Here is a 120,105-nt window from a genome sequence, read left to right on the forward strand (position 1 = left end):
ACACCATGGGTGCTTAGGGTTTTGTGGACTATGAGTGTAACACTAGAGTATGGTAACAATATCTTGATTTGGCAACAGATGAGACAGATGCAACCCAGGACTAATTGTTCTACTCCGCAGGGTGACACTATCTGGTGGAGGAAAGGAATGTGTCTGACCTCTTGCTTCCAGCTGCTTTTGTCCGTCTTCCCCCAGGGTGCTGCCCAACTTGGCAACACTTGTGATTAGTGAGTTTAATGAAGGGCTGAGCATGAACTCTCACTTCTTGCCAAGAGCTCAGCTGCTCTGGCAGTTCCAGGATTTTGCTGCATTCTGGACTGGACTCTGCTCTGTATGTCCCTTTTCATCTGGTTTCCACAGACAAAAATGACCCAAAATCTCACACTTCTTTGCTTTTTTTCCAAAACAGTGGAACCAGTGAACTATCTGGTCCTGGAGCCAGTCCTCTGGGTCCACTTTTCTGGCACTAGAGCTCGATCAGGAAAAGGTAGTAATGAAGCTATAGAAGTCCTTTCACGGTTCTACAGAATCAACGTTTTTGAAGTTAGGTTTTTACTTATGTAAATAAAGTCAGGACCTAAGGGTGTCTTCCAAGACCTAGTTCCAAGACCTCATATGATGTCAAGTAATGAAATTTGGAGGGTGATGTCAAAAATCTGGCAACGGTAAAGGGTTTTTGAATGTACAATGACCAACCATTAATTCAATACCAAACATGTCATGAATTGAAGTTGTTTCTGGTAACACTCACTGGTGTTGCTTTTCTTGGGTCACAGTGGAAAAAGTCTAAGAAACCTTATACTAAGGCATCTAGTGTGTCAGAGATCTTTCAACTGAAAAATGCCTTCAGAAAAAAACCTTGGACGAGAGCTAAATGTAGCTCAGGGAGAAAGGAGCAGGAGGCTTCCCGTGTGTGAAGCCCCAGCTCCAGCCTTTGATACCAACAGAACAAAGTGAATAAAAACTGAACAAACGCTAACTTCCAATGCCTTTTCCCCCAACTTCTGTTACCAACAACAACACAAAGATAGAGAAAAGAAAAAGGAAAGGCATAGAAGAAAGTTTCTAACCAGTGGGACCCTGGAGTTACTTCATACTCTGTTCCCCTTGCTTCCTTTCATGTGAAAGAAGCCTAATCAGACCTTAATGCGTGAGAAATATTACCATTTACCATCTTTTCTCTATTTGCTCACTTTGATAAGAAAATTATAGGGACTGGAGAGATAGAACAGCGGATAGGGTGTTTGCCTTGCACGTGGCCAACCCGGATTCAATTCCCAGCATCCCATATGGTCCTCCAATCATCACCAGGAGTAATTCCTGAGTGCATTAACCAGGAGGAACCTCTGTGCATCGCCGGGTGTGACCCAAAAAGAGAAAAAAAAGAAAATTTTACATGGGTTGTGAAATTATTGTGCTGCATTAGTTCAATATAAAATCATTGTAATCCTTTGGTCAGATCTTAAAGAGCAACTCCAGTTAATATATGTTTTATGTGTGTGTGTGTATGTACACACATTCAGATAATTTGTATAGCACATATTAATATAACTTCTTTTTTTTTTTTTTTTTTTTTAGTTGTCAAAGCTTTATTAGACTGGAACCTAAGTTACATATAGATTAATGGAACCAACTTGAGAGCTCAGAAAGAAAACTACAAGTTCATAGAGAAACAAGTTATGACAATGAGGCCAAGGGAGAAAGGAAATTCTCTCCAACAAATGTATGTTGGGTTAAGTGGACAACCACATTTCAAGATGAAATCAGGTTTGGGGCTGGAGCAATAGCACAGCGGGTAGGGCATTTGCCTTGCACGCGGCGACCCGGGTTCGATTCCCAGCATCCCATATGGTCCTTTGAGCACCACCAGGAGTGATTACTGAGTGCAAAGCCAGGTGAACCCTGAACATCGCCGGGTGTGACTCAAAAAGAAAAAAAAAAGATGAAATCAGGTTTATCACCAGGTAACACCATACACAAAACTTAATTGAACATGGGTTAAAGATTTGAAGGGAAAGCCTGAAACCACTAAATACAAAGCAGAAAACATAGATGGAAATTATCTCTTATTGGCACTACAATGTAACAAATATTTAGATATAATAATTCAGAAATATATACCAAAATATACAGGACTTCTAAGTACTTTAAATTTGATATTTTTATAGTCATCCTAAGTCACTGATCTCGTCACACCTTCACATTATTTTTTTTTTAATTTTTTATTGTGGAAAGTTACAAAGTTACAAAGTTTTCAGGTTTAGATCTCAGTTATACAATGCTCGAATACCCATCCCTTCACCAGTGCTCATATTCCACCACCAAGAATCCCAGTATAGCTCCACCCCGCCCCCTCACACCCCAAACACCCCCACGCCCCTAGCCCCCCCACCCTAAGCCCCCCCCGCCTGTGTAACTAATAAATTTCACTTTACTTTCACTTTGATTGCATACAATATTTCAACAAAACTCACTATTATTGTTTGGAGAGTCTCTCCCCTAAAGTCAGACCTGCTGAAAAGGAAGCATTAGGTAATTTGTTTTCCATTGCTGAGGATGAAGAAGTGTGAGGTCGAGTGACCACACTTAGCGGCCTCTCAGTTTTGGGTTTCTGTAATTTAGTATTTTAGTAACTAAGTCCAGAGAGATATCTGCCAGAAGTTGCATCGTTGCCAACTTGTACTTCTCAGTTACATTATATTCCACATATGAGTGCAATCTTTCTATGTCTGTCTCTTTCTTTCTGACTCATTTCACTCAACATGGTACTTTCCATGTTGATCCACTTGTATGCTAATTTCATGACTTCATGTTTCCTGACAGCTACATAGTATTCCATTGTGTAAATATACCAGAGTTTCTTTAGCCAATCATCTGTTTTCGGGCACTCTGGTTTTTTCCATATTGTGGCTATTGTGAACAGAGCGGCAATGAACATGGAAATGCAGATGTCATCTCTACTATACCTTTTTGCCTCTCCGGGATATATTCCCAGGAGTGGTATTGCTGGGTCAAATGGGAGCTCAATTTCTAACTTTTTGAGAATCGTCCATATTGTTTTCCAAAAGGGCTGAACCAGTCGGCATTCCCACCAGCAGTGAAGGAGAGTCCCTTTCTCCCCACATCCACGCCAACACCGGTTGCTTTTGATTTTGGGGATGTGGGCCAGTCTCTGTGGTGTGAGATGATATCTCATTGTTGTTTTGATCTGCATTTCCCTGATGATTAGTGATGTTGAACATTTTCTCATGTGCCTCTTAGCCATTCGGATTTCTTCTTTGGAAAAGTTTCTGTTCATTTCATCAGCCCATTTTTTGATCGGGTTGGCAGTTTTCTTCTTGTGGAGTTCAACCAGTGCATTGTATATCCTTGTTATCAACCCTTTATCGGATGGGTACTGCATAAATATCCTTTCCCATTCTGTAGACTGTCTTTGTATTTTGGTCACTGTTTCTTTTGAGTTGCAGAAGCTTCTTAGTTTGAGATAGTCCCATTTATTTATCTTTGTTTTCACTAGCTTAGCCAGTGGCGTGTCAGCTTTGAAGATACCTTTGGCTTCAATGTCGTGGAGGGTTTTGCCGACCTTATCTTCAATGTACCTTAGGGATTCTGGTCTGATGTTGAGGTCTTTAATCCAGTTTGATCTGATTTTTGTACATGGTGATAGATGGAGGTCTAAGCCCATTTTTTTGCATGTAGCCGTCCAGTTTTGCCAGCACAATTTGTTAAACATGCTTTCCTTGCTCCACTTCACATTTCTTGCTCCCTTATCAAAGATTAGATGATCATATATTTGGGGGTGTATGTCAGAGTATTCAACCCTGTTCCATTGGTCTGCCGCTCTGCCTTTGTTCCAGTACCATGCTGTTTTAATGACTACCGCTTTGTAGTAGAGTTGGAAGTTGGGGAGGTTGATTCCTCCCATTTTCTTTTTCCCAAGGATTGCTTTAGCTATTCGTGGGGGCTTATTGTTCCATATGAATTTCAGGAGCGCTTGCTCCATTTCTTTGAAGAATGTCAAGGGTATCCCTATAGGGATCGCATTGAATTTGTACAATGCTTTGGGGAGAATTGCCATTTTGACAATATTAATTCTTCCAATCCATGAGCAGGGGATGTCTTTCCATTTCCTCGTGTCCTCTTTTATTTCCTGAAGTAGTGTTTTATAGTTTTCATTATACAAGTCCTTTACCTCCTTTGTTAAGCTGATTCCGAGGTATTTGATTTTTTGAGGCGCAATTGTGAATGGGATTGCTTTTCTCAGGTCACTTTCTTCTCTCTCATTATTTGCATATAGGAAAGCCATGGACTTTTGGGTATTGATTCTATAGCCTGCAACTTTATTGTACGAGTCTATTGTTTCTAGGAGTTTCTTGGTAGAGGTTTTAGGGTTCTCTAAGTATAGTATCATATCATCTGCGAATAGTGAGAGCTTGATTTCTTCCTTTCCTACCTGAATGCCCTTAATGTCTTTTTCTTGCCTAATCGCTATTGCAAGTACTTCCAGTACTATATTGAACAGAAGTGGAGAGAGTGGGCATCCTTGTCTCGTCCCTGTTCTCAGAGGGAAGGCTCTTAGTTTTTCCCCATTGAGGACAATGCTTGCCATAGGCTTGTGATAAATGGCTTTGACTATATTGAGGAAGGTCCCTTCTATACCTATTTTGGCTAGTGTTTTCATCATAAACGGATGCTGGATCTTGTCAAATGCTTTCTCTGCATCTATTGATATGATTATATGATTTTTATCTTTTCTTTTGTTGATATGGTGGATTATGTTGATTGATTTCCGGATGTTAAACCATCCTTGCATCCCCGGGATGAATCCCACTTGGTCGTGGTGTATGATCTTTTTGATAAGTTGTTGAATTCTATTTGCTAATATTTTGTTGAGAATTTTTGCATCTGTGTTCATCAGGGATATTGGCCTGTAGTTTTCTTTTTTTGTGGTGTCTTTGTTTGCTTTTGGTATTAGGGAGATATGAGCCTCATAGAAACTGTTAGGGAGGGTTTCTGTTTCTTCAATTTCCTGGAAGAGCTTGAGAAGGACTGGCAAAAGGTCCTCTTTAAATGTTTGGAAGAACTCACTAGTGAATCCGTCTGGACCTGGGCTTTTGTTTTTGGGGAGACTTTTGATTACCATTTCAATTTCCTTGATGTTAATTGGACTATTCAGGTACTCCAGGTCTTCTTGGTTCAGCCTTGGGAGATTATAGGAGTCGAGGAATTTATCCATTTCTTCTAGATTCTCTTGTTTCGTGGCATAGAGATTTTCAAAGTAGTCTCTGATGATCTTTTGAATTTCATTGGTTTCTGTCGTGATGTCCCCCTTTTCATTTCTGATTCGGCTTATAAGGGTTCTCTCTCTCTCTTTCTTTGTGAGTCTTGCTAGTGGTTTATCAATCTTGTTTATTTTCTCGAAGAACCAGCTCTTGGTTTCATTGATCTTCCGGATTGTCTTTTGGGTTTCCATGTCATTAATTTCTGCTCTAAGTTTTATTATCTCTTTCCTTCTGCCTGGTTTTGGCTCCTTTTGTTGGTCCTTTTCTAAGGTCTTGAGCTGTGAAGTCAAGTTATTTATGTGGGCCCTTTCTTCCTTCCTGAGATATGCTTGCAGAGCTATAAATTTTCCCCTTAAAACGGCTTTAGCTGCGTCCCACAGGTTCTGGTAGCTCGTGTGTTCATTCTCATTTGTTTCTAGGTACCTTTTGATTTCTTCCTTGATTTCCTTCCTGACCCACTCATTGTTCAATATCGAGCTATTTAATTTCCAGGTGTTTGATTTGGTTTTCTGCATCTGTCCACAGTTAAGTTTTATCTTCAGTGCATCATGGTCTGAAAAGATAGCTGGTACAATGTCTATCTTGTTGATTCTGTTGAGGTATGTTGTGTGGCCCAGCGCATGGTCTATTCTGGAAAATGTTCCATGTGCACTGGAAAAGAATGTGTATTCCTTTTTTTGGGGATATAAAGCCCTGTATAGATCTATTAGCCCTCTCTCTTCTATTTCTTCCTTCAAAGCCAGTATTTCATTGGTGAGTTTTAATCTTCTAGATCTGTCCAGAGGAGACAGTGCAGTGTTGAAGTCTCCAACTACTATTGTGTTGCTCGAGATGTCCTTCTCGAGGTCTCTTAGCAGCTGTTGTAGGTATTTAGCTGGTCCCTCATTGGGTGCGTAGACATTTAGGAGTGTGATTTCTTCCTGATGTACACATCCCTTGATTAATAAAAAGTGGCCTTCACTATCCCTTCTAATCTTTTTCAACCTGAAGTCTATGTTGTCCGATACTAGTAAAGCCACTCCGGCTTTCTTGAGGGAGTTGTTTGCTTGCAGGATTGTTTTCCATCCTTTGACTTTGAGTCTGTGTTTGTTCTGGCTATTCAGATGTGTTTCTTGCAGGCAACAGAAAGTTGGGTTGAGTCTCTGAATCCATTTTGCCAGTCTGTGTCTCTTAATTGGTGAATTCAGACCATTGACATTAAGGGAGATTATTGTTATGGGATTTTGTGCCGTCTTTGTGCAAGGGTTTGTTGTGCTTGTAGAGGTTGTTCTTGTCTTACAATAGCCCCTTTAGTGCTTCTTTTAGGTTTGGTTTTGAGTCTATGAAGTTCCTGAGCTGTTGTTTATCCCCAAAGTAGTGTATGATTCCTTCTAGTTTGAATGAGAGTTTAGCCGGATAAAGTATTCTTGGTGAAGCGTTGATTTCATTGAATTTTTTCACTATATCCCACCATTGCCTTCGAGCTTGGAGGGTTTCCTCTGATAGATCTGCTGTGAGCCTAAGGGGTGCTCCTTTGTATGCGATTTCCTTCTTGGACCTTGCTGCTTGGAGTATTGTGTCTCTCTGGAAGATGTCCATCATTGTAACTATGATATGTCTTGGGGTTTTTCTGTTAGGATCTCTTTTAGCTGGCACTCTCCGGGCGCCTTGAATCTGGATGCCTGCATTGTCCAGCTGTGGGAAGTTTTCCGCAATGATTTGTTTGACTGTGTCTTTTTCGTTGGGGTTGGTTCCCTGTGGTTCTGGTAGTCCAATGATTCTAATGTTGTTCCTCTTGAATTCATCCCCTAGGACTCTGATTCTGGCTAGAGCTATTTTGAGGTCTCTTGCCATGGTTTGATGTTGCCTGTAGGCCTCTTGCAGCTCATCTTCAAGCATACTGATTCTGTGTTCGGCTGCAGTCATCCTATTGTTGAGGGCAGTCAGAGAGTTTTTGAGTTCATGTACGGAATCCTTCATTTCTTTTTGAAGGTTTTTTATTTCTGCTCTCATTTCTTCCCGTATTTTGTCGGCTGTCTGTTGTATTGTTTCCGCCAGGTCTTCCTTGAAGTTGTCCATCTTTGCATTGAGTTGATTGAACATGTTGAGGATTTCAAGTCTGAATTCTTTCTCAGAGAGGTCAAGTTTGTAGGAGGCGCCCATTGAGGTTTCCGGACCCCTTTGATCGTCCTCTGGTTGCAATGGGGATTTTCGCTGTTTCTTCATGTTGTTTGTGGTGATATGAAAGAGGGCTCTTGATGATGAGTGTCCCTGTTTCCTTTTGTTGCGAAAAAGGATTGTGGATAGGCTCAGTTAATAGTGGTTGGCTTTTTACTTGCCGGTGTAGAACCTGGTCTCCTACTGAGATGTTCTTATGTGAAGTCTTGTGTTTTATTGTCCTACTGCTTGCGAATAGCTAGGATGTTAGTCTAGGATAGGATGTTGAGAAAAGTACTTTCCACCGCGTTAGCGGCGGCCGCCGGCAATGAGGCCACGCCCACTTTTCTTAGGCCATGCCCCCTGGTGGTTAGGCGACGCCCCTTTCCCACAGACCTTTGCCGGAAGACAGGATGGCGGTGGCGCTTGGGGTCGGCGTGCCGGCCACTCGGCCGGCAGTCCGGAGGGGAGGGAAGCCCGGGGTGCTCCTAATATAACTTCTTAATTTAAAAATGTATTTGATCTGCACTCCCTACCTGATAATAAATGCTCGTTATGACAATAGGATTAATTTCTATGTAATGAGGACAGCTGAATTCTCTACTAGGGATTTCTTAACCACACAGTCCAATTAAGTAGACCCCTCGCCCTCCAAATTACAACTCAAAAACAATCTTTTCTGTTTGCCAGTAATCAGCTGTCACTTCAGAAGCAGTTGTTATATTACATTTGCTCATTGTAGCTAGTAATTAACCTCCTGTTCAAACATTTCAATTTTCATTAATTTGTATGAAATCAAATTGATTTTTAGAATGGACTTAACAAGACAGGTCATGGAAGTAGTTGCTTTTGTTTGAGGACAGTTCATCCAGGGAAATACTCTGTCTCTTCAGGGACATGCCTGAAAATAGCTTTATGGTAAAACAAGGAACAGTGTGTGTGTGTGTGTGTGTGTGTGTGTGTGTGTGTGTGTGTGTGTTGCCAGATCTCATACATGCAAGGTATCCTCTTTACCATTGAGCCACAACCCTGGCAAGGCAGAAATTAAAGGAAGGACTAGGGAGGTATCTGTGCCACTTTATCTCGTAACTCCAATGGAGATATACAAAGGAAGTAGTTTGGGAAGCAGCCAAAACCATAAGATCTTAGAAGGTTTAATTCAGGCAGTATAATGTAGATCTCTTAGTACTGAACAAATGACAAGTTATTAAAATATTTTCACTAAAATTTGTAATAAGGTGAAAATCATTTGAATACATGAAGTAGACAAAATACTGGTCAACTAACAAATACCTTTTCAGCATCTTTTCAGACAGTAGCTGGGTATGGCCCAACAATTAAAATTGATCTCTGCCTTCCAGGAGCTTTTTGTTCTAGGCAAGAAGAGAAAACCAGGTAGTCACAGTGCAGCATAATTAGTATTTATTTCACCATGGAGGACACAGATATAAAAACAGAGCAGTTGGAGCTAAGATAAAGAGAACAATACATGTTGCTGTGAAGATCTGGAAGCAGTATCCAGAACTGAGAATAGAGATGATGTGAGTGAATTTTTTTTTTTAAAGAGTCTGGGCAGATGGTCTATTCTACAGATATCCTAAATGAAAGAGCCCAGTGAACAAGAATTTTCAGCTGTGTTTGTCCAGTCCCTTCAATGGAAAAACAATTAATTGAGATTTATTGCTGTCCCAAAATACTCCTTCACTGTTTCTCCTGGCACTAGACAAGACTCCACAACCAGTGATCTCATGAAGATATCAATCTCCCAGAAACTTGGGTGAGAGAAAGAAAATTCTCATAATCAGATGTCATGAGCCACCCCATATAATGTGCACAACTGTGCAAATGGAATCTCTGTGATGGGGAGGAGACTCTTGGCAGTGGCCTTTCAAAATTCTGTACCATGCAACAAATATGTTCAGAGGGATGACAAATGTTACAGTTTGTATAATTTTGAAAGTTTTGAGCTTTTGACATTGTTACTGAAAAGATGTGAAAAGATGTTATAAAAGAAAGTACTATGATTTTCACATAACCCTATGCAGATCTAATATTTATTTGATACCTCCTAGATAGGTTATTGCATTATTAGTGCTAGCTATCATGTACTGGTTATATGCTTTCATAATTAGTCCTGCTTATAACAATTTCCTATGAAAATTTATTATCAGTTCTATGACATAGTTGATTCCATAAGTCATATTTCCTATTTTTAACATCTCTCAGTCATCAATTGAAAATATTATGGAACTTTTGCATCACTTGCCTGTGTCTTCGATGGTCTAAAACTACCACTATTTGTAGAACAAGTCTTCTGTTCTATTAACACCAATATATAGCTAATATTTTCTGCCTAATTGTATTTTCATTAAATTTTATTGCTAGTATGTAAGATATTTATGAAATCCAAATAGACTTAATTGGTTTGTGGCTTACCTATATCAACAATTTTCTTATAGCAATAATGACTCACCAAGTACTCTTTCTCTCTGTGTTCTTTTTAGGCACTGACTATATTTTATGACTAAGATGGCTTGGTGGTTTCATCCACATTACAGAATCATTTATCATCATGATTAAATCTTTGCCTAGTCAACAATCAAATGAAGAATATTGTATCCACCTGAAATTCTCTATATAAAGAGCACAGTGCATTTTAATTATCATAGACATGCATGTTATATAAATGAGTAAGTCTTAGAGTTTAATCTTCTAAAGGATAAAATAAATATGCAATTATTGGACAGGGCAGAGCTAATTTGTCTATGAATACAACAATTAAAATTCTTGTATAAAGTCTAGGTACATTTTCAATTAAGAAAATCAGAAAGAGTTTTTGAGGTTTGTGGTTTTATGGTTAGCCTTAAAGTTGTATCTGCTTTTGATAAGAGTTTGGGGGAAGTGAATATTGCATGAGCTAAAGACTGAGCAAACTGCCTGGTACCAGGGACTACTGATCTTCTATGCTACTACAGGGTGTAATAGAGGTTACAACTAGTGATAGTGGCTAGCAGGGACATTAGGGTCATGTGTAGAGTACTGAATGCCAGAGTAGGAAGTTTTCTGGGAACCTTAGGACAGAGGAATGACAATTTTGAACTATGTTTCTTCTCGTTTTAATATATATTTTTCTATATTTGGTTTTTGGGCTATACCTTGCTGTGCTCAAGGCTTATTCCTGACTCTGCTCAGGGATCACTCCTGGTGGGGCCCAAGAAATCATATGGGAAGCTCTGATTCAGTCCTGGTTGGCTGCATGCAAGTGAGCTCCCTGCGCACTGTACTAATGGTTCAGTCCCTTGAGAACTATGTTTATAGAGAAATAATATGAGAGTGGTAAATCGTAAAAGATTGTGGAATAGGAAATTAGAAATCAACTGCTCGAGGAAACAAATATCTGAACCAGGACAGTAGCATGAGTACAGAAAGAAAAGAAGGTTCAATAAAGTCTGATCATGATGTCTGCATAACGTAGTTGGATTTGAGGAGAAGATAAGAGAATACAGTCTTGAAATGTCTATATCAAGATGATAAAGAGAAAAAATGAAATAGAAATGCCAGAATAAATTCAGAGAAAAACAGAAGTAGAAAAAATTTGACTTGGGGTATCATAACAATAGAAGTTATTTCTTATATACTGGAAACAACCTGAGTGCCCTAAAACAGATGACTGGTTAAAGAAACTTTGTACATCTACACAATGGAATACTATGCAGCTGTTAGGAGAGATGAAGTAATGAAATTTGCTTACAAATGGACAGACATAAAGATTATCATGCTAAGTGAAATGAGTCAGACAGAGAGGGACACACATAGAAAGACTGCACTCATTTGTGGAGTATAGAATAACATCACATAAGGCTGACACCTAAGGACAGTAGATACAAGGGCCAGGAGGGTTGCCCCATAGCTGGAAGCCTGCTTCAGGAGCGGAGAGGAGAAGGCAGATGGAATAGAGAAGGGATCACTAAGAAAAGGATGATTGAGATGTGTGCCAAAATTAGATAATGGACCAAACATGATGACCTCTCAATGTCTGTGTTGCAAGCCGTAATGCCCAAAAGTAGAAAGTGTATGGGGAATATTGTCTTCCATGGAGGCAGAGGGAGGGTGGACAAAGGAGGGGTATACCCGGGATATTGGTGGTGAGGAATGTAAACTGGCAGAGGGATGGGTGCTTGATCATTGTGAGATTGTAACCCAAACATGAAAGCTTGTAACTATCTCATGGTGATTCAATAAAATTTTTTTAAAGTTATTTTTTATATATTCCATGACCAAGTCTTTCCCCAGCCACCTCCCTTCCTGTGTACTTTATACCATTGCTTCTTAAGGGAAGAGGTGGGAGGGGACGGGGGCAAATACCCGCTGTGGGACTCCAGGATATTTCAAGTGGGCATAGCTAAAAAAGTCACATAATTATTGCTGAATATTGTTCCACATGTGGAACAATAAGCTCCCACAATAGCTAAAGCAATTCTTGGGAAAAAGAAGATGGGAAGCATCACCTTGGGAGCACTTTCACTCAGAAATTCCCATCATCCTTGATGACAGCTCCTAGACATATGTAATCTTCCCCTCTAATTCCTCTCCCCTCCCCCTAGGAACTTCCTTGTTGTCTTCATCTTTGGGTTGGGGACTTTAGGTCTCAGGATTGAAAGGACTTCCCATCTACACCCACACACTCCCCACCTTTCAACTCCCAAGGTCCAGGGTCCTTTTAAAGAACTACCCACGTAAATTATAAATGTTATTGTGTGCTACTGCCACCTTGTGGGCACATCTCAATGATCAGCCTCTGCTTCCTTGAGCTCAGCATTTGTACACTTGTAGGAAAGGAAACCTTTGTGTGTGTGTGTGTGTGTGTGTGTGTGTGTGTGTGTGTGTGTGTGTGTGTGTGTGTGTGTGTTTTACAGAACAGTGTTTTGTAACTTTTCTAACTGTTTTCCCCCCATTTTTTAAATTAATCAGTTTTTGGAACTTATTGAAAAACATTCACAGACTTGGAAAGGCAGAGGGCTACTACCTAGAGATTCTTTCAGAAATCTTGTTCAAAACAGATGAGAAACTTGAGCTCAGACTTCTTTCTCTTCAAATTACTTTCTGAAAGTAATATTTTAGACAAAAATCAGTACCCATGAATTCTAATTCCAGAATTTAAACTAACAAATAAAAAATAGGTCAAATATTTGACTCACAAAATTATCTATTCACCGTATCACTGTATCACTGTCATCCCATTGCTCATCGATTTGCTCAAGTGGGCACCGGTAATGTCTCCATTTTGAGACTTGTTACTGTTTTTGGCATATCAAATATACCACGGGCATCTTGCCAGGCTCTGCCGACAAAATTATCTATTATAGAGAAAAATTTGAAGTAATCTGTATTTCCTAAATAAGGAATTGATTATAATACAAAATCAGCTGTGTTGATAATTGTGCATTATTCTGAATTTTATACAGTCACATATGTAGAGAAAAATACACAGAAATATACTAAATGTTATGGGACAAAGTATAAAGCTTTCTAGAGTTTAGTATGCTACATTTATTTAAAACTTCCTACACATAGAAAAATAATCAAATATTAAGTGGTTACCTGTGTATTGTAGCATTCCCAGGATATAGTTTAATTCATTTGGTTTATTTATAGTTTCTAAATTTCCTATAATAAATGTTCTTTTTAAAAATCATTATTGACTAAGTATATTATTATTGCAAGTTTCAGGATCAAACAAGTGGTTAGTTGAATCAAGCTCTGCACAATAATAGAAATGTTGTATAACTACACTGTTCAATACTATAGTGATTGACTATGTGTGAGTATTGAGCTTTTGAAACTGAGCTGTGCAGCTGAAGAACTGAATATTTAACACCTGTCCAAATAGATAGCAGCTACCCTATTGGCCAATACAAGATAGACTATATACTGGTTGAGAACAGTCAACACATAAGTCTCATGGACAATTTAGTTCTGCTACTGAATATGCAAATATGGGCATTTATCTTATCTAGATCCTCCAAAATCGTTACACATCATTTGGGATAAAAATGACATGTCATAAATGGCAATACTCCCCAAAGCATTGTACAAATTCAATGCGATCCCTATAAGGATACTCATGAAATTCTTCAAAGAAATGGAACAAACACTCCTGAAATTCATATGTAACAAGAGCTAAAGCAATTCTTGGGAAAAAGAAGATGGGAGGCATCACCTTCCCCAACCTCAAACTCTACTACAAGGCGGTAATAATGAAAACAGCATGGTACTCGAACAAAGGTAGAGCCACAGACCAATGGAACAGGGCGGAATATCCTGACACACAACCTAAAATATATGATCATGTAATCTTTGATAAGGGAGCAAGAAATGTGAAGTGGAGCAAGGAAAGTCTTTTTAACAAATGATGCTGGCAAAACTGAACAGCTAAATGCAAAAAAAAAAAAAATGGGTTCAGACCTCTACCTAACACCATGCGCAAAAGTCAGATAAAAATGGGTTAAAAACCTCAACATCAGACCAAAGACCAACATGTACATTGAAGAGAAGGTCAGCAAAACCCTCCATGACATTAAAGCTAACGGTATCTTCAAAGAGGACTCGCCACTGACCAGGCAAGTGGAAACAGAAATAAACAATTGGGACTATCTTAAACTGAAAAGCTTCTGCACCTCAAAAGATACAGTGACCAGAATACAAAGACAGTCTACAGAATGGGAAAGGATATTCACCCAATACCCATCTGATAAGAGGTTGTTATCAAGGATTTACAAGGCACTGGTTGAACTCCACAAGAAGAAAACATCCAACCCCATTAGAAAATGGGGCGATGAAATGAACAGAAACTTTCTCAAAGAAGAAATCCGAATGGCCAAAAGACACATGAGAAAATGCTCCTCATCACTAATCATCAGGGAGATGCAGATCAAAATAACAATGAGATACCATTTCACACCACAGAGACTGGCCAACATCCAAAAGAACAAAACCAACCGGTGTTGGCTTGGATGTGGGGAAAAAGGGACTCTCCTTCACTGCTGGTGGAAATGCTGACTGGTTCAGCCCTTTTGGAAAACAGTATGGATGCTTCTCAGAAAATTAGAAACTGAGCTCTCATTTGACCCAGCAATACCACTTCTGGGAATATATCCTAGAGATGGAAAACAGTATAGTAGAAATGACATCTGCACTTATATACTCACTGCAGCACTGTTTACAATAGCCAGAATCTGGAAAAAACCCGAGTGCCCGAGAACAGATGACTGGTTAAAGAAACTCTGATACATCTACACAATGAATATCATGCAGCTGCTAGAAAAGATGAAGTCATGAAATTTGCATATAAGTGGATCAACATGGGAAGTATCATGTTAAGTGAAAGTATCATGTTAAGTTAGTCAGAAAGAGAGGGACAGACATAGAAAGATTGCACTCTTTTGTGGAATATAAAGTAACAGAATGGGAGACTAACACCCAAGAATACTAGAGATAAGGACCAGGAAGATTACTCCACAGCTTAGAAACCAGCCTCGAATACTGGGGGAAAAGGTAGCTCAGATAGAGAAGGATCCACCAAGTAAAGAGTGCTAGGAAGGCCAGCTCGAAATGGGAGATGCGGGCTGAAAAAAGACTATAGACCAAACATGATGGCCACTTAATACCTCTATTGCAAACCACAACACCCATAAGGAGAGAGAGAGAGTGCAAAAGGGAATTCCCTGCAACAGAGGCGGGGTGGAGTGGAGGGGCTGGGGTGGTGGTGGTGGGAGGGATGCTGGGAACATTGGTGGTGGAAAATGGACACTGGTGGAGGGATGGGTACTTGATCATTGTATGACTTAAACTCAAGCATGAAAGTTTGTAAGTCTGTAACTGTACCTCACAGTGATTCACTAATTAAAATTTTTATTCACTAATAAAAAATACCAAACTTAAATAAAACAAGGTTGAAAACATTAAAAAAAATGACATGTTATGTTTTAAATGCTATTGACTTTACTGTATGATTTTAGAGACCCATTTATAAATAATACCGGCAGAGCCTGGCAAGCTGCCCGTGTTCAATATGCCAAAAACAATAACAAGTCTCTCAATGGAGATGTTACTGGTGCCCACTCGAGCAAATCGATAAACAACCGGACAACAGTGCTACAGTGCTAATTTATAAATAAACAAGAAGAGCTTAGCAAAGAATAGCATTTTTCTTTTTAAAATGGCACACTCCTTTGATTAGAGAGCAAATATAACCAAGGGAGGGCAAATATGAGACAAGCGAAAAATTGAGTTGGATTCTAGTGTGAATAAGACTTTCATCATTTAATTCTATAAATTTACCTATTTGTTTATATATGCTAAATGCTGGACTTACAGTTAATGTAAATTGTCGCAGAAGTTTCATTTGTGTTATGAAAGCTGTATGTTGAACTTTGTGATCAAATGTATATTTTCCTAATTTGAGAATTCATCTCTGGGCTGGAGCAATAGTATAGCAGATAGGGCATTTGCCTTGCAGGAGGTGAACCCAGGTTCAATTCCCAACATCCCATATGGGCCCCTGAACACCTCTAGGCATAATTCTTGAGTGCAAAGCCAGGAGTAACCCCTGTGCATCATCGAGTGTGACCCAAAAAGAAAGAAAAAAAAAGAGAGAATTCATCTCTCAGGTTGACACCAGTGTCTCTGAAATTCCCTGTTCTGCACCAACATTTTATTAATGCCAAGAGCAGTTCTTATCTGAGCTATGGCCCAGCTGAGGAGACACTATCTGTTGGAACTAATTTTAGCTTTCCAGACAATTGTAAGTAGTTGATTTATGCAGCAGTGTACTCATGTAACAAGAAATTTCTGATTCTTGTTACCATTAGGTAAATATCAATCTTTAGTTTCCTTATTTGAGTTGAGATAACTTTTATCAAAATTTATAGTGCTTTCCTTCATCAATTAGTTTATTTGGTGAAGAAAAAATCTATACTTTGATTTGAAATTTTACAGTTTTCTGGGAATAAAATTAAGCCTGTTATTAAGATAGTTATCACAAGCAGCAATTTTCTGTTTAAAATCTTTACAATTCAACTAATATAGACTATGAACAGATAAAATTTTTTGTTTTCTTGACTTTTACACCTATGAGAATTTACTTAGAAAAAAATTAATTTTTTTTCATAAGATAGCAGAAATAGTTGCTAAAAGAAGGACCAAGCAAGGATTTTATTCATGCCAAAATAGAGAAGGGAAGTTAATGAGCCAAAGATTAGTTCAACAGCTTATTATACCAATCCTTCGGGAAAATCATTAGGAAACATATTGGCCAAGTCAATGGGGAAAAAAAGTTTAAGTAAATAGCAGTGCTTTGATAGCACAGCAGGTAGGGCCTTTGCCTTACACGCGGCCGATTCGATTACTCTGTCCTTCTCAAGCTACCGAGAGTATCTCGCCCACATGGCAGAGCCTGGCAAGCTACTGTGGCATATTCAATATGCCTAAAACAGTAACAACAAGTCTCACAATAGAGATGTTACTGGTGCCCACTCAAACAAATCGATGAGCAAACAAGATGACTGTGATGCAGTGATACAGCAATGAAGTAATGTATACCTTATAAATGGAACTTGGAAATATGGAAATGAGGAAATGAAATAATAGGTAACTGTTGTTGATGTTTATTTGCTTTAAATTTATCGTCAATATTTTATCCCACAAGAATTCAATCTTTTTTAAGTTGTATTTGTCTTTTAGGAAGTTGGCTTTTGATCTTTTTACTGAAGAAAGAAAAAACAAACATAAAGAAATGTGTTTTGTTGGTAAGTCAAGTGGAATAACCAACAAGGAAACTTCTGAAATGCTAATTAAAGATTTTATTGATTTTTCAAAGACCAAAGAAGTGTGGGAGAAATGCTCCAAAAAAACTGAACCCTACTGAGAGATAAAAAGAAAAGCTCTACAGTGAGAAAAAACATGACTGGCATGTGCCCCAAATTTGTTGGGGGTACAATTTTCTTCTAATGTTAATGCAGTAGTCTGTTGAAAATGAGCCATCTGTCAATCAATGATTTCTATGTGATAAGTAAATGCAAATTATAAACCATTACCAGTGAGTTAATAACTACAGGAATAAATTATCAGGATATTTTAGCCTGGGTCTGATTCAAAACATCAATTTAAATTTTAATTCAAGTCATAATTAGAAAGAATTTTATGATCATTTTCTATAATCTATATAGCCACATTTACTTCACTGTTAACTTTGCAGCCACATTTTTGGACATCTGAAATATGTAAAAACAAGCCTGTACAAATTTTCTCCAAATGTCATTATATTCCTTAGGGAAGAAAATGGACACTATGTGTTATGTTTGGAGGAATCTTGTAATTCGAGAAGTGTTACTGTAATTTCTATGTACCCAAGGAATAAATTATTATTATAACACTCTTGGTTTTGTTTTCTCTAGGGGGGCACGCTCAACAGTACCCAGGGCCCTATTTGCCCAATCAGTGTTCAGAGGTTGCTTCTGCTAGTGATCAGGAGACCAAGCAGTACCACAGATCAAACCCCAGGTACCCCAGGCAAAGCTGCACTCCATCCGCTTGAGCCACATTCCAGATGTCAAGTTCCATCAAGCATTTAGTGGCTAACACTTTTGTTGTTGCCATTTAGAACAGCATAAGTGGGCATTGTGCTAACTCAGACAACAAAAGGTAAATACAAAATGATGGTATTAAAGGATTAAAAGTTATCAAATATGAATCCATAGAGAAAAGCTTGGTGGTTGCTATTCCTCCAGAACGAAGGTTTTTGGGGGTGGGGGTATTGGCAAAATAGTGAAGGTGTTCAACAGCTATAAACATTACCATATAAGTCCTGGAGATGTAGTGTTCAGTATGGTAACAATAGTTTATAACGTATTGTTTATTTGAAAGTTATTAGAGGATAGATACAGAAAGCTCTCATTATAAGAAAAAAAATCAATTCAGTAGATTAAACAGCAGAATTGTCAAAGTTCAAGAGAAACATATTGAAGTCAATGATAAAATGGAGTAAAAACAGCATAGATCAAAGATACAGAGTCAAGATACAGAATTTTTTCCCCTTGTTTGGGGGCCACATGCAGCGATGCTCAGAGCTTACTCCTGGCTCTATGCTCAGGCATCAAGGTGGATCCAACCCCAGTGAGCCTCATGCAAAGCGATGGCCTTACCTGCTGTACTACCTCACTGGTCCTCAACAAATATTCATAGTACTTTCTGGGTGTCAGAGATTACAGCAGAAGATACAATACAGCTAATATTGTGCATATATGAATAAGGACAGGAAATGCAGCACCAGACATGCTGAGATAGAAATATACCAGACAAAAAGACTAAAGGAATGATTGAATCTGAAACCTGAGAGTTAGTTGACATAGGAAAGGGGTCTCTAATTTCGAGGAATTTCAAAGGCATCTCCTCCAGCAGAAGGTGACTCGTGTGTGCAGAGAGGAAGATGTGAAAGCATGATAGGTCAGAAGAAGCTCAGAAAAATACCACTCAGCCTTAGTAGTAGAAGGGGAGGGTTGAGTCCACAGCTAAAGTATAGCAGAGAGAAAGCAAAGGTCCATGAGCTCAGGAGCTGGTTGGTCAGTCACCGTAAATCTATGCTGTGGTACAAAAATAGCCAAGAATCAATTACTTAAGAGTTTTGAAGCTGGGACATTTCATAATGAAACTTTCTGTGTTTTGATACAGCAACCTCCCAGAATATCACCAACTTCAAGTGAACAGGTACTCATTCTGTCACTATGTCAAATAAAGCTGTGGACTGGGGCCTGAACAGTACAGTGCATAGGGTGCTCACCTTGCACACATCCGACCCATGTTTGATCCCCAGCACCCCATAAGGTCCCCCAAGCACTGCCAGGAGTGATCCCTGCGTGCAGAATCAGGAGTAAGCCCTGGGAACCACCAGCTGTGAACCCAGAAACAAAAGCCATACCAACACACACACACACACACACACACACACACACACAGAGCTAAGAAATATAGATTAATTGATGATGATGCTCACATTACCATAAGTTTCTCCTTGGCAATATTCCTACAACAATAATAGGCAATCTGATTGTTCAAATGTCCTAAGGAACAGCCATCCTGCTCCAAGGTATATCAAATGAGGCAGCATAAAGAGAAGCAAAGAATTCTCTTCATAAGGTACTATGCTCAAATTCTGACTGATTAAATATCTAGTTAGTTGCTTTTTACCCAACAAGTCAGTGGCAAACCTTTTATAATGCAATGGACATTTTCACAGATATATTTTGAATCTAAGTATTGTTGATCTAAGGACTTTAAACTAGGTTTGTCCTAATTATTTCTATTCATTATTCATGGATGTTCATGTATATATATAAACTATTTACATATGCCTAGAATGTATATATGTCTAGAATGTATATATATCTGGAGGCAAGCTGCATTGTATCTTCTGGCATAATCTCTGACACCCAGAAAGCACTCTGTGTATTTGTTGGGGGACAATGAGACAGTACAGCAGGTAAGGCCTTGCATGCAGCTGACCGGGGTTGGATCCACCTCCAGTGATTCTAATTACTTGACATTGTATTCCAACTTCTTAACTTTAACTTGGCCACCCAACGCCCCGGCCTCATGCCCCATCGGGTGATCCCCCAAGAACCAACCAAGAGACAAGCAAAAAGTAACCGCAATGTGTACAGAAACAGCACAGGGAAACTGGAAAAAAAAAAAGCTTATGAAGAAGTTTTAAACTGTCCATTGACTTGCACATTTTTCATTTGTTTTTAAGTATCTTCAAATTCATATTATAACAAAAAGCGGTGTTTTTAAAATAATTGGAAAAAATTCAAGTATCTTCAGTCAACCTCCTCAAAGAAAGTACAATCTTGTGTATAATACACATTTCTGCCTTCATTTATATTGCAAAATTATATGGTACTGATTAATTATCAGTTCAGAACATGCATAAATCTTGTCACTTTTTAAAGTTGTTAATGAGCATGATATTCTTCAAAACATCCCAATGCTTACAAAATAATTGTCATGCTAGTCTGTCATTCTGAAATAATCACTAACTTGCTATCACATTGTTTCTTTCTTTTCTGATTTCACAGTATCGTATTAATTAGCAAATACCAGCTGCATAGCTGATTTGTACTTAGCTGTTCCTCACTTCATTCCTTCTTCAACCCACACAGCACTTTGAATATTCACCCCTGGGCTCCCTTTGTTACATATGTTATAGTTACCCTTATATATCCAAATTGTATCAACTGCTGTTGGCTTAAAAATTATTGACATATTATAATGCTGAGAACAAAAATACTATTTTGGGATATATGAATGTTGAGGATTAAGGGTGAGACAAAGGATATTTTTCCTGTTTCAATCACATTGTATAAATCCAGTAATTCCTAACCCTGATTCTCTGGTTTTCCCACAGGACTGGGCTTGGTTTTCTGGAAGCAAAAGATGAAGTGAAAGAAAGTGAAAGTGAAAGAAAGGCTGTTCCATTGGCCTCAGGGGATGATTGGACCATGCTCTAGGGCAGTTTACCCTTGCAGTATGGGGATTGAGAGACTAGCCACTGTTTTAAATGTCAAACACAGATCTCACACCCTCCTTCCCCTCCCCCCTCTTTTGTTATTTCCGAAGAGTTGCAGCAGAATTCCTACCATTTTGCTTCTCAAGACAATTGAGCTATTTATTATAATGGGACCATAACAAGCCTCTGATGAAAGAAGAAAAAGAATCAAACTTGTGTTTGTGAAAGAAACAAAGAAACAAGAAAAAACATCAAGGAAGCTATTAAAATAGTTTGGCAAGGAAATAAAGCAGCAATACTTAAATAAATGATTACAAGAGGGCAAACTAGAGTTATTGCCGGGAAGTATCCACTATCATTAGTAAAAGGCAGCTCTGAAACACACCAGAAAAGATAGGTTCGTCCATAAAATACACACACACACACACACACACACACACACACACACACACACACACACATACACACACAGAAACACACAAGCAACCATTCAAATCACATATAAACCTATCAAAATTTTCTTTTTAGGGATCTGGAGAGATAGTCCAAAGGGTAAGCTGTTTGCCTTGCATGCAGTTAGTCTGGATTCTGTCAGGGGTATCCTATATGGTTCCCCAGAGCACCACCAGGAGTAACTGAGTGTGGATACAGGAGTAACCCCTGAGCATCATCGGGTATAGCCAAAAAACAAAAAAAAAAATCATTTTTTTCTTTCTTTTTGTCTTTCTCCCTCCCTCCCTCCCTCCCTCCCTTCCTCCTTCCCTCCCTCCCTTCCTTTCCTTTCTTTCGTTCCCTCCCTCCTTCCCTCTCTCCCTCCAACCCCACCCTCCCTCCATTTTTTTTCTTGCAATGAAGCCTACCTACTATAGACTGTTTTCCAAACAACTTTAACCTAGATTTCTTTTCCTTACCTCCTACCCTCCACTCCCCATTCCCATAAAATGCTATTGAAACCACTGCATTGTTCATGGATTGATGTTTGGGAAATCTTAATTACTGCTGATATGTTAGACACTGAGTGAAACAGGAAAAAAGGATCTGTCTTCTATAGCAAACTTATGTCAACAGTCAGTATATAATTATGAGGGAAAAAATTAATGACATTGAAGAGGTAGGATTTTCTAATGAAGAAGGAGAGTTTAGCAATCATCTCCCCAAAACAGCAAAAAGGCCAGAGAAGTACATGCAGGAGGCTGGCTCCAATCCCTGCCACCAGGTGGCTCTCAAATCACTACTAACTCAAGCAAACTCCAAATTTTGTTTTTTAATTTATAAAGAAATAAACGGATATGGAGAAAATTTTTCAGAATAACCGTTTCAGGACTGGGAATTGAGCAAAAGAGTACAATAGCTGAAAACCACTTATTTAAGAAAGACCACATCGCTGTATCACTGTCATCCCATTGTTCATCAATTTGCTCCAGCGGGCACCAGCTCTGAGATGTTAGCAGCCTCTCCTTACTCATCTTTCCCAATGATTGGAGGCTCTTTCAGAGTCAAGGCAATGAGACCTGTTATTGTTACTGTATTTGGCATACTGAATACAATACGCCACGGGGCGCTTGCCAGGCTCTTCTGTGCGGGTGGGATACTCTCGTGCAGGCAGGATACTCCCTGTAGCTTGCCGGGCTCTCTGAGAGGGATTAAGAAAGACAATCTACAACAATTTAGCTTGAGAGTTCCCATTCCAATGCTGGGTACTCCAACCCCAGGCCCCGTGGCCTTTAGTGACACCAGGTGAGGTCAGCAGTGGAAACACAGTCATTGAGAAAGAGGGGTGACCTGATTTGAAAGTGAGCACAGGAAATCCCATGCTCTTGAGCACTGTTGAAAATGGTCTGCACACTTGTTAGCAAAAAAGCAGGAGAGTGCTACACTGCAGCTAGCCCCAGGATGCTTTCAGGTATGAACAGTCAGCAGTCTCAAGCCCTTGCCAGAAACTTAACAGAGTGATCCAAGAAAAAAGACATCCTAGTTTCCATATTTCCCTGGCTGACTATTCCCATGTTTTCCAGGTAAGACTGTCCAGGCACGAGGCCACATGGATGCTAAGTATACCACACCTGCACAAGTATATCACACACATAGCAAGGCAAGGCCAAGGCTGGACTTAAATGGACTGGTTAAGTGATATAGGAAACTTTGATTCTGACAGTTACCTAGAGAGCAGAAGGGAGAGTAACCAAGTGTATTGGTTCATCAGGTCATATATACCATAGGAATAACATAAGGGTCCTGATGACTACATGTTGCAGTAAACCTTTCACAAGGAGCCAGTTGTAGACAGCAGCAAATGTGCTCTGTGGTCTATAGCTCTACTGTGTGTGTGCGTGGGGGGGAGGGGGAGGTGGTATGTCGAGCAGAAACCTCATTCCTCATCACAACTCAGAAGTGAATTACATATACCCCACCACAGTGTCCAGGGCAGGCAGGAAAGCAGTGGGAAATGTCCTTTGCACATCACCATCCAGGTAACATCCTTTTGTTTTAAAGGAGTAGTAAAAGTAGCTCCAGCAAGATCGATCAGGCAAGGACTGGCCTTATCAGACATCCTCATCAGCTTTCAGCTTCCAGAAAATTCAAGTTTTAGGAGGGCAGAGGGTCAAGAATACTTCAAATGAAACCCAAATGTAAACTCTGAGAAAGGAAAGAAAAACAACCTCAAACTCATTTTTGTAAGTGAACAGTCAGCAAAGTTTCTAACATAGGAGCTGACACAAGGCAGACGCTCTGCTCTTGAGAAATGCAGGCATGAAGACATGCGAAGGAACTTGTTTCCCGCAATATTTTCTTAAGAACTACTGTCATGCCCAAATACAACCAAACTCATTTACTCCTACCTCCTCACCTTCACTCTAAACAAAAATCTGAGGGTAGAGCATGAGATATACATGAAACCAAAGATACTTTCATTAGCAAATGACCTTTTCCAAAGGCAATGCCTTCTCTAAATGAGCGTATTAGAGTCTATCATTCTTTAGCAGAGAAGAATCATATTCTGGCTTCAGACATTTCCTAACGAGCTGTTTCTGGAGCTGCAGTATAGATGCAGCACTCTAGGAAGAGAAAGAGCATTAGGATTCAACAGTTTCTCTCCCTGCACCATGTCAGGGATGGATGTAATAGTCTCCTACCAAAAGATGTCTGATAATGAGTTGTATCTGAATAGAAACTTTATTTGTTTATTTATTTATTTACTTATGGTTTTTAGTTCTGGGATGACACCCTGATGCTCCTAGCACTGCACTCAGGAATAACTCCCTGCCAGGCTCAGGGGACCATATGTGGTGCTGAGATTGAAATCTGGGTTAGGTGTGTGCAAAGCAAGCACATTACCCATTGTACTATCTCTGTCTCCAGCCCTTGAATTTGATATAGAAATTTTAAGTAATTGCAAGCATTCGATGTAGAAATTTTAAGTAACAAATTTCCATAGAAAAGCATTTGATATAGAAATTTTAAGTAACAAGTTTCCATGAAAATATGAACCTGTCAGGGAAAAAAAAAAAAAGACAAGCAGGGCCTGCAGTCTGACTTTGCAGCTGTTCTAGATGTAATACATGTAGCTTGGGGTTTTGGGGATACTAATAAAGCAGTAGACGTGCACGACACATACATCTATCTGTCAACTAATGGAGGCGAACAGATGGAGCAGCCAAGTTCAGCTGCTACAGAAAGAAGGTTGAAGCCAGAATTGAAGAGAAAAGTATGATAGTTCATTAATCACAAATAAACGGTCAGCACATAAACAAAGGGTACAAGTGTTAAGCAAAATAGCATCCTCAGGAATGAAGCTAAACCAACTGCTGAGGGACGGAACATGAGGCAGTTCTGCACTTGACAGACAGGCAGAGAATTGGCAAAAGTGGAGTCAGAACAGTAATACAGGGGAAAGGCACTTGCCTTGCACAGGACCAATCCGGGTTGGATGCCCGGCACCATGTACGGTCCCCTGCACTGCCAGGAGTGATTCCTGAGTGAAGAACCAGGAGGAACCCCTGAACATCACTGGGTGTGGCCCCAAGCACTCCACCACCACCAACATCGGTGAAATATCAAGGACATTTTTAAATTTGGAAACAGCAAGCTTGTTCATAGAAGAAGACAATCAAAGACTGTGATTTTTTTAAATTGTGATAAAATTGGCATAAAATTTAAATTGCCATTTCAATTTTTATAGGGGTAAATTTCTGGAGCTACCTCATGGGCTCAAAGGTAGCTCAAAGGGGAAATGCACAAGGCTTACGAGAGATCCTGGTCCATCCCAGCACCACATGTCCCCACTCCCACCCACAGATTTCCAGGGGAGATTTTGGTGGCCCCAGGGGCATCTATATTGTCTATGTTCCAGAGGTCCCTAGTTACCGCCTATCTGCCTCTTCATACCCTCCCTTTGATTTTTATCCTCCCCTACCCTCACTTGCAAGGATAATCTAGATACTGTCCCTTCCCACCACCTCTGATACTTTACTTTTTCTCATCCTATTATTCTACATATCACTATTTTTTTCTTTTTGGGTCATACCTGGCGATACTCAGGGGTAATTTCTGGCTCTGCACTTAGTAATTATTCCTTGCAGTGCTTGGGGGACCATATAGGATGAAGGGGATCAAACCTAGGTTGTCCACATTCAAAACAAACACCCTACCTGCTGTACTATCATTCCATACCCTCTATATACTACAGATAAGTGAGACCATCCAGTAATTGTCTTTTTTTTTCTGACTCAATATACTTAATGATATTATCCAATTCCAGGTTCATATTCCAATTTTCAGTCAATTGCATGATTTCATTATTCCTTGCAGTTGCATAGTATTTCATTGTATATCACACCTTCTTGATTCAATTTATCTGCTGTTGGACACCTAGATAAGACTCCATAGTCTTGTTATTGTGTTAAGTGCTGCAATGAATGGCACATATATGCCCTTTTGAATAAATGTTTTAGGATTCTGGGGGTATATTCCAATATGTGGAATTGCTGGGTCTTATGGCAGCTCTATTCTTTTCTGGAAATCTTCATATTGTTTTCATCAGGACAGAAGCATGCAATGCTCCCCTCAGCACTGTTTGTTTCTTTTTCACCACAGCCGTGACAACACAGATTATTCCCAGTTATTTGATATGTGCTATCCTCACACCTGGTGTGAGATGATATCTCATCATCATCTTGATTTGGATTTCTCTAATAGTAAGTGGTGGTGGGCACTGTTTATGTGTTTATTGGCCATTTGTTTTCTTCAAAGTGCTAGTTTCCTCTCCCCATTTTTGATAGAGATTTTGAATGATATTTATTGTTGACCTTTGTGAGTAATTCATATATCTTGGATGTTAACCCTTCCCCTGAGAGACTGAGTGCAAATATGACCCCTGCCTTCAACTGGGTGTCTTTTAATTTTAGTGTCTATTCTTCAGCCATGCAGAAATGTTTTAATTTGATGTAGACCCATTTGTTTATATTTTTTCCTACTGTCTTGCAATCTATTCTTATAGACATAATACACTTTTACTAAATACTTGATTACTGTGGCAGTGGTTTTAACTTACTTACTTATTTATTTGTTTATTTTAGTTCAGGGACCATACCCAGCAGTTTTCAGTGTTTACTCTTACTTTGTATTGTAGTACTCAGGTTCTGATACAAAATCTGACATTTTAAGCAAAATGATGCATTATATGATGAATTTTTTAAATAAAACTAAACAAAAACCTGAATTTAAAATAAATCTTTCAAACCAGAGAGATCAAACAGTGGGCAAGGCACTGCTTGTGCCATACAGGAGTGCTCCCTGAATACAGAGTCAGGAGTTAGCACTAAGTACTATCATGTGTGGCCCAAAAGCTTAAGAAGTAAATAAGGGCCAGAGTAATAGTACAGCTGGTAGAGTATTTACCTTACATGTGGTTGACTTGGGTTCAATCCCTGGTATCCAATACAGTTCCCTGAAAACTACATGAATGTGTGAGAAGGAAGGAAGGATGGAAGAAAGGAAGGAAGGAAGGAAGGAAGGAAGGAAGGAAGGAAGGAAGGAAGGAAGGAAGGAAGGAAGGAAGGAAGGAAGGAAGGAAGGGAGGAAGGAAGGGAGGAAGGAAGGAAGGAAGGAAGGGAGGGAGGGAGGAAGGAAGGGAGGGAGGGAGGGAGAGAGGGAGGGAAGAAGGGAGGGAGGGAGGGAGGGAAGAAGAGAAAGAAAGAAAGAAGGAAGGAAGGAAAGAAAGAAAGAAAGAAAGAAAGAAAGAAAGAAAGAAAGAAAGAAAGAAAGAAAGAAAGAAAGAAAGAAAGAAAGGAAGAAAGAAAGAAAGGAAGAAAGAAAGAAAGAAAGAAGGAAAGAGAAAGAAAGAGAGAAAGAAAGAGAAATAAAGAGAGAAAGAGAGAAATAAAGAGAGAAAGAAAGAAAGAAAAGAAAGAAAGAAAGAAAGAAAGGAAGGAAGAAAGAAAGAAAGAAAGAAGGAAGGAAGGAAGGAAGGAAAGAAAGAAAGAAAGAAAGAAAGAAAGAAAGAAAGAAAGAAAGAAAGAAAGAAAGAAAGAAAGAAAGAAAGAAAGAAAGAGAAAGAAAGAGAAAGAAAGAGAGAAAGAGAGAAAGAAAGAAAGAAAGAAAGAAAGAAAGAAAGAAAGAAAGAAAGAAAGAAAGAAAGAAAGAAAGAAAGAGAAAGAAAGAGAAAGAAAGAGAGAAAGAGAGAAAGAAAGAAAGAAAGAAAGAAAGAAAGAAAGAAAGAAAGAAAGAAAGAAAGAAGAAGGAAGGAAGGAAGGAAGGAAAGAAAGAAAGAAAGAAAGAAAGAAAGAAGGAAGGAAGGAAGGAAGGAAAGAAAGAAAGAAAGAAAGAAAGAAAGAAAGAAAGAAAGAAAGAAAGAAGGAAAGAGAAAGAAAGAAAGAGAAATAAAGAGAGAGAGAAAGAAAGAAAGAAAGAAAGAAAGAAAGAAAGAAAGAAAGAAAGAAAGAAAGAAAGAAAGAAAGAAAGAAAGAAAGAAAGAAAGAAAGAAAGAAAGAAAGAGTCAAAGAGAATGCTGGGATTGTTGTTTCAATCCAGGTAATATTTGAGCACACTTGGATGTAATCCCCAAAATAAAACTGTAGGATAACATAGATTCAGGTAGTTTAGGTTTATTGGGTTACTCCCGTTACAGTGCTCCTATTCCTCTTTGTTTATTTGTAGCTTCTTTCTTAGTGTTTTGTTGACTTGTAAATAATATTTTTCTCTTCTCCTTGAGTCCTTTGCATAGTTTATTCAGAGCAAGTCCTTTTTGTATGGACACAGGAAGACTTAACAAATGTTATGCTTTTGTAACCTGGGAGTCATTTGACTCTACATGATATTTTCCTCCAGGGCATCTGTTCTCTTGACCTAAGTCTCAGCTGCTCTTACTTCCTAGCACCCCCAAAGCACGGTCCCGACGTGGGACCAGAAGGACCCAGGGCAAGCGGTGAGTTGTGTGCTACCCTGGCATCGAGATGGGCCTGGCCAAAGGGCCTAATGCTTAACTATAAGTTAAGAGCTTGATCATGGACAAATGCTGTCATGATCCAAACAGTGATAACTAGATTTGGACCCTGCTAGGGTGAGGAATGATTAATCTGGCCTGAGTGCTGTGGTCTGAGCCTGTGGCAAGATGTTGCCAGGAGAGCTGCCTTGCAAACCTCAATGTATCTCTTGCTATGTCCATCCAAAAATAACTAGTATTAAGATGTTAATAAGTTCCTGGACTAAGGAAAAGAAAAAAACCTTAAGAGTGAGGAAGGGCTTTGGAATGCCCTGCCCTCAGGAAGGGCTTTCTTATATTGATTTTGCTACCTGGCTGGGTGTAGTCTAGAAGGCAAGGTGGGAGAGAGAAGGAGGAGGAGACAGAGAAGCCAGAAAGAAGCGGCAGTAGATCCAGGGAGAGGCCGGAGCAGGGAGTGCGGGAGATGAGAAAGATGGAAGATTGAATAAACAGTAACTAATCAGCAACTAGCTTGGTCCTCGTTCTTCCTTTGCCTGTCCTTGACCACCGGCCGTCCCGATCCATCCCATACACCGCGGTTCCAGGGCACTGAACGCGGGCGGTGAGACAGAGCCGCCTAGAGAGCCCGAGAGTGCACTCGCCCCTCGGCGAGCCTTAGTTTTTTACATAAAACAAGCAACTAAAATAAAATATATAATTTTACTTATAAGCACAAAAGCTACTTTATGTATGCTTCAAAATTCACTTTCTCATGCAATAACAAAATTGTTATTTTATAAATAAACTAGTAAAGAATATTACCCCCTGGAAGATGGTCTTACCAAGAGTAAATAGGTGATATTTGTTTTGCTTTGTTCTTCTGTTGTGGGTACACACACTGTGCTCAGGGCTTACTCCTGGTTCTGCACTCAGGGATCACTCCTGGCAGAGCTCGGTGGGGTCATAGAGGGTGCTGGAAGTGGAATCAAGCTAGGCTGGATGTAGCAAGTGCCCTACCCACTATACTGTTTCTCCAGCCCCAAGAGGTGGCTTTGTTTAATTATTTTTCCAGAGTGTGCCTCAAGGTTTCTGTTTGTCTCCCCTGTTTTTTAATCTATGCTTCAAATTCTCTCAGGGTGTCTATTTCCTTTAGAGAAAGTCTTTGACACTTGACACAGATTTCCAGCTCTGCGTAAATCGAACCTCACACCAGTCGTTTATGGTGAAATGACCCACAGAACCTGGTAGTTGGGGGTGAAGGACAAAGGAAAGCTCCGGGAGGAGCATCTTGAAGACAGTTTGAGGAGCAGGGCCAACAGGACTCATTTACTCCTTCACCTTAGACCTCCACCAGCTTTTTTATTTAAATTTTTTATTAGTGAATCACCATCAGGTGCAGTTACAGACTTACAAACTTTAGTGCTTGTGTTTCAGTCACACAATGATCAAGTGCCCATCCCTTCACCAGTGCCCATTTTGCACCACCAATGGTCCCAGCATCCCTCCCATCACCTCTACCCCATCTCTGTGGCAGGGCATTCCATTTTGCTCTCTCTCTCTCCTTTTGGGTTTTGTAGTTTGCAATAAAGGTATTAAGTGGCCTGGCCATCATGTTCGGTCTATAGTCTACTTTCAGCCCGCATCTCCCATCCCTTTACTTGGTGGTTCCTTCTCTATCTGAGCTGCCTTTTCCCCCAGCATTCAAGGCCAGCTTCTAAGCTGTGGAGTTTTCTTCCTGGTACTTATCTCTACTATTCTTAGGTGTTAGTCTCCCATTGTTATTTTAAATTCCACAAATAAGGGCAATCTTTCTATGTCTGTCCCTCTCTTTCTGATTCATTTCACTTAACATGTACTTTCCATGTTGATGCACCTATACACAAATTTCATGAATTCATCTTTTCTAACAGCTGCATGGTATTCCATTGTGTAGATGTACCAGTTTCTTTAACCAGTCATCTGTTCTTGGGCACTTGGGATTTTTCTAGATTCTGGCTATTGTAAACAGTGCTGCAATGAACATATAAGTGCAGATGTCATTTCTACTATACTTTTTTGCATCTCTAGGATATATTCCCAGAAGTGGTATTGCTGGGTCAAATGGGAGCTCAATTTCTAATCTTTTTTTCTTTATTTTTTGGGTCACACCTGGCTCTGCACAGGAATTACTCCTGGCTCTGCACTCAGGAATTACCCCTGGCGATGCTCAGGGGACCATATGTGATTCTGGGAATCAAACCCGGGTCAGCCGTGTGCAAGGCAAAAGCCCAACCTGCTGTACTATTGCTCCAGCCCCTCAATTTCTAATTTTTTGAGAAGCATCCGTACTGTATTCCAAAAAGGCTGAACCAGTCAGCATTCCCACCAGCAGTGAAGGAGAGTCTCTTTCTCCCCATATCCACGCCAACACTGGTTGCTTTTATTCTTTTGGATGTGGGCCAGCCTCTGTGGTGTAAAATGGTATCTCATTGTTATTTTGATCTGTATCTCCCTGATGATTAGTGATGAAGAGCATTTCTTCATGTATCTTTTGGCCATTTGAATTTCTTTGAGAAAGGTTCTGTTCATTTCATTGCCCCATTTTCTGATGGGGTTGGATGTTTTCTTCTTGTGGAGTTCAACCAGTGCCTTGTAAATCCTTGATAACAACCTCTTATCAGATGGGTATTGGGTGAATATCCTTTCCAATTCTGTAGACTGTCTTTGTATTCTGGTCACCATATCTTTTGAGGTGCAGAAGCTTTTCAGTTTAAGGTAGTCCCATTTGTTTATCTCTGTTTCCACTTGCTTGGCCAATGGTGTGTCACCTTTAAAGATACCTTTAGCTTCAATGTCATGGAGGGTTTTGCCGACCTTCTTTTCAATGTACATGTAGACTCTGGTCTGATGCAAGAGGTCTTTAATCCATTTTGATCTGACTTTTGTGTATGGTGTTAGGTAGAGGTCTGAGCTCATTTTTCTTGCATGTAGCTGTCCAGTTTTGCCAGCACTGTAGTATAACATGAGGTTTGTCCTTTTAGCCTTGCTGCAGGGAACTTAGTTTACCTTAAAGCAATGTCCTTTCTGTATGGACACAGGAAAACAGTTAATAATATGCTTTGTAACTTGGGAGCTGATTGACTCCAATAATATTTACTCCCTGGCATCTGCTTTCTCAACTCAGTTGCCCTTAGTTCCTAGTACCCCAAAAGCAGGGTCCCGACGAGGGACAGAATGGACCCAGGACAAGCTATGAGATACCCTGGCATCGAAATGGGCCAGGCCAAAGCACCACAATACTCAACTATAAGTTGAGAGCATGGTCATAGACAAATGCTGTCATGATCCAAAAGTAACGACGAGACTAGGACCCTGCTGGGATTAGGAAGACTAACCTGGCCTGAGGACTGTGGTCTGGAATATATAGTGAATGTCCTCAGGAAGAACCAAACCTTTAGTCTGATATATATATATATATATATATATATATATATATATATATATATATATATATCTTACAGTGCTCATACAGAATGACATTGCTAGAAATATTAGAAGTAAATTTACTGTAACTATTTAAGCAGATTACTAGCTGAGGAAGGAAGAAAGGGACACACCCTGACACAACCTTGTTTGGACCCCACCCTTGAACGGATCTCCTAGTAATCTCCTTAGATGAGATTTTGTTAATCTCCTCAAGAAATGATCTTTCCCTTCTTTGTTGATTTGTTAATGTTCAACCCACCTTTGTGTCACCACCCTATGTAATTTGCTATATAAACTAAGACTGTGGGAGAAGAGGGGGGAGACAGAAGAAGAAAGGAGACAGAAGAAGACAGAAGAGACAGAGGGGAAGACACATGAGAGGACACAGGAGAAGAACAGAGAAGACACAGAAGCAGGGCAGAAGACACAGGGAGACGACACAAGAGAAGACACAGAAGACACACGGGAAGACACAGAAGCGAAAGAGAAACACAGACAGAAGACACAGAAGCAGAGACAGAAAGGTCGGAAGAGACCAGAGAAGAGACTACAGAGACAGAGAGACAGAGAGAAGAGATCACAGCGCACACACAGAAGCAGAGCACGAGGAGGTATCCCCATCTGGTCCTTACACAGCGGCTCAAGAACAGAGCTCGAGAACACCTAACACGACCAGAGTGGCGTTTGCGAGAGAGAACTGCCCCGAGAGCCCGAAGACAAGAGAACAACACCACATATCATCTCCCATTCCCTTGAGCGCCCCCTTTGTAATTTTTTACACAGCACCATTTGTTAAAAGGCACCTCCACCAGTTTTGATTTAAGCAAGCTCACAGTAGGCTTGTACAAGGGCCAGGAGAACTGGGAGTTGATTTGGTTTTCTTTTGGTCAGTCCTTTGCACTACTTAGCAAGAAAAGAAGATAAAAATCAGAATTGCTTCACTCTGCCAGATAATGGAGTTTAGCTTTGCCAGTTTGAACCTCACTTTGCAACACTGAGAGCAACCAAATCAGTATAACTGGAAAGGTCAAGCTTTGTTTCATTCAAGAGACACACACATCATTTAAAGTTTAAACAATCTTAGAGGAAAAACATAGCACTTTACCGTTCTCCTTAAGAAACAGTTGTGTGTGTATCTTTATGACTTTTAACTCTCTCTATGCTTCATTTTAAAAATTATATGGCTATATGCATATTTCAGTTCATTTATAAATCATTATTTTGTGTGCGTCAATGGTTACATAAGTCTATTAAGCTTCCAGATAGATAATAAGTTACTTAATCATAGTCATAATTTCAGGCCTTGGTTGTTTGACCAGTAATTAATCTAAATAAAATAGATAAAAATTTGTTTTATTCAGGGGCTGGAGCGATAGCACAGCGGGTAGGGCATTTGCCTTGCACGCGGCTGACCCAGGTTCAATTCCCAGCATCCCATATGGTCCCCTGAGCACCGCCTGAGTGCAGAGCCAGGAGTAACCCCTGTGCAGAGCCAGGTGTGGCCCCCCAAAAAAATTTGTTTAATTCTTTTTTGGTGTTGATTTTAGCTACACTGGATGATATTTGGGAACTCAGGGACCAAGGAATGCTGAGACATAACCTGGGGCTCCCGCATGCAAAATGTGTTTCAGCCTTTTGACTCTTCACCCCAGTCCTGATTAAATTCTTTAAGATATTAAAGAATAACACTTGGTTGCAGATGTCATACTTAAAAGGAAGAAAAAGTTGAATAAAGATCCTGAAATAGGATCAGGCTATGTGCCCGAGGGGCCCTCAAGTATTGCATAGAAAATGCAAACATCAATTCTTTACAATGGGGTAGTAAGAATTAAATACAAATACAGCAATAAATATATAATTTCAACCACAAAACTAGCAGAAGATGAGGTCTACCTATGTAAGGTAGAGCTGGGAGGAATAGATTATTAATTAATATGTAATAATTAAGATAATTAAAGGTCATATTGACAAATCATGCACTCTTCCATTTGTGTTTCATCTAGTGTAACATTTCTTTTTTTTTTTTAAATTTATTTTATTGAATCACCAAGTGGAAAGTTACAAAGTTCTCAGGCTTATATCTCAGTTACACAATGCTCAAACACCCATCCCTTCACCAGTGCCCATATTCCACCACCAATAAAAACAAAAACAAAAGCAAAAACAAAACAAACAAACAAACAAACAAAAAGTATACATCCCACCCCTCACCCCCCAACCCACCCCGTACGTGAGTGATAATTTCACTTCCTTTTCTCTTTACCTTGATTACATTCCAGATTTCAACACATAACTCACTATTGTTGTTAGAGTTTCAAAACAGACTCACTATTTTTGTTGGAATTTATCCCCTAAGAATACAGCTCTATTAACAGGGAAATATTTGATAATAAGTTTTCCACTGATGAGAATGAAGAGATAAAATGTCGCGCGGCCGCGGTTTACAATTTCTGTATTATAGTAATTAAGTCCGCGAAGATTTAAGTTTGAAAATGAATCATTTCCCTTCCTGGAACAGCATGTAGCCAAAGTTAGTTCACAGTCTCCATACATGGGTGCAAGCACTTGCTGGAACCCCAATTCCTAAAGCTGTCTCTGGTTCCTGCTCGTTCCACATCCACCGGCTCTGCAAAGGCATGGGCACCCGGGCCGAAAACCCAGCCAGCCGGAGCCGAGCACCGGCCCCCTAGTGTAACATTTCTGGGGGAAAGTTTTGTGTCACTGAGACTGAAGTAAGTTATTAAAGTAGGAATATGCACAAGTGCTATTTCTTGAATTGCTGCAAAAAATAACACAAAAAGGGGATTTCTATGTTAGATATGGAAATCCCAGTTTCACAGCTGCTTAAAATCACTTCAAGAGAACAGTCAAGGGACTGAGAAGTAGGCAGTCCATTAGGACCAGGTGGCTGAGACTCGTATCACTACAGAAACACATGCTCTCTCGGGAGGCTAAGGATCAGCAGAGCAGAGTGGGCCCAGTTTATTAATAGTGCTGACATTTAAAGGTCTCTGGAGCATCTGGGAAAACTGGAGTGTGAAGGAAGGGGCTTTGTATTTGTATTAATTTTTTGGCTTTTTGGCCTTAACTCATTCAGTTATCTAAATTATATGCAATTTATGACTTATCTGTATACCTCCCCAGTGGTAGGTATACATCACTCAATGGTCACTCTCATAGGGTTTAGGGGATCATATAGTAGTGCCTGGAATCAAATCTGGGCCTCCCAGTTATAGGTCTACATGCCAGTCCTTGGGGCCCTGTCTGCAGCCTGGGAAAGAGCTTGTAAAAGGTGTTCCTCTTAGGCTGCAAACCACATTCCTCTAACAGAGAGGGGTAAAGGACATGCTCACATTTCAAAATGTTTTGGGACAGCTACATTCTACTTCAGGTATGTGACTGTTGGCTTTGAAATTAAGCAATGTGGATGACCAAACGGATAAAGGCTAATTGTTATTTCTGGATGCAAAATTGCAGGAAGGGGGAAAAATCACCTTTGCAACTAAAACCGTTTTTCTCTTCAGAAAGACCACTCTTGTTCACTTTGGCTTGGCTTTCTTTCAAAGGTTCCCAGTTCTCTCCCTGGCTGTATGTGCCAAGGGTTGAGCTGGTTTCAGCAACATTAGTCCTGAAGCATCCTCATTGTGTACCAGAGGGTGGATGAGCTTGCTGGTCATGGAACTCACTGAATCTGCAAGACTGGTTGCTTCTGGAGACTATTTTCTCCAGAGCTGCTATTCACAGGCCCTCAACCCCTCTGATAATCATTTCATGGGCCTAGATCTTACTGCTTATTGTCTTAACAACTCCATAAAGACTATAACTACATGACACACTGCAAATAGTCTGACTGAGAGTTGAGATCCTGATGAGCAGAAATTTCAGCAGGGAAAGAATCTAATTCTTAGAAGTTCCTCAGCGGAGGTCTATTTAAAGAGTGCAATAGAAGATCCATTACCTTCTTGACCTGAATACCTAATGAAAAGAAAAATAAACCAATATCTCTTAGCAGTTCAAGGTTTTAATTAAATGGAAGGCAAACTTTAGAATAGCATGAAAGCCATGATGCAGATCAGTTCACAAGAGCCACAGAACATTTTCGCTTTATAAATAAACAATGCTCCAGGCCAGAGTAAATAGTTAGGGGATACTTATTTTTGTATTAAAAAGGTAATAAGAATGAGACACACATACAAAAGAAAAGACCACATTGTGCCTTGGTCTAATTTAAAAATTAAGAGAAAATACTAGAAAATGAAAATAATGAATGCTAACAAATGTCAGAGAGCAATTCTATAGTTTTTGTCCATAGTAATAATTTACAAGAATAAATTTTGTGTGACAATAGCATCTCTTTGGTACATCACTTTAACTGTTTCTGGAAATGTGAGTGTCAAAGACGCCATTGGCTAGATTTTTAAGTTGTTTGACATATTTAGGCCATTTTAAATGAAAATTTGAAGTTCTAATGTATAGATTAAATTTCACAGAGAGTTCTAATTCAGAAGCCCTAGACAAAATAGAATTTGGAACTCTAAGATAGAAGGCAATTATTTAAGAGAGTGAAACTTGAAACATAAATATTTTTAATACACACATGCATTCTGCAAATATACATCCATGTTGTTTAAAATGGTTATAGATAACTATAAATGAGAATGAAATGCCTTAACAGCTGGAAAGGCTATGGGGTGGGCAGAAATGAGAAAGACCAGAGTGGGAAAATGGCATTATCAAGCTTATGTGAAAATGAAGCTTAGATCTTTTACTTCCAGAGTGAAATGATTCAACCCCATGCAATCACGTCCAACTACATTGTTCTGCTTGCCTTAGGTCTTGAGCAGGCCTTCTAAGATATTCCTCTGCCTGCCAAATATTTACACCCTCTTTATGAGCAGGAAGGGAAGACAGAAGCAGAGGCAGCTAGTAAAGGAGAGGATATAGCTGCATTTTCTTGAAAGAGGGCTTCTAAGTTTGTCATTATAATTGCTTTTAAAAATGTTTAAATACTAGTACTCTATCAAGTATAACACGCTATCAGATTTGATTTCTCATACTGACATAAAGAGAATCAGATATACATCTTCCTCTAGCATTGGGTTATCAGCCTTTTGCAAAGTTAAATCCTGTTGGTGCTTTAAAATTTTATGAGTTACAGATAATTGCCCTTTCCTCTTTACGTGCATACTTCAAAAGTTTCTAGACTGACTTATTCTTTAGATCCCTCAGAAAACAGGAGCCTGAAAACACATTAATTTTAAAGTAGCATTAATTGAAGAGCCCCCATAGTTAGGGGCTTTGAAGCTGTTGCCCAATTACTACCGTTTTTGTTTGTCTTGTTTTGGGGCCACACTCTGTGGTGCTAAGGGGTTTATTCCTGGCTCTGTGCTCAGGGATCACTCCTGGCTGGGCTTGGAGGAATATATGGATGCTGGCAATCAAACCTGGGTAGCTGGGTACAAGGCACCCAAACCACTATACTACTTACTACCCAGGCATCTAAATAAGAAATTTAAAATAGAATCCCTTCTGTCATCCCAGGCTTCTATTTTGCTTACGGCAGTGATGAGAAATTTGTACAATAAACAGTACCCGAAACTCTAGGATCTTCAGTTTAGTACATTGCAAATACTCTGTCTCAATACCTCTTATTATGGCATTGCGTGGCCACCCATTCTTCCATTTGTTTCCTCTAGCACAGCATTTTTGGGAAAAAGTCTTTGTATCACAGAGGTTGAGTAACTGATTAAAATAGGAATATGCACAAGCACTATTTCTTAAACTGCTGCAAAAATCAACAAAATTAAGGGGGATTTCTGTTAGATATGAAAATTTCAGTTTCACAGCCAACTGTAACCATTACAAGGAAACAATCAGGGGAGCAGAAAAATAAGTGGGCGATCAACCAGGAATAGGTGGAAAATGCTTTGAAATTATGAAAACTATTTTTATAACCAGAACTTGCTGACAACTGACAAATATAAGGGGGAGAAGCTAATGCTTGAGGCACATATCACTTTAAGGAATTTAAAGCAATCAGACAAGTGAATAGTATTTGTGCAAATTATTCTCAAAGGCCGTTGATTCTCTGAGTGTTTCAGATCAGCAGCATCAGTATTTATTGGAACTTGTTGAAGTGTTATTGTTGAGGAGCCAAGATGCGGTGGTAAAGACTCAGGGGCCAGGACCAAGGGAGCGGTAGCAGCTCTAGAACTCTGAACTTTAAGACAAGCTCCAGACCCCATGCCAGGCTGAATTTCAGGTCCAGAGTACCCCAAAGTGGGGGCAGGTAAGCCCCCACTACTTGCCCCAGCAGAGCCTGGCAGGTGAAAACCTCCAGAACCCGATCGCCTCCATGCTTGCAGTCGGACCCCGCAGGCTTGGGTGAGTCTCTTGCATGAATGTATCTGCTTAAAAACTCAGGCATGTGGGTTTTATGATGTAAATCTCCAGGCTTCCACAGAGTCGGGGATGGATGACCTCCCCCCATCCTACTGTTCTCTTGGGAGCCTGGCAGTCACACCCACGAACTGCCTCTGCAACATAGAATAAATTCATTAACGGCCATGATCCAGACACTCATAAATAAATTTCGAAAGAGATCAGCGAGCTTCAGAGATACTTCCGGAGTTCAAAGTCACCATCAAGTTAACAATTCAACCACAGTTTGTATCACCACATCTCCTACTCCACATCCCTCACATACCACGAGTAGTACACCACATTGGATGGGATGTGAAGTAGAATGCAACCACAAGGCTTAACCTGTAAAGATATTAATAATCTTTTATACAAGAGCTTAATAACTCTAGGTTGAGATACAACAATCTTCAAACTTTCTTTTAAGGAAATCTGTTTTGATCATTTTTAGTGAATTAATCATAACAAGCCATACAAAATAATTCATTTAGGGCCTGCTATTGGTAACTTGAATTGGTTACTCTAGGTAACCTCAGGCCGATCGCCCCCCCACCACCACCCGTCTCTATTTGAATGTCTGCCCTATCAACTTTTGATGTTAGTCACTGTGCCTACCATGGTGACCATGGGTGACGGGGAATCAGGATTCGATCCCGGAGAGGGAGACTGAGTAATAAATCAATATAAACAAACTTATAAAAATTAAATTTCTAAAAACTAAGTGTTATTGTTGGGTTCTGCGTTAGCTACAAAATTAGAAACTTTGCAGCAACGCCCAGCAAATGCATAACCCCAGTCATCCAGGTAACTCTAATGCCTGCTAAAGTTGAAGCATCACTGAGTTGTTTCTAAAGGGATTTCATTTCTGTGCTGCAAAATTTATACCTATGAATCAACACATGGAGTGTGTGTGTGTATATGTGTGTATGTTTGTGTGTGTGCACATGAATGTGCATGAACATTTAGAAGAGGATATTAATCTTCAAATTTTACTTGTTATTATCCAGTGACATTAGGAGGGAATAATAAATATGAATGTAAGGCTGATAATGACTGTAATGTAAAATAATAGAAAACCACCAACAGGAAAAGAAAGTTCTAATTTTTTTCTCAAAATAAAAATGTGAGTTCCTTGAGATTGTACTGAGTTAAAAAATAATATTTATTTTCACTTGGAAGGAACTTTAGGAACATCTGTTGCCATCTTCTCATTTCACATGAGAAATTTAACAGGGTAAGAGGTCATGCCCATTCCCAGTTTAAACATAAATAGATGTGTCTAGTTGGAGGAAGGGGGAGTATAGGTAGAAGTCTGAACTGAGTCCGGGGATGTTGAGTTAGTGCCTGTGCTTGTGTGTGTTGGATAAGATAAGGCATTTACTTACGTTTTATGAAATTACATGGTTCATTTAACTGTCTTCCCTGCTTCTCAGCTCCTGCCAGAGTCTGGTGGCTGAGACTCCTACCATTACAGAAACACTAGCTCTCTCAGGAGGCAAAAGACCAGCAGAGTGGAGTGCCAGCTGCAAGGCTGGCTCTGCCAGAGGAATGAAAGAGTCTTTTCAGGGCCTGTTTCTTCCCTCCCCCGTGCCAACACGGAGCCCAGCCCTGTCTTCCTTCTCTGAATACAGTTTTCAGTTCTGGAAGAAAAACATGATGATTGCTCAAGAGGGATTGTTCTAAGAGTGAGAAAAGGGCTGAACCTTATTTTAATCTTTAATCACTTCTGTTACTTACACACTATATGTCTACTTTAGTTAGAGAGCATTTAAAGGGGCCAGAGGAGGACTTTTTGTTTTAATTGAATAATGGTGAGATACACAGATGTTCATGACTGGGTTTTAGTCATACAATGTTCCAATACCTGTCCCTTCAATATTGCATTTTTCCTACCACCAGTGTCCCCAGTTTTCCTCCTGCCAACCGCCTTTTCCCCATTCTGCTTCTATGGCAGACACTTTTCTTCTCTCTTTCCTTTTGGGCATTGTGGTTTGTGATACAGGTACTAAAAGGTTATCATGTATATCTCTCTATCTACTACTCAGTTCTTGTTCAGAGTGACCATTTCCAACTACCATTGTCATAGTGGTCCCTTCTCTAACCTAACTGCACTCTCTGCCCCCTAAGTTGTGGCAAGTTTCCAACTGTGGGCCAGTCCTCCCGGCCCTCGTTCTACTGGGAGGACTTTTTTTTTAAAGGACTGGTTATCTCTCTCTCTGACTGATCTTCCATATCTCCACAGGAAAATTTTTTCGATATGTCAAATAGGTCCTAAGAGTTGAATCCCTTGTTTTCTACAATACTTTAGGGAGTAAAGTAGTAAAGGACATGAAATGATGTTAGAATCACCTAGAAACATGGGAAAACAAATCTTTTTTTCTTTCTTTCTTAAGATTTGGTAAAAGTACCTCTATATTTTCTTGGAGGAAAGTGCATAGTGTTTCTTAGGGCTTCAAACCAGTCTGGTTAATCTTCATAACTGGGATGATAATTATGGCTGCATTTGTAGCCATAATTGGGACAAAACAATTAAGATTACCAATGAAAATGAAAATAAAGCTCAAGGGGCTGGAGAGAGAGTACAGAGGCCTTGCAGTCAGCCAAATTGGACTAGATTCTCAATACCACATATGGTCCCCTGAGTCCCACCAGGAGTGATCCCTGAGTACAGACCCAGGAGCAAGCCCTGAGTATCTCCCGGTGTAACCTGAAAAAAAATTTTTTTTTAACTAAAGACAGTAAAATAAAATGAAAAAGTTAACAACGAGGCAAAGGTAAAATGACAGGAGCATTTGGAGGTAAATTAGGTTGTGTGACATCACATAAGGTGCATGCTAAAATGTCATAAGAGCAGGATCTACTTGTTGAGGAATATAAAACTAAAAATCAATACGCTCTCCATTGCAGTTATCTACTGTTTCCTTCCAGAGATTTTGTTACTGCCTGTATGTGACTAAATGAATATGGAGTTTTCTTTCTCTTTCTTCCTGAGTGGTTTTCGTTCTGTCATTCTCTTGCTATTTAAAGTCTTAATGAACAGTTAAATGGACAAGATGTTTGAACAAGACAAAAAGCTTGGCTACCAAATGATCTTGGAAGCAAAGCAACAACTGGTTTAATTAAAAAAAAAAAGTTCTTAAAATCTGCCACTTTAAGGGCTGGAGTGATAGCACAATGGGTAGGGCATTTGCCTTGCATGTGGCCAACCCGGGATCAATTCTCAGCATCCCATATGGTCCTCTGAGCACCACCAGGAGTAATTCCTGAGTGCATAAGCCAGGTGTAACCCCTGAGCATCACTGGGTGTGACACAAAATGCAAAAATCTGCCACTTTAAACATGATCATGGTTTATGCTCAAAAAGCTTATGTATTTAAAATATAGTGATGTTTCATATTGGGAAATATAAAACAGTAAGTCTACAATACACTGATTGCTGGAGTTGTTTTAATATTGAATTTGACCTATCACAACCAACTGATTAGCAAGCTTTTTAAAATTCCAATACTTTGACTTGAAACTTTATTAGGATAAGCATAAATAATACGCTAGAGATAATTTTCTATTAGCATTTTATTTTTTTAAAAAAGGAGTAATAAAGATATTTTGACATCAGAATCAGGGAGATAGTAGTAAAATACATCCTATTTAATGACTGATAAGTTAGCTCTAAATGCTGAGTCATTGCTTCCCAAAGCTTCGTTTTTCTGTTATTTAGAAATACATATTAACCTTTAAGCCAGAGGACCTCACCATCTACTCCTGTGTCCTTCATAACTAATGAAGTACCTGACATATGGAGGTTTAATGGAAGAAAGAAAAGAACAAAAGGCAAAAGATACCTTCTGTAGATACATTAAAATATCTATAGCTCAGCATTTCCTTGAAAGAAGCAACAACTCCAGGTTTCATAGCCATGCTCATTTTCACTAGTGGCAAGGATAAGTGAATATTTACATGTGTTGAATATTTTTCTTAATGATAATATTTAGACATAAAGCATGTTGCAATAAGAATAGTGAATGTACAATTAACACACAGTAAATTTGCAGGGGCAGATATTATTCTTATTCAGAGAATTTTATTGATTAAAAGTTTGGTAAAACGTTTTTTAAAAAATTCATTTGCTTATGGTCAAACACTTCATACAAGATCCCCTTAACTTCTAAAATAATTCTACCATGTATAATACAGTACCCTCAATAACAGGCTCACTGTTCTACAACACAGCTTATTTGCAAAGTTGACACATGCAATATTGATCAGCAACTTTCCACTTCCCTCTCCTGCTAGCCTAGTAATCACCATCTTACCTTCTGAGAAGTTAGACTGTTCAGTATCTCAGATAAATGTCATTAAATAGGACTTGTCCTCTGTGCCTGACTGATTTTATTTTGCATAATAACATCTTGATTTAAGGTTAATTCATTTTATTGCACGTTGAAGGATTCCCTGATATATTTTTCTTTAAAAGTGGCCCTAATATGTAATCCGTGTTAAATATCAGAAAAGTTGGGTCTATCCCTCTGTGTGGGATAACTCGGGTTGGTGCAAGCTGGTCTATACAGCACACATGGCATACAATGTTTGTAATGGGAGCTATCCGCTGTGTTTACTATGTCAAGGTGAAATATTACTGACTGAAATATCTCAGATGACCCCAGGGGAGGCTGGTTTGGGCAGCAGGAAGCTATTCCCTTATACAGAAACTTAGTTTTAAAAATACCTTAGGAATAGTGGTTCATTTCTGGGTACGCTAATGTTTAAATTAGAGAAAATTTTCTGTCGGTGTTTATAAAATAGTTATAGAGTTTAAGCGAAAGGTTAGAGTTACCAATGTGAGAATCAATTAAATATGGCAATTTTATTTACACCACTGTTGATGGGATGGTTCGGGGAGAATATAGAGAATGAAAACAAAATGTGCCTCACAGTAGAATTCTAGTGAACACCAAATACCAACAATTAGACAAATTATGACAGTACTTTCACAAAACTAACTGGATAGTATGACATATTTTATCCAAACCCATTCCCTCCCAAAAAGCGTCTACGTGAAAACTAGCAAAATCTAAATAGGTTGTGATTGAGTTAATAGTACTATCCCAATATATGTGCCCTGTTTTTGATCTTATACTATGATTAATGTTATCGATGGGGGAAAGTTGGGTGAAGAGCACATTTTTGACTATCTTGTATTTCAAAATAAAAATCTGAAAAACAATTAGGTTCAGGTAAGTATCACTGTGGGTAGGCCTAGAAAAAGTTCAACTCACAGATGCCAGATAATTTAGAGTCAAATATTGTGCACTGATAACATTTCATGGCTCTCTAGTGATTTGATCTCAGGCTAACGTCAAAAGAATGCTACCAACTGCACAAGCTAAAACAACTGTCACATTACTGCTAGAGTCTATCTCCGGCCACTGAACAGGCACTGTTGTCTGAAAGGTCAGGGATGGGGTGGAAAGAGGCTGAAGCAGAGAAAACAGAAAATGGAACTAGAAAATTCAGAGCAGCAGGTGATTCTGGAGAGTTGTTTTGTTTTTGTTTCTGTTTTTGTTTTTTGGCACTGGGAACCTAGGAGAAAGGCCTGGTCAACAACGATGAGGGGGAAAAATTATATTTCATTTAGCTACTCCCACATGAAAATGAATAAAAGAAAAGTAAAATCAGATTTTTTTTTTAGTTTGGTTCTTGGGCCACACCTGACTATGCTCAAGGCTTTCTCCTGGCTCTGTACTCAGCCATCATTCCTGGAAGTGCTCGGGGAACCCTATTTGGTACCAGGGATCAAACTGGCTCAGCAGCATACGAGGCACGCACTTTATCCCCTCTGCTATCGCTTCTACTACCCCCTCTATAGCATCTCAGCCAGATTTCTTTTGGGTTATTGTTACTTTCAGAAAACTTAGAAATCATTAATAATCTTTATTTATTCTACTCCTACATATTCTTGGGGATATAAGGTGTTTCTGAAGTATTTTAGCTCCATGCTACTAAAATAAATGTTCTCTGGATGGGAACAACACTGGCATGCCTGAGAATTTAGCAAAATGCAGACTCCCAGGTCCACCACAGATCTACTGAATCTTCTGTTTTCACACACACATGAAACACACACCCACACACCCACACACACCCCTTCCCACTGCATTCATAGTCATCATCATCACCATCATCATCATCATCCCGTTGATCGTCGATTTTCTCCAGCGGTCTCAGTAATGTCTCTATTCGTCCTAGCCCTGAGATTTTAGAAGCCTCTCTTTACTTGTCCTTCCCAACAGTGCCGCACTGGAGGCTCTTTCAGGGTTAGGGGAATGTGATCCAGCATTGTTACTGGTTTTGGCATATGAATATGCCACGGGGAGCTTGCCAGGCTCTCCCATGCAGGCAGGAAACTCTCGGTAGCTTGCCAGGTTCTCCGAGAGGGACACAGTCACCAACAAAAAATTAATAAAGAAAGTGATAAGTGCCAGCACTTGAGAATAGCCTCATGTAATCAAAAAGAATGATGGAATAATTATCATCATGGAATAAAATGTCATCATAAAGTGCTTTCCCTCCAAGTTCTAGCCAGCTTTCTTACTGCTGGTTTGGGGCTAAGTGCTGAGAGGGAGCAGACAAAGGGGTTTCACAGACACGAAGAGACCCATGAAGTCAACTTGGTGGTTGGGGAGAGTGGCCTCTAAAGCTTCTCTCAGGTTAGGGCTGGCCTCTACTGTGGTGTGGAGACCCATAGAGAAGTGAGGTAGAAGGTAGCTTGAGATGCTCCACCCCCGGCCCTCTCCCCATTGGAATGCAGTTCTTTTTCCTAATACCTTAGTTGTGTAACAGTTGTCTTAAAGAGATACAGAGAATGCTTTGTACTCATCTGTGACCCTTGACATGTATCACCTTCATTGCTGTGGTCACCTTACTATTTTTTTTCCTCTTCCAAAATAAAGTTAATATTTGCCACATATGTAGTGCAAGTGCTGGAATAATTTTTTTAAAAAATAAAAAGCCTGCCTAAAAGGAAGGATTTTAAAGCTGGGGACAGTACCAGATTAAGAGGCTAAGGTAGCAAAAATTGTTCACTGAGCACTGCCAGGAGTCATCCTTGAGTACGGAGTCATGAGTAATCACTGTGCTACAAAACGCAGTACAATAAAATAAAGTTTTCAAAAATGGTCAAAGGAATAGTACAAGGTAAAATTTGCATAAGGATGCTGACAACTGCGAGGTAACACACAGGTATAAGCTATATTTGTTTTGTTTTAGGGCCACACCCAGCGATGCTCGGGACTTATTCCTGCCTCTGACCTCAAGGACCATTGCTGCTGGCGCTCAGGGGGCTATTATAGAGTCCTGGGGATGGAATCCAGTTCGCCGAAGGCAAGCCCAGCACCTTGCCCATTGTACTCTCAGTACAAATTATAATTAAACTGATAGTCACAATAAGAATTGCTCTTAAAACAAAGAGCAAAAAATATAAACTGCAAATACATCTGTTGCAATATAGCTTGATTATAACGAAGTTGTAATGTTTTAAAAGTAAACAGCAATCAATGTTTAATGAACGTTAGAAAGTTTTCTGCATGGAGTTGTCCTCAGAATGAAAAGGCTTTTGAAAGATGCAAAAGATTTTGAAAACTATTGTGGTAGCTAATATTCCCTGAGATTTACAAGCTCAATCTTTATGAGTTAGTAGGTGGAACCATATAAAAGTACTAATGATCAATATTTTCATATGGAACTGCCTAATTTTGCAATGCAAGAAATTTAAAAAACTGAATGTCCTCAGGTGAGGCTTTTGTTTGAAAGCTTTTTGAATCTGTGATTTAGGACTGCTGGACTATTGTTTTTGGTAGCAATTCAGAAATAGCACCCTTACAAAACCAATTATTTTCACCATTAAGATTCTGCTTACTTTAATGTACTTTGCTCTCTAACGCTTAAATTAATGCAAGTCTCATACATTATTCATGAGATTTAATTTGAAACATAAATACCTTGATTTGCTTCTCATTGGAAACAATTACACTATTCTTGTCAAAATTAACAGAGATTGCATATCACTGGGTTAAAGTGCAAAATTGTTACCCCATGAATTTTAGTTGCATCCCTCAGGCTACTGTGTTAGTAAAATACAACTACCATTTCAGAGAAGAATTTAATCATTACAAAATTTCCAAGTTATTACTGAGCTTTTAGAACCTGCATGACATCTCAAAAAGTTCTTGCCTATGGGATTATAAAGAACTATAAAAGGAATGGGGCTGGAGCGATAGCACAGTGGGTAGGGCGTTTGCCCTGCATGTGGCCAACCCGGGTTCTATTCCCAGCATCCCATATGGTCCCCTGAGCACCACCAGGAGTAATTCCTGAGCACAGAGCCAGGTGTAACCCCTATGCATCGCTGGGTGTGACCCAAAAAGCAAAAAAAAAAAAAAAGAACTATAAAAGGGAAAGTTTGAGCTGAATAACTACTCTTATTTGGAGGGGTGGAATTGTACCATTTACCATCTACTGAGGGAAAAAATCAAATAGCTTTCATTTGACAAGCTGATTTTTTGCATATAAAGAACATACAATTTTTTCAAAGATTTTCACAGATCTGTAAATCACAAGAGGAAAGTAATACCCAGAGGATTGTTCTGAAAGTGAAACAAAATATGGATTTTAAATACCTTGGTACCAAGGAGATCCTAAATGTTACGGCACAGCTCTGGATCTCCGACCGCAGACAAGGACCACACAGGAATGCAATCAGCAAGCAGGTAGTTTATTAAACTGGCTAGCCAGGGTCGTGCATACGCACACAGCGACACGCAGGTCCTGTGTGCGAGGCAAGGCCCCGCCCGACCCAGGGTGCAGGGGATACTTATATAGGCCCATGTCGGCCCTTATGTCGAAAGCGCGAAAGCCCGTGCATTTTCTAGCCTATAAGTTCATAATTCGACATGCCTCTCCCGCCAGTCCCATTAGACCCATCTGCTTGTCCAGCCTATAGAATTAAAGATCACAATTGCTTAAGCGCCTGCAAGGGTCCGAGGGCTGAGCTTGGGCGGCAGGCTGTTTCCTAGTCAACCATAGGGTTGTTTGTGAAGTTAGATTATACCTTTATACGGTCTTAGCTCAGGAGCCCGCATGTTCCTCCTGGAGCAGGCAGAGAGCAGAGGCCTGAGTGGAAAATTTACGGTTTTCATTGTCCTTGGCCCCGCCCAGGGCAGTCCTGCCCTAACACTAAACAATTGCTAGCTTTCTCCTGCTTGTCCTCTCTATATATTCTTACCCAGAATCCCATCCCAGACAAAACGACACTCGAAGCCACATTCAGTTGTTTAACCCCCAAATCTTGAAAACAACACTCTTGACCTTTTCCCTCCACAATTCCAAAGGACTGACTAGAGTAATCATAACTCCATAGCTCCTAATTTAATTTTACATTTCTCTACTGATGAAGGAATTTTCTCCCAAGAGCAAATATTTTAATTCCAGAATATATGTATATAATTTAAAACTCATCCTAGGCACTGCAGCACAGTGTAAGAGCTTCCATTTGTCTAGCAATTACTGTGTCCAGTGTATTTTTAAAGTTTAATAGCTTTGTAAATAGTACTTGCAATGTGCCAGACACATTGAATGAAAATCACTGCATCCTAAATTCTTTAAACATACTGACTCTGAACTAGTTACTATCACTCTATCTAGTATGAGGGAACAGCACAGACAGAAAAAAAGTGTATTTTATCCACAATCACAAGTTCACTTAGTAACCTAGTATGAATTGAAGTAGTCAGTTTTGGGTTCTGTGCTTCCCATTCTGTTGCCTTTTCAGAATGATGCACTAGCCTTGCAAATGACCCACCAGGGTTTCATCGTTGGCACATACTCTAACCCCCTCCAGAAGTGTTCCCTGGGTGCAGAGTCAGGAGTAAGCCCTGAGCACTAATAGGTGTGGCCATTCCCAAATGATTTGAGGGCAAATCTTTCATGTATAGGAAGGCAGTAGTGAAAATATTGGGGCTCAAAGTTTAGCATAATTTAAGATTCTAGTATTTTCAGAGGTAATGAAATACCAAATTTTTAGTCTGCAAAAATTTCTCCTTAGGAGGATATTTAGATTATTCCAAAGCACATTACCTCTTGGGAACAGGATAATCAACAAGATAGTGTATTATAGTAGAAAATGCTAAGGATTTAAAATCAAAGGCTGTCATTTAAATAATAGCTATATAATTTAAATAGTTACTATTAATGAGATTTCATCATGTTACTTAAAAAAACCCATTCCATGTTTTGGGAAGAATTAGAAAACAGTATATGAAGAGTACTTTTTTTTTTTTTTTTTTTTTTGCTTTTTGGGTCACACCCAGCGATGCTCAGGGTTTACTCCTGGCTTTGCACTCAGGAATTACTCCTGGCGGTGCTTGGGGGACCATATGGGATGCCGGGGATTGAACCCGGGTCGGCCACATGCAAGGCAAACGCCCTACCCGCTGTGCTATCGCTCCGGCCCTATGAAGAGTACTCTTACTAAGCATACAATAATAGTCAAAAAATGTCAGTTTCAACAAAACAACTCTGAAAACAGTCTTTAGGTATAATAGTCTGCTCTTTGGTTCATTGTGGGGGAATGAAATAAAGTGATGTAAAATGGCCAGTAGAGTATCTTTTACATAGTAAGCATTAAAATTATATTTTATTATTGTCTCTAGTTAATTTTTAATAAAATTTAATAAAAACTTTAAAATGTACACTGGTGAAGGGACTGGTGAAGGGACAGTTGGAACATTATATGACTGAAACCCAATCATGAACAATTTTCTGTGTATCTCATGATGATTAAAACATTAAAAAAATTAAAGGACATATGTAGACCATGGGAGTGAATATGTACATAATTTGATTTTTTCTCTATTATATATAAAATTACATATTTATACAAGTATCACAATAGAGACGTTACTGGTGCCCACTCAAGCAAATCAATGAGCAACAAGATGACAGTGATTCATATTTATATATATAAAATCAAATTCCCAAAGCCCTTATTTTATTCTGATGGAGTCATTTATAAATGCAGAAGGAGGCGTTGTGATACAGATTGTATGGGCTGTTTAGATCTGGATTTTTGTTAACATTTTCATTTCTCTCACCTCAGAACTACATACAAACATCCCACTGTTATAATCAGGTTTTTATAACTAAAACTGAGTAGTGCTTAGTTAAGCTGGGATCTGACACCACAGACACTTGTCTGATTGTCTAAATGTAAATTAAGGTAACTGGGGATGGTGGAACTGGCTCTTTTAAAACAAAGAATTATTCTCAAGATCTACCACTATCCTGAATGTGATTGTTTTAATAGCTAAGAATTGTTGTTGTTGTTGTTGTTAATAACAGTGACAATTGTCCAAAATAAGCTAGGTCTCTAGGAAAAATGATTAATTTGACTTCTTATGTTCCTATATGAGTTATAATAAGACCAAATCTTTCCAGCATGTTTGGGAGATAATTTTAAGTCTGTATTACTTTTAAAAAAATTATTTAAAAAAAAAATCAGCGGTCAAATCCAGAACAAAAAGAAATAGACTGAAAAATGTCAAAAAAACCTAAGAAAGAATTTCTGGAATTACTAGAAAATTTTAACTGCACAAATGTAATTCTTATTGTATTTTTACACAGTCTCAGCAAACTTAAACTCTTCTAGTTTGTTTCATGTGCAGCATTTCTCTTATCAGTGAACAATGCATTTGTGTAATATTGACTTTTGATAATACACTATAATGCAGTTTCTTTGAGCAATCACGTTGTTATGAATCAGTGCCTAGAAGTGAGAATGCTGAAAAAATTTCTGGATCCAGATCTTTTTTATTAAGTTGCATGCATATTATCATGAAAGTGTTAACAGTTGTGGAATTGGAATCCCCACTCTGATAACACAAGACAATTTAGGGTGTTCAGAGCATTTTACCAGAACTCATACATCTTTTCCTTCCTTCTCTCTTATATTTCTTCCTTCTCTTCCCTTTCCTTTTTTCTGTCTTTCTCACTTTAACTCTATCTCCCAAGCAGTGCTCAGGGGGCCCATGGGTCACTTTTGGTGATACTTGGCCAAGTAAGCCAGAAGTTAAGTAGTAGGGTCTAAGGATGTAGTTCTGGGGACCACCAGGGACACCTCAGTGGTACTCAGGGGCCTCCAGCATGTTTGTGATGTTGGAGAGGCCATGTGGTGCCAAGGATTGAACCCAGGTTGGGCACATGTTCTTGGACTCTCTCTTTCTCTCTCTGGCCCAAAACACTTTTCTTCTTATCCTTCCAGGAAACATTTTCAAGAAGAGGCTGTGTGTAACTGTTATCCTACTCAAGCAGCACTAAAGATACCATCTTCTCTTTATTGTCCAGTAGAATCAAACACACTGGACATTGTGGATGAAACGGAATCTATTATCTTCTCTGATAAAACTCTTAACATAGTCATCTGATTAAAATCCAGGTTCTTACACAAAAGTTAACACTATCACCCAGAAATTGAATAATTACTATAATGAAGATTGCTTGCTTAAGTAGTCATAATTATCCCAATGTCCTTTAATAAGATTTTCTATGAATACTTATCAAAAATGCAATATATAATATTGCTATAAGGTTATTGTGACACGGTTAAAATAGTAATCACATTTGCTTTTTTGTACTGTGAAGCAACTTTTCATTAAATGAAAATGCATCACTGTAGATAATTAGGTTAAAAATTTGTCCAGATTTCTTAGAACTACTTTTTGCTTATCATTAAATAATTTAATGCAAAGACTATCAATGTCATTACTAATGTCACTGATAATCAACTTTACTATTCTTTTGGTTTTCAGACCACACTCAGCTGTGCTCAGGATTTGTTGCATGAACGTTCGTTCAGTTGGAGGCACTGAGACAAGGAATACGAGAGAAATTTATTTCATGGAGAGTCCAGGTTGTCTCAGATGCTGTGACAAAGGTAGAGCGCCCTGGAACCTCCTTTTATTACCATCGTACTGTTCATACTCTAAAGGGCTCAGTACAGTGAGTTATCAACAAAGGAGTTACAGGATGAGCATGCAAAAGTGAAAGCTTCTCTGCATACTGATCACAAACAAAGTACTTGGGATCTGGATACCGAAAACAAACAGACTAAGTACCTAGGATCTGCATATTGAAAACTAACAAGCTAAGTAAGCACCTGGGATCTGTGAAAAAAGGAAAACTGACAATTTCAGTATTATTTACTAAGGCAGTTTAAAGAAAAAGATGTTTAGCTTCATCCAAACCAATCAGGACACACAAGAAATCTCGCCCATTTTCATGGGTCCCTATGCTCCTGCCTGTGTGCAATGCAGTCTACATGGGCTCATTCTGACGGCTCAGTCCAGCCCCAACAAGAGTTTACTCTTGTTTCTGTGCTCAGGGACCACTCCCGGTTAAGGTCCAGGTGCCATATTTCATGTGACGGTTTGAAACTCAGGCAGCTGTGTGCAATGAAAACAACTTATAGTATCTCTCCAGCCCCAACTTAATTTCTTCCCCAATTTTTATTTATATAGTTGTTTATGGGCAGAAATAGTATATTTAATATAGCACTGTTGTCCCATTTTCATCAATTTATTCGAGCAGGCACTAGTAATGTCTCCATTGTGAGACTTGTTACTGTTTTTGGCATATCGAATACACCATGGATAGCTTGCCAGGCTCTGCCGTGTGGGCGGGATACTCTCGGTGGCTTGCCGGGATCTATGAGAGGGTAGTTGTAACCAAAAAAAAAAATTTAACTTTCAAAACAAACAAAAACATTTTTTAGTGAAGCTAAAGTTTCTATTAATTTAGAGAAATTTTGGGGGTAAAAAAGAGAGATTCATATCCAAGAAAGAACACACATTTCTTCCAGAGGGGGGGCAAAAATTCAAAATAAAATGTTTAGCTTCAAAAATTCCCAAAGCAAGATATATGCTGAAGGCCCCCCAGGTTTTAAATCAAAGTGGGTAATATAAAATAGTTACTTTGATGAAATTATTTAATGTACTTATACTATTGATAATATATTATACTTAGAAATAATGTTTATTATGCTATAATGTAATATTTATTGCAGAATCTCCTGCCCCCACACCAGGCTATCTTCACTGGGGCACCCTCGGAGGTGGGTGGGTCGAGTTTCCCTCCCACACTGGCTGCTGCAAACCTTCAGAACTCAGCCACAGCCATGCTCAAGGCCACTCTCCACACGCTTGGTCGAGCCTCACCCATGAAGGAACTGACAGAGGAACCCTGGTATGCGGACCCGTGGCTGAGATCTTCAAGCCTGCTCAGATAGGGACTGGGCCTCCTCCACCAAGATCCCAAGTTTTCCAGTACCTTGGCAGTCACACCCACAAACTCCCCCCCACCACTCCCCATGTAATCTCATCAATGGCCAAGATCCAGAGACTATAAAACAAAGTCCCTGGAAAAGAGCAATGCAATTTTTCCTGGAACACGTGACACCTGCGTGACCTCTTATTTATTTTTCCTGGCAAGCTACCCATGACGTATTTAATATGCCAAAAACAGTAACAACAATGCTCTCTTTGTGTTCCTAAAATGAGCAGACACCATTGGGCTACACTTACACTAGCACATGACAGAGACAAATGAAAATATTATTGGTGCCTGCTTGAGGAAATCGATGAACAACGGGATGACAGTGATGGTGATACAGTGATAGTTGTTCATAATGCTAGTAACAATAGTTTTAGGTATACAACGTTCTAATACCAAGACAAGGGCCTGCTACAACCCTTGGGCTATTTCTCTTGCCCTGTAATTTTTATTTTAAAAGAGTTTAAAATAAAACAAAACTCATCCTTTATTAGATGAAAATTGTAATGTTTAATCTAAAAATGCCCAAGAAAAGATAATTCATACTTCTTTCAGAATTTTACAGGGTTTTAGAAGCAAAAATAACTCGAAGACCATGTAATTAAAGACTTGAACTATAGAATCTACCATTTGTGTGTGTGGGAAAGCCTCCCTCAGTAGTCACACAACAGTTCTCATGTTTAATTGTAATTGGTAAGAGTTCATCTTGAATTAAGTCATAGCAAACCTTGGCCAAGTCACAGTCTTAATTAACGTTTCTGGACGGAACACCGGTCAGCTAGTCCAAGGCAAGGGCCTTCAATCTTTGGTCTCAAATATAATTTTGTTTACAGAGAGCAGAGGGGAGAGAAGAAAGGAAGTCACCCGTGCTGGGAAATGCACACTGGTGGAGGGATGGTTGTTGGAACACTGTATGACTGAAACCTAATCATGAACAGCTTTGTAAGGGTCAATCTCACAGTGATTGATAAAGAAAGACACCCCCACCCCAAACAAACAAAATACTGGCCTTTCCCATCTGCCATATGTAATAGTTTACTAACTTTGAAGTGAGGGAAAGTTGACAACCTTGATTTCTCCCTTTTAGCTTGCATACTCATAAATACTACTGGTCCCTACCGGTCTGGACCGGTTTCGACCCACTTTGCGGGAGCTATTGTAAGCACGTGTCTGCACGCACTCTCCCCACCTCCACTTCCGGAGCACTGCACGTTCACTTTGTCGCTAGTACCTGGCCTCTCCCAGGACAGCTGAGTCACAATGATTCCAGTCCAAGCTGAATTAGCTTTTGTTCTCCCGCTGGCCCTATGCCCTGCGCTCCTTCCAGCTGTCCCCGCTCCTCGGGTTCGCCCAGCTGCTGTTCCCCAAACCCCACTCAGCCTTGGTGCTGGGCCCGCGCAAGCGTGGCCGCAGGATTCCGTAATCGGGAGACGGGCGCTGAGCCGCCAGCTACGGCGGGCCAGTCCTCCTTTCCACCCTCCTCCCCCTGGAATTTAAAGGAGCCGGGGGGGGGGGGGGGGGGGGAAAGGGGGGGCAAACGCAGACCGCCGCAAGGCGGAGCGCAGGAGCCCCGCCCCTCCCGGGCTCGGTGACGCGTGCGCCGAGCTATGGCACGCGGGCCACGCCCCCGTGGGCGTCACGTGAAAGGCGCTCCACGGCGGCCGCGGGCTGGGGCCGCGAGACGTGGCGCGCGAGCCGGGGAGCTCCGGGACTCTCGGCGCGCGGTGGCGCGTGCGCAGCGCGGGGCGCTTGGAACTTCGGGATCGGGGCGCCGGGAGCGTACGGAGCGGGCCGGGGGCGTCCGCGAGCGGGCCGGGAGCTCGCCGTTAGGGGCCGCAGCGCGCCGGCGCTCTGGAGCACACAGGTGGGGCGGCGGCGGGGACTCGTCCGGGTGCGGGTCCTCCCGTGCCCCGGACCCTGCGCTGACTTACCTGGGCGGGACCGAACCTGAGGCGGCGGGAGGGGGCGGCGGATGGGGGCGGGGGGCTATTCGAAGTCCTGGGGGTGAAACTTGGCTTGAACTGGGTGTGATTTCCAGAGGGCGGAGTTGGCGAAGGGGTAGTGGGCTACTTCCCCTCCCTGCCGCGTGACCCCGGGGCTCTCGCGGCCGCTCCCCTTTTCGCTGCGCCACCCTGGGGAGCGCTGGCCTCGCCTGCGTCTCCGGGGCCCGTTCCGACCGCGCGACGCCGCCCACCCCGTCCTTTCGGAGGAGTGGAACGCTAGGGATTGTTGCGCGAAAATTCCTGGAGGGGGGCGGGGATTTCGGCGCCTGGAGGCGCGCGCCCCTCACCCCAGTGCGTGTCCTCCCCCCCCCCCATCCGGGAGTGTTGGGGACCGAGCCGCGCGGTGTCGCGCCCCGCCCCCCTCTCCCCAATCCTGCGGTGCAGTGCTCCACCCCCAGCCCCCCGTTTTCAGGAATGTTTTCCAGCGGTCTCCGCGGGAGCCTGCAGATTTGCTGTATTGTGCCGTCCTTGTGTGCCTTGTGCGGGATTATTGTTGCCTCTACGTAGGGACTTTAAGATAGATAATTTAGGAAATCGAAGCTTTTTCTCTCTTTCCCCTCCCCGCCCCCTGCAAATCAGATGATTGATGACTGTGGCTCACGTTAAATATATATATGTATATATATTTTTTTCTTCTTTTGTCACTGGTCGTCACTCTGCATCGTTGGGTGGCTTTCTAAAGGGAAGGTTTCTCTCACCGGGGACTTTCTGAAAACAGCCCCAGTGCAGTTCCTCTAACAAGCCCGAGTCCAAAGTCGTGGGAGTCTAGGGGAATGATTTTTAAATTTTTACGGGGAGGGCTACTGAAGGGAAATAGGATCAGAAGGAAATAGGTCCTCGGTCGGAAAAGAGTTGAGAAACACTGCTCTCGGGGAGATAAAAATGCTGTTTTATTAAAGACTACTTGGGATGTTGCCCATTAGCTTGGTTGTGCGTGCTTTCAGTGCTTTAAGGGATTGTACCGAATAACCAAGGGTTTGGGCCAGAAGTCTGCCTTTTATCTGCTCCTGAGCATCTTTTAAAGCACATGTCTGCCAGCACGGGCATGCACATAAACACACAGAGTTATATTTGAAATATATTTTGTTTTAATTAAAACATTTAAGGAGAAATGCTTTGTTGGTAACTGGAACCATGCTTTATAGTGCAGGACTTAAAACTGGTGTAGGTTCTGTTTTTTTTACTATCTTCAAATGGACATCAGATTTTCTATTTCCATCTTTAGAATCCCAGCACTCCATGGCCTCCTGAAAACCGTGGGGTGTGGCCCTTGCAGTCTTGTGAACTACCAAGTGCAGGAAATGGCCCAGGCTTCCAGGCATGCAGAATAGGGCCCCTAATTTTAAATCCAGTGCACTTGAAACCCTATTATTAAGATTGTAAACTACGGGCCCCATTTTTTTTTTTTTAATGAATCATCATGAGATACATTTACAGACTTACAGACTTTCATGATTGCATTCCAGTCAAACAACGTTAAAGTACCCATCCCTGCACCAGTGCCCATTCTCTACCCCCAACGTTCCCAGTATCCCTTCCCTTACCTACACTCCTTCCCACCTGTTGCCTCTGTAGCAGGCACAATCCCTCTTACTCTGTCCTCTTGGGTGTTATGGTTTGCAATACAGGTAGAAAGCAGCCATCATGTTTGGTCCATAGTCGACTTTGAACATGCATCTACTCCTGAGTGATCCCTCCAACCATCGTTTACTTAGTGTTCCTCTCTCCATCCCAGCTACCTATACCCCCAGCGCATGAGATTGGCTATCAAGCCCTGGGGCAGTCCTCCTGACCCTTATTTTAACTGTCCTTCTCCTTGGACAATGGAATATTCTGCAGCTGTTATAAGTGGGTCAACATGGAGAATATCATGCTAAATGAAAGTGTTAGTCTCCTCATATGTTAATTTATATTCCATGGATGAGTGCAGCCCTTTTATGTCTGTCCCTCTCTTTCTGACTCATTTCACTTAGCATGATACTCTCCATGTTGACCCACTTATGGGCAAATTTCATGACTTCATTTTTTTCTAACAGCTGCAGGATATTCCATTGTGTAGGTATACCAAAGTTTCTTTTAACCAGTCATCTGTTCTCGGGCACTCGGGTTTTTTCCAGATTCAAGCTATTGTAAATAGTGCTGCAGTAAACATACATGTGTAGATATCATTTCCACTGTACATTTTTTGCATCTCCAGGATATATTCCCAGAAGTGGTATTGCTGGATCAAATGGGAGCTGGATTCCTAGTTTTTTGAGAAATGTCCATATTGTTTTCCCCAAAAGGTTGAACCAGTCGGCATTCCCACCAGCAGTGAAGGAGACTTTCTCCCCGCATCCACGCCAACACCAGTTGTTTTTGTTCTTTTGGATGTGTGCCAGTCTCTGTGGTGTGAGATAATATCTCACAGTTGTTGTGATCTGCATCTCCCTGTTGACTAGCAGTGAAGAGCATTTTTTCATGTGTCTTTGGCCATTTGGATTTCTCCTTTGAGAAAGTTTTTGTTCGCCCCATTCTCTGATTTGGATGTTTTCTTCTTGCAGAGTTCAACCAGTGCCTTGTATATCCTTGATATTAACCCCTTATCAGAGGGGTGTTGGGTGAATATCCTTTCCTATTCTGTAGACTATTTTTGTATTCTGGTCACTTTTTCTTTTGAGGTACAGAAACTTCTTAGCTTAAGATAGTCCCATTTGTTTATCTCTGTTACACTTGTTTGATCAATGGAGTTTCGTCCTTGAAGATATCTTTAGCTTCAGTGTTGTAGAGTGCTTTGCCACACTCTAAAATTTTGCCAAATTTTTTTTTTAAATTCTTTACATTAATCATAAATCTTTAAGCACGTAATATTAAAATGAGCTTTGAAGTAAAGGTGAATTTAAGATCATATTCCTTCTATTGAGAGTTCCTTGATCTTGCTTCTTCAAATGCTATCAAGATTTAATCCAAATGCTTTGTACTTGGGAACACTCTAACTACCTTCATTTCTCCCTCAGTCTGTTCATTTGTAAGCATAGTAGGAACTTTAGCTTTGGAGTCAGACATTTCATTTCCTTGACAAATACTTGTTGAGTTTTGAGTCTGCCTCTTCCATTTACTGCCTGTGTCTTTGGCAGGCTCCTCAGTATTTGTAAAGTGTTTTTGAAATCAGATAATAATCTTTAAAGGATATGGGGATTAAATGAAATTTAAAACAATGCCAAGCATATCTCAGGAACTTAATAAACAGTGAATTATGGTGCTTCTAAGGATTTTATAGATTACGTGCATTTTATGTTTCCAAGTAATCTGTGGGAAGTGGTTTAATAGTGCCGATTTGCTTGTGAACTTCTAAAGTAGTTTTTGTAAAACTGCCCCTTTAAGTTAATGTTTAACACTATTGCATAATCCAGGGTAGTTACATAGAATGCATTTTTCACACAAATGCCAGCATTTGAATCTAAAGTTGGCATTCATTCTCACCAGTTTTCAAAGGAGCATAATACTACACTTTATTTTATTTTTTATTATTTTTTTAATTAGTGAATCACCATGAGATAAAGTTACAGACTTACAAATTTTCATGCTTGCGTTTCAGTCATACAGTGATCGAGTACCCATCCCTCCAGCAGTGCCCATTTTCCACCACCAATGATCCCAGCATTCTTCCCACCACCCCACCCTGTTCCCTTCAGCCTACTCCGCCACTGTGGCAGGGCATTCCCTTTTGCTCTCTCTCTTTTTGGTGTTGTGGTTTGCTACAGAGGTATTAAATAGACATCATGTTCAGTCTATAGTCTATCTTCAGCCTGTATCTCCCATCCCTAGTGGGCCCACCTAGCACCCTTTGCTTGGTGATCCCTTCTCTATCAGAGCTGCTTCTTCACCTAGCATGTGAGGCCAGCTTCCAAGCTGTGGAGTGAACCTCCTGGAACTTATCTCTACTATTCTTGGGTGTTAGTCTCCCATTCTGTTACTTTCTATTCCACAAATGAGTGCAATCTTTCTATGTCTGTCCCTCTTTTTCTGACTCATTTCACTAACATGTTACTTTCCATGTTGATCCACCTATATGCAAATTTCATGGCTTCATCTTTTCTAACAGCTGCACAGTATTCCATTGTGTAGATGTACCAGAGTTTCTTTAACAAGTCATCTGTTCTCTCGTGCACTCGGGATTTTTCCAGATTCTGGTTATTACAATACTACATTTTAAAATCACCAAGTTTTAAAGTATAGGAAAGAGCTGGGGGTGTGGCTCAGCAGTAAAGAAAGCTCTTGCCTTTTATGTGTGGAACCCTGGATTCTATCCCTTGTACCAAACCCCAAAAGGTGGTATTTTTCACAGCTCCTCCTTTTTGAAACTGTATTGATTATCTTCCCCTCAACTACGTCCAGAGTATATTTATTTATGCTTAAAATATTTATTCTGCTTTTGTTAGTGTAATTTATGTTTGAAAGCTTTTAATCTGTCATACACATTGTTAGAATATTGATATAAATGCAAGGACCTGAGAGATAGTACAGCGGTAAAGCACTTGCCTTGCATGCTGCCAGTCCTCAGCGTTCCGTGTGATCCCCTGATCCCTGAGTGCAAAATCAGCCGCTGGATGTGACTGAAAAACAAGCAAACAAAACCCAAAAATAATTGGAACAAATGGAAACTTGAGGTTTCCTCCCACCACCCCCCCCATTCAGTTTTTACCCGTTGTAACAGTTGTGCAAATTGGTTTAATAAATGGGAAAATAAATTTGGTTGTAATTAAATCCCTAATGAGATGCATTCTTGGAGTTGTTGCCATATGAACACTATTGACCCAGGAGGTAGGGAATGTTTAATTCTGAAGAGGTTTTATGGCCCTAAGTAAATGCCAGAGCAATAGTACTGTGGGTAGGGTGTTTGCCTTGCAAGGGGTAGGAATGGACACAGGTTCTGTCTCTGGCACCCAGAGCCTAGTGCGAGCCCTGAGCACTGCCAAGTGTGGCTCCAAAATAAAACAAAACAAAACAAAACAAACACATGCACCATAGTAAGAATAGGATGGGTGAGTTATGACTTATTTTAAAAAGGGGAAAAATTGGCAAGGGAGTTTGGGGAAGAACATGGAAGTTGACCAAGTGCTGTGGTCGAGAGGGCAATTGGGATAGAGAAGGCACCACTATGACAATGACAGTTGGAAGTGGATTGCTCTGGATGGGAGCTGCATGCTGAAAGTGGGTAAGGAACCTAACATGGCTTCTTGTATCTCTATTGCAAAGCATAATGCCCAAAAGGGGAGGCCTGGGGAGGGAGGGAGGAAGGTCAGAGAGAGGGTGGGGGAGGGAGGGAGAGACTGAATGCCTTAGAGGTATTTGGGGATTTGGGGGTTGGGGGGGGCATTGTTGCCAGAGCAATACTGGAGACACTGATGGTGGGAAATGTACACTAGTGAAGGGATGGGTGTTGGGCCATTATATGACTGAAACCCAATCATGAACAGCTTTGTAACTGTGTATCTCATGGCAATTCAATAAAATAAATAAATTGAAAAAATTAATTGAAAAAGATGTTTCTAAGTATACATGAGATAAACATTGTATACAGCACATTCAGCAGTATAGTGCCCTATAATAGTTTTAATAGTGCCATATAATAGTCTTGTAAGGTAATAAAGCAGAACAAGTCCATGCTAAATCAGCATTGGTCAAGATCTTATTCAAGTCAATGACAAATTTAATTCACAAAAGCCTCTCTAATGACCTTTTTTTCTATCACCATGAAACACAGTTACAGAATTGTTCTTGATTGGGTTTCAGTCATACAGTGTTCCAACAGCCTTGCCTTCACAAGTGTACATGCCCCACCACCAATGTCCCCAGTTTTCTTCTCCCCCCATCCCTGCTCTGCCTTCCTCTATGGCAGACATCTCTGCCTACCCCCTCTTTTTAGACATTATGGTTTGCAATATGGGTACTGAGAGGTTATATGCTTTACCTCCTTTTGGCACACAGGTCTTGTCCAGAGTGATCATCTCCAGCTGTCATTGTCTTAGCGGTCCTTTCTCTGTCCTAACTGCCCTCCCCATTTCCCACTGGTGGTAAACTTCCACCCATGGACCAGTCCTTCTGGCGCTCCTTTCTACTGTCTAGTGCCTTCTTGTTTTCTGAACTCTGAACCTTCCTGTGTCCAGGGAAGGTGGAGAGCAGAATTCCTGTGTAGTTTCTGAGGGAAGTGGATGAGAGCTGTGGAATGGTTAGGTGTTTTAATGACACAACAATGTAGAATTCTAGAGAAAGAGATCTTCACTGTTGATAGGATTGCAGATTGGACTAGTAAGGTAGGTCTGTATTTGGTCATTTGTAAATAGTGTTTTTTAAATGGAGTATTAAATATATTCTCATGAAACTTGGCTATATGGTAAAGCTGACCAATGGTTAGTCTACCTTTTGGGTAAGAAATTATTAAATTAACCAATTGTAAATTGACAAGGGGGAAAATCTTTAAAACTGAAGTTGTGTTAAGTATTGGTAAACACGTGTGTGTTGAGTATTTAATATGGAGTTAGTTGGAATTGATATATGTTGCAAGAATAAAATACTAAGTTTTGAGACAATCCCTCCCAAAGGTAAGTAAAATATCTCAATTTTCATATTGAGTGCATTTGAAATACTATAACTGAAATTAATTTCACCTGTTTTTAATGTGACTATAAGAAAATTTTAAATTGTATGTGGATCGTATTTTGCTATTGCTGCTCCATTTATTATTTTAACTAGTAATTTTTTCCATCATGCACCTAGTATTAAGATATTTTTATAAGGTTGCAGTGAAAATTGAGGCCCCAGGAATCCCAAATGTATTCCTTCCAAGGTTTTTAATTTGGAAATAGTATTACAATAAGCCCCCTTTCTACCCGTTTGCATTTTCAAAGGACTATTGAATTTCATCTTTCCTTCTGTTTTGGAGTTTCTCTGATAATGCTGTAAAATGGAGCTGATTCTCTAACAGTCCCGCTTCCCCCCAACCCCCCCTCCACTCTCTCTCTCTCTCTCTCTCTCTCTCTCTCTCTCTCTCTCTCTTGACTTAGGCTTCAGCTTTCTGGAATGTGTTGTTTTGTGAATTAAAAGAAACAAAGGACTGTTAACTCTTAATTCTCTACCTTGTGAGTTATGATGTCACATTTATTAAACAATAACAGAATGTACATGTATTGTACTAATATGAAATTTAAAAATTTATTTTTTATATATGTAGGCCCATTAATTATGAGTCAGATCTTAAAAGAAATTTTCATATGCCACGAAGTCTCCATTTGTTCCTCCTAAGTCTATGTCCCCAGTGGTAAGCACTATTTTTATCATCATTAAGTCCAACCAATTCTGCTTCTTTGCTTACGTAGAACTATACAAAGTCTTTTCTAACTTTTGCTTATCTTGTTGATGCTGATACTCCAGTTTGTGTTAAATCATATCCAAGTGTGAGTGATATTTGCCGATATCAACTTTTTAAAGAATTGGTGAAATTCATTAGTTACATAATCATTTTTCTTTATTAAATTTTTGTGGGGGGGTCTATGATTTACAGTATTGTTACTGGTAATTTCCCATGTACATACTTCCAACACACCATACCTATCATGAACATCTGTGTCTGATAGCCTTTCAGTGTGTCCACCTCCCTCTCCCAATGACCCTGACACTCCTATCTTTACACCTCCTCACTTGGTAAATTGCTACTTTTGTGTTGCCTTAGGCCCTTTATTGCTCCCTCACTGTCTATCTTTAGGTCCCACATATGAGATTATTTTGTATTCCTTTCTTTCTGACTTCACTCAGCATGATACCCTCTATTTCCATCCAAGTTACTGCAAGTTGCATGGTTTTGTTCTTAGAGCTGCAGTGTTCTGTTGTGTATATATACTTATCCCATTCATCTATAGTTGGGCATTTGGGTTGTTCCCATGTCTTAGCTGTTGTACTAAGTGCAGTGATGAATATAGGTGTGCATATAGTCTTTCAGCTTAATGTTTTTGTTTTGAGGATAAATGCCAAGTGGTATCACTGGTTCATGTGGGAGATCTATTCCTACGTTTTGGTGCGGTCTCTATTGCTTTCTATTAAGGCTGAACCCGACAAAATTTGCACGAACACTGAATGAGGGTTTCTTTCTCACATGATACCACAGACATTGTCTACTTCCAGAATTTTGGATATAAGGGCCATTCTCTCTGGCATGAGATGATGTTTCATTGTTATTTGGATTTGCATTTCCCTGATCATGAGTGATGGTGAGCACTTTTTCATATACCCGTTGGCTATACAGAACTTTTTTTTTAAATATTGTATAGTACTGTGATATGTATATTCACACTTTCCCTTCTCCTGTGGGTGGATATTTAAGTTTGGGTTTTTTGCTTTTTGAATCAGCTGCTAAAAGCTCTCTTCATTGTGTTATGGTGTGGCTGGTTATTCATATCCTCAAGTGGAATTGCCGAGTCATAAAGCATGTGAATGTTTAGATTTAGTAAATGGCCAGTTTTTTTTTAATTAGTAAATCACTGTGGGGTAGTTACAAACTTACGAACTTTCATGTTTATATTTGGTTTACATCCCTCCACCAGTGCCCATTCTCCTCCATCAATTTTCCTAGTATCCCTCCCACCACGCCTACCCCCACCCTGCCTCTGTGGCTGGGCATTCCTTTTTGTGCTCTCTCCTGTTGGATGTTGTAGTTTGCAATAGAGGTATTGGTGGCCATCATGTTCAGTCTATAGTCCACTTTTAGTACTCGGCTTTCAGCCCGAGTGGGTCCTCCCAATATTCTCTACTAGGTGTTCCCTTCTCTGTCAGTTTTTTTTTTTTTTAATGACTACTGTGTTTACTTCTGTTAGCAGAGTATGATAGTTCGAGTGTCTGGCTTTTCTGATGCTCACCAGTCTTTTCTGTTTGAGGTACCCATTGGTATATAATTGCATTATTCTGGATTTTAGTTTTTTTAATGAAACTTTTTGTTTCGTTTTTCTTTAATTTTGTTTAATCTTGTTAATCATTTTAATAATATTGTGCACAGAGTACATAAGTAACAAGTACATAAGAATTTTTTTTAATGGGACAAGAAAATTATTCAGTAGATCTGTATCACTGTATCACTGTCGTCCCGTTGTTCATCGATTTACTCCAGCGGGTGACAGTAACATCTCTATTCGTCCCAGCCCTGAGATTTTAGCAGCCTCTCCTTACATTCAGTAGATCTATTCTGACTTATTCTTTTCTATTTTCAATTACAAAGAAATTTGAACCAAGAGCATTATATATCCATTCAATAACTATGTATTGAGTACTTTGCCTCTATCAGATGTATTTTAGTAGGCTTTAGAGAATGCAATAATGAACAAACTGACAAAAGTTTGCCCTCTTAAAGTATATTCAGGTAGGAGAAATTCATGATACGTAAACAATGAGCTCAATGGGATAATAAGTATAATATTTCCTGTTTTGCAGAAATGGAGCAAGAGCCACAAAATGAGGAACCTACTGAAATTAAAACCATCAAGGAAGCATACAAGAAGGCCTTCGTATTTGTTAATAAAGGACTGAATACAGATGAATTAGGCCAGAAGGAAGAAGCAAAGAACTACTATAAGCAAGGAATAGGACACCTGCTCAGAGGAATCAGTGTTTCATCATCAGAGCCTGAACACACAGGCCCTGAGTGGGAATCTGCTAGACAGATGCAGCAGAAAATGAAAGAAACACTCCAGAATGTGCGTACCAGGTTGGAAATTCTAGAGAAAGGTCTCGCCACTTCTTTGCGGAATGATCTTCAGGAGGTGCCCAAGTTATATCCAGAATTTCCACCTAAAGACATACCAGAAAAGTCACCAAATCCTGAGTCCTTTACTTCATCTTCACAACACACAGAAGTAAATGGAAGCACTTCAAATTCAGGGTCAGTTCTTGTACCTAGTTCCCTGGCCTTGCCGTCTCAGAATCAGAGTCATCCAGCAGAAGCACCTCCTGCTTATACGCCCCAGGCTGCCGAGGGTCACTACACAGTATCCTATGGAACGGAATCTGGGGAAGTTTCTTCAGTTGGAGAAGACTTTTATCGGAATCATTCTCAGCCCCCACCTCTTGAATCCTTAGGGCTAGATGCAGATGAGTTGATTTTGATACCAAATGGAGTACAGATATTTTTTGTAAATCCTGCAGGAGAAGTTAGTGCACCATCATATCCTGGATACCTTCGAATTGTCAGGTTCTTGGATAATTCTCTTGATACAGTTCTGAATCGTCCTCCTGGATTTCTTCAGGTAAGCCAAAGAAAAATATAACTTGAAGTCTATATCAAATTCATTTTTGTTTCTTTATAATATGTGTGATTTAAATACAGAATTATCATAAATTTGAGTTTCTTCTAAAATATATCCCATGATAGTGATGGCTCTTGAAAATCTGCCAGTCTGCCTTTGATAACCTTTCTTTTTCTTTTTCAAGATAAAATCTCGTCAGACCACTCCTGGCATAAGCATCACTGGGAGTTAAACTACCACTGACTGGACCCCCTAGTTTCTAGCTTGCTGGAAGTGGGCCCCTATTCAAAACAAAACAAATAAACAAAATATATATATGTACATGTATACATATATATACACACACAAGGTCATAGTATTACTAAGTTTGAGATGATAGGACCTAAGGGTATGGAGCAGTCTTTATTTTTAAATCATTTTTCTAAAAACACCTAACAACTTTAATTTCAGAAGGTATTTTTGTAACTCACAAAACATGTCCCAAATGTGTGAGTTACAATATGTAACAGCTCTGTGAATGTAGAATTGTAATTGTCCCTGAAAAACTGACCTGGATGCTCCCGGTGCCTAGTTGTCACAACTAACAGCAACCTATTTTTAAAATACTGGACATCAGGGGGCCAGAGCAATGGTATAGCAGGTTGGGTACTTGCCTTGCATGTGCACAACTGACCCACGTTATATCCCCAGCACCACGTAGGGTTACCGGAACCCCACCACGAGTTGAGTGCAGAGCCATAAGCCCTGAGAACCACCTGGTGTGCCTCACAAATGCAAAAAAAAATGTGCCCACTTACTGAATGTTTTTATTCCAAAATGCAAAGATCACTAAATACTGAAATTAGGTGCCAGTACCATTTCAGTTTATTTTAAAATAGGATATTGGGTGACATCCTCAATGCTCAGGAACTATTCCTGGTTCTGCTCTGTGGTGTGGCTCCTGATGGTGCTCAGGGGACCTTTTATGGTATGGGGGATCAAACTAGAGCCTGCAGCATAAGAGGCAAGTGCTTATGTTCTGTCCTCTTGTGCTTTATCTCCGCTGGAAATTAGAATTTTTTTATTTGCAGGGGTTATTGGTGGTGGCTTTGGTGTTTGGGCCACACCTGGCAGTGCAGCTCCTGACTCTGTGCTCAGGAGTTAGTCCTGGCAGTGCAAGATAACAAACTATGGTGCACTACTCGCAAGTGCCTTAACCCCTGTATTATAATCTCATCAGCCCATAATTTCTTATGTTATTAAAGTAACTATTGGTCATCTTAGGAAATTAGAGTAAGATCACATGGTATTAAGTAGAAATAGGGCTTCCAAGAACTAATAATTTTTTGCTTTGAGTAATAATTTGGGGAGTGGGGGAGGGCTCTCCCTCCTGTTGATTCTGAGCTAATTGGGTCTACTGCAGTTCACCGCAAGTGTCTGAGGATGTGCAGGGCTGCTTGGGTTTTGTAGTGCTGGGATCACTTCAGTTGTGCTTGGAGACAGACATCCAGAGGGTTCAGGGAACCATGTGTACCAATAATTGAGCCAGCATCGGTCACTTGCAAGGCATGTGCCTTAATCCCTAGAGTATCTCTTTTACCCTGAGAATATTACTTTAAATTGCATCAATCTGTAACAGCTCATACAGTGCTTGGATGACTTTACCTGATAGAAATCAGCTGGTAAATGAACTGTCTGGTGTGTAGTGGTGTGTAATAACGGTGTGTAATAAGGTGTGTAATAACTGTGTAATAACGTGTCTATAAAGTTTTGTTTGAGGCAGTTTTGTTTGTTTTCTGTTTTTGTTTTGGGGCCACACCCAGCAGTGCTCAGGGTTAGTCCTGCTTTTGCACTCAGGAATCACTCCTGACAGACTCTGGGAATGGAACCTGTGGGATGCTGGGGAAAGCTAGCACCCACACTATCCATACTCTCACCCCGTCCTGGGTCTACAGAGTTTTACTGGAAAATATTTGAGATTCACTAGCTCTGTCTGTCAAGGTGTTGGTCATTTTGATGATGTCATTAATTTTATTGAATTCATGGCATTGTATAAGAAGCCTTTCTTAGGGGCTGGGGAGATACAGCAGGTAAGGTACTTTGTATGTGACTTGGTAGGGTTCAATTCCTGTACACCATACGCCCGCCTCCCCACCCCCAGCCTAACAGGAGTGATTCCTGTGTGCAGAGCCAGGAATAAGCCCTTTTCACAGACAGGTATGACCTCAAAGCAAAATAAACAAATTTAAAAAACAAGGAAAAAGAAACCTTCCCTGAAGTTTGTATTAAAGTATAATCTTTAAGATTTTTTTTCAAAAATCCATATCCGATTTAATATTTGTATTTGAATGTTTTATTTGTGAATTTCATCCTAAATAATTTAGAACTGAAATTGAGAGAAAGATGTTTCATTCTTTAATATTTTTAATATTAAACATAAATGGGCAGAGTCGATAGTTAAGGAGCTTGCACTGCATATGGCCCCTTGAGTGACCCTTGAGCACAGAACCAGGAGTAAACCCTGGGTGTGACCAAAAAAAAAAAAAAACCAGCAACTAGTACTGACAAAGTACATAACTACCTATTTAAATAATTTTCATAGGCCACAGTTACAAATCATGCTTTGTCAGTCTTTCATATAAGATGGAGAATGACTTTTGAGCCAGTCATAAAAAGTGGGGAAAAATCTGAAAATCTTTATTAAGCACTATGCAAGAAAAGATCATATTTAAGTACTTTATCTCTGCAGGTTTATATTCTGTCAATTACCAGAATTCTGGCTTTTATATGGAATCTTTTGTCTGGAATCAATTATTTTGTCTGGAATTTTATATGGAATCAATTACTTTGACTAATTGATCATGATACAGTATTTTGAAATTGGCCATTCAAGTTTTTTTTTTTTTGTTTGTTTGTTTGTTTGTTTTGGTATTAGGAAGATAGGTAACCTGGTAGAGGGACTCTGAAATTCTGGTTTCTCAAAGAATATATCTCGGTGGGAAAGAATGTAGTTGAATATTGATTTAAACTTGGAACCTTTCATATTTAACTCTCCATGATGTTGGTATAAGTCCTAATGTGCTAGTGTTCATTCCCCAGATTTGCTTCATGACAGCTTTGTCATTTTTATTTAACTTCGCATGTCCATAAACATGATATTCAAATTTAACTTTGTCATTTCAGTTTTCTTAGGTTTAATACAAAAAAATTATTTAGTGTTCTAAGTAATGTGTTTCTAATAAAAAATTGTTGGACTTTGGGGCCAGGGAGATAGTCTGCCTATCTCAGTTTTATCTTCAGCACCACCTAGTCCCTTGAGTACCACAAGGGGTCACTCCTCAGCACCATGGATGTGGCCTAGCCCCTTACGCCGCCCCCACAAATTATTACATTTCTCTGCTACAAGACTACTTGTGTCAGAATCCTAAATCTACGTTTTAGTTACACTGACTTAGTGCAATGTCTTATTCGCGATACATTGGGTTACTTTTGCCTCTGCACTCAGGAATCACACCTTGTCAGTGCTAGGAGACCATAGGGGATGGCAGGGATCAAGCCCCAGTGAATTACATACAAAGCAAGTTGTACAACTTCTGTGCCTATTTCCTTGTATACAAAATAATAACTAAATAGCCTCATGGGAATGTTGTGAGGAGCATATCAATAAATACACTTAGCACTGTTGTCCCGTTGCTCATCATTGTACTCAAGCAGGCACTAGTAACGTCTCCATTGTGAGACTTGTTACTGTTTTTGGCATATCGAATATGCCATGGGTAGCTTGCCAGGCTCTCCCAAGAGGGACGGAGAATCAAACCTGGGTCCGCTGCATGTAAGGCAAATGCCCTACCTGCTGTGCTGTTGCTCCAGTCCCAAATACATGTGGAGTACTCAAAAATTATTTCCACAAAATGATGTCTAACTTGAATAATCGAATGTTATTTATGGAGCAATAGCACAGCGGGTAGGGTGTTTGCCTTGTATGCGGCTGGCCCGAGTTCGATTCCTCCACCCCTTTTGGATAACTGGGCAAGCTACAGAGAGTATCTCGCCCACACAGCAGGGCCTGGCAAGCTACGCATGGCATATTCGATATGCCAAAAACAGTAACAAGTCTCACAATGGAGATGTTACTGGTGCCCACTCGAGTAAATAGATGAGCAGTGGGATGACAGTGACAGTAACAGTGATTATTTATTCAAAGCTAGACTCATCATTGGCTAATAGTACACTACATAAGGCCTGGCTTTAAGATTTTATTAGTGGATGGGGGAAGGGGGAGTTGTATTAGTACACTAACTTTTTTGTTTGGGGGGGCCATACATCCTGGTGGTGTGCAGAACTTACCCATGGCCCTGAGCTCCTGAATCATTCCTGGCATTGATCAGGGGACAGACCATATGTGGTGCCAGGGATCGAATCTGGGTTGGCTGCATGCAAGACAAGTGCCCTAATCACTGTACTATTACTCTGGCCTCTAACGTTGTTTAGAATGGTTTTTATGGTTTGTAAGAAGATCACACTTACAAGTGGCTCACACATGGGATATTTGTTAAAGCTGATTGTTCTATGTATAAAATTAATTTCAAACTTTTCAATGTTTATTTTCTGTTAAGATTTAAAGCTTGTGTAGAGACCGTCATTTAAAAAAAAAAAAACTTTCCCTTTCAGGTTTGTGACTGGTTGTACCCCCTAGTTCCTGATAGATCTCCAGTTCTTAAATGTACTGTAGGCGCCTACATGTTTCCGGACACAATGTTACAAGCAGCAGGCTGTTTTGTGGGGGTTGTGTTGTCTTCCGAATTACCTGAAGATGAACGAGAACTCTTCGAGGATCTTTTACGACAAATGTCTGACCTTCGACTCCAGGTAATTTGTGTGATCATGAATGAAAGTAGACTTGCATAAGCTCTTATGTTCTAAACCGTAATGTAATCAAAATTAGGAGATATTAAATAATTTAAAACAATAAGTTGTACATTTACAAATACAAATTGGGAGGTAACTAAATACTAAGATTGTGGGGTTTGGAATCAGATTGCTTAAGTTTTTATTCAAGCTCTTGAAGTTTTAATTTTAATTTTCTTATAAATGGGGACAGTACATCTGCTTTATTCTATTGTGATGAAAATGTTCTGTGACTATTAGCTCTTAGTTCTTTGTCAGTTAGTAAAGTGAACTCCTAGGACTAAATGGTGAGGTCAAAATAGTTTTAGCATTATTAAAGTGTTATGTTAGGCAATTTAGGTTATGGATATGATTGGCATTTTGTGGAAAGAACTGATTTTGAATTTAGGAAATATCTTCATTATCCTGGTAGATGAAAGACTTAAAACACAATAATGTGATTTTTAATTTTTGTGCGTTTTGGACCACAGTGCACAAGGCTTACTCCTAACTCTGCACTCTGATCCACTCTTGATGGGACTTCAGTGGACCATATTGGGTGCCGCATATCAAACCCTGGTCAGCTGTGTGTAAGGCAAGCACCCTGCCCACTAGATGATCATTCTAGTCTCAAAAGTGTGATTTTAAAATGCCTGGCAAGCTATCTGTGGCGTATTTTTTATGCCAAAAACAGTAACAAGTCTCACAATGGAGGTGTTACTGGTACCCGCTTGAGCAAATCGATGAACAACGGGATGACAGTGCTACAAGTTAGCAAATATTTATAATCTATTATTACACTCAGGTACTATATTAAATGGTGGGGTGGAAAGTGAGACACAAGACTGAAAATTACATATAATTGTTATCCTCAGAATATACAACTATATATTCTTAAAGTTAGTATAGCACAGAAACAGTATTATAGATGATAAAAAGTATATACAGTGCTCAGGAAGAGAAGGTCAGTATTTGACATAATACTTTTCTTTGAATTGAGTATTGAGAGATTTGTTTCTGTTTTCTCAGGAAATAAAATGGATTTTCATTTTTTTCCTTTGTAAAAAAGTTCATAGATGATGGATCAGATTACCTGCTGTGTTGAGGGTCAGAGAGATATCTCAACATTAGTTGTATATACACTATTTATGAGAACGATATGATTAACATATACTTCGGAACAGATGATGCTAAACCTTAAGAGTAACCATATACACAAACCCCATACAGAAATAAATACAGACTCAGTGGGCTCATGAAAAGGAGGTTAAAAAGGCAGAAACATAGTCCAGTGGATATGGATTCCATAGTTTTGTAGTTTACTAGGTAGTTTACCTAGTTTACTAGGTAAAGTGATGGTTTTAGTGTTTCAGACATGTTCTGTAGTTGTCTTTTTCTTCGTTCTTAACATCATCAGACCTGGATTACTGGGATTTAGGAAAGAAAGACTGAATGAAGAAAAAGATAAGAATTTTAGGTTGTGCATCTTTTTCCTGTTTTTATTTTTATTGTATATTTTGTTTACTTTTAGTCATAGAACTCCAACTATAGATAAAGTCACAAACTATAATTTTTCCTTGTCATTACTCTTATTCATTCAGCAAAATATGCTAGCATAGTAATTTTAGTATTAAGTACAAAACAACCTAAAAACAAAATTTACTCTTCCACTAGTTTTCAGTAAACTACACATGTTTCCCTTAAGCATATTTAGTCTTGTGTGTTTTAAAACTCATTCAGTCAAATTCAAATATAATTGTATTTGACCTAGCAATCTCTTATACCAATCAATAACTGCCTTGAATTTATCTTTTAGACTTTGTTTTTGAAATTTATGCTAGGCCATGTGCTCTGAACAAAAGAACTTGAAGGTTTGTGGTTTGATGAAAAAAATGAAAGGATAGGGAAAAGTCAAGCAGAAATAGTTTTATAGACTGTCAGAAATATTTGAACATGTAAATTATTAGAACATGTATATTATTAGAATATATGTGCCATAGCTTGGTTAAAAGTGATATGGGAAAATGTGGATTTGAGTTAACCTAATTCCCTTACTCCCCTAGACCAACTGGAATTGGGCTGAAGGAGAAAGTGAATTCCAAATACCTGGAAGATCAAGACATTCTGCTGACCAAGTAAAGGAACCCAGTGACACTGATGTGAGACAGTTGGGTCCAACGTTGGATCAGGGCAGTAAGGATGTACGTAAAGGGAAACGTGGAAAAAAGGTAGGTAAAATAAAAGGACAATAAGTCATTCTATGCTAAAGATAAATTTCACGAGTTTAAGTTATTTATAAGATCTTCACTGTCACTGTCATCCCGTTGCTCATCGATTTGTTTGAGTGGGCACCAGTAACGTCTCTCATTGTGAGACTTATTTTTACTGTTTTTGGCATATCCAATACGCCCCGGGTAGTTTGCCAGGCCCTGCCATGCGGGCGAGGTACTTTCGGTAGCTTGCCGGGCTCTCCGAGAAGAGGAATTGAACATTGGGCGCGTGAAAGGCGAACCCCCTACTGCTATGCTATCGCTTTATAAAATCTTACACTCATTTACTAAAGCAAAACAACTTTCAAAGTCACAAAGTATTCATTGGTAAACATTAGCTTTAATAATTCTCTTTCCAAATATTTGTTACACAAATCAATTTAAAGGATACTATTTGAAGAGATCAAATTCTTTTTGTATTTTATATTATTCTACACCAAGACCTTCGGGTTATATATGCTACTGTCTCTTATTACGCTTTTAAAAAATTCAGTTCTTTATTTCTTCAATATATTCCTGGACCGCGCAGTCGCAAAGCAGCCGCACAACACATCATAAAGAGAAGTATATATATATATATGCCCCTCAGAGAGCCTAGCAAGCTACCAAGAGTATTCTGCTACACGGAAGAGCCTGGCAAGCTCCTCGTGGCATATTCTATATGCCAAATACAGTAACAGTAACAGGTCTCATTCCCCTAACCCTGAAAGAACTTCCAGTTGTTGGAAAGATGAGTAAGGAGAAGCTGCTAAAATCTCAGGGCTGGGACGAATGGAGATGTTAGTGGTGCCCACTCGAGTAAATCAATGAACATCGGGATGACTTTGATACAGTGATTTCTTTGTTGGTCAAAAGAAAGTTTGTAAAATTATGTAATTTCTTGGATTCTGAGTAGATATGCCAAATATAGTAACAACAGGTCTCATTCCCCTGACCCTGAAAAAACCTCCAATCATTGGGAAAGACTAGTAAGGAGAGGTTGCTTAAATCTCAGGGCTGGGGCGAATACAGACATTACTGGCGCCCGCTCGGGTAAATCGATGAACAGTGATACAGTGATTTCTTCATTGGTCAAAAGAAAGGAGAGTTTATGAAATTTGTTTAGTAACTTCTGTAATTTTTTGGATTCTGAATAGATAAGTTGTAAATGATAAATTTAGATAAGAATTGGTAAATATGTTTGAGTGCTAGTATATATATACATAAAAAGTTAAAATTTCTTATCTGAATGAATTTATTGTTTAATGGGTAGGACAAAATTTTTCTGGTGTGATCATGGGATGAAGGTAAATAGGTTGTGTGCGCCCTCTAAAAACCTATCTTGACAATTAAGTGTGTATGAGTGGGAAATTGTTAAGGACACTCTTTTAAAAAGTTATTTTGGCTAAAATAAATCCTAAGGATAAAGAGAATTGAAGGGGATTCTAAGCAGAAGTAGTAGTTCTATAAGCAGATATAGTACTGTGTGGTAATAGCAAATGTTTGAAGAAAGAAAATACCATTGTATATCAAATTACACAATTTGGCTTTGTTTATTGTTGTAACCTATATGGTGGTGAATGCTCACTTTTCTTTGGAATTTATAAATATCATATGAATATTCATATTTACTTATAAAAGTGTTGCTATGGTTTGTATTGACTCTCTTAGATATGTCTAATAAGGATGTTTTTAATCTAAAATAGTTAGGGGGGGACTGGAGCAATAGCACAGCGGGTAGAGCGTTTGCCTTGCATGTGGTTGACACCCAGATTCAGTTCCCAGCATCCCATATGGTACCCTGAGCACCAGGGGTAATTCGAGCTAGAAGTAACTTCTGCGCATCACCAGGTGTGTGACCCAAAATGCAATAAATAAATAAGTAAATAAATAGAATAAAACAAAAAAAATATTTTTTCGATTGCAAGAAAAGAGAATGAAACCAAATTCAAAAATTCTAGAAAAACTTTCTTTTTTACAGTTATTATTGTTTTTATTGTTTGAACCTATCAAAGATTTTTTAATAAATTTTTGATTTTTTATAGTGTTATGATTCCAGATCATAGTTGTTATGTGCAGTGTTTTAATGAATAATTTTATAGGTAATTTATGAGATAAATTCTTAGAAGTTAGATTACTAAATTAAATGATAAACGTATTTGTTATTTGATAGTATTCTATATTATCCTCTTCAAGCCCTTCTGTAATTTGGCAGTATGTGATATATATTGATTCGATAGTATATTAGATATCTTAATTTGCATTGTCAGTATGAACGATGTTGAGCATGTACTTAAGGGTTCCTTGGATTTTGTTTTCTGTCTGTTGCCCTTTAATTTTTATTATTAAATGTCTAGTCCTACTTCTTAATTTTTCAGAACTGTAGTATTATTAGCCATCATTGTCCAAAATATGGTTGCAAATTTTTTTTGTATGTCTTTTTCTTATGAGTGACTTTCACTGCGTGTAGAAGATTTGTTTTATGGTCTGCTGGAAACTTTGGTTTTCAGCTTTTAACATTGAGATGTAATGGTCTGTTTTAAGTATTAAGTTTAGCTTTTAAGATTTTCAGTGTTTGACCTGTTTTTCATATTTAATTTTCAAAGCAGTTATTTCTGTGTTCCAAATTGCCATTCCATTAAAAAAGTAGATTGTTTGTGTTTATATTTTTTAATTAATTTCTGTCAAAATCATTTTATTTAGATACAGCTTTTCAGTTGAATCATTTAATGAAAATCTTTTAACCTTTCTGATATATATTTTTTACTTTTTAATTTTATTTTGTTTTTATAAAGTTGTTCATAAGGGGCACAGCAGGTAGGGCGTTTGCCCTGCACACGGCCGACCTGGGTTCGATTCCCAGCATCCCCTATGGTCCCCTGAGCACTGCCAGGAGTAATTCCTAAGTACAGAGCCAGGAGTAACCCCTGTGCATCGCCGGGTGTGATCCAAAAACCAAAAAAATAAAAAAAATTTTAAAAAGTTGTTCACAGTAATTGATTACATTTAATATTCAAACACCAATCTCACCACCATAACACCTTCCCACCACCATATTTTGAATGTTTTCATCCCAAACCCCAAACCCTGTCCCCAAAGCAAAACTGAAGTAGTTTATTTTGTATTGCTTGTTATGAATAATCTGGTAAAAATGATTCAAAAACGTTTCCTTAGAGGAAAGTGTGTGAAGATTTTTGTATTTCACCCAAGAACCATTAAGCCCTTCAGTAAGAGATGGCTAACATGTGGTTAAAGATTGAGCCTCTGTGGGGCTGGAGCAATAGCACAGCAGGTAGGGCGTTTGCCTTGCACACGGCTGACCCGGGTTCGATTCCCAGCATCCCATATGGTCCCCTGAGCACCGCCAGAGGTGGTTCCTGAGTGCAGAGCCAGGAGTAACCCCTGTGCATTGCCAGGTGTGACCCCCCAAAAAAAGCAAAAAAAAAATTAAGCCTCTGTGCTTACTTTTTTTTTTTCTTTTTGGGTCACACCCGGCTATGCTTGGGGGTTCCTCCTGGCTCTGCACTCAGGAGTTACTCCTGGCGGTGCTTGGGGGACCATATGGGATGCTGGGAATCGAACCTGGGTTGGCAGCATGCAAGGCAAATGCCCTACCCGCTGTGCTATCACTCCAGCCTATGTGCTTGCTTATATATATATTACTTATATACATTACCCTCCTTAGATTGGTCGCCTTCTATTTTAAATCCTGTCAAATGTGGTGTGCTATGCTTTGTATGTCAGTGGTATAAAGTATGGGATGTCACGCATCCTCATTTGCAGCCATGCACTCCAGGAATTCTAAGATTTAAAATATTGGTTACACAACAGATTCACTCACAGGTGAGGCTTGTCTGAGCGTGTGGAGAGTGGCTGTGACCATGGCAGCGATGATTGAGTTCTGGAGGTTTTCCGCTACCAGGGCTCTGTTGGGGCAGGGAGGAGAACTCACCCACCCCCCTCTGGGTTGCCTCAGGTGAAACAGCCTGGTGCAGGTTCTAGAGGCATCTCTATGGTGTATTCAGTATTTTCATCAACTATATCTAGTACTTGGTGGCTTAATATTGTATTTGTGACTTAGTATTATATAATGTTTATGATTTCCTCACCCTTCACTAATTTATAATTTGAAACACTTTTATAATATAGGCTAAAGATACTCCAAAGGAAGAAATTAATCTAAGTCACATTGTACCCTATGAACCCGTTTCAGAAGAAAAATCAAAAGAATTGCCTGAATGGAGTGAAAAAGTGGCTCAAAATATTTTGTCAGGTATCCTATCAATAATATTAACTTCCTATTATAATATGAAACCTTTGGATTTCATAAGGAATGCATAAAAATATATTTTGTATTTTTGAAATAATGATTTTATAAGTTTGAGCATTTCTGTGTTTTGGTGAAACAAATTTGGGGAGCACGAATTTTCCTAATAGATATCTCAGATTAACACCAGCTTTTGTTAATATTTTTAGTGTTTTTAATACTGTTTATGTTAGATATAATGTGACAAACATGTAACATATTACATTTTATTATGATAATATACTGGACTGATGTAAATTTAATATATTGATATACGGTTAAATAAAATCAACTTAATCTAAATTTGGGCTGGAGCGATAGCACAGCAGTAGGGCATTTGCCTTGCATGCGGCCGAGCCGGGTTTGATTCTTCTGCCCCTCTCGGAGAGCCCAGCAAGCTACTGAGAGTATTTCACCCCCAGGGCAGAGCATAGCAAGCTACCCATGGTGAATTCCATATGCCAAAAACAGTAACAAGTCTCAAAAAAAAAAAGATGGAGATGTTACTGGTGCCGCTCGAGCAATTCAATGAGCAGCAGGATGACGAGGATGACAGTGATACAGTGACAAGTACTTAAAATAGTATAGTTCTATAGTCTCTTAGAATATCACATAATGCCATATAATAGATTTTTCTCTGTCTTTATTCTGTTTTATTTATGTGAAAACTGACATAGCCATAAGCTAGTCTAACTCTTAATATCGTGGCTCTGGACTTCAAGAGTGAACAGCCCAGCAAACAGGCAAAAGCTCCATAGTTCTTTTTAGCATATATCTTGAAATTTCTAGCATCATTTATTATGAACAAATAACAGGGCTTCCCGATGCAAGGCAATAAGAGAAAGATCCTATTAAAGGAAGGAATGCCAAGTTTAATTGAGTGAATAATGTGTAATAAATCTTTTCAGGCCATTTTGGAAAATATCAACCACCACAAAGTCTTAGACCTCCTAGGTACATAGCCTCAAGATTTCAAAAGAACAAATTCTCAGGACTATATCATTTTATCATTTTAAAATGTGCCCGAACCACATACTGGTAACTCTTCAGTGTCTTTATGCTGGTACCTTTTCCACTTCATTATGTTTCTTCAAGCTTAGAGGTCTAGTAATAGCCATAGTAGACTGATAATGTTAAAGCCACTTAAATGACAGTGTTTTGTCTCCTTAGGTGCTTTTTTTTTTTTTTTAATAGGTAGAGATTTTTTTTTTTTTACTTTTTTGGGGTCACACCTGGCAATGCTCAGGGGTTACTCCTGGCTCTGCACTCAGGAATTACTCCTGGCAGTGCTTGGGGGACCATATGGGACGCTGGGAATGGAACCCGGGTCGGCCACGTGCAAGGCAAACACCCTACCCACTGTACTATTGCTCCAGCCCCCTTACGTGCTTTTATAAGTGGGTGCTGTGAGAAACAAGTAGTTCAACAAATAAAGTACAAGTAACAAAGAAAGGCACAGGAATTACGTAAGATTTACTACAGAGCAAATGATCTAAGCTTCCTGTCATGGAGCACTGTTTCTATCTTACTCATAGAGACTCTGTATAAAGATGCATATTCAGGTATCTAAATCACACTCATTCACTTTAGCAATGACTCATTTCTGTTTGCTCTCAAAAAATGGGTATCACTGTCATCCCGTTGCTAATGGATTTGCTCAAGCAGGCACCAGTAATGTCTCTGTTGTGAGACCTGTTGTTACTGTTTTTAGCATATCGAATATGCCATGGGGAGCTTGCCAGGCTTTGCCATGTGGGCGGGATACTCTCGGTAGCTTGCCGGGCTCTCTGAGAGGGACGGAGGAATCGAATCTGGGTCAGCCACATGCAAGGCAAACACCCTACCCACTGTGCTATGGTTCCTGCCCATCACTTGTCATCAGTCAATCAGAACGATAAGATGTGATCTCACACCAGTAAAAATAGCACACGTTACAGAAATAAGATTTGCTCTTCAAGACTGTTCTCTCTTGAACTGTATCTTGCTTGCTTGTACGTACATTTCTTTGTTTGCCTATTTTCACCCTGGAGAAGCCTTTGTTCTCTCTTGAATTCTTGAACACACACTTTTCCTTTCTCTCCCCTCACATCTTTCTAAGTAAGTTTCACTAAGAACTTTCTTGTTTTTATACACACACACACACACACACACACACACACACACACACACACACACACACACACACACAAACACTAGACCAAAAATAATCAGTGTTAGCATGGATGTGGGGGGAAAGGGAGTCTCATTTATTACTGGTGAGAATGCTGACTGGTCTAGTTATTTTGGAAAAGAAAAAGAGTGGGTAAATGTCAATAAAAGCTACAAGTTTTATGAAGGTAAAAAGTTTGAGAATGTCTAAAACATTGATGTGACATGTGTAGACTTTTTTACTGGATGTAGGCTCACTTAGGACTTGAAATAATGGTATCAAAATCATGCCACAGACCTTGGTGAGGATCCTGTACTTAATATTTTCTGTGTCTGGGAGCTGGGGTGATAGTATAGAAGGTAGATTGGTTGCCTTGCTTGTAGCTGACCCAGGTTTGATCTGCAGCACTACATATGATAATTGAGCACAGAGCCTAGAGTAAACCCTGAGCATCACTAGGTGTAGCGCCCAAACCAAAAAAATATTTTTTAAAAATAAAAATGAGTATTTTGTTTGTCCAGCTTTAGAAAGTTCCTCAGTGTTGAGAAAAAGGAAATACTGTCAATTCTAAGCTCTTTCCAGGAAGTTTTAGCATCTCCTTTTCTTAGGGAAACCATTCTCCTTTATTTATCTTTTCAATATTCCCACTTCTCTTTTACCCACATTCTTCCTAGCTCAGAGCCTTTCACCAAAGGTCCCTGCCATCCTGTCTACTGTTTGATAATCCTGCCTTTTATTCATGTATCAGGAAGCCATCAAGAAAATCAAATGCTTAGGGCTTACTCCTAAGAAATAGCTAAACCATTTACCATCTAGATTTCTCAATCTTCACCTCAGATTCTTTTTTTTTAAGTTTTTTATTAGTGAATCACCATGGGGTACAGTTACAGATTTATAAACTTTCGTGCTTGCCTTTCAGTCATACAATGCTCGAGTACCTGTCCTTCCACCAGTGCCCATTCTCCACCACCAGTGATCCCAGTGTCCCTTCACCTCCTCCACCCCTTCTCCCTGCACCCCACCTCTGTGGGCATTCCCTTTTGTTCTCTGTTTTCTTTGGGGTGCTGCAGTGTGCACTAGAGGCATTGATTGGTCATTGTGTTAGATCTATAGTCTATATTTGGTTCATATCTCCCAACCCTGGTCTTCCAGATACCCTTTACTTGGTGTTTCCTTCTGTATCTGCATCTCAGATTATTTATTCTCGCATATTCTTCACGGGACCCGGGGCCGAGATCTCCAAGGTTGCTTGGATTGGGACTGGGCCTCTTTCACCCAGATCCCCCATTTTCCAGTAGCTAGGCAGTCACACCCAGGGACTGCCCCCAGCGCCTTGTAATTCCATCAGTGGCCAACATCCAGAGACTGTAAAGCCAAGCTCCCGGAAGCGCGAGACTGCAAAGACATCTTATAGCGTAGTTCTCCCTCTTGGAGAACCTGGTAAGCTACTGAGAGTCTGTTGCCCACTTGGGAGAGCCTGGCAAGCTCCCCATGGCGTATTCATATCCAAAATACAGTAGGAGATATATACATACCTCTTGGAGAGCCCAGTAAGCTACCAAGAGTATCCCGTCTACACGGCAGAGCCTGGCAAGTTCCCCATTGCGTATTCATATCCAAAATACAGTAGAAGATATATACATATCTCTTGGAGAGCCCAGTAAGCTACCAAGAGTATCCCACCTACATGGCAGAGCCTGGCAAGCTACCCGTGGAGTATTCGATATGCCAAAAACAGTAATAATAGGTCTCATTCCCCTCACCCTGAGAGAGCCTCCAATTGTTGGGAAAGACAAGGAGAGGCTGCTAAAATCTCAGGGCTGAGTGTAATAGAGAGATTACTGGTGCCCACTCGAGTAAATTGATGAACAACGGGATGAGAGTGACAGTGATATTCTTTGGATGGTCTTATGCTTCTGTCATTCAGGTTTACATCCAAACTAAAACAGGTGCTGAGATCAAAGGGTTTGGATTTGGTATTGATGAGGAATAGGAACCCCTGATACACATTAACCTAAACCAGTGTTCCCCAAAGCATATGATAGAGCCCCTTAAGTCCTCTGGAGTGATTTGGGAGTGGGGGTGGGCTCAGTAATAGACTTTGGTGGGATTAGGGAATGCTTTCTGCTTATTCACTTTTAAAAAGTAGGTCTTCATGGGGGCACTGAATAATTTTTCTAAAAAGCAAGTGGTAGGCCAAAAAATTGGGGAACCAATGGAAACCAAGTTCTACCATGATATGTGAGAAGTTTCATTGAATTCCTGTTTGTATCTTTTGTGTCTTTCATCCTTAAGACGTCATTGAGAAAAAAGTATCTGGATTAAGATAAAAAGAATAAGAATACTTCATATCTTTTAGCTAAATACCATATTAATGGCACCAACACTCAGAATTAGAATCTCACAATAGTAAGTTGTGCACAGTCACCTACAGTTGTAATCGCAGCTTAAAGTACTAACAACTTTATTACAAAGTATTATAAAGTGAATTTACATAGAAAAGACACATATATTCCATTGGAAGATTGTTTGGTTTGTTATGTTTGAAAGGTTTATGATATACTGAACTTTCTGCTATTCTTGTTAGTTTTCTTGTTATGTTTTTAAGTGTTTAAAGGAGTGAAAAGCTAAAAAATGTGCAATTTTAAATTTTTCTTTGAAAAAGGTGCTTCCTGGGTAAGTTGGGGTTTAGTCAAAGGTGCTGAGTTTACTGGCAAAGCAATCCAGAAAGGTGCTTCTAAACTCCGAGAACGGATTCAACCAGAAGAAAAACCTGTGGAAGTTAGTCCAGCTGTGACCAAGGGACTTCATATAGCTAAGCAGGCTACCGGAGGAGCAGCGAAAGTCAGTCAGTTCCTTGGTAAAGTAATTTATGATGACTTTACTTTTTAGTTAAATTAAAAATGATCTCTTCATCTAAATGAATCCAAGTACCCCTTTGACTGGTTTAACTTGAATAAAGAATTAGGAAAAAATTTGTTACAACTTACTGTGGGATCTACAGGCCAGCTGCAACAACCTATTTAAGTGCCTTACAGATGAGAATTTCCAGGGTTTATCACACCTTATCAGAATCTGCATTTTCTCCAAAACCTCTGGGTAATTCTCCCTTGCTTAGTAAAAGTCAATAAGCAGTGGTTAAAGAGTTGTGTTATGGTTTTGAAGACAGAACTATTGTTGTGCCTTTAAAAAGGTATGGTTCAGACTGTATTTGTTATCCTGGCATATGGCTGTTGTAAGAACAGCTCCCTGCATAGTAATTGAAGGTACATGGCTGGATTACTGTTTTAATAGAGATGATAAATTGATTGTTCTGTCCAATTCTCTTGATACCACAGGTATAGAGGTTAGCTTATTCATGGATTACTAATCTTATTTTAAGGGATTTAGTATTCTTTGGAATAAGTGATTACTTGGGGATGGGGGGGGGAAGGGGTTTCTTGTAGCAACCGATACATCTGCTAGACAAATTCTAAAAGAGCTGTAAAACTAGCATTTGATTACTTTTTATTGAATCAGGCAGTGTCCTTCTAGCAAGTAGTAAGGCATAGCAAGGTTTTTCTAAAAACTAAAATAATGTCCCAGCCTCTCCAGTTTTTTTTTTTATCTAGATTTAAATTCCTTAATGCTGTTTTAGTGCAATATTTGCTGATACTGAGAAAAAATACAAGTATTTTTGATGAACAAAAAAAAGTTCGACCTACTCATATTGCATTGCAGCAACCAGAAAGGAAAGGTGTATGTTTTCTTTTTTTAAGTAAAATTACAAGAAAAACACTGTATCTGAGAGGCAGGACTATAAATATCGATAACATCAACAAACTTGTCTTTAAACCAAACAATAGTTTTTGGTTTTGTTTTTTTCTGTGCAGAATTTCATGTACCTGAGTTATATATTTTTTCAAAATAGGTTTTTTTTTTTAATTAAAACAAATCTTGAAACCACCCTTATATAGAAGTGGCAACATCATGCAATAAAACAAATTAATGTGCTCATCTAAGAATTTTGATAAAGATTTCTAAAGATCAAGTGAAGAATATACTTTTTCCTTATTTTTTTTCCTTTGGTGATATTAGTTGATGGAGTTTGCTCTGTAGCAAATTGTGTTGGAAAGGAATTAGCCCCACATGTCAAGAAGCATGGAAGCAAGCTTGTTCCAGAATCTCTTAAAAAAGACAAAAATGGGAAGTCTGCTCTGGATGGTGCTATGGTTGTGGCTGCAAGTAGTGTTCAAGGTAATATAAATATCCAGAAAGTTAACTAGTAAGGTTTTTATTTAGTTATACACTTTTAATTATTTAAATATATTTGCAGGATTTTCAACTGTCTGGCAAGGATTGGAATGTGCAGCTAAATGCATTGTGAACAATGTTTCAGCAGAAACTGTACAAACAGTCAGATACAAGTAAGTTTACTCTTACCACTGTACAGAATTAGTAAAAATCTAGGTCAGGTAAGTGATTATGGGATTACTTTTATTTATCTGAAAAACAAAGTTTTTAAGCTACTATTTTTCTTAAGGCACGAAAAAAAAGTGTTTTAGTCAGATTAGTACAGTTACTAAGTTTATTGTACATTATTATTAAATTTATCATTATATTTAAACACTAGATTTTGTTTTAATGCCTGAAGATTTTGTATGCTCATTAATTTCATGGTTATAATGAGAAAAGTTGCCTAAAGTTTTGATGTGAAAATGTGAGTTAATGTGAACCCATTCTGTGTACATTGTATTAATGTTAACCCATTTTTTATACAAAGAATGTTATATTGTCACAACTTTAATTACCAGTGTATATTTATACTAAACTGGTGTTTAGTATATCTTCTATTTCAAATTTTAAGAAATGGACAGAAAAACGATTTGCCTGGTAAGTGAAGAAGGTGGTATTAAAGATTGTCTTAAAATAGAATCATCTGGTTTTAGTTCTTTTGTCTCCACAAGTTCTAGAGGATCTTATGTCAAACTAAATCTAGCATATAGGCTGGATTGCTTTTTTGGTTTTGGATTTATTTAGATCTTAAGTATTTAGAAAGAAAAAAAATCCTCGTAATGGTGTTCTCAACTGGTCATATTTGTATTTTCCACTAACAACATTCAAGCTCATACTTTATGTTTGAAGCTGCCTTTCTTAACTGTTATATTCACTTTACAGGTGAAGAGATAAAAGTATAAAACATTAAAGACCTTGTTAGAGGTCTCTTAATGTCATAAGTAGTAAAGTTGGGATGTAAGTAATACCGCTTTCTGTTACTCATTATAGAAAACACTATCACTACTGTTCTTCCAGGGATATCTGAGCAAGTTTATTTTCTTCCACTCTCTAGCATGTGTTTCTAGTCCTTCCCACTACAACAAGTTACCTTTTACTTAGGAAATACTAACTTTCTGAAAATAAACCTAGCTTCGCGTGGCCTAGTTTGATTTCATCACCTCGTCTAGAATATGCATATCTAAAGCATGTGCCCTGTCTTTGAGTCATACCTATCATCCTTTATGTATCTTTGATTATGTTGATTATTTTTGACTTTGTGATCTACCTTAGAATCTGTATAGTTAGACTTAAAATTTATTTTTAGATAATGCGTAGTAGCTGTTCATGAGACTTTTTATATTTTTATTTTAGGCAGCATGATTTACAATACTGTTAATGACAGGGCTTTATGCGTACAGTTTCAAAACCGCACTCTGCACCAGTGCTTCCACCACCCCTAACCCCCGCCCACTCCTATCAGTTCTGTAGGCAGATTCTTTTGGACATTTATCATTTTCTTAATGTCTTTATACCCCACATATGAGGAACTCATACTGAGTCTGTGACTTCTTGTGACTAACTTTACTAGCATGATATGTTCCAGATCTAAAATTTATGTAGCATCAAGTTCCCATTATGTATATGTACTAGAGAGTCTTAATCTAGTCATCTGTTCTTAGACACTTAAATTGTTTCCAGATTTTGACTCTTGTGCTGCAGTGGCAGAGTAGCACAGATGTCCTTGTTGTTGTAGATACTAAGAAATGAACTTGCTGGATCATGTAGAAGATTAAGTGTCTATAAGTTTTATCCAAAAAAGGTTAACCCAGTTCACATTCCCACCAATTCACATTCCCACCTGGTTGTTTTTATCAGTTTCGCTGATAAAAACAGTGAATTTTAGATTTTGAATCATTATGACCTGTAGGAATAATAAAAATAAGTAACTTTAAACTTGCTAAACATAATTGTAGTGTAGTCTCTATTAAATAATTCATTATTCTTCTACATAGCTTCTAAAATTCACCTTTAAGCTCCCTTTTTCCACTTTAACTTGTGTAGATGAAACTAATAGAACTTCAGTAAATTTGAATGTTTTTGTTTTTCTGTTTAGTTCAGAACATGTTTGTGAAAAAACCTGGTAAAGAACAGTAGAGATAAGTACCAGGAGGATTACTCCCAGCTTAGAAACCGGACTCCCATGTTGGGAGAAAACACAGCTCAGATAAAAGGCAGCTCAGGGGCTAGAGCACAGCAGGTAGGGTGTTTGCCTTGCATGCGGCCGACCTGAGTTCGATTCCCAGCATCCCATATGGTCCCCTGAGCACCGCCAGGAGTAATTCCTGAGTACAAAGCCAGGAGTAACCCCTGTGCATTGCTGGTGTGACCCCCCGCCAAAAAAAAAGGCAGCTCACCAAGTAAAGGATGCTAGGAGGGCTCATTCAGGATGGGAGATGTGGGCTGAAAGTAGACTATAGGCCAAACATTATGGCCACTTAATATCTCTGCTGCAAACCACAACACCCAAAAGGAGAGAGAGAGCAAAAGGGTAGTTCATAAGAATTAACAAAGTCTTGTTAAGGTAAACATCAAAAGCATTTATAGAGACTCTAAACTTCATAGTAACTTCAAAGAAAAGCCTTAGTTCCATAAGGGTGAATAAAAGAACTGATAATGTATAACCTTTATAACTTACATTTTATTCTTCAGCGTAGTTATTATAATAGCCTGAGTTTATTTTACCCACTTTTTTTGGCTAAACGAGAAAAATCCAGCCTTGGTAGAGTGTGATTTTATTGATTACTATGTTATTACCTTATTGATTGATTTGGGACCTAATCTTTGATTTTTCTTTGAGTGACAAATACTAGTGCTGTGACGTATTGCTAATTCACAGTTACTTATATTTGTAATTTTGTTACTTTCTCTTATCTTTTAAAGATATGGACATACTGCAGGAGAAGCTACACATGATGCTGTAGATTCTGCCATCAATGTTGGTTTGACTGCCTATAACATTGACAACATTGGTATCAAAGCAATGGTGAAGAAAACTGCAAAACAGACAGGACACACAATCCTTGAGGACTATAAGATAGTTGACAGTCCAAAGAAGGGGAACCAAGCAGAAGCAAGTGTAACCAGGAGAGAAGAGAAAGATGAAAAGAAAGAGAATCCAGAGAAAGAAGAGACAAAGGAGAAAGAGAAATGATTGTTGTGTTCTGAATTACCTATACCAAAGCCTTACAAAAGATGGATGCAATTCTGTTAAACAGGCAAATGTGGAATTTACCACAGAGTAAGCAGTGTTGTTAAATGTATTCATTACTACAAAGTGACTATTTCATAAACGTTATGGCTTGTATTCTGCTTAGGACAAGAATTCATATTCTTGCAACTGGCCTTAGGAGATACGTGGTTATATTCTCCATAAGTTTATTTTTTTTCCTAAATGTGGCTAAAATGTCTTTGCATTTAAAACAAGACTTATAATACATGTGCTGTAAACCTCATTAAACCTAATGTTAAAATTATTTTTGTATTTTCTGCCCCTCAGAAAGTAGGAAAGTACTTTTCAGGAAGTAGTAAGGTAGGAAATTATATATTTACACTATTTGTCTTTTATTGATCTTAGATCAATTTGTACTAGAAAGGAATGTTGTAAAATATTACCTCCTTTTGCACTAATTGTAGATGTTTTAAAAAGTGCCTGTCAGAATTTCTAGTGTGTGTAAGCTAACAAAAACCAAACCTAAATAAAAATTTTCAGTTACTTAAAAGACTTCTTCAAAACAGGGAATTAACTAATCATGAAAAACAAAATTAGGTTCCTTAAAATTAGTTGATAATTTACCTTTATTATGAAAGGGGTTGGTTTTGTATTCAAAATGATACTTTTTTTTTAGCCTTCTGGATATAGATGGATGTTGGTTTATTAAATGAGTAGAAAATTTGGGAATATTCTGTTAAGATTCAAAGTGATTATCTGTGTAATTGACAAAAAAATTTATATAAGGATTCATTTTACCATGTCCCTATTTTTTTTTCCCAGAAGGCTAAAATTTTGTAAGAACTAAAATGAAAACAGTTGACTCTATGGATGGCAAATATATTTTATTTTAGAATTCAGTCATTAGGATTTTATATGCTACAAAGTGACCTTAGGTTGAATTCATGGTAAGCAGGCCTAAAAGATAGAAAAGATTATGTTCACAGACCAGTAAGCTAGAAATATATAAGCAAATACATGACATTTTTTTCCTGATTTTTAAAAGAATTGATAATTGGTTTTCATAATTATTATAAATTTTATTTCTGAACTGCTACTGGCTACTTAGTTGATTAGACTTTAGACTATATAAAGAATGTGTATGTGAATAAACTACATTACTTTTCTTCAAATGTATTCATAAGCTTGTATTTCAGGAACACAGAATTTGTGGAGCCTTCTTCTAAATCCAAAGATAATGTACCAGTATTATAATGAAAATAAAAAAGTCATTTGGTAAAGAGCTTCCATTTATTCTTTGCCTTGTTTAAGAAATGGAGGAACTAATTAATCATGAAGCTTTAACTTAAAAAAAACTTATATGGAGGTTAGCAAAACTAATTTGTTAGCAAGTATTTAGTTACTCATTTTTCTTCATTCTACTTTGCTCACTTCATTGTGAGCTTTCCTTTTCAAATTAGCATTAGACAATGTTAAGTACTGCTTCTCTGTTGAAATTCTTCAGGAACACAGCCAATCAGAGAGGAAGTTGGTTAACTCTTCAACAGTGCAGCAGAGTCACTAGCCTCTTTATTCTCCTTACTGCTGGACTAAGCTAGTAGTAGCTTGCGGCTAACCAGAGACTTAATTTTCATATTGTAATAATTTATTATATACTATCACTGTATCACTGTCATCCCATTGCTCATCGATTTGCTCGAGTGGGCACCAGTAACATCTCCATTGTGAGGCTTGATGTTACTGTTTTTGGCATATCGGATACGCCACGGGGAGCTTGCCAGGCTCTGCTGTGCAGGGGAGATACTCTCAGTAGCTTGTCGGGCTCTCTGAGAGGGATGGAAGCTAAGAAGTCCCAAGATCTGAGTTGGAGACTCAGGAGAGCTGATAAAATACATATACACATATAAATCCAAGAGAGCCAGGAGAGCAATGGCATAAGTTTTGATATGCCTGTATTCAAATTCCAGGAAATGATATATATTAACTAAAGAAGTCAAGAAACTCCCTTATTTTGCTGTTTGTTTTGGACCCACACCCCATTGTGCTAAAGGGCTACTCTTATTGATGCTTAGGTAATCTCAGGTAAACGGCAGTGCCGGGGGATAAAATCTGCAGCTCACACACGCACAGCATGTATACAGCCCTTGGAGCTATCTTCCCCAACCTCTGACTCTCTTCTACCATATCTCATTTCATTATATGTCTGTTCACTCACCATCAGGACTATGATCTGCTTTACTCAGTCCTAGTGAATGAAAAGTTAATCTCATTTAGAAATATCCTCACAGACACACCCAGAGTAATATTTGGTCAAATGTCTATTTACCCATTGTCTCCTAGAAACTGACAGCATAACTGTCAGCAGTAGCCTTTTTTTGTTGTCTCGAGTAGTGATATTTAAGCAGTACTACTGAAAAAAACACCGATCTGATATCTCCTACCCAAGAGAATGGAGCATGTTCAAAAGTCTGGAAACAGCAAGTGTCGGTGGGGTTGTGAGAAAGGAACCCTCATCCACTGTTGTTGGGCATGTTGTCTGGTTCAACCTTTATGAAAGAAGTATGAAGATTTTCTCAAAAAAATAGGAATAGAACTCCCACGTAACCAAGTGATGCCACTTTTGGCATTTACCCCCCAACAAACAGTAAATTGAAAAGACATACGCACACCTTTGTTCATTACCACTCAGTACAGTAGCCAAAATGTGGAAACAATCCAAAAATGCCCAACTACAGACAAATGGACCAAGAAGTTGTGGTATATATACACAATGGAATACTATGCCGCTCTAAGGAAGAACAAAATCATACAACTTCCAGCAACATGGGTGAAACTAGAGCATATCACGCTGGGTGAAAAGATTGATACTGCATGATCTTTCATATGTGGGACATAAAGATACACAGCAGGGTAGCAACATGGATCCAAAGGCAACATAACCAGAGAACATATGCACTATTGAGTTGTGGGGAGGGGTCTTGGAAGGAGGGATTTTGAGATCCCTAGGGGAGAGAGAAGGTACACGAAGGTACACCGGTGATGGGCGTGGTGTTGGAATTATGTACATGAGAAATGTTATTAATAGTATTGTTAAGCACAGAATCTCAGTAAAATTAAAAGAAAAAGTAAAAATGAGGGCCAGGAGGACTGGTCCATGGTAGGAAGCTTGCCACAAGTGTGTGTGGTGGGGTGAGGGAGTGCAGTTAGAATAGAGAAAGGACCACTATTACAATGATAGTTGGAAATGATCGTTCTGGACAAGAACTGAGTGGTTAGAGGGGGTAAAGTGATAACCTGAAAAAGTGATGATAAGAATCTGCTGGTGGGGGGAGTGGCGAGTGGGGTGTCTGCTAGAGGGAAACTGGGGACATAGGTGGTGGGAAATAAACACTGTAGGAAGGGATGGGTATTGGGACATTGTAACTGAAACCCAGTCATGAACAATTTTGTAACTCATGGTGGTTCAACTAAAAATTCGTTTTTAAGGGAAAAAATTTAAAAAGAAAATAAAACACTGATTTGAGAGCCTTCACTACCTCTTGAGACTCCACAGAGTATGTGAGAAACAAAAGTTCTTAATATTTACTGCTCCTAGAGTTTTTTTCCTCCGTAGTAGTAGTTACTGCCTCTCTAGTAGAGGTTCCCACATTTATTCAGCCTACCATCCTCTTTTCAGAGAAAAAAAATTCACTTGGCAACTTCACCTATCACCCCCTATTCAGAGAAAATAGTTCACTTAGCAATTCCCTGTACACTTATTTTCTTTATACCAACAAACAACTTTCCCTGGGAGTAGGGTTGCCCACACGGAGAACACTCCAGACCCTGTCCATAATGTAATGGATCATTTTTTAGGGACCCCCCTAAGGATAACTTGACCATAGAAATAATAAAGCTTAACTTTTATACAGTGCTTACTCTACGAACTAGTAACATTCTACATTCTTTTATTCATATTAACTAATTTTATTTTATTTTATTTTTAATTTTTATTAAAACACCATGTGGAAAGCTACAAAGTTCTCAGGTTTATATGTCAGTTATACAATATTCAAACACCCACCCTTCACCAGTGCCCATATTCCACCACCAGAAACCCCGGTATACCCCCCGCCCCCACCCCCTACCCCCTACTGTATAACTAATGAATTTCACTTCATTTTTCCTTTACCTTGATTACATTCCATAATTCAACACAAAACTCACTATATAGTTGACATAACTCTCTCTCTTTTTTTCTTTTTCCTTTTCCCTTTTTTTTTTCTTTTTCCCCCTCATCCCCCTTCCTGCGCCTCATAGTATGGTGTATGGCACGCCGCGTCGGCCAGCGTGGGGCTTTTGCTTAGTTCACAGTCCAGAGGTGGCTGCTACATTAAAAACCTTCAATATTTTCAACAAAAACTTACTGTTATTATTTGGAGTTTCCCCCCCAAGTCAGACCTGTTCAAATGGAACCGATTCACATTGCTGACAATTATAAATGTTAAGTCGCGTCCGCGCGGTTTTGGATTTCTGTATAAAGTCCAGGGAAAATTCTGCCAGAAATTACATAGCCCAGCTCACAGTCCCAGTGCATTGCTGTAAGAAGTCTCTGAATTCAAAGTCTATAGGCGCAGAGGGTCCGATTCGCGCTCAGCGGCTCCGGGTTTATCTGGGCCGACGGCGTGCCGGTTACGCCCCCTTCCCATGAGTTCCTGGGAGCCCCCAAAGTAAAATCCGAATACCTGTGGGTCTGGAGTCACAGAAGATGGCGCCTGCCACATGGGTGCCGCCAGCCTGCCGCTTTCCGTGCAGGAAGACAGGGTGGGGAGGAAAAAAAAAATCCACCCCCGGCAGCACCGAGTTGTAGCCCAGTTCGGTGTCCCAGTGCATGGCTATCGCATGCTGCGCTGGATTCCCGAATGTGTTACATCTTTGGAATCAAAGTCTTTAGGCGCAGAGGGTCCGATTCGCGCTCAGCGGCTCCGGGTTTATCTGGGCCATATTAACTAATTTTAAGCACAACTTTCCAGTGACATGTATATGACAACCCCCATTTCACAGATGAGATGACTGAGGTGTAGAGTAGAGATGTTTCCTAGGGGAGATGTTTCACATCCTGTCATGCTAGTGGAAACGATCAGAGCATGTGTATAAACTTGGGGCAGCTTGTCAGCAAGCAGCATTTCTTTATAAAATCACAGGGTTGTTTTTTTTTTCTTATTTCAGTCCTGCTCTGTGCACATGTTGAAATACATTTGTAAAGAGAATATAACTTTCCCAAGACCAAAAAGAACAGAACAAATGAAAGGCTACATGCTACTCTCAAAAAGAGAGGAATCTATACAGAGATATAGGCTAGGCCAGATATATCCTTTTTCCTAAAGGAAAGGAAATACAAGTAGATTTTTAGAGATTTTCTCTGATTCTAGCTGCTTAACAATATATAGATTTTTTTTATTACTGTGCCATTTGATGGTAGAAAATTTCCCAATGTACTTGTCAGTAAATCATCAATCTAAGATTTTTGTATTAGTGTGACCTTTTTTTTTTCTATTTCATAGGTATTTTAGGGTAATTTGAGAAAATCCAGGCTTGGGGCCGGAGTGATAGCACAGCGGGTAGGGCGTTCACCTTGCACGCGGCTGACCCAGGTTCGATCCCCGGCATCCCATATGGTCCCCCAAGCACCGCCAGGAGTAATTCTGAGTGCAAAGCCAGGAGTAACCCCTGAGCATAGCTGGGTGTGACCCAAAAAGAAAAAAAAAATCCAGGCTTAGGATTTGTTAGCTAAGAAGTTACTTTATAGAATACTTTCCAGGTCTCATTTTAAATTTTTATTTATTTTTTACTTGAATCAGCGAGATATGCAGTAATAAAGTTTTTCGTGGTTGGATTTATCATTTATCATATCCAACACCAGCGTACATTGCCCACCACCAATGTCCCCAGTTTCCCTCCTGCCTTCCCCCCTTCCACCTCTATGGCAGGCATTTCTCTGTCTCTGTCTCTCTCTCTCCCCTTCGCACCCCCCTCTCTGAGCATTATGGTTTACAATACAGAACCTGAAAGGTTATCATGGATATCCCTTTTCCTGCTTTCAACACTCAGTTCTTGTCCAGAGTGATCATTTCCAAGTATTACTGCCATTGTTCTCTGCTCTATTTTTTTTAAAAAAAATTTTATTGAATCACTGTGAGATATGCAGTTAGAAGGCTTTTATTTATTTATTTATTTGTTTTGCTTTTTTGAGTCACACCCAGCGATGCACAAGGATTACTCTTGGCTCTGCACTCAGGAATTACTCCTGGCGGTGTTTGGAGTACCATATAGGATGCTGGGAATCAAACCCAGGTCGACCACATGCAAGGGAAGCATCCTACCCACTGTACTATCGCTCCAGTCCCCTCTGCTCATTCTTGTCAGACTCAATACTGTTTTTAAACACTTCTTAATTATTTTTTCTATTTCATATTATTGCTATAACAAATATTTAGAAAACATCAATTTCTTGAATAGTGTGTTTTTCTTGATTTTTTTCTATTAATTTTTAAAAAATCCATTAAGATAATTTTTTAAAAAACTTAAAAGAAATAAGATGGAAAAAGATACCCCAAATAATGATGTCTTTAAAATGTACGTTAAGCACAAAGTTGTCGTGAATAAGGAAATACTTTGATCATTCTGGATATACTGTTCCTAAGAAAAAGTGAGTGGTAAGTCGAGGTCTTTCCTCCACTACGCTTCCCCCCCTCCACACTCCATTTTTATGTCTACTTTTCAGGGTGAGAACGGGAGGAGGGAGTTTATACCCGGTTTACTACCTAGCTCCGTCTGTCAGAAAATCCAAGAAGTCCATGTGGGTAAGAAAGAAGGGAGGGGCTGGAGCGATAGTACAGCAGGGAGGGCATTTGCCTTGCACGAGGCCGACCTGGGTTTGATTACCAGCATCCCATGTGGTCCCCCGAGCACTGCCAGGAGTGATTCCTGAGTGCAGAGCCAGGAGTGACCCCTGAACATTGTTGGGTGTGACCCCAAAAGAAAAAAAAAAAGAAGGAAACCATGAGGGCTGAGAATGGGCACAGAGAAGGCCAACAGCTGTTCTCAGACTAACACAAATGGGAGGATAGGGCTTGCTGCGCCATATTGCTTACATATTATCAAGAATTCTTTTGTGGTAAACTATTTTCTATTTTTTTTTCTTTTTGGGTAACACCCAGCAATGCTCAGGGCCCACTCCTGTCTCTATACTCAGGAATCACTCCTGGCAGTGCCTGGGGGAACCATATGGGATGCCAGGCATTGAACCCGGGTCGGCTGCATGCAAGGCGAATGCCCTACCCACTGCGCTATTGCTCCGGCCCCTGTGGTACACTATTTTCAATTAAGGTAGGTTCTTTGAAAGCAGATAACATATTTCACATCTCTCATGCATTGTTCACAACTCATAGAACCCTTGCAATTGAATTGATTCCTAAAAATGCTTTGAATTTTCTTCTGTCAAAAAAATCTCCGTGCTGCATTGGGGGATTACCACATTATCAGACTATATTCCAGTCTGGTCAGCTCCAAACGTTTCCCATGTTTGAAACTTCTCCAGTTGTTGGGGCTGGACTGAGTTATCAGGGCGAGCCCATGTAGACTGTACCATACAAGGGGCAGGAACGTAGGGACCTATGTAAACGGCGAGATTTCTCATGTGTTCTGACTGGTTTGGATGAAGCTGAGCATTTTCCCCCTTCAAACTGCCTTCAGAAAATAATTTCAGTATATTGATAAGGGCAGTTTTCCTTTTCTCACAGAAACCTGGCTGGTCTTTGAAATGCAGATCTCAGGTGCTAGCCAGGCCTGATCATTGACATTGTAGATTCAGGACTCTGGCCCAGCCTGCTCTTTGGGATGTAGTTTTCAGGTGCCAGCCCAGTTGTCTTTGGATGTAGATTTCAGGTGCCAGCCCAGCCTTATCTTTAGGAGAGAAAATCCAAGTGTTTGTAGCCCAAGAAAGGTTTCAGTTTTGGTTTCATATCTTCTTTCCAGAGGCCAAAGTTACCGTGTTCAGCAAAAGATTTTGGGACTTTCTACCTTTGTCACAGGTCTGAGAGAACCTGGGCCCTCCATGACATAAATTTCTTTTACGTTCTTTGTCTCAGCACCTCCGACAGAATGAATATTCACGAAACATCCAATGCGTGCGTTGAATTTCTAATTCTCCACTCTCTTCAAAACATACTTTCTAACTAAAAACTTGTCTTTCCCAGAATCTGTGTTGCAACCCATTGTATGGTTTATTTTTTTTATGAAGTATTTATATGGCAATCGTCTCCCAAATTTTTGCTGCATGCGTCTACATTCTTAGATGATCAGCTTTTTAAAAATATGTTGCTAGGCAGTAACCAAATGAAACGAGCATTAATACGATCTTCTTATTTAAGAGTACAACAGTAGACCACCACTACCAAGTGTCCCTTGTCACTGAGATTGAAGCCATAAACAGAATAAAGTGTTCTTTACTAGACTGATGGCTTATGCTCATTTCTGCCAGAGTGACATAGACCCAATCCTCACACTTTTCAGACTGATTTAGAATGAGGAATATGTACCAGAGGAGAAGTGCTAATTAAAGGTAGATGGGGGCTGGCTTGGGATGGTTCTGGGCAGGGATTAAGTCAGGCACAGATTGCAGATTTGACTATCACTAATCATGAGCAATAGTACCACAAGTGTGGAGCTTGCTTTGCAGAAATCCCTGCTCTCAGCCAGGTGTATGTCACTCCCCCCCCCCAAAAAAAAAGAACAAAAAGTCATTGTGGGTGGGTAGTTTTGAGCCTTGTTCATGGACAGTCTCAATATTTGCCTAAATTGGGAGTAATCTGTACTGGAAACTCGGTGTTGGGGCTTTTGCCTCCTCAGACTCTCCTAACGGGATTTTGGTGAAGCCAAAAGAGTTGTCTCTGATCTTAGCACGTCCCTAACAAAAAAAAAATGTGCTAAAAAAAGTGCACTTTGAGGATAATGGCCACTCAATATAATGTTGGTGGGCCCCACAGGAGACTTATGTGATTCATTAATTAAATAAATAAACAAATAAAATAAAAGAGAATGGGTCTGTTGAAAAAAACCAAGATCAGCGTCTCTTGACGCCCTCACTCTCAGCCACAAACTGTGCACCCCATCTTTCCCTGTAATACCTGAGCAAAGTTTATCTGAGCTCCACCAGTCTGGGGCAAAGAATGGGACCGCCTCTGGGCCTTGAGGGGTACTTTTAAAGGGTGGCCGGCCCCTGTGACATCACGGACCCTACAGCTGTGAGTCAATTCACCCTGTACTATGTCTACGGGCCCATTGCAATGCCTGTGGCAAAAGCCCCTTCTTGCTGTGGGCTTGGTGGTTTAAGCTGTGAAAAGAGCCCAGTCAGGAAAGCGCCAGAGCTGACACTATGAAAAAGGACAAAGGTAACACCGTCATCATCTGATGGTGTGAGCACTGACTTACTGAAACTGCAGTTGCTGGAAGAAATCCATACGAAGTGAGTTGGAAGGTGGTGCTAGCGGGCGGGGCCCCTGGAGGTTTCTGCCCACGCCCCCACGGCCCTACATCTGCCACCTGTGCGTGCCCTAGAATTGGAGTCTCGAACACTGAGATGTGACTCCACGCTTGTAAACCCAGGAAGAGCAGGTGACATCTGAAAACTTGCATTTTCCTTGCAAAAGGAAAGACTTTACTTCTCTGAGTATGATTTTGATGTTCTAAACAAGCAGCTTTGAAGGTAGGATGTTTGGTCTTCTTTAAGAAATTAAAGAATTAAATGCAGTGTTTGAGGCGCGTGCGTGCGTGTGTGTATGTGCCGGAAAAAAGATGCCCCGCCTATAAGCACTTTATTTCCAGAGACTGAAAAATTTAAAGTATATTTAAAAATATATTCCAATTGCCCTCTGAGGCTCCATGAGAATCAGCTTCCCCTGTCTATAAAGCGTCCTGTTTTCTTGTGTTCTAGCTGCAATCACGTAATTGTTTGAAGATAGGCAGATACTTTAGATGTGGTTTTCAATCTTCTGCAAACGAGTGCCTGCCTCGCAGTTGAAAACCACTGCTTTAGAGGAATCCTCCATAAATTCAATTCCTTATTAAGAACTCCTTGATGTTGCTCAAATTAATGAGTCTCCTTAAGCCTATTTTTTTCAAGTGTAAAATTGGGATGCAGATTATCATCCTGTGCCTCCCGCAGTTAGTACTAGGGTTGAGTAAAATGGATGTAAAGCACTTAACCCTCGCTCATTATATGCACTCAGTGGAATTTAATGCTACTATTGTTAGTTTTCTGTCCATTTATTCAAGGCAGCAGCTTATTCACTTCACACAATGTCCTGAACCTAGTAAACATTCAAAAATATGCACTGAGTAAATGATTTGTTATTCTATTTTGATAATGTGCTATTTACTGATGCCCTAAACTGATATGTTCTGGAAAGCTTTATGTGAGTGTTTGCATTTTTTTATTAGTGTTTCTTTTTGTCATTTGTTATCTATGGCCCTAGCTGTTCTTTTCTGTAATAATATGTAGCTTATTCACCAGGCTTTGAGAAACTAGATAGCCAACTTCCTAGAATTATGTCAGCTAAAGTACATAAGTGGTTTCTAGTGTTTGCCTGGGAGGCCTTGAGCTTTAGTCTAGATTAGGCCCTCTTTATGGAGCTAGATAATCAGAAGTCTTTGTTTGCCTAAATCCTGATTCTCAACCATACTTTCTATCGGTGAGATTTCATGTTTCTGAAGTAGTAGTGTGTTATTATGCATTATTACTATTGTGTTTTTAATTTTAGCATATAAAATATGTCAATGATTGAAATAAAACAAGATAGCAGAACTAGAAGCCAAACTCAACTATGATGATGAAGGTATGTAAGTAAATATTATCATAGGTGACTTCTTTATAATTAGTATTCACTTTACCAAGACATTTGTAGTGGCTTAAATTACATTTATGGAGTAACAGTACCAGATTTCAAGATTGTTTTCTGGCAACATTAATCATAATGTTAATAGAGGATTTAAAAGCCAATATTTTGGTTTCAAACTTGTAACTATATACTTATTCTTCTACATACTAGTTCACATTTTTCATTTAGCAATCAGCCAAGTCTTTGTTATGTGATATCAGTTTAGGAAACTTTTTAGTAAGCAATAAAATGTCACAAGTTTTAACACAAATAATACTTCTCATATCTTTCTTGTCTTTGAGTATTTGTTCTATAAATTTTAAATCCTTACCTAAGTGTTGGACTGGAGCAATAGCACAGGGCATAGGTATTTACCATGCATACGGCTAACCCAGGTTTGATTCCTCTGTCCCTCTCAGAAAGCCCAGCAAGCTACTGAGAGTATCCCGCCCACAAAGCAGAGCCTGGCAAGCTACCCGTGGCATATTTGATATGCCAAAAACAGTAATAACAAGTCTCACAATGGAGACGTTACCTGCTTGAGCAAATCCATGAACAACGAGACTACAGTGCTACAGTGCTACCTAAGTGTTGACTATATATGTTGAACTAAGGTGGATGGTGGGAGGCCGAGTATCACACACACACAGAGACACATCACAAGCAAATGCCCTAAAAACTCATGATGTATGATGTATGGGTATGTTGCCTTCCAAGTCCTTGTTCGCTCTCGAACATGTATTTCTCTCTTTATCTTCCCTCATGTCTAAGTAAATTTCTTTCAATAAAAACTATTTTGCTTCATCAAAAAAAATCATGGTGAATGGGAGACCTATTATTTCCCTGTTTTGAAAGAAATTTACTGAATTTTGAAAGGATTGGAAAGAAATTTATTGGAGTACCGTATCATACTGAAAATAAACGTGAGAAGTGACAGTCTTTTGGCATTAGGAGAACTGGAAAATTCAGATAAAGGAAACCTAAGACAGGTCTATAAGATAGTCTTTCCAGAACAGACAGTTCTTGAATTTAAATCCAAAGAAGATTTTATTGGGTTTTATCGATGTGGGCTTTGGTTCTTCAACCCATGTTTTCTCTTATCAGGGAAGCCAAGAACAAAGAAACAAAACAACTAGTTAACTTATATCAACTATAAAGCACTTTTCCATAAATACGAAATGCTCTGCTAAAGGGTATCTGTAGAGGACTGCTTGCACCTGAGGTAGAACTGCCCTCAATGTGGCCATATCTATATATATATTTTTTAAATTTATTTATTTTTAATTAGAGAATCACCGTGAGGGTACAGTTACAGATTTATACACTTTTGTGCTTATACTTCCCTCATACAAAGTTCGAGAACCCATCCCTTCACCAGTGCCCATTCTCCACCACCCGTAAACCCAGTGTCCCACCCACCCTCCCCAATCCCATCTCCCCCCCACCCCACCCTGCCACTGTGGCAAGGCATTCCCTTCTGTTTTCTCTCTCTAATTAGCTGTTGTGGTTTGCAATAAAGGTGTTGAGTGGCCGCTGTGCTCAGTCTCTAGCCCTCATTCAGCCCGCAACTCCCTTCCCCCACATGGCCTTCGACTACAATGTAGTTGGTGATCGCTTCTCTGAGTTGACCTTTCCCCGGAACGTGAGGCCAGCCTCGAAGCCATGGAGTCAACCTCCTGGTACTTATTTCTACAGTTCTTGGGTGTTAGTCTCCCACTCTGTTATTCTATATACCATAGATGAGTGCAATCTTTCTATGTCTGTCTCTCTCTTTCTGACTCATTTCACTCAGCATGAAACTTTTCATGCCCATCCACTTGACTACAAAATTCTTGACCTCCTTTTTTCTAACAGCTGCATAGTATTCCATTGTATAGATGTACCAAAGTTTCCTAAACCAGTCATCCGTTGTGGGGCATTCGGGTTTTTTCCAGATTCTGGCTATTGTAAACAGTGCTGCGATGAACATACATGTGCAGATGTTGTTTCGATTGTACTTTTTTGCCTCTCTGGGATATATTCCCAGCAGTGGTATTGCTGGGTCAAATGGGAATTCAATATCTAATTTTTTGAGAGTCGTCCAAATTGTTTTCCAGAAGGGCTGAACCAGTCTGCATTCCCACCAGCAGTGAAGAAGGGTCCCTTTCTCCCCACATCCTCTCCAACAGCGGTTGCTTTTTTTCTTTTGGATGTGTGCTAGTCTCTGTGGTGTGAGGTGGTATCTCAAAGTTGTTTTGATCTGCATCTCTCTGATGATTAGTGATGCAGAGCACTTTTTCATGTGCCTTTTGGCCATTCGTATTTCTTCCTTGGTAAAGTTTCTGTTCATTTCTTTGCCCCATTTTTTGATGGGGTTGGATGTTTTCTTCTTGTAGAGTTCAACCAGTGCTTTATATACCATTGATATCAACCCCTTATCTGATGGGTATTGTGTAAACATCCTTTCCCATTCTGTGGATAGTCTTTGTATTCTGGTCACTGTATCTCTTGCGGTGCAGAAGCTTTTTAGTTTAATGATAAAACTAGCACTGATGGGGGTTGGGGTTGTTGCATGGGCAAGGCCATTGGAATTTCCTCATCTCAAAGTTAACAGACAAAATGAATCCTGCTCACAGTAATTGATGCAGTGCAATCACTTTGCCCACTAGTAAAATTTGGCCCAGCAAGTTATATTAACAACTCTTGTCCTAGGAAGGATAGGTGAAAAAGAAAAGGTAGAATTGGAGGCCAAAACTAGAGTCCAGTGACACTGTATTTACTCTACCACTGGGTGTATGGCCTCCAGTAGAATGGTAGGCAAGAAACGTTTTTCTTCAATATGTCAAATTGGCTGTGTATTGTAAAAAAACAGAAAGATGTTACCGTCATTCCCACCTGCACTACTCTTCCATAATTATGAATTAAGTCCAGGACCTGTGGCAGGGGTAGGGGTGGTGGTGGTGATTCTTTTCATTAATAGAAAAGTGATCAAGGAATTGAAATGAAATAGTTATTCCTTCAATGTAAAAGTCATGGAGGCAGGAAGTGGCAGAGCCCTGATTTCATCATAATTCATTTCTCCACTTTTGTTACACTTACCGCTATGACAACTGTGGTCTGCCACATAATCTGATTGGATTTCCCCCGAGGGGTTCTTTCCAGAGGTTTTTCACATGATTTTAGTCAGATATGTGAAGCACAAACAGCTGAAAATTCTGCTTGACTGGACATAACAAAAGACATAACTCGAACAGCTGGACCCAGATCCCGGCAGCGGGCTGGAGGACAGCTGGTCCTGCCTATCAGAAATGTTTGCCCCTGGCTTTGGACTTCACACAGCCTGGCGCCTGGGAATCAAGAGCAAGTATTCCCAAAGGCACAATGGAAGAGAATGCCCGGTACAGCTCAAAGCCATTTCCACAACTGCCTTGGTGTCATTTCCACTGTATTTACCAGTCAGAATGGTCACAGATTCAAGGGGAGAGAGGAGTATAGAGTCGTTTATTAACACATTTCAGAAGAGTATGTCGGACAGGATCAATTGTTTCACTCATCATTGGAAACTACATTCTGCCACATCCTTAATGTCATTTGAAAAAAAGCTATTAAGTGATTAGTAGTCATAGAACAGAGATTGTAGTGAGAATGTGGCAAGATGAAGCCTGAGTGATAGTACAGTGGGTAGGTGTTTGCCTTACATACAGCCAACCTGGGTTCGATCCCTGGCATCCCATATGTTTCCCCAAGCACTTCTAAGAGTAATTCCTGAGAGCAGAGCCAGGAGTAACTCCTGAGCATTGTTGAATGTGACCCAAAAAAAAACAATAAAGAGAGAGAGAGAGAGAGAGAGAGAGAGAGAGAGAGAGAGAGAGAGAATGTGGTAAGAAATGAGATTAAGGCTATGGAGACAATAAATGGAAGTGGTTTTTAATATGATGCTAATGATTTTGTGTTTATCTGAAAACACTGGACAATACTAAAGGAATTTTTAAACTATTGTTTTAATACTGTGAAAGAAACATAAAATCAAGTGACACTTCTAGGCATATCTACTGCTTAGATCATTTTACAATTTCCAGCTAATCAAGGGCAGCAATGAGAAGAGAATTTAAACATTCTTCTATCCAAACCATTACTCAACTCACCTCTGCACATCCTCTTCCTTTGCTCTTGTCCTTCTGCATGTTCCATCCTTACTCTTTTTGGGGGGGGGCATACCTGGTAATGCTCAGGGTTTACTCCTCACTCTGACCTCAGGGATCACTCCTGGCAGGGCTCAGGTGTTGCTGGGAATCAAACCCAGATCAGCTGCATACAAGGCCAATGTACTACCTACTGTGCTATCTCTCTGACCCTGTCCTCAGTCTAAATCAAGGTAATCCCTCCTCGTCTTAGACAGTAGAGCCCATCTATTCTCCTTCCCGAGGATATCATTCCACTGCTAGTTGTCATCCTCTGCTACATCATCTGCTTTCTCTGCTTCTCTAGAACAGTCCCAACAGTACACAAATATCCTGAATTAATTATGTAGCACTGTAGCACTGTCATCCCATTGTTCATGGATTTGCTCCACCAGTAACATCTCCATTGTGAGATTGTTGTTACTGTTTTTGGAATATCACATACGCCATGTGTAGCTTTCCAGGCTCTGCCGTGCGGGTGGGATACTCTCGGTAGCTTGCCGGACTCTCTGAGAGGGATGGAGGAATTGAATCCAGGTCGGCTGCATGCAAGGCAAATGCCCTACCCACTCCAGTCACTCCAGTCCTTTTAATAGGGAAGTAACAGAATGATGTTGTGCATTTGTACAATGGAATACTGTTCTGCTTTAAGAGTGAAATTTTGTTACTCACTGCAAAATGGAAAGTGCCAAAGAGAATTAAGTGAAAATAAAGTAAGATAATTAAGTGAAAATAAAGGGAAAAAGACAAGTATTGGATGGTTTTTACTTTGAATACTACAGGACTGTAAAACTTATGAACATATTAATGGAGTAAGTAAACTGTCCAACCAGAAAAGAATCAACAGTCCATGTATCAGGGTCCTGGCCATTCGACCCCCGGCACACTGGAGTATGATCCCCCAAGGCCGCCGGACTTACTCCCTATGGGAGAGGGAGTGGGAAGGGGAGAAGCCTCTGCCCAGCCCCTCTGCGAACCACGGACTCCCCACTGCCACTGAAAAAGAACCACACAGAGGGGGGAGAGCTGGAGGTCAAGCAGCTCTCATTTTATTAGCCCTCACACAGGATATTTATACATGGACTTCAAAGTAGCTTACATGCATACTGTGCATACCTGGTTATCACCTCGTCGAGTTCATTACAGATGTTAGCTAATGATTTATATCCCCTCCACCCCTGCTCTCAAGGCCAGGTATGTTAGATGACTGTCAGTTCCGTCACTGAGTTATCTCCTCAGAGTTCCTTTTTTGGTGGAGTGCTGGCACAGGGCCCTGGGCCCCTGAAAATAGAGCCTGCTCCTGTTTCTAGGGGCAGGGGATTTGGCCAGGGTCTCAGGCTGGCTGCTGAGACCCCCAACATCCATAAACAAAGAATTCATTCATTTTATTTTTTTGGGGGTGAGTGGAGGTGAAAGACACACTTGATTGTGCTCAGGACTTCTGGCTCTAAAATGAGGAGTCACAACTGCTGGTATTCACAGAAACATATACAGGTTGAACTAGGATCGGACTCATGAAAGGCAAATGCCTTAACCTCTGTAATCTCTCCAGTCCCTCTGCTGTGATTTGGTGGGGCAGAGTGTGTGTGTGGGGGGGGGTCGGGGGAGGGGGGAGGCAAAGGGCACACCTGGCAGTGCTCAGAGTAATCCTGGCTCTGTGCTCAGGGATCATTCATCATCAGGAATGATGCTCAAGGAACCATATGCAGGGCCTGGGTAAAACTTGGGCTGGCCACGTGTGAGACAATTACTCTATCCGCTGACCCATTTCTCTGGTCTTTAATGTATTTTTTAAATTTTCCAACTATGCCCTTCAGTTCAAATAATTTCTGATTGAACTGTTGTCATACTTTTAACTTTTTTGTCAGAACTCTATTTTCTTGAATTCAGTGAGCACCCTAATAACTTTTACTTGAAATTCCTTAGCAGAGAAGTTGGAGAGATTTTGCATGCTTGGGATACTTCTAAGGCAGTTGTCATGACCCATTAACATAGGTGAATTCCTCCACTTCTTTATGTCTGGTGTGGGGAAGGTGGTAGATATTAAGCTCTCTGTATCTCTCGACCTCCCTCTTTGCCCATTTATCTACTGTTACCTACAGTGGTGGCATTGATGCTCTCCAGTTAAGTGGTGGAGTAGGTGTAATGGGTACCTGTAGATGGTACCAGCCATTGGCAGATGGGGCATTGGCTCTTGACTTTCCATGGACTTGCTTCTTCCTGGAGTTGAGGGGGTGGTATGAGGTGGGATGGACACCCACATGGTCTGCTTGCATCAGTGTTAGCAGGGCAGGGACCAGGCCTCTCGCATTTCTGGGGTTGTCTCTCCTACTTCCGATTTCTCTAGAACTAGCATAATACTTAGTGGCAAAATGTTAGAGTCACTTTCGTTCCTAGGGAAAAAAGATGCTTTTCAACCACTAAAATTAAATAATATTTTAAGAGTTTCAGTAAAAATAGGCAATGAACTATGAAACATAGATAAGAGTTATAACCATTTGACCGAAAGAGTACAAATATAATCTTCATATTTTAAGGTATTCAGAATATCTCAGGTTATCAGTTGAAAATCCAGTATATTAATAAATAGTTAGAAATTAGGTTGACACAACAATAGAAGAAATAGTTTCTTTAAGAAAGAATACCAACCAGAGACAGTTAGAAAGTAAGATTTTATTTTTTTTAATTATTTTTGGGGTCCTTCCCAGCAGTGCTGGGGCTCTATACCAGTACTCTATGCCTGGCATTGTCAAGAGATCAGTGGGAACCAAGAATGGAGCTGAGGATCCTGCTCATACTTGGTGCTCACTCCAGCTCTTTGAACTATCTCCCCAGTCCAGAAAATAGGATTTTTAAAAGATTACCATCCCTCCCCCACTCCACAGTTACACAGCACCTGACAGTGATGCTGTAGGAGGCCTGTGTTTCATCCTGATCTATCCAATGTCTCTTGCTTTTTCTCTTTTTGCTGATACGGTTCCTATAGTTCTGCTTCGTTGGGGGAGCTTGTGTTTCCAACAGTTTATCACTTAAAGCACAGGGAGGGGGTTAATCTGGTGTGTCATCTTCACTCTGTGCCATCTTGCTGGAACTTTTTGCAGTCACATTTTGAGTACTGGGAATTAGGACTTCTCTATGTCACATCGCAGGAAGGACATGGTATATAGATAAACAAGAAACAGATTCTAGTTTATTAGAACCATGTGATCACTGTATCACTGTCATGTGATCATGATGTAAAATTTAGGGACAGGTTATTATCAGCTTAAGAAAATATCGTCTGTCTGATACCTAGGGGGACAATAGGGGAGATTAATTTTCATCTGTGAGATTTGTGACAAATAGACTATTTCACAAGAACCTGCATCATACACAGAGATGTGAAAGTAACAAGTGATCATTGTATTAATTTGCTTGGGATGCCACAATAAAAAATGATACACTGCGGCTGGAATAATAGTACAGAGGGTAGGGAGATTGCCTTGCACATGGCCAACAGAGGTGGATCTCTGGCACCCTATTTGGTCTCCTGAGCCCTCCAGGCATCATTCCACAGTGCAGAACTAGGAGTGAGCCTTCAGCATTGCTGGGTGTGACCTAAAAACAAAAACAAAATGACAGACTGAGGCCTTAACCTTTGGAAGCTAATTTTTCTCCTTGCTCTAGAAGCTGAGAAATTCCAAGATCAAGGGGCCAGTCTGTTTGGTTCTTATTGAGAGTCTACTTCCTGCCTGCAGTAGCAACAAAGCCTTCTCATGTGTCCTTGTGTTTAAGGTTGGGGGAGAGGAGAGAGAGGAGGGAAAGAATATGTTTCCTGCTTCTATTCATACGTATGGATAAAAATTCATCTTGGATCTGTGTGAAAGCACAGGGGGGTCTTGGTGCTTGCTTGCATGTGGGCCCAGCCTGGAAGAAGAGAAATCGAGCATTGCCAGGTATAGCCCGAACCAACCCCCACCCTCCCCAGAAAGCTCTTATGCATGAAATAAATTTAAATGGAATGGAAACAAATGCAGATTGTGCTCTTTCTCATTCAGGTTTTGAACCACACCTGGCAGTGATCTGGGACTACTCCTGAGTCAGTGCTCAGGGATCATTTTCCACAGTTCTGAGGGTTAGGTCAGGGTGCTGGGTTCAGAGCTCCAGCATGAAAAGCCTTAGAGCTATCTCCCTGGCCCAGAAATTAAAACATTCTTTAAAAAATAAAAATTTTATTATGGGATACCATAATAAAATACCATAGACCAGGACCTTAAGCAGAAGCTAGTTTTTTTCTTGTTTACTTTTTTGAAAGAGTGCCACTCTTTTGGAAAAATAATTTTTAAGAAATTTCTTAGGATGATGGTGATGATGCCAATGATGAAACTAATGACCTTTTATGTGTCCTGCACTCTTCTGTTTCTAATACCTCTCAGTTAACCCTCCAACATCCTATAAGGTCGAAACTTTAATTATAATTACTTTACAGATAAGAAATGAAAGCACAGAAAAGTAACTTGCTCAAGATCTCATAAATATACTAGAAAGTGATCACATACGTGAATGAAACCAACCATTCTCCTGTTGGATTTTTTTCCTCCTAAGGTCTCCAGAGATTTCCGTCAGCAAACTATTCCATACACAAGAGCTTCTCTTCATAAGGCTGTGCCACCCCCTTTGGGGGATGTGTTGGTGCTTTTGTGTATGATGCTTATATGTTCTTTCTCATCTTCTCGAACTTGGAACAAGTATTATGTACACTGAGAATCCTTTCCTGATTCTTGTCAATCTTTTTGTTGTTGTTTTGTTTGGGTGTCACACCTGGCTGTGCTCAGAGCTTACTCCTGGCTCTGTGCTCCAGAATCACTCCTGGTGATGGTCTGGAAACCAGATGTGGTGCCAGCAATAGAAACTGGGTTGTCACACGCAAGGCAAGAAGTCTTACAAGTTGTACTATCTTTCTAGCCCTGTGTATTTTATTGGGGGAGGGCATTGGTTTGGGTTTTGAGGGGTGGGAAAGATTTGGGCCATAGCTGACTGTGCTCAGGGCTTACCCTGGCTCTGTGCCCGGGGATCACTCCTGCTGGAGTTTGTGGGTCCATAAGTTGTGCAAGGTATTGAACCAGATCTACCACACACAGGGCAAGCACCTGTGCTCTGCACTATCTCTCTGGCCCCTTTCACTAATCTTGATCTTTTTATGTCATGTTCCTTTCTATCATTTTACAGATCATTCATCTCTGTGTTCCATAGTATCTGCTTATGTGTCGTGTCAAAGTTTACATGTCTCTCCCTGCCCTTATCCTAGGGTTGCTTGGTGATAGAATTTTCTTTTATTTTCGTATACTTACAGAGCCACATGTTAGACTTTTTCCTTTCCTTCTTAATATTTTTCTTATTGTATAGACTTCTTCTAAGATCACTCATAAATTTGATTTCATTGAACATGAATCAGACTTCTGGATTTTTTAGGTTAGGGTTTGATTTTTCCTTCTATTGTTCTTAGCCCAAGTCCTTTAAATTTCAAAAACAATTCGGTTTTTCCTTGTAAAAGTGTAGTGTTTTTCCTGTTTGTTTGATGACCGAAGAAGCAATAGTTTTGTGAACTTACTGCTCAGAGTATCCTTCCCCTATCCACACCCCAGACACACACAGGGGTTTTAAATTTATTTTTATCCACATTACCTGTGTTTTAAATAATGACTTTTGGTTACTGCATGTCAGGCACATTTAAGAGGGCAGTTGCTGTGCTCAGGGTGAGGGACGATCTTTTATTAGTGTGTTTCATTGTGGCAGTCTCAAAGATCACAGCTTATCTTTTACTTGGACTGGTTTAAAGTGATTTTGAATTTCCTTTCATATCAAAATTTTTTTCTTTTTCTTTTTCTTTTTTTTTTTTTGGTGAAGCAACACAGATTTGTTTTTGAAACTTATTTAGAAAGAGGTGAGAGGAGGGAAAGAGAGAAGAGAGAAGTACACACTCAATAAAGAGCACAGGACTTTCCAGAGAAAAAATAAGCAAAGAAACTTTGCTTTGAAAGAAGATCTACTTTCAAGTCACAGGGTTCAAACCCCAATTCTTGCATTTATTAGCTCAACCTTTAAAATATTGTTTGACTCTAAGCTGTGGATTTCTCATTTAAAATAGGCAACTAATGAGTTTTGAAAATGATTACAAAGGTTAAAATATGTAAAGCAGATGCCAATTAGTCTATAATCTGAAAGATCTTATCTAACATGGAATTGCATACTTAAAAATTAATTCACTCTAGTTCATCTGGATTGCTAATAAAGTCAAGTAAAATACAAAATAAGACTGAGCTGATTAGTGTAATTTTTGAGGGAAATGAAAGGTGATAACCTTGAGTTTTCTCTCCCTTTCCATTCAGGTGGTTAATGGAAAACCTGTTATGTTATTCGGCTTGAATTGAATGAAAAACTAGAAAAGCAAATTTTTTCTATTAAAGAGAAATTGGAAAAAATTTGTGGAAAGCCTTCAGGTACAGAAACAATCATATGTGTACATGCTATACATATTTTTTTGGTAAATGCTATAAATTTTAACTATAAATTTTAATAAAAATCAGTTGCTCCTACTAAGCAGTTTTAAATAAAATTTATGATATGAAAAATCAAGCTACTGAGAGTATGGAGCCTGCATGGCAGAGCCTGGCAAGCTACCCGTGTGTATTGGTTATGCCAAAAACAGTAACAATAAGTCTCTCAATGAGAGATGTTACTGGTGCCCGCTCAAACAAATTGATGAGCAATGGGATGACAGTGACAGTGATATAAAAAATCATATCATAAATTTTATTTAAAACTGCTTAGTAGGAGCAACACTGTTTACAATAGCCAGAATCTGGAAAAAACCCGAGTGCCCGAGAACAGATAACTGGTTAAAGAAACTCTGGTACATCTATACAATGGAATACTATGCAGCTGTTAGAAAAAATGAAGTCATGAACTTTGCATATAATGTATCAACATGGAAAATATCATGCTAAGTGAAATGAGTTAGAAGGAGAGAGACAGACATAGAAAGATTGCACTCATCTGTGGAATATAAAATAACAGAGTAGGAGACTAATATCCAAGAATAGTAGAAAAAATTACCAGTATGTTAGCTTCATGGCTTGGAAGCTGGTCTCACATGCTGGGGAAAAAGGCAGCTCAGATAGAGAAGGGGACACCAAGTAAAATGTGGTTGGAGATCCGGAGCTGGAAGGGAGATGCGTGCTGAAAGTAGACTAGAGACTGAACACAATGGCCACTCAATACCCCTATTGCAAACCACAACATCCAATTGGAGAGAGAGAGAGACCAAAAGGGAATACCCTGCCACAGAGGCAGGCTGGGGTGGGGGGGAGATGGGATTGGGGGGTGGGAGGGATACTGGGTTTATTGGTGGTGGAGAATGGGCACAGGTGGAGGGATGTGTTTGCAAACATTGTATGAAAGGAAAACAAGTTCAAAAATGTGTGAATCTGTATCTGTACCCCCATGGTGATTCACTAATTAAAGAATAAAATTAAAATAAAAAAAATCAGTTGCTCCTTTTTGCTTTATTGTAGGTAGATTCTCTTCTGTTCATGTCTATGAATAAATGCCAGTGGTGAGTAAGAAAGTTAAACCAGAGGAATATTGGAGAGTAAAACATAGTTAACCTCCACCCCTCAAAAAAAAGGCTTTGAAGAAAATTATGTACATATTTCTAGATATATTCTAAGCAAGAACATAAGGACTGTGGCAAGGCCCAAATAAAATATTTTGTTTAGTGGTTTAGTGAGACTATTGCTAGAACATAAAGAATCCTCTTTCTTTCTCTTCTTTCTTTCTTTCTTTCTTTCTTTCTTTCTTTCTTTCTTTCTTTCTTTCTTTCTTTCTTTCTTTCTTTCTTTCTTTCTTTCTTTCTTTCAATTAATTAATTTATCTTTAAATCTTCTTTAAAAGAGGACCAGAGTGATAGTCTAGCAGGTAGGGCATTTGCCTTGCACACAGCTGACCAGGGTTTGATCCCTGGCATCCTATATGGTGACCCCTCCCCCCACCCCACCCCAGTATCTCCAAGAGTAGTTCCTGATTGCAGAGCCCGGAGTAACCCCTGAGCACTGCTGGGTGTGGCCCTAAAACAAAACCAAGCAAAAAAGAATCCTTTAAAAAGATCTCTAAACTCTGTCTCCCCTTACAAAGCTGGGCAGGAATTCTGCTGTAGAAGAAGAATGGAAGAAGATTTTTTTTTCAGGCTGAGTAGAAAACTAGGTGTGTCTCTTACTTGCAACCTAAAAGAACCTATTTAAAAGAGAAATAATTATCTTTTGAATGCTTATCTTTGGGTTTTTGTGTGTATGTGTGTGTGTGTGTGTGCCACATCCAACTGTGCTCAGGGTTTACTTCTGGCTCTGCACTCTGGAATTACTCCTGGCAGTGGTTGGAGGACCAGGGCAGTACTTGAAGTGTCAGGAATTAAGCTGGGTTCATCCCATGTAAACAAGTGCCTTACCCATCATACTATCTTTCTGGGATAGTAAAGGCTTATCTTGGGGACTGAAGAGACAGTATAGAAGGTAGGGCATTTGCCTTGCACATGGGTAACCCAGGTTTGATCCCCAGCATCCCATGCGGTCCCCCAAGCATTGCCAAGAGTAATTCCTGAGCATGGAGCCAAGAGTGACCCCTAAACACTGCCAGGTGTAGCCCCAAACCTAAAAGACAAACAATCCCCCAAAACTAATAATTCTCAGAATGTTTGCTGAATTTTTATCTGAAAAATAATCAGAGAACATGAAAATCTGTAAAAAAAATAGGAGTACTTATGAAAATAAAATGTTCAGTTGAATTGGAAGCAGTTAAAATAACACTAACAAAAAGATCTTGCTCTTAATTGTTTTCAAATAATTTTTAAAAATTTAGGCACATTGATTTACAAATGCACCTACATATCTTTAGGCATTTTATGTGTTTTATTTGAGCTTATGTGGGATCTGAGTTTTTCAATAATTCTGTAAGAAGTTAATCTTATTTATTTTATTACAACATGTCACTAATCTTTTCTTTCTTTTGCTTTTTGGGTCACACCTGGCAATGCACAGGGGTTACTCCTGGCTCTGCACTCAGGAATCACACCTGACAGTACTCAGAGGACCATATGGGATGCTGGGAATCGAACCCGGGTCGGCCGCATGCAAAACAAATGCCCTACCTGCTGTACTATTGCTCCAGCCCCATGACACTAATTTTAAAGAGATTATGTGCTTTTCTTGGGGCCAGAGAATTCAGTGGATATAGTGCTTGCCTTGCACTCGGCAACCCAGGTTTGATCTCTAGCAAGCATCCTCCCTATGGTTCCTCAGCACCACCAGGAGGAAACGTATATGATTTTCTCTGGATGAGGGTTTGGAAATAGGGAGCCCAATTCCTTCCCTCTGCAAAGACCATTGCCCATGTAACTTCACCACACCATTCCGAAAACCCTCCTATCTTATTAGAAACAACTTTGAAAAATACCTGTAAGAGGAGCATTACGCTGACCGCTGTTCATGGAGGTTCCAAGGATAGAACATTTATAGAAATCGCTCTTTGAATGACTGCAAACATCTAGTGCAAGATGCAGAGAAGTCTTATTAAATGAATTGGGGGATAAATATGCATTCTATGCACGTGTCTTTGCTCTTTCCAGGGGTTAGGTGCTCTTATTTCTATGTCTTGGAAAGTTGGAAAAAGAAAAATGTTTTTGTTGTTTTTTATGAGAAAAAAAAAGGCCATTCTTTGCTTTGCTGGAATCCTGTCGCCATCTAGTGGTACTTAGAAGAGGTTAGAAAGGTTATTTTAAAGGTTAATGTGGAATATGTAGAATCGCAATCTGTAGAATATAATGTACTACTTTATAACATTATAAATGGTATATAACGTGTATTATATTACGCACAATGTGTCAATTATAAAGTACTACCTACATAATAGAAAACAGTTTGACTGCTTTTTCATTAACTCACCTCCAGTATTAAAGTTTTTAAAAGTTTGGGTATCACTAGCCTCAGCCTCTTGGAAGGGAGTAACAAATGCTGTCGTGGTGGAGCTATACTGGGATTCTTGGTGGTGGAATATGAGCACTGGTGAAGGGATGGGTATTCGAGCATTGTATAACTGAGATTTAAACCTGAAAACTTTGTAACTTTGTAACTTTCCACAATAAAAAATAAATAAAAATAAATAAAATGCTGTCGTGACATGGCAAGACACTAAAGCATCTAAGAAGCTATAATCTGTTTTTTCAAATGCTATCCAGTCACTGGAACACATGTGTGTTGGGAGAAAATACATTTAGCGTTCTTGATAAGTTTTTGTTTTTAATTTCCGGGGGTGGTTCAATCAGTTAAGATGCTTAACTCTGCAGGCAGAGAATCTTATTTCTTTCTGGGAAAGGACTGAAGAAATGTTTTGAAAAACACAAGTGTGTAGTCTCCTTGCTAGGCTGAAAGGAAGAACAAAAATTTTGGCCCATATGGAACAGCCCTGTCTGTTCCCTGGGAAAACGCTGTTGTCTGAGTCTCTGGGTTTGCTTACACAGTGCAATCCAGAAGGGGTTTGTCTGGACAGCAGGTATTAGCAATATAGCCAAGGAGCTGGCAAGAAAGTAGTCAACTCCTGAATAATAGTATTGGTGTTTAGGAGTCCCATATCCAGAAATCTTCCCTACTCAAAGACAAAGATACAATGAACCTTATTCTTTACATAAGAACAATATTTATGGGGTGCCTAGAGCGATAGTACAGCTGGGTGTTTGCCTTGCATGTTGCCAATATGGGTTTGGTCCCGGCATCTCATATGGTGCCCCCATCAACACCAGGAGTAATTATTGAGTGTAGAGCCAGGAGTAATCCCTGAGCAACTCTGGGTGTGCCACCACCCAAAAAAACTCCACAAAAAATCTCAAAACCAGATCTGTGGGGACAGGGGAAAGGGCTGGAGAACACACTTACATACAGAGGCTCAGATTCTATTTCCTGCACTGCCCAGAACTCCAAGCACCACTGTGTTTGACCCCCAAGAATCAAGATAGGCGGTGGCCACTCCAAAGCTCAGGAAAAAAACCAAACCAAAAAATATTTGTGAAATTCAGGCATATGCTATTTGTGTAATGTCAAGATTTTGGTTTTTCTATTTGGTTGATAATTAGAGAAGAGGGCTTAAATTAGTTGTTATTTTGTTTGGGTTTTTTTTTGATTTTTTTAATAGAGTCTTAACATTTTAACACTTTAGAAATTCTATATATTTATTGATTTATGTTTTAGACCCTTTAGTCTTTAAGAGTAATTATCAGGGGCTGTCGCAATAATCTAGAGGGTAGGGTGTCTGCCAGGAGTGATCTCTGAGTGCAGAACCAGGAGTAAGCCCTGAGCACCACTGAGTGTGAACCAAAAACAATAAACATAACCCACTACCCCAAAATTTAACTTAGAAAAAAAAGGTAATTCTCAGTAATGTCTTACAGAAATTGCTTATCAGCTAGTTTGAATACAAATTTTGAGTAACTTCAAATTGCAAATTTGTTTTAGGACCACAAAGGGGATAAAACTAGTTTTTGACCAGAGCCTATACGTTTTTCAAATGTTATTTAATTTTTGTTTGGTGGCAACATTCAGCAATGTCCCATGTTTACTCCTGTCTCTGTGCTCAAGGATCACTTCTGAAGGTCCTTGGAGGATAATATGTGGTGGCAAAGGTCAAACCTGGCTTAGCCATGTGTAAGTTAAGTGCCTTTCCTCTGGTACTATCTATCTCTGTGGCCCTCAAATGTCATCATTTTAAAATGTGCATTTTAAAATTCACAAAGCCAGGAGTCATGAAATGTTAAATTACTTCATACAGGTTGTTAAAGAGGACTTGATTTTTAATATTTTAGAAAAATCTTTAAAAAAGTCTTAAAGTGAAAGTGAATCATAGTTCATCTTCATACACTCTTCCTGAGGATTGCTTTTCTCGTATGAGGGTAGCACTGTAGCACTGTCACTGTCATCCTGTTGCTCATTGATTTGCTTGAACGGGCACCAGTAATGTCTCCATTACGAGACTTGTTACTGTTTTGGGCATATCGAATGCACCACGGGTAGCTTGCCAGGCTCTGCCATCAGGGCAAGATACTCTCAGTAGCTTGCCGGGCTCTCCGAGAGGGATGGAGGAATCGAACCCGGGTTAGCCGCATGCAAAGCAAACGCCCTACCTGCTATGCTATCACTCCAGCCCCATATGAAGGTAGTATTAATCAAATTATCTGTAAAGTGAGTTTTATCAGTACACAGTGTTAAAATTTACATGAGCAGATTTATTACGTGAGGCTGTATATGAAGACTTAAAACATATAAGGTGTTTGTTGTTGTACTGTAAAAGGAAGAGTTAGCAGTCTGCTGTCCAGGGCTGGTGCTGTGGTTTGATAATGCCTTTCTGACCCAGAGTCCTGCTGGCTTTCCATTCTGCTATGTTTTCATGAGTGGCTTTTTACCCCATCTCGTAAAATGGCTTCATCTGCTCACATGCTTCAACTATCACTCAAAGGAAAAAGGAAGCAGAAAATGAAAGAAAAAGGACCAGGTTGAGGGCCATTCAAGACAGCATGATTTCAGTGTGCTTCCCAAGGGTCTCCACCTAACAATTCTCCTTAACATCTAGAACTGTCATGAGGCCACTGTATTTGTACTAAAGCTGAGGAAATGTAATGTTTCACTGAGCACAGTAGAAAGAATTAAGAGAGGGGGAGAAGGGTTACTGGAGTGCACTTAACTCTGTTTGCCACAGGTCACCTAAAATGAATGGCTGTTTGGTATATTCTCACTTTTCTGTGGTATATAGAGTTACAGGGTGGGGAGTGCAAAGTATCTAAGTGGGGCACCTACAGTTCCCAGGTCCCTAAATTATAGACTGAGAATAATAGAGGAGAGAAATCAATGGGGGTAAGAATAGACGGACTGAAAATAATGGACATAGAGGTATGCCCTGTACCCATTACACTGATAGCATACCATCTAGACCTTGATGGTACAGAGATGTTGTATTCTTATAGATCAGAACCACAGAAGCAACGAATCTTAAAGCTTGAGATATATATTATAATAATCAAACTTTAAAATGTGCCTGTCATAAAGGGAGACTGGGCAGTGGGTGGAAGTCGGGGGATGCTGGTGGAGGACAGTTGACACTGATGATCAGTTGATGTTGTAACTTTGCCTGAAACCCAACTATGTCTATTTTGTAAATCATGTTGCTTGTCAAAAAAAATTTTTTAATGAATTTTATTTTTTAAAAATACTGTCTACTTAATGTTATTTTAAAAAGAAAAGACAGAAATTTTTTGATGAAACATATCTGTGGGTAATTTTTATTATATAGGCTATTTTAAATTCATTAATATTGATAAAAAAGAACCATTGAACAAAAGAAGTCAGATCCTGCCTCCCCCAAAGAAAAAGGACAGTACATTATTTTCTTACGGGGAGGGGTGGGGGTTATACCCAATGGTGCTCATTGCTTACTTCTGGCTTTGTGCTAAAGAATCACTCCTGGTAGTGCTCAGGGAACCATATAGCTGTCAGGAGTCCAACCCAGGCAGGCCATGATCAAGGCAAGTGCTCCAGACCCGAAGGGCTGTACATTTTTTTTTCTTTTTGGGTCACACCCGGCGATGCAGAGGGGTTAAATCCTGGCGCTGCACTCAGGAATAACTCCTGGCCATGCTTGGGGGACCATGTAGGATTCGGGGAATCGAACCCAGGTTGGCCACGTGCAAGACAAATGCCTTACCCTGTGCTGTGCTATAGCTCCAGCCCCCAGGCTGTATTTTTTTTTTTTAGCTTTTTGGGTCATACTCCTGGCTTTGTACTCAGGAATTACTCCTGGCAGTGCTCAGGGGACCATGGGGGATGCTGGGAATCGAACCCAGGTCAGCCGTGTGCAAGGAAAATGCCCTACCTGCTGTGCTATTGCTCCAGCCCCCAAGGCTGTACATTTTTAAAGTATACATTTCACCTTACCTTATGGGACAAATTTGTATCCTACATGTGATATTTTGATCTATAAGGAAAATATGTATGTGGTTATTCAGAGAGCCCATGTATATTTCTCATATAAATTTTATGTTTGTCCGCAGTTCCCAGCTCCCAACTGAGAAAAATCAGATTTTCTAGCTGTTGGGTCATAAGAGATGTCTTTTATTATGTCAGTGAAGGAACTTCTGAAAAGTCCCAAAGGGTAGAGGTGAGTTGCCAGAGGAGCAGACATTGTAACTGAAGAATTGGGACTTTCAGCCCCACCCACTCGGAGCCCCCTGAGGTTGGGGCTAGAAGGCTGGAGGAAAACTTAAAACAGATTTTATATTTAAGGTTATTAGATTGTCCACAAGGGGGCGCTTGGAATTTGATCATATAGATGTTGAATTCATTCATTGTTTCAGATGCCTTCATTGAGATGTACTGCAAGCTTAATTGTTTTCACATGTTTTTCTTCATATAAGCATTCAATACAGTGGTATCTTTTTTTTCACTTGTAGATTCTGTGTTCTTTAGTATTACAATGGCCTTCTAGTTGTAATTATTATTTATTTTTTAGATACGTGATGAATGAATAGCTTCCTTTTTAAGATATAGGAAAGAGACTCCTCCCCCTCCCAATCTAAGCATATATGATTTCAGGTCTATAAATAGTATCCTGGGATTTCTTCATTTCACACAATTGGTTCACTCTACTGTTAGAAAATCACCCTATACTAGCAAATTAAAATACGAACAGATGGGGCTGGGGAGATAGTTAAAGCATTAATGTACTTGCCTTGCATGTGACTGCTGACCTGGGTTTGAAACCTCAGAACCACATATGGACCCCCAAACACTGAAGATGTGATTCCTGAGCACAGAGCCAGAAGTACTTCTGGGTGTGGCCCAAGAACAAATCAATCAAATGTGCTTTTAAAAAAATGAACATAGGTTTTTTCCTAAGAAATATGATACTTCTTGGAATTCTGAGGACATGTTAATATCAAGGTCAAAAAAGGCTCTTCCATGATAAAATAATTTATTCTTTGTGTGTAATTGCTTTGGGTGATCTTCAGTGGAGTCTTCTTGCTATAGCTTTAGTATCTTTGTCTAGTAAGCATGCAGTCCATAATTATACAGTCATATAAGATTAGCTGCTTGAGAAGATCAAGAATATTGGTCTTCCAATAAATTGGAAGTGATTTTGGTGAGAGAGCATATGCCTTTGGTAAACTAATTTTTGAAATATTTAGTTCATTTTGGAGACAATGAAATAATAAAGTCTATAATGATACTTAGTTGTCCTTTTTTTTAATTTCAAAGGACTTCCTAAGTAAGAATAATTTTACAAATGGACAATCACAAAAATACCGCTGCTTTTAATAGTCCAAGAATCCAGAATGTACTTCTGTTTTCTTGTCAAGACAGTTTTTAAAATTCATTCATTTAGCCATTGACTTTGAAGAGCATATTTACGCTGGAGTAGATTTATAATTGGGTGGCAGCTTTGGGGTGTGGATGTGGATGTGACTGCTGAGGCTTCCAGAAGTACAGAGAGGTGGGGGGAGATAGTCTATCTCAACCCCCGAGAAAGCCTGGAGATTTCAGTCCCAAAACCCAACATAAACTGTGGCCTTTGATCCCTTTAGAGATTTATTTATGGGTCTCTGAAGCAAGGCTGGCCTTTGATCCCTTTAGAGATTTATTTATGGGTCTCTGAAGCAAAGTTGTCACCACAGAGCTGACATTGTGGTGTTGGAATTGGTTTGCGGAAGTGCCTGCCAGTGCTTTCAGGAGTATTGGGAAGTGGGGGGCGGTAGCCCATCTTTTTTTAAAAATTTATTTATTTTTAATTAGTGAATCACCATGAGGGTACAGTTACAGATTTATACATTTTTGTGCTCATGTTTTCCCCATACAAAGTTTGAGAACCCATCCCTTCACCAGTGTCCATTCTCCACCACTGGTACACCCAACATCCCTCCTACCCTCCCCAATCCCATCTCCCCTCACCCCACCCTGCCACTGTGGCAGGGCATTTCCTTTTGTTCTCTCTCTCATTAGGTGTTGTGGTTCGCAATAGAGGTGTTGAGTGGCCACTGTGTTCAGTCTCTAGACCATATTCAGCCCTCATACTTATTTTGCTAGATTTATCCCTAGGATTTTGTTTTGGAGAGGTTCATAACTCTCATTGTATGATTTTCCTGGCATGATATCTGTCCCATGGAAAGTATTTGATGAATTTTTTTTGGTAGAAAACACATCATCTTTATTTTGCATACTTTAATTTCAGAACAAAATAAACAAACACAATACACAACATACAAACCTGTAGTCAAATTTGAAGGGGGGTGGCTTGAAACCCTACCCCTATCCTGCCTTAAGATAGAAAAGACAGGAATGGGACACACAAAAAAATGACCACTAGAGCCAGGTGGATACTGCCACTCAGGACTGCTGAAAGAAGGGATTAGGATACTATATAGAGAGCAAATCTGCAGGTAGAAACTTCTAGACTACTTCTTCCATGTGAGATGCATCCTTATCACCCTCAAGAGGGGGTATCTCATGAGGAACAGCAGCACTGGGCTCCTCAGCTGTCACTCCGTCTTCATCAATGCCCAGGCCTAGCTTGATCATGCGGTAGATACGGCTGGAGTGGATCTGGGGGTCCTCAAGTGAGAAGCCAGAGGACAGCAGGGCAGTTTCGAACAACAGGACCATGAGGTCCTTGATAGCCTTGTCATTCTTGTCTGCCTCTGCCTTCTATCTCAGTGTCTCCACAACGGGGTGGTCAGGATTGATCTCCAGGTGCTTCTTGGCCATCACGTAGCCCATTGTAGAGTTGTCCTGAAGGGCCTGGGCTTTCATGATCCACTCCATGTTGGCTGTCCAGCCATGGGTGCTAGTCACAATGCAATAGTGTGAAGACACAAGTCCATTGGATATTGTGACCTTCTCAACCTTCTTATCCAAGATTTCCTTCATAAGTTTGCACAGGTTCTCAAACTTGGCCTTGTTCTCCTCCATTTTCTTTTTCTCCTCTTCATCCTCAGGCAGCTCCAGGCCTTCCTTTGTAACTGAGACCAGGGTCTTCCCATCAAACTCCTTAAGCTGCTGCACACAGTATTCATCAATGGGCTCGGTCGTAGGTCATGTACACTACCTCAAAGCCCCACTTTCACACTCGCTCCACAAAAGCAGAGTTGGAAACCTGTTCTTTGCTCTCACCAGTGATGTAATAAATGGATTTCTGAGTCTCCTTCATGCGAGACACATACTCTGAGAGAGAAGTCATCTCATCCCCAGACTGAGAAGTGTGATAGCGCAGCAGATCAGAAAGGTGTCGCTGATTAGTGGAGTCCTCGTGGATTCCAAGCTTTAGGTTCTTAGAGAATGCTTCGTAGAATTTCTTGTTGTTCTCCTTGTCTTCTGCCAGCTCAGTGAAGAGCTCAAGACACTTCTTAACAATGTTTTTGTGAATGACCTTCAAGATTTTACTCTGCTGGAGCATTTCTCAAGAAATATTCAGGGGCAGATCCTCAGAGTCAACCACACCACGGATAAAGTTCAGATATTTTTGGTATCAGCTCATCACAAATATACATGATGAACACACGGTGGACATAGAGTTTGATGTTGTTCTTCTTCTTGTTTTCAAAGAGGTCAAATGGAGCCTGACGGGGGATGAAGAGCAATGCCCTGAATTCCAACTGACCTTCTACAGAGAAGTGCTTGACGGCCAAGTGGTCTTCCCAGTCATTGGTCAGACTCTTATAAAATGCTCCATATTCCTCCTGGGTGATGTCATCGGGGTTTCTGGTCCAAATGGGCTTCGTCTTATTTAGCTCCTCTTGATCAATGTACTTCTCCTTAATCTTCTTGGTTTTCTGTTTCTTATCCTTACTGCTATAATCCTTCTCATCTGAGCCAACATCCTCAATCTTGGGCTTCTTTTTATCATATTTATCCTCCTCCTCTTTTTCACCTTTCTCTCCTTCTGCCTTATCATCACTGATTTCTTTCTCTCTCTCTCTCTTTCTCCAAATAGAGGGTGATAGGATAACCAATAAACTGTGAGTGCTTCTTCACTACTTCTTTCACTCTCCTTTCCTCTAAGTACTCTGTCTGATCTTCTTTAAGATGGAGGATCACTTTGGTACCCTGGCCAACAGGTTCACCATGGTCAGCACGGACAGTGAAGGAGCCTTCAGCAGAAGACCCCCAGGCATACTGCTCATCATCATTGTGCTTTGTAATGACAACCACTTTCTCTGTTGCCAGGAAGCAGAATAAAAGCCAACACTAAACTGCCCAATCATGGAGATGTCCGCACCAGCCTGAAGAGCTTCCATGAATGCTTTAGTGCCAGACTTGGCAATGGTTCTCAAATTGTCTATAAGATCGGTTTTGGTCATACCAATGCCTGTGTCCACCAGAGTCAGGGTGCGTTCCTGGGGATTTGGGATGATGTCAATTTTCAACTCTTTACCACTGTCCAGCTTGGAAGGGTCTGTCAGGCTCTCATAGCGAATCTTGTCCAAGGCATCAGAAGCATTACTGATCAATTCCCGAAGAAATACATCCTTGTTGGAATAAAAGGTATCGATGATGAGAGATATCGATTGGGCAATTTCTGCCTGGAAGGCAAAAGTCTCCACCTCCTCCTCTCCATGGTGCACTTCCTCAGGCGTCATGACAGAGAGGAGCCATGAACACTAAGGAGCAGGGCAGGCTCAGACAGGGTCTAGCTCATGCACCACAATAAGGCTGCACGGGGGCGACTCAAGAGCTGATGAATATTTTTTTAAATAAATAAACGGTTTATAAAAAATTTGGTGGCAGGCTAGGGGTGTGGGGGGGGCTAGGGGTGTGGGGGGATGGGGTGGAGTTATACTGTGATTCTTGGTGGTGGAATATGTGCACTGGTGAAGGGATGGGTGTTTGAGCATTGTATAACTGAGACTTAAACCTGAGAACTTTGTAACTTTCCACATGGTGACTCAATAAAAAATTTTTTTAAATAAATAAAT

The 120,105-nt window shown here is 39.7% G+C and overlaps 1 protein-coding gene, 1 non-coding gene and 1 pseudogene across 2 annotated transcripts; 1 reads left to right on the top strand and 2 right to left on the bottom strand.

Moving 5' to 3' along the window:
- The first annotated feature begins 54,324 nt into the window (after positions 1-54,324).
- On the top strand, positions 54,325-87,273 carry SPART (spartin). The gene is made up of 9 exons (XM_004604524.2): positions 54,325-54,527; positions 64,126-64,937; positions 69,588-69,785; positions 71,867-72,031; positions 76,202-76,325; positions 81,173-81,367; positions 82,585-82,743; positions 82,823-82,913; positions 85,705-87,273. Exons 2-9 carry the CDS (start codon positions 64,128-64,130, stop codon positions 85,973-85,975), a joined length of 2,013 nt encoding a protein of 670 aa, XP_004604581.1. The 5' UTR covers positions 54,325-54,527; positions 64,126-64,127; the 3' UTR covers positions 85,976-87,273.
- Positions 81,939-81,999, bottom strand: LOC129401485 (U7 small nuclear RNA). The gene has a single exon (XR_008628376.1). It is a non-coding gene; the product is annotated as a U7 small nuclear RNA (small nuclear RNA).
- Positions 87,274-117,566: 30,293 nt separating the features above from the next.
- LOC101539759 (heat shock protein HSP 90-beta-like) lies at positions 117,567-119,769 on the bottom strand (annotated as a pseudogene).
- Positions 119,770-120,105: the final 336 nt, after the last annotated feature.

The sequence above is a fragment of the Sorex araneus genome, chromosome 1 (assembly GCF_027595985.1).
Source record: "Sorex araneus isolate mSorAra2 chromosome 1, mSorAra2.pri, whole genome shotgun sequence".
NCBI lineage: Eukaryota > Metazoa > Chordata > Mammalia > Eulipotyphla > Soricidae > Sorex > Sorex araneus.

What these genes read in the sequence shown, in the direction of transcription:
- SPART (XM_004604524.2), top strand. Translation starts at nt 64,128, where the DNA reads ATGGAGCAAGAGCCACAAAATGAGGAACCTACTGAAATTAAAACCATC. An exon ending in TGTCTGACCTTCGACTCCAG is followed by an intron (nt 69,786 to 71,866) that starts GTAATTTGTGTG and finishes TTACTCCCCTAG; the next exon opens with ACCAACTGGAATTGGGCTGA. An exon ending in GGCTCAAAATATTTTGTCAG is followed by an intron (nt 76,326 to 81,172) that starts GTATCCTATCAA and finishes TCTTTGAAAAAG; the next exon opens with GTGCTTCCTGGGTAAGTTGG.